Source organism: Adiantum capillus-veneris, chromosome 8 (assembly GCF_014529385.1).
Source record: "Adiantum capillus-veneris isolate H3 chromosome 8, ASM1452938v2, whole genome shotgun sequence".
In the NCBI taxonomy this organism is placed as follows: domain Eukaryota; kingdom Viridiplantae; phylum Streptophyta; class Polypodiopsida; order Polypodiales; family Pteridaceae; genus Adiantum; species Adiantum capillus-veneris.
The window spans coordinates 56,718,674-56,862,852 of record NC_140938.1 but is presented as its reverse complement, the minus strand read 5'-3'; the positions used below and the strand labels follow the sequence as shown (position 1 = coordinate 56,862,852).

Here is a 144,179-nt window from a genome sequence, read left to right as displayed (position 1 = left end):
CCAAAAATAGCTCGGATACCAGTGAAAGGGCGGTGGTAATGCATGTGCTAGTCTATACCCAATCGTGCTATCTTATAGCCTCCCCCTAGCGTACACACTATCCGGCCTTGCCCATAGGACCCATGTCCTTACACACGCCCAACTTAAGTACCCCAAGATCCGGACAGCCTTGCCGGCATGTGGGATTATCCCTAGTCCACGTGGCCTCATTCCATCACTTGTACCCTTATGGGCCTCCGAAAACCATAATCACCCTCCAAAAAAAAACCAAATTTTTTGCATGATTTCAACCCTTCGTCCGATGGTAATGCGTGTGCTAGTCTCCACCCAACCGTGCTATCTTATAGCCTCCCCCTAGCGTACACACTGTCCGGCCTTGTCGATAGGACCCATGTCCTTACACATTCCCAACTTAAGTACCCCAAGATCCAGACGGCCTTGCCGGCATGTGGGACTATCCCTAGTCCACGTGGCCTCATTCCATCAAACGCACCCTTATGGGCCTCCTAAAAACATCATCACCCTCCAAAAAAAACCAAATTTTTTGCGTGATTTCAACCCTTCATCTTTCCCTGAGCAGATGGCCGAGCTGTCAAAACTTACCAGAAGCTTGCATCCCAAGCTTTGACTCCAACCATCTCCTTCACACTCCAAAATCTCTGCGGCTTCGAACGACGCACACCAAAACGGCAAAAAATCATCGGATTCCCTACGGTCGTCACCACCCACCAACTTCATCAAGCTATAACTTTGCACTCTGGATCCGATCGATGTGCCATCGATTCCTGCCAGCTACATATGCCGCACACCCACTCTGCAAATCTTGGCGAGACCCAGAAAATCATCGTAGGCACGCTTTCTAAGAACTGCCCCAGAACTGGCCCCTGTCCAAACTTCAACATCTCATATCTTGCCATCCGCAGCTCCAATCATCAATCTGGAAAGACTAGCAAGCTCCATAAATTGAGTACTCCATCTCTATCATATCACATTAATTTTCCTTGCCTAGATGCACATATCCATCCCATCGAGAATCTGCAACTACTTTCAGCTTCAAACTGGCATATCTCTCTCTCTCTCTCTCTCTCTCTCTCTCTCTCTCTCTCTCTCTCTCTCTCTCTCTCTCTATAGCTCCGTTTGATAAGCCATGTAGACCTAATCCTTCAACACTTGAAGCTCTACATTTCTAGTCAAAGAGTCTACTCTTTGAACCTCCTTCATCTGCCTCCCAAATTAGCCCCTTTTGGATCCCTGCTTGGTCTATAAACCCTCGGGGGGTTCACTATGTGTAAAACTACCATATCACGTGCGTTCAAGACATGTTTGTAAAACCCCTTATCTGTGAATTTTTTAAGGAATATAATATAACCTTTTATTTTAAAATCTATAAGTTTTTTCAAATTTGAAAAAATAATGCCCTTTTGTATATATATTTCTGTAAGTTTCAAGAACTTTAAATACCCTTCTGTTGAACTCACGTGACAGGTTATATTTTAATTAGGTGACCTCCCCGGGTATAAACCGCATCAGCCACACACATCCGTTGCTACGTATCTTCTCAAGATCTTTGTAGCTACTCTGGACCTTTGTCATGCATCTTCTAGCTTACTCATACCTGCCCATGCCATCTTCTATGATCGACCAACTTTGGCTGCACCAATGTGTAGATATCTACATTGCAAGCATCGCGCAAAAATCAAGCATTTACGTTGTTGACGCCCCGTTTTTCATAAATTTGTACATATGGACATGACGTCTGATGTAAAAAGTGTGTATGAATTTATTTTTATGGGCTTTTTAGCTTGCTTTAGCAAGCGCATGTACATGCAGGGCAAGTCACTAGTGTAGCAACAATTGTGAGGTTACTGGAAGTACACGTTAGTGAGTTTTTTAAAGTGAGACATGTATATATTTTAAACTCATGTAAAACCATTCAGAAGTTCAGCCAAAGATTATAAAATTGCAGGTTTTGGGTGGGCCATTGTGCCTCCTTGATACTTTTAGATGCAATTTTTTGCACTCATGTTGCCTTCTCTCCGTGAAGTCGTATTGGGACAATTCTCTGTTCACATCAATTTTGCATGTAGTGGTATGTAGAATTAATTTTGAGCATCTTCAACTTTATTGCCAGTCATTTTTAAAGCTTTCTTACACGCTTTAAAGTACCCAAATTGGATATATGATCTTCAAGTTACGACTAGTTCTCTACAGGGTTATGGCTATGGTAGCCTAGTGGCAAATTGCGTGTAGACAGATTGGGAGGGCATTTATCTATGAATTGCGGAATTGATATTGAAATTATGGGTTTGTGATGATCTATTGTAAAACGAGAGGCTCTTTTCTTCCTATGCATTGGTCGGTGTGTGTTGTAAATCTGTGTTTTGACAAGGTTTTGCTCCTATGCTCTATGATCCTTTGGATGGGCACGTGCTTGTAAATTCCAAAGGGAGCATAAGCTGCATTGCATTTATACACCCATATAACAAAAATTATACGTATAAAACGTCAATATATGCCGTATCTCCGAATAATTACCGAATAGCCGTAAAAAACATTTTTCGATCGAAAAGTATTTCGATCGAAAAGTATTTCGATCGAAAAAAAGTATATATATACAATCATCGCCGTATTCGATCGAAAAGCATTGTGGACTTTCTTGGAGTTTGGAGAGCTTGGAGCTTCTGAGAGTTTGCCAGATAGAGACAGCGTCTTTGATTTACATCGGTTTTCAGGTATATTTTATAAATTTTCAATAAATATTAACTTTTTTTTTTGTGTTGTGCCAGACTTGTGTGGTGTAGTAGTTTCGGCTCTCACCACAAAGTTGGCTTGCAGGTCGTAGGCCACTTCGTGGTGTGTAGCCATATGGCTCACTCCAGAGGTGTATAGAATATAGTTTCCTTTCCCGTGGTGTGTAGTTATATAACTCACTCCAGGGAAGGCTTAGGGTAAATTTAGATTCTCACTCGTATGGTGTAGTAGTATATCTCTCACCATAGAGATGAGTTAGGATTAGAGGTCGACTCGTGGAGTGTAGTAGGCCTGATGCTACATCTCTCACTTCAGAGTGGCCTATAAAATTTACAATCTTAAAGTAAATCATTATTGATTATTCTACATAGAAGCACAAAAATTAACGTTCGTCATTTTAAGAGTGTAGAGATGCATACTTTATGCCCTCTTCATCTTAATACGACTTTCGTTATTTTTGTGCTTCTATTTATGTAGTAACATCATTGTTCATCATCAGATGACTTGGTGTTACTCTGAACGTAGATATATACAATAATTGATTTACATTTGAGATTGTTGGGCTATTTGTTGATGGTTGTGTTGTGCGTGCCACACACTCCATTAGAAATAGCTTATAAAATTTACAATTTTAGATTAAGTTTTTCTATCATATGTGTTACATAGAAACACAAGCGTTACCACTCGTTATATTAAGAGTGAAGAGATGCATATTTTCATGCCCTCTTCATCTTAATGTGACATACTGGTTACTCGTGTGTTTCATATTCCAAAAGAACATCATTTTTCATCATTAAATGACTTGGTGTTGTTTTGGACGTAAACACATACGATAGGTAGCTTATATCTGCAATTGTTAATTTATCGGCTGATAGTTGTGTTGTGAGTTCCACACACTTTATCAGGGATTAGATTGATAAAAACTATCAATCTATTTTACAACAGCATCCAGGACTTGTGCTGAGAATATCTCACACTAGCTGAGATGTTCACATATACGATTTTCCAACCCTTTAGATGTAATTTCTTTCATCATCTCACACTTCTGCACATAGCAGGGTCCAGTTCTTGTGCTGAGAGAATCTCACACTCCTGGCCTGTTTCTCTCTCTCTCTCTCTCTCTCTAAATTAATTTTCATGGTCGATTCTCACAATGTGGTTTGTAATCATAAGATTTTATCTTTAATTTGTAATAATTTAGTATTGTTTAATGAATTTGAATCATCATTTAATATATATATAGGGTTAACACTCATTATATAATAACTATGTTAGTATGGTGTACAATCATTTCGTAAGATTCTTAATTTATAATTTTGTCATACAGATATGGCAAACACGAAGCTAGCGAAACATCAACGAAAGTTGGTCTCCGAAGTGATTGTGAGACACTTCCATTACTCGTCAGAGGCAGAGATTAGGTGTTGTTTAAACCCTGTCGCTCCGAAGCATTTTTATCAGCTTACAGAGACTCTAACCAAGTCTGTGTTTGAGCAGCTCCAGACAGAGTTTGCACCAGCTATTTTTGACATAGCCCTCCTGACATCAGGTGCTTTAGTAAACATGGTCAAACAAACCATTGGACAGATCATGAAAACCTTTCAAGAACTGAAAAATCTTGCAATTACTTCCTTGCCAAACATAGCTGAGCGCATACATCTTGTGCAACAGCTTTACACGGAGTTCAAGAGCAAGGAAAAGTTAAAAAGAGCAGCAAAGCGTGCAAGAGTGGAAGCCAGCTCTTCTAAAGCTGCTGTTGAACCAGAAATCATTCTTAGAACAGAGCGTGCAACGTCATCCATTGCTACATTAGACCTCTCTCAACTACCACCTATTTTACACCTTTTACCCGACACAGCCGTCTTCAATATCCAAGCTCCACAGCTAGGAGAGGGAAGATGGGCACATGTGAAGCGTGTGGGTGTCACACATCCCGCTTTCAAAGATCAAGTGTATGCTGCAAAAGTGTTCAAAGTACACTTACATGGGCCCACCATGGAGCAACAGGTCAAAGACGAAGCAACAATTTTGGATATTTCACATCGAGGTATTATCTACCCTCTTGCTATGGTGCGCCACGTGGAGCAACCAATGCTCATTTCACGATTTTGGAATGGCGGCCATGTGGAGCAATGGATCAAAGAATGCACTGCAGACGGCAGCCAACCTGTCATCCGCGATTATGTACTCACTACAGGAACAATAGAGCTATTCCAGGAGAATATTTTGCAGATCATCAATGCTCTTCTCCAAACTCTAAAGTATATACATTCACATAACTACCTCCACAATGATCTACACTCTCGGAATATGATGCTGCATTTTGGCGAAAAAGGTGTTTATGCCGGCATTGTGGATTGGGGTTCATGCACCGAAACAAATACCACAGCCGGTTTTCCTCCTCTACGCGATATGCAGATAGAAACTAGAAAACAATATGAGAGAGATTATCCATGGGCAGCCCCTGAATGTATATCTAGTAATCCTCCCTCCTGGACCAAAGCTATGGATATTTATTCCATGTGTCATACATATAAACACATTTTGAAGTGCTTACTAGAGCCCCAAGAACAAACCAAGAGACATTTTTTGAGTAGTGTACTTGCTCATCTTGAAACCGGCAAGCGCCTAAACCCCAAAACCTGGCCTAACGCTTTTGACCTCTCCTTATGTTTAAATGGTGCACATAGAGTGGGTTACAACATTGTAATGACATCTGGCTTACGACCACCTGATGATTAATGAAAACACAAGTCTCATGATTTCATCATTGTTTTACTTTTGGTGTCAGATTTAATTGAACAAAATATCTATGTTTATCATTTGATATACTGTCCAATGTCAAATTAATTGAATGGGTATTTAAAAGTAATGACATGTTCACCTAATATGCAGATATGGAAGAAGAACTCAACCACGCTGAAGCTCAGGCACCAAAAATTAGCAATGGTCAGATCGTCCAGCACTATAACGTATGCGCGGTATTATCGCTCACATTACCGCAAAAAAACAAACAAACTTGAAATATAAAAATTCCTGTACGCGGCAAATACTGCGGCAAAGCAGGCGGTAATGGTCTAGCGGTAACTGATGCGGTAATATTTCCGCAAATATTACCGCGTGCTTTGCTGCAACAGTACCCGCACATATTACCGCGTCAGGCTTATCGCGAGCATTACCGCGAAGGGATTTATTATAAAAAAATAGATGACCGTTTGGATTGTTCTTTGCAGGACCATACAAAAGGTCATCTATTTTTTTATTTATTTTAGTTATTTTACTAAATTATTATTAATTACAACAAAATATCACAATTGGACAATACATTGAGCCAAAAAAAGATTGATAATTTTATTTACATAAGTGGAATTATAATTGGGGGAGGTATTGAGCCAAAAAATGATAGGTATTGCATTTACATAAAGGACAAAAAAAGCCCGCGTGTACAAAATAGAGTATGGTCATGTGGGATAGGGCAAACGGGGCCCGTGTATACAAAATAGAGGATGCTCATGGGGGAGTTGACGGCATTTCACGTGGGACTCCTTGACTCTGCAAAACCATAAAAAAGAAACAATTAGCACTTTGTTATTTAATATTTGATATAAAATCAACAATTTGATTATTTAGATAAAATTAAACTTACATGTTGCAGACTTCTGCACACATTTTCGAACTCCTCTCGAGAGATCATTTGATTTTCAAACAACCAACACCAAGTTTGATACTCGGTATGGTTCTCTCTATATCTCTGCACTTCTCTGGTCGGGCGACTCATGGTAATGTTATACTGACAAAAAATAGCAACCAATTAATTAAATGAAAAACATTAGATTTTTTACAATAAAACTAATATTTTTACTTACATATTTGTCTTTCCAAGCCGTTTTTCCTCCCGAACCATAATGCGTAGGAGTCTGATGGGATCTAGCCTCAACTTGATGCGTATACATCCTCGCACCGGTTGCCCTTTCGCCCTCTTTCTCGCCCATAGTGGTCTCCCACTCCACATCATGGACATTTCCTGGCCGATAGCTATGCTCTGGAGACTCCATTGTCTTCTTTGCTGCTCTCCTCAAACTAGATTTTTTGTTCTTCAGAAATGTTTTGACATGCTCTTGCAACCATTGCCTTGAGAATTGTTGCCCCTCAGGGTTGGGGAAACGCATGTGCATGGTTGTCTCTATATATGTGAGGTTGTAGGGATCTTGCTGATCAAATTTGAGAAAACAATTGATATATGTGGAGTGGATTAATTGGTTGACGTGTGTGCGGAATCTCCTGCCATGTGCTGTCCCGAGATCCACCATACCTCCTCTATGAACCTGGTAGTATAACCCGCGAGCATCTGGTGAAGGCATGTCATGGTCCTCATCTTCTGCTGGAGCAGGGAGTGGTGACTGTGGAGGAGAATCTGTAGTACTTCCCCCCCCAAAACAACAACTAGCTCCGCTTCCTCGTCGAGATCGACCGGCGCTAGCGCGTGAGCTGTCCTGACGCTGACTGCCAAAAGAGCGTCGACGTGAATCCCGGACAGAAGGTGGGATAGGTGATGGATAGGTGGACGCCCGTGGCATCGCACCCAACGGCGTCGGACCCTGTGAAGGAAAAGTTGAACCTGAAGCTGTAGCTGGAAAACTCTGCAGGTATGGAGTGCCACCAATCGGAGTAGAGACCTCCGATAATCCAAAAGCTGCTAGCTACGCCGGTGAATAGCGCTATGTAAGGGTCTGCTGTGAACCTAACCACTCAGCTCGAAGACGCAATGCCCTCTCCACATCTGGATCAGTTACAAGTATGGCAGTGGACCCACCTAGAGCGTCCCAAAACCAACCAAACCCCGATGATGACTGCTGAGGCGACGGTTGTGAATGATAGGCAGAGAGAGCGTCGTGATATGACATCCCGTCTGCCATGAAATCCTCAATGCTGCGAAAGCGTGGTGGGAAGAAGAAGACATGGTCTTCATTTATTATGACAAAGATTAAACTAGGGTATAAAATTTGAATATATGATTAAAAATTTACACATTGATTTTTTTCAAACATTGGATTCTCTATAGTATCCAATGTTGAAAGAATCCAATGTGGAAAGAATCCAATGTGTGTCTACAACTTATAAAAGAGTCTTGCAAAGCCTCGAGTGCTAATAAGATATTAGTGTTTGTATTGACTAATAAGAGATTATTGTGTCTATGATTAGTGTGATCGATTGCGTGATCACTTGGACAGTCATTGGGGCCTAATACGTCACCTACGACTTAATCATGGAGGTATGTTTCTGTTTTTGTGTTGATTGTTCTTTAATTTAACATAATTAGTGTGTGTTTTAGTGTTGGCTTGTGCACACACTAATTAGTGTGTGTTAACATACACTAATTAGTGTGTGCATTGGCTTGTGTAATTGGCTTGTGCACACACTAATTAGTGTGTGTTAACACACACTAATTAGTGTGTGTTAACACACACTAATTAGTGTGTGCATTGGCTTGTGTAATTGGCTTGTGCACACACTAATTAGTGTGTGTTAACACACACTAATTAGTGTTTGCATTGGCTTGTGTAATTGGCTTGTGCACACACTAATTAGTGTGTTTTAACATACACTAATTAGTGTGTGCATTAGATTGTGCACACACTAATTAGTGTGTGTGCACACACTAATTAGTGTATGCATTTGCGTGAATAATTGGCTTGTTTAATTGGCTTGTGCACACACTAATTAGTGTGTGTTAACATACACTAATTAGTGTGTTTATTGGCTTGTGTAATTGGCTTGTGCACACACTAATTAGTGTGTGCATTGGCTTGTGTAATTGTCTTGTGCACACACTAATTAGTGTGTTTTAACATACACTAATTAGTGTGTGCATTAGATTGTGCACACAATAATTAGTGTGTGTTAACATACACTAATTAGTGTGTGCATTGGCTTGTGTAATTGGACTAATCACACACTAATTAGTGTGTGCATTGGCCAATTCCATTGGTCAATGCACACACTAATCACACACTAAATAGTGTGTGTATTGACCAATCACATTGTCCAATGCACACACTAATCACATACACTAAATAATGTGTGTATTGGCCAATCCAATTGACCAATGCACACACTAATCCAAAACTAATTAATGTGTGCATTGACCAATCACATTGGCCAATGCACACACTAATAGCACACTAATTAGTGTGTACATTGACCAATCACATTGGTCAATGCACACACTAATCACACACAAATTAGTGTGTGTTAATGAGCACTAATTAGTGTGTGCATTGACCAATGTGTGATTGGTCAATGCACACACTAATCACACACTAATTAGTGTGTGAATTGGCCAACCCCATTGGCCTATGCACACACTAATAACACACTAATTAATTAGTGTGTGCATTGACCAATCACATCGGCCAATGCACACACTAATAGCACACTAATTAGTGTGTACATTGACCAATCACATTGGTCAATGCACACACTAATCACACACAAATTAGTGTGTGTTAATGAGCACTAATTAGTGTGTGCATTGACCAATCACATTGGCCAATGCACACACTAATCACACACTAATTAATGTGTGCATTGACCAATCACATTGGCCAATGCACACACTAATAACACACTAATTAGTGTTTGCATTGACCAATCACATTGGTCAATGCACACACTAATTAGTGTGTGTTAACACACACTAATTAGTGTGTGCATGGCCAATCCCAAATGTAACATATTAGGTTATGCAAGTAATAAAATCTAACAAGTTTAGATTTTGCAAGTAACTAATAATTAACAAATTTAAGCTTTGGTGTGTCTTTACTTACACTAATTAGTGTGTGTAAAGAACACATGCACAAATTAGTGTGTGTAAAGAACACATGCACAAATTAGTGTGTAAAGAACGTACACATGCACTAATTAGTGTGTGTAATTAGTGTGTGTGTATGCATGTGTGTGCATGCGTGTGTATGAGTGTATGCATGTGTGTATGCGTGTGAAAAAATCAAAAAACATAACAACAAAACTTACATGGAATTGAAGCGCTTGTTGGGAGAGGGTAGGAGAGTGGAAGAGTAGAGATGGTGGAGAGTAGAAGAGTAGAGATGGAGGTAGAGCTCAAGGTTGTGAGGTTCGCGCTCTCGGCTTCTGTGGAGAAGATGATGAAATTCGAATTTTAGGGCTTTGAAATTCGCGGGGCACGCGGGTGCCCCTATTTATAAAAAAATTTGAAATTTGATTTTCCGCTCCTATTACCGCGAGCATTACCGCGTCTCTTACCGCAAACATTATCGCGTATATTACCGCGGTGCAAATTCGGGCCAAATAAACAGATGGCCACGTTCTGACATTATTACTATTGATCCTCACAATCTATTGGTACTATGTTTTTTATAAAATATATATAAAATGAAAGTATTTCTAGTACTTTGAAATTGATATTTTTACCTAAATGGTTAATTTTTACTTTTTACTGATATTTTATTAACATTCTTTAGTAATTTGATTTTAATTAGCATATGTAATTTATTAATGTAGGTTGCTTGGGATGATTTTGGCCCGTCCACTGAACCGGATAGATCACGGTGGTTGGTCGAGCGATTACCATGCCCATGCGTGCGGTGAAAATGCGCCATTGCTCGACTTTGACGGATATGCTTGAGCCATGTAGAAGATTATGGACTATGGGACGATCCTCGCAAGCGTGCACGGATGGAAACAAACGATCCGTGAATTATTGCGGCTATTGACGTCACCCCACATTGGCGTGTGGTTGGTGGAGGAGGGGAAAGGAGGGTGGAAGAGCGCATGCGCCAAGAATCCATTAGTGAGGGAGGAAGCACATCAAATCAGCCAAGTACTGTTGCTCCCTCTTATCTGAGTGACCACATCCCATCTCCTTACGTGGATGCAGAAGACGACCATTTGCATAGAATGGTTGACTATCTCTTTGCACGACAGGAGGAGCATGAACCAGAGTGTGCATGCGAAGAAGCTTCCGAGCGAACGAGGAGTGAGCTACTCGATTCGGCACACACCGCACTATATGATAGATGCTCTTAGTCCATTTTAAGGGCTTCTCTCGAAGTCCTTAACCTTCAGGCGATGTTTGGATGGAGCAATGCTAGTGTCGACGCACTTTTGAGGTATGTTTACAGATTGTGAAGGATGCTTGTGGAGTGCATAAATTAGCTTCTAATGTACTTTCTTCTTGTGATAGGTTTCTAGGAAAGATGCTGCCAGCTGGCAATCACATCCCAGAGAACATACGAAAATCCCACGAAGTGGTGACTGCATTAGGGATGGATTATGATCGCATTCATGCTTGCGTGAATGATTGTGTGCTCTTTCGTAATGAGCATGCCGATTGTGACACATGTCCATCGTGCGGGGAGCCTAGGTTCAAAGAAGGAATGCAGAGCAACAAAATTCCACGTAAAGTTTTGAGACATTTTCCACTCATCCCTCGCATCCAACACATGTTTAGATCGAAGGGTACGAGTGAGCTTTTGAGTTGGCATGCAAAAAACCGCTCCACAGATGGTATTATGAGAGTGCCAGCTGACTCACTAGCGTGGAAGCACATAGAGGACACATGGCCAGAGTTCAGGGATGAGCCTCGTCACTTGAGGATTGGGTTAGCTAGTGATGGAGTGAATCCATTTGGACACTGCTCTACTTCATGGAGCACTTGGCCGGTGGTTGTTGTAAACTACAATATTCCGCCTTGGGAGGCAACAAAAAAGGGAAACATTTTACTATCACTTCTCATTCCAGGAAAGCACAAGGTAAAAAACATGGATGTATATCTGCAGCCTCTTATTGATGAGCTTCAAGAACTATGGAGAGGCATAGATATCATTGACATTTCACGGCCACCATGAGACCGCAATGCCGTCATCAAGTGCATCCTCATGTGGACCATGCATGATTACCCAGGATTTGGAGAGGTATCTGGTAAGTATGCACACGTTAATTGTACTCTTTGCTTTAGGTTTATCGTCTCATGTGTAACGTTTGTTTACCTCTTGGCAGGATTGGCAACACCTGGACATAGTGAGCGTCCCACTTGTGGCCCTTCCCTTGTGACAGAGAGACCTCCTCTTCTTGGGAAGGTGATCTATCCCAACAACCATCGCTTCCTACCTCCTTCACATCGTAGATATGCTCCCCCTATCAATGGAGTGCAGCCGTTCCATTGGAACATGGCTGATTGGGCGAAGCATTGGGAGGAGCATCATGGTACCTCACCGCCTCCCAATGGGTTGCCAAAGGGTATGTTGAGGTACTCAATCTTCTTGTCGCTCCCCTATTGGGATTCGTTGAAAATTCAGCACTTATTGGACCCTATGCATATTAAAAAATGTTGGGCAAGCTATATGGGATCACATAATTGGCAAGAAGGATTCATTGGGTGCTAGGGAATATTTAAGAGCCATTAGACATCTCCCCCCTTCAGCCACGCCCCGCATGGGGGAGCAGGGAAAGATGATTCTCCCAAAAGCATCGTGGATAATGTCAAAGGCAGACCAAGAGCAGACAAATCAAGTTATTGCATCCATCAGAACTCCAACGGGATATATGCGGTCACTCAAAGGTGATTTCACAAAAACCAAAAAGGGTGGCTCCACTCAATTGTATGGATTGAAATCCCATGATTGGCATAAAATCCTTCAGGTAAGAGTAGAACAATTTGTGGTGTCTATGTGTCCTTATATATAGGTTGACATTCACTAAGATGTTTTATTGCTTGTAGTTTGTACTTCCCATAACTATTAGTGGTTATGGGGACACTAAGGTGAAGACTGCAATATTCAAAGTGGGTGAGATTGTGAGGTAATGGGTTTTTTTCAAGTACTATATCATGTTGTGCATGCATGAACTTTGGAATTTTTTTTCATCTACTATATAACGTTTGCCCTGTAGATTTGTGAGCTCCAAGGAGATAGAAGTAGAAGCCATACCAGTAGCCCATCAGCTAGCAGTAGAGGCAGTGTGTGCTATTGAGGATGCATTCCCACGTACAATCCTTGTTAGCCAAATACACCTATTGCTTCACCTTGTTGAGGAGATTGCCATTTGTGGGGTGGTTCACTCTAGATGGATGTTCTTCTTGGAGAGATTCTTGAAGACTTTAAAGGATTTTGTTAGATTGAGGTCACAACCGGAGGTATGCAAAATAAATACAATATAGATAGAATTTAAACGCTATGGAGTTACTAATAAAAATATGTGGTTTTAATGTTTTCAGGCGAGCATGGCAGAAGGTTGGGTGGTGCAAGAGGCATTTGTGTATGTCTCACAGTATCTTATCACAGTGGATCCATCATTGCCTCGTCTGTGGAGTGAAGAAGAGGATCCTAGGAAGCACTCAACCATTCCCAGTGGAAAAGGCTCACTCTTGGTCATGGATAGAGAGTTTCATGCCATAGTCAACAACTACTCTTTACTCAATGCCACTATCATGACCAAATGGGTCAATATGTACTTGGAAGCCCGCGCAACTAGAGAAAGGGATAGAGATGCATGGAAGAGGTCCCATGGAGGTAGATGTGCACCTCCTTTTCCTAAAGAGCTTGCAAAATATCCTGACTTGATTCAAGTAGAGTGGATCCATAATGCCATGACCAATGCCAAAGCACAAGGAGAACAAATAAGCCCTAAAGAATGGGAGTATGCGCGAGGATGCTTGCGCAAGGTGAGTGTGTATATGTTATGTATGCATGTATGCAAATCACTTAATGAAATGCAATGTAACCTCTTATGCATTGTGATTGTAGGGTCTCATTTTCAACTCCATTTGGTCCGAAGGCTGACATTTTCGCACCCGCAAGATAGATGAGCGTCGGACCACTAATGATTGTGGCGTGATGGGAAACTTTGATACAACAACAGATGAGGTCAGATATTGTGGTACTATAGAGAGAATAATCAAAGTGGATTTCAGATCTTTTCACAAAATCCTCTTTGAGTGTCGATGGTTTGCGGGTGAGGTCAAAAGACATGAAAATGGGCTCATTATGGTGGATTCCACCCAACTCCATCGGGGAAAAACTGACAACTTGGTGTATCCTAGTAGTTGCGAGCAGGTAATTTAGGCTATGTGCAATTAACTTAAATTAAAAATTTAAGTTATGTATATCAGCTTATTCTTAGTGTGTGACGTACAGGTCTTTTATGTGCCATGTATATTTCAAAGAAGACTTTGGTATGTCATGCCAGTCATGCCGCGGGGTAGATCTATCTTTGCAAAGACGGACATTGAGCTAGTAATTGATCCCATCATACCATCACCACAAGATGCAGAGGAAGATGTAGTAGAAGTTGAAGAAGGTCAGCCAAGCCTTGCAAATAGTCATCTTGAGGAGGAGGAAGAGGGAGAAAGCGATGATGATTCTACAGGAGGTGATGGAGAGGAGGAAGAATCTCTAAATTTGTTTATTGATTTGAATACTATGGGTCTAAATATGGATCCTAGTGCTTGTGGAGATCTTATACAAGATGAGAATTAAAAAAACTCTCCATTATTTCACTTGGTGTAGTATATGATTAATTTGCAAATGTTTCGTTATGTGCTTATGAATAGTATTTGTAATGGTTTTGTTGTGAGTTCAATGATTTATGTATAGAATTTTTAGAGTGAAAGAGAGATTAAGTGAAGTGAGCAAGCATTCTGGAGAGTGTAGGAGTTGTATTGGATTTAAATGGAAACCCGCGGGAGAGGGAGGGGGAAGGGGGTCCAGCCTGTCTTAGCGGTAATATTTGCGGCAATAATCGTGGATATTTGCGCGGTAATATGTGCGGTAAAGTGCCGCTTCTGCATCAAAACGATTCTCTCTCCTCATTTTGAATTCCTCTCTCTTGTTTTGTGGTAATGGCCCGCGGTAAACACCACGATCTCTCATAGTGCAGGCACCGCTGGCGTTGGACGTGGACGCATTGCAGAAAAGGTGGCAGCACGCAATGCAAATAATCCAATGCCTCCTCGCAAGCGTCCTATTGTTTTACTTCCTGAAGAGTCAGAAACACTGATTGAATTAGCCAGCCAAGGACAAGACCTTGCCAGCCAAGGAGAAACACCGGACATGCTTCATGGCTATATTCTTGAGCTTGAAATAGAGTCAAGTGATGCACAAGCAAAGCTTCAACGATATGAATCATTGTATGGACCTTTGCCAGATGATACTACCACTTCACATAAAGATGGTGCTCAACCATCCCCTGAGCTAGGAATTACAAATTTTACCATAGACCAGCTTATAGTAAATCTATCAAAATCATAAATCACTCACAAGCTTTTTGTAATCTCAAAATTATATCAAACTCTTTTTGATTGAGTAATTTCCCAGAACATTGTTGTAATTTCAAACCTACATCGACTTTATGTTATTGTTATTCGACAAGATATTATCGGCAATTTATATTTGTGTGTGAGTAAATATGTACGTATGAGAGAGAGAAAGAGAGGTTTTGATGTGAACGACAACGAGATACCACTTTCTTTCATCATATGCAAAAACTTGTTAAGTATTACAATGGTACTCTCACAAATCATCTCCATCTTCAAAAACTGCAACCATATCATCTACTTCGTCCATATCTGAACATTCTGAAACTATCTCCCATTCCATATCATCTTCATCATCAACTTCTGCAGAAATAGCTTCATGCGTTTGGAAGACTCCATATTGCTTTTGAGCGGCTCTAGTTGCAATGTTTTGAGGCTTATAAATAAGTCTCATATTGCAAAAAACATACACCAAATCAGCAGCCCGTTTAGTATGAAGTCTGTTTCGCTTTTTCGTGTGCACAAAGTCGAATGCTGACCAATTTCGTTCACAACTTCCACTTGATGCAGCTACTGATAAAACTCTAACTGCAATATGTTGCAACTCCACTTTCTCTCCACCATACTCCTTCCACCATAAAGGTGCACTTGTTTTGCCAATGGCATCTATATGCCACGGATCCTGAAACATACCAGTTCTGTTGGCATAATCTACTCGCTAATGAAAAGCTGTTTTTCCATCTTCGTGCCCTAAGAGTTGGGAGCACACTGTTTTGAAGTTGGACATAACTTCTTTGTTGGTAGATTGCTGATGCATTTGAAACTTAGGATCCAATACAAAAGCTGCACCATGCAATGGCATATGCAACTGCACCCAACGCTTGTTAACAATTGTAATCATGGTAGCTTTATCCTTTGCACCAAAACTGACATTTTCTCTTAGCTTGCGTATAGCCTCTGACATATACCAGTAGACCCGACCAAAAATAAAAGAATCTGTGTCAACTGCTCTCAAAAGATCTACAAATGGCTTATACACAGTTACTATTCTTTCTACATTACGCCAAAAGACTGGCAAGTTTACTATTTGTGCACATCGACCATCTGCTTTCTGATAACTTGGATACTTGCTAAGCCATCCATCCCATCTTCTGTTTGCTAAGGTTTCCATCAATGCAGGCTTCAACTCTTGCAAAGCAGCAAGAACATAGTATGCCGTAGCAAACCTTGTTGCGCAAAATATTTGCAGAGCTTTATTTGGTGACTTGGTTCGAAAAAGAGTATACGAAAATTGATTCTCTCTAATGAATTTCACCACATGATTTGCATCCAATAAAGTTTGCTTCACACATGCCATTTTACCAATATCTTTTAAAAGAAAATTTAAAGTGTGAGCTGTACATGGTACCCAAGAAATCTCCAGATACTTGACTTGAATAGCTCTTCCTGCTCCTTTGTAGTTGGCCGAATTATTTGTGACAATAGCAGTCACATTCTTTGGTCCACCTGTCTTTGCAATTGCACGCTCATACATCCCTGCTAGGTAGGTGATAGCCTTCTCTTTCAATGAGTTGTCAATTGCTTCCACGAACATAGCCCCTCTAGGGTTAATAAGCATTACATTGATTAAAGGTTTTTTCCGAGAGTTAGTCCATCCATCCAATGCTATGGTGCATCCATATGCTGGAACAAACTCTAGGACTGTGCGTTTGAGAATGGCTTCAGTACTGTCTTTGACTTTATCAAGATATTCAGTTCGCATCTTGTTATAGTCAGGAAGCACAAATCCTTTTTTGGCTGTACTCATCAAAGCATCTTGAAATATTGGATTGCGCATAACATTGAACGATATGCCACACACAACAAATGCTTGTGTCCATTTTAAATGCAACTCAAGCAACCATTGTTTACCTAATGCTTCAGGCATTGTCTGTCCATTGGATGACGCTCTGCCGGATTTGCTTATGCTAGGAACTCCTCCTGATGTAGAAGCATGTCCATGAAGAGGGTTCAATTGAGAACTTTAATCATTTACTTGAGTGGTACACACCTCTTCGGTTGCCTCATTGCATATAGATGGTTCAATATTCGCATGAATATCTTTAGAAACATCACCTTTATGTTTAGCTGCAAGAATCAACTTTACTTTGCAAGAATACATGGCAAATTTTTCATGAATATCTTTTGGTGGTGCCCCGCACTTTTCAACATTGCCAGGGACTTTAAACAAATGCTCTTTAATTCTGGTTGCATTACCACTGAACTCGTGGCCACAAGATTTACATTTAAATCGAGATATATTTCTCCCAGCTTTCAACTCATGCACATAACTCCACTCTTGTCCTTTCACCATGATGCACAAAAATAGTTTGCTAGTAAAAACAAAGTCAATGATCATTTTCATAATCAAAATCAATTAAACATTAAATTAATTTAACTAACAATGATTGAACGAAATTAAACTAATTAAAAACAATGATTGAACAAAAATACAATAATAAAAAACAATACCATTGGATTACATATAAATTGCATCGATTTATCTAAAGTGCAAGCTTGTATCTTTAACACATTACGATAATCAATAATTACAATTAAATCAAGTATTAAAATGATTATCATTATAAATTACTATACATACAAGAGCTATAAGTGACATTTTTAAATGTCAAAACGATAATCACTTACAATACTTGATAATTATCGTATCTATGTAAAGTGCGAACAAAAAGTTCTTACACTTTACCATAGATTTTTAAGTGATTATCTATCTACAATGCGAGCATATGTATGCTCTCACACAGTACGGTAGATTTTGCAGTCCAAATAAAGATAAGAGAATATCATTATTTTTGGGCATGTTTTTCCTAAATTTTTACTCTAGTGAGAGCATAGTAGTGTGAATAGCTCTACACAAAACGTAAAAATATAATTTTGTTTCATTATATTCATTTTGAAGTGAGAGAAAATCTCTACACATCAAAATCGAACTTTAAATTACATAAAATTAATTTTTATGTAATTATATTTTTAAACTAATTATCTCATGTGAGAGTACACTCTACACATAACTATAATATCTTTTTTTTTTAATTAGTCACTTTCAAGTGTCAATTAATTGAACACATTGACAAGTGATTCTTATAATTACAGTTTGTATCAGGTGAGAGATTAAACTCTTCACAAAATACAAACTTTCAACTATTTACTAAGTTTTTCAAAACAAATTCATATATTTGAATCACAAAACTTAAAATTCTATTGAATTTTAATTTTTATTGCATTCAAATTGTTTTATTTTTTTACAAATTATATTTTTTGATCGTTTGGTGAGAGTATTCACATGGAAAACACTGACTTTGAAAGCTGGTATGAGGCCTTTCGCGTGTTGCTATATATACTAACATATTCGATCGTTATAATTTTTGATCGAAAATACTTTCGTTTGAAAATAATTTCGATCGAAAGAAAAATCAAGAAGTTATACGATTGGCCGTTTATGCTGATGTGGCACCGTATAATACAGCCGTATAATTTAGATAAACGAATAATACGCCCATTATTTGCGTATTATACGTCTCCCGAATAACGAATAATGCAACTTAGAGCATAAGTGAGTTGTTTTGGTGTACTTTTTGGTTTTGAGGTTGAATTTTGAACACTTTTGAGCTATAAAGCTATAGAGGTGTCCCTTTTTTCTTCTACCCACCAACAATGTTTTGGTGCCTGTTGGAAAGGGAAAAATGGAAAAACACCCAGCACCCAGTATGACTACCTCTCTATAGCCCAATGATTTCACAACACCCCTATCCCTATTTAACATACACACAGAGACCCAATATGCTAGCAATTACTTCCTAAGCTCATACCCAACTGACTCTAGCTGCATGCAATCAACAACCAAGCATATCAACATGGCTTCACCCTTCTTTATCCTCGAGAGTACCTCTATATGCTTCAAAATTACTAGCATCTCCAAGTTGGCCTACCAGCTTGCATCATTGTGGCATACCCAACACTCACACAAAGAGCTTTCATAGAGTCCGGTAAACAAGGAAGCATAAGAGCGAAAGAGGAACAAAATTCACATGACCCCATTAAAACACCCACACTATGGAGACTAGGATAGGGCCGACTCCATTAAGTTGAAATAAATGTGTACAATGATAGACTTTTCAAAAGAACCCCTTGCTACCCTTTGTGCGACTTATTCGTGGAATCACCTTCATGTGACCTGCCTTCACTCATATTCAGCCTCCAACCGCCATTGCAATGCTCTCCTTGAGTAGCACACCCTTCTCCACTTTCCTAGCATACACTGAAGTGTTATTTTTGTATGGTTGACGCCCTTCGTTTGCCTCTCTCTTCAACTGCATGTGGCTTCAAAATTCCCCCCTGCAGGTTGTGGCCTTGTACACCATCTCCTTGCTGCCCAGTAGCGCACCCCTTCCAGGCTCACGACCATCATCACCCTGCATGCCTCGAGCCCGACCCCTCCATACTCTGTCACCTTTACTTCTTGCACCCTCCTGCAGGTGTTCCCCCTTGGCGGACTCCTACTTCAACTTCCCTACTCACGGCCAGTCTTCTCGCAGCTCTGCATACCCAAGAAGCCCCACCTCCTTATGTAGCACTTGGTCATATGCACCCGACTCTCCTCATGAATAGCGTCCCCTTCATGCCGTCCTTGGCCCTTCGACTCCCTAGAACTACAAGATACCTCCCCCCTTTTGCAGCTCTTCAAAAGCTCCCTCAACCCCTCAGACATGAGGTTCTCAGCTCTCCTCTTCTATACTTGGTCAACCTCTTGGCCCTCTCCTGCTCACACCATGCAACTTGTGGCCTTCACAGACTCTGGAAGCGCATCCTTAGGCTTGCAAGTCTCAGCCCCCAGATCCCGACACTCCCAAGCCTGCTCCTGTTCATGTAACCATAGAGATGGCCCCACTTTCCTGGCCGCCCCCTTCTCCATCCAGATGGCGTCGCCACCCCAATGCAAACTGCAACCATGCCGCCACGCAATCATAAACGTTTTTTTTTCCAAGTTAAGCTTTAACTTTAAAAAAGGTCTTGAGTTTGGCCTCCTTTCACATGCCATCGATCGATTGTCGACTTGAATCGATGACATTAAAAAAGCTTCCTTTTGCACTGCTTGCCTGCTAACACTCTTCACCATGGTGAAGAAAACTTCTCCTCCCACCCCAATCAACTTTGCATCACATGATGCCCTAAAAAAACCTCCTCTTGTGTTGTCCACGGTTCTTGGCCGACAATCAAATAAAGCTCTTCGCACAATAGGTCTCAGACCAAAAGCACCAGTGACCACACTGAGAGTGATATGGCTGTCATGTCACCCAATCAGAGAGTTGCTAAATAATGTCCTTCAAGCTCACAAAAAGCTTTGAACTCACCAAGCTTTAGCAACCGTTCTGCATACACCATGGCACCATTTGAAGGCGAGATCCACCAACCCTTTCCACCTTCAACCATCATCACATGGCAAAGTTTTTGATATGTCTTTGACCAATTAAGAGACATATTTGGCATACATATCCCAACTACACATGTTGCAATCTACTTCTAGCATATGCTAAGCCTTCCACCATCATCTTGCTTGGTTTCATATACCTGCTTCTAGCTTCTTAGTGGGTAGACAGTATCTGGCTGCACCATCATTGCCCACTCCCCTAGTTGAGCATTTATGATCAACCACAACATCATGTAGATAAGATAAATGTGCATAAGAAAAAGATGATATATAGTATGTACATAAGCAGAAAGAGATAGAGAGAGATATGCAATTCCCTCCTGGGTCAAATGGAAAGCCATAGGCCCTCCTACTTATGATGTAAACTCCAATGGATCGACCTGGCGACATTGACCACTGCCATCCGATTGGAAAGCACCCCTATCATGTGCCCTTAATACATTGGTAACTGCAATCATAAAATCGCATATCACATCTTCACAATATTTGCAAGGTCCATCCAACAATGATCTTCATACACACGAGAAGCACCTCTATCCATGTGAGGGACTTCTCCATCCGAGGCAACCACACCAATATCCACTGAAGAGGTCTTCATATCAGAAACTCCTTGCAAAGAGCATAGTATCCGGCATACAACCTACTGAAAAGCAACTCGCCCAAGCATAAACACCAACTCATGCATACAAACCTCGTTGCATATCCCATTTTTCATAGCATACCGAGCCTCATCACCTGCTATCATCAACCCCAAGTCCATAGAGTTGCCTTCTTTGATAGTTTTACCTATAGATGTTGAGCCAAATTTCCCAACCAATACTTCTCACTCCATCCTGCTCTTCATGTATGTCCTCTACTATCAAATCATCACAAGAGGAAGAGAGGAACTCATCACATACCTTCTCATCAAGTAGGATAGAACCGCCAATGACCTTGCCACAAAATGACTTGGTATGTGCATCTTTACCCTCATGCTGCTGTGGGGAGATTTGCCCACCCCCCGGTCCTCGACATAATTTGCTTTTGCCTCAAGTTCTTCACGATCTTCAAAATCTGTATCTGCTTCAATGTCAATTAGAGCCTCTGATACTTGCACGGTTGGCCTGATCTCCTCTACCGCATGATGATCTTTACCCTCTACCGATACGTCACTACAAGAGGTTGTGTGCTCTTGTGACGCTGTTAGCGACGGAAATACACTGGGTTTTTATAACCCCCGACGTCGCTAAAACCGTCGCTACGAGAGCGTATAAGCGTCGCTATGAGCGTCTCTATATAGCGACGCTCATAGCGACGGTCATAGCGACGCTTATAGCGACGTTTACACAAAAGACTATAGCGACGCTCATAGCGACGCTACACAGCCATAAATAGCGACGGTTATAGCGACGCCCAAGAGAATTTTTTTTTGGTGACAGGGCATTGAATGCCCTGCCACCCATCAACCATATTGTACTTGATTCACTTTTTAAAAAAAATGCAAGGGTAGATAATAGACCCAAAATAGTCACCCACAAGACGCATTGTTTGCAAAATTGACAATTGTACACATCATAGGCAAAATGAATTGATTGGCAAATGTAATAATGACAATTGTACAACATCATAGGCATAAAGAATTGATTGGCAAAAGGAACTGCGGTGACAAATGTAATAATATACATGGTTCAAAAAGACGTATAAAATCCGTCTCATGATACATAAGCTATGAGAAACCCTAAACTAATGCTATCTAGCTACGGCTAAACTGACGTCGTTTAGTCAGACGTCTCATCGCGTCCAAGCGGCGTATCTGTCGGATTCTGCAAAAAAAGACAATAAGACAGCTTTCAGTACGTATAAACATATAACGACATTTATAAAACAATACAAAAAATAGAAAAGAGTAAACCCTAATACTAACCATGCCGCCGCGAGAACTGAGAATGTCCATTAGGGCGTTTAAGCCCTTCCTGCCTGCGTACTCGCGCTCGTACGGTGTGGGATCACGTCCTGTCATCGACCACTGTCAAAACATACAAAGATTTCATTATGTTAGAATTAAAAAACTCATAAACTTAAACTATCGAACATAAAGAGCAATGCAAAAACACTTACAAAATCGGCCTCAAATGATGCCCATCCACCGCTCCCCAAGTGGTGCGAGCTCCCTGCCTCTACTCGCGCTCTGGCTGCATCCTTTTGTTGCTTCCACTTGTCGGATTCTCGCGCGCTGGTTTCTTCGCATTCTTCCAATCTTCTTTGGCCAGCCAATCTGGCCTGTTCCACCCATTCTTGATTGCTTTTTGCACTTCGGAACGCTTGTGTTTGCAGTATTCGCGCATTCGAATCTTCATCAGGCCTTCATTGAAGTGTTGATCCTGTGTTGGAACGGGAAACTCATCATGAAGTATGCTGATGACTCTGTTTTTTAAATCACTTGGTACTTCACTCCATTTGTTTAGTATGTAGTGTCTAAACAGCTGAGAGCAAAGACCACGCATGCGCGAGATCACCTTCTTGCCGTCATCATCCATGATGATGCCGCCGCTGAAGTCGACGGAGTACGACAAGCCCTCTGGCCGGTGACGCGTGAACCTGGGTGTCCCGGCAGGGGTCTCTAGAGGCGTGTCGATGGGGGTACGGACGTCAGGTGTCTCCACCGGCGTCTGGGCCCCGAAGCGAGGAGTGTCGAGTGGGGTGGCTCCTGGCGGAGTAGGTAGAGGTGTGTAGTTTCTAGGAATAGTCAGCCGTGCAAAACCTGGCGTAGATGGCGATGCTGTGGCTGGTGTGGGGACGGGCAAAGAAGGGGAGGATAAAGAGCCTCGTCGAACACGAGGCAGTGTGGAGGCATCGGTGGCGGAATCCCCACAACAACCGCCACCGCCACCACTAGAGCGCCGGTGTCTAGACGAGTGTGAAGCTCATCTCGTCGACGCCGAAGCTTCGGAGCGCGCTGAATGCTCCGAAAGAGAGGGAGATGCGGATGGAGTAGGAACGCGCGATGATGCGCCAGAGCGATGACGCTCCACGTACCACTGTCTCTGCTGCGGTGACAAAGAAGAAAGAAACTCCTCATCATCCATACCTGCATTAAACACACGAATATTTAAACTTAATATTGAATGAATAGAGTAGACAATGACGCAAAGACCATTAAATACAATGACGTAATGACGCATATAAATATAATGACGCAATGAATTGAGTGATAGAAGAGGCAAGTCGAAAACTCAGAATTTTCAATCAAAAAATGTGAGCGCGAGTAGAAAAGAGCGTTATACACCATGGAAGGTACTTAGAGAGCCAGAGCTTTTACAACACGGAGCAAAATTGTTCAAATACAATATTTGTGGCTTTAAGAGATCTCTCTCTCATCCTCGTATAACTCAGCATAACTTCCTATATCTATATAGAGCTCTCCGTTTAAACACATATCCTCTGTTTCATTTTGTAGCTCCTCTGCATGCACCCCGATTTTGCATCACTGGATTGTGAAGCATGCAAAATCGGTTGATTTTAGCCTCTAGATCTTCCGTCATCTTCTTCTCAACACCGAGATTGCACATGACAATCCTAGATATGCGCTCATCATCTATGGTTCGCCATAGCGTGTCCCGGGCTTTATCAAATCCGTCTAGCCACTCTCCAATGTACACTAGGGACTCTGATACCAACCAACCTTCTGCCATGCTACCCTCCGGACGTGCCTTTTGACGCACATATCCCTTAAGCGTTTTCATGAAACGTTCTAAAAAGAACATCCATCTGGAATGAACTGTGCCAGCTATTTCCACCTCATCAACTATGTGAACAAGAAGATGCACCTGAATGGTTATCATGGTAGTAGGAAAATGTTTCTCAAACATGCACACAAGCTCCGCAGCATTTAGTTTGGCGAATGGTATGGAGTCTACGTTGATCTCCTTTTGTGAGATCCATTGCACCAGCTTTGCAAGTTTGTAGATTGTGTTACGGATGTCGAGAGACAAACATCCCTCAATGGCAACCGGTAAAATAAACTGTAAAGTATGTGCAGCAATGATATTAAAGTCCACTATGAACGTACCTGACACATTTTATGCCAATCGTGTGACTTCAAACCGGTAAGCTTTCTTTCTTTAGTAAAACACGTTCGGAGCGAGTGCATTACGCCAGTGGGGGTCCGCAAAGATCGAATGGTCTCTTTTACTTTGCGTTCTTGGGCTCCTGTGAAAATCCATGGTGCTTTAGGGAGTTTTATCGATCCATCAGACGCTGTTTGCGGCCAATATTGCTCCATACGATCCACATTTCTAAGGTCAACTCTGGCTCCCAAAGTATCTTTCTTGCCGGTCAGATGGTCCCATAGTAGATTACCCACATTCTTGAATATGTGCATTGGATCGAGCAAGTGATTGATCATGAGTCAGGGCCAGTATGGTAACTCGTACCATAAAGATAGTCTCTTCATCCCTGGAGGCAATCCGTCATCGCACATCTCCTTCTGCTCTAACCATGCTTGTGCAGACATCCTTGGTGGCTCTCTTCCGGAAAAGCCGTCGCGTAACACATGATTCTCTGGAAGATACGCTTGATGACCTTCGTAGATTTGCTTCTTCAGTGAGGGCGCCCTACGTGCATTCAGTCTAGGTCCACATGTGACACATGCTCTGTATCCGCTTGTTTGAAGCTCTGTATGTATACACATGATAATAGATCAACTATGGGAAAAAACAAGATTTACAGTGTCTGAATGAGGAGTGTCAATAGATCACCTGAGCATTCTGTTAGCCCGGGATAGTCATGCATGGTCCACATTAGAATGCCTCTGATCAAAGCATTCCGTCGTCTTGTGTGTCGGCTCATATCCACCACCTCTATGCCAATCCACAATTGTTGTAGCTCTTCCAATAGTGGACAAAGATACACATCCATATTCCCCACTTTATATCGCCCTGGTACAATCAAGCTTAGCCATAGGTGCCCCTTCTTCGTAGTCAACCACGGGGGAATGTTGTAGTTGACGATGACAACGGGCCATACACTGTAAGACGTTGATCTTTGACCAAATGGATTTACGCCATCCATAGCCAGGCCTAAGCGCAAATTTCGAGCTTCCCTGGCAAAATCCGACCATGTTCCATCTATATGTTTCCAGGCTGCGCAATCTGCAGGAATTCGTAGCACACCATCCGAAGATTTATTCTCCTCATGCCATGATGCTAGGGCGGCCATGGACTTACATTCGAAGAAATACTTGATGCGAGGAAGCAGAGGAAAATGTCGCAAAACCTTTTGTGGAATTTTTGTCCCGTGGAGATCTACTCGATATCTTTCGGAATCACATTTCAGACACTTCTCCATGTCTATGTATTCCCCTCTGAAAAGAATGCAGTCATTAGGACAAGCGTGGATAGAATTGTAATCCATCCCCAAGTTTTGCAAAATCTTTCTTGTTTCATCTCGGGAATCTGGCATCACATTGTCAGCTGGTAGTATGTGCTCTTTAAGCAATCTACACAACATAAAAATACGATACAGTCGTGTAAAAATCTATCAGATCATTATACATTTAGAGTTTTATTAAAGTAAACTAATTGTAATAGATCACCTGAAAAGCGCTCTGACGCTAGTGTCACTCCATCCAAACTTTGCCTGCATGTTGAGAAGAACTAGGAGTGCTTTCAATCTAAACATACGTGCTCCATTATACAATGGTGTATCGGCTTCACTTTTCATATCATCATAGATAAGCCTTTCTGAATCCATGATCGTCTCGATCATTTCATCAATCTCGGGCTCAAACATTGCCTCGTTGGGAATGTGCTCTGCATGATCATCCCCCGAGCTGTCAGAGGCTACATCTTGTGGCCTCACATATGCTGCTTGACCAAAGCGCCTGCGAACACGTCTATTGGGTTGCAAGATTGCTACTTGTTGGCCAGCGTCAGAGTCCGACGAGTTATAATTGGCAACAACTCGATCTATAATAGATGGATCGAACTCGCCAAATTCGCGAACATGCTGCAAAGAAACACGTCTTATCCGTCGCACAGCATGCTTGCATTGATTACAAGGACATAAGACACTCGTTGAGAGATAGGTGTTTCGGTTGGACGGTCTCACATCCTCGTCACTACTCATAATGAGGATAAAAATCTTATAACTTGGACAACAAATTTAATATTCTATTGGCATTCTTCGTCTTATCTCTCTCTCTCTCTCTCTCTCTCTTTACCTCACATTCTCTAGTCATGTCCAATCCCCGCACACCTCGGTCTAGAGGTGCATAGAGATCAGAACCACCGGGTTATAATCTCGTCTTTATTGGTCAATACCTATATTTGTGGGTACAAGAAATCTACAGACCCACGTCTACATGATACTGCATGTAGTGGACAAAACCCCTTTGCCTCTTCTCTAACTGTAGCACTTCACAGCATCTTAACATCTTTTCACAGTAGATCTTTTCACTGTTCGTCTAACTCTAAACCCTAAACCGTAAGTAATTCTTGCGTGGACTCGATCTAACGTAAATAAGCGTAAATCTAACTAAAAATAAACCTAAATCTAATTTAACGTAAGTCTACATCTAACCTAATCTTTAACGTCTTTTGGGATAGTATCCTACGACGCTAAAACTCTCTTCTTCTTGTGCGTGTGTGTGTGTGTGTGTGTGTGGGTAAACCTAAATAAACCTAAGTCTAATCTAATATAACATAAATCTAAATCTAACGTAAATTATGTTATATTAAAAACAAAGAACTAAACTAACAGGGATTATAAGAACCTTAAAACTGATTTAACACATAATTTTTCACATAACTCGGCAAGAGTTGGCATTCTCATCACTAAAGATGTGAGAGTTAACTTCCGGCGGTGACGCTGCCTCATCTCCATCCACATCTGACGACAGCAATTGGCCCTTTAGACCGTTCTTGCTCTTGTTACTAACTTTGAAGTTGCTGTTGAATGACTAGAGGTTGTCTAGATGGTCATTGTGTCGGGGATGTAGTGACTCTTGCCGCCCTGAAGATCCACCTTCTTCCCTATCTTCTGAAGACATTTCACCAGTACTTTTGGATCGACGGAGCCCACCATGAGTGAAGGCAGCAATACCCTATATTCCATTGAGGGCTTTCTTCACCCGCTTCATGCAGGCATCGCAGTCTATGGAGACCTAAATCTAATCTAATATAACGTAAATCTAAATCTAGCGTAAATAAACGTAAATCTAATTAAAAATAAACCTAAATCTAATCTAATTTAACTTAAATAAACCTAAATCTAATTTAACGTAAGTCTACATCTAACCTAATCTTTAACGTCTTTTATGATAGTTTCCTACGACGTTATAACTCTCCTCTTCTTGTGTGTGTGCGCGTGCGTGGATGTGTGTGCCAATAAAAAGAGATAAATGGTATAACCTTTCTATCACCCATGCCAAGTATGATAGATTGATTATGCCATTTCCCTCTTGAATAATAGGTCTTGAGTTCAACTCCTCGTCGGCTAGATCTTTAGGTCTTTTAATTTTAATTAGTTTCCTACGACGTTAAATTGGTTTCTCTCTCTTTCTCTCTCAATGTGTGTGCGTTTTTTTGGATCGTATGCATGTTTTCTCTCTCTTTTCCTCTCTCAATGTGTGCGTTTTTTGTTTATGCATGTTCTCTCTCTCTTTTTCTCTCTCAATGCGTGCGTTTTTTGTTTATGCATGCTCTCTCTCTCTTTTCCTCTCTCAATGTGTGTGTGCATTCTTTGTTTATGTACGTGCGTGCGCGTTTTTGTTTATGTTTGTACTCTCTCTCTCTCTCTCTCTCTCTCTCTCTCTCTCTCTCTCTCTCAAAAACACTATGTGTGTGTGTGTGTATGTGTGTGTGAGAGAGAGAGAGAGAGGGAGAGAGAAAGAGGAGAAGGGAACATGAGAATGAGGAGAGGGAAGGAGCATACCTGGCTCTCCTTCCTCTCCTCGTGTGTGTGTGTGTGTGTGTGTGTGTGTGTGTGTGGAGAAGAAAAAGAGAGAGAGAGAGAGAGAGAGAGAGAGAGAGGGAGAGCGTTACCTGCTCCTTGCTTGAGGGCGCCGAAAAATTCAGATCTAAGATCTAAGTTTTTGGGCGCGCTCTGTTAATTTTTTAGCCCAGCCGGCGTCGCTATGAGCGTCGCAAATTTCTTTGTAAATTTGCGACGCTCATAGCGACGCCGGGATTTTTTTTTTGAGCGTCGCTGTGTGAGCGTCGCTAATATGAATAGCCTCTTGTAGTGCGTGAGAACCAACATCATCTTCTGTCTCTTCTTCATACATATCCTTGTTTATGAACCCTTCATCCTTGTTGATGAGATCCTCCTTTGTAGGCATGGATGTATAACACGAAATAGAGCTTACCCATGGAGAACTATTAACTGCTACATGTTGCCAATCGTGAAGAGCTTTTACTTGCACTGCATGTTACGGGGTCGTCAAAATAACGGCATAATCACTAGGTTTGAATGAACCCATCTCCAACTTCTTCTTCATCTTTCTACTCTTCACTTTGGCAATGCACACTGCATCCTCATAGGCCTCTGCACCGGCAAACTCCACCTTCTCTCGAATCTTGGGATGTAAGCACTCCAAAAACCTCTCTAATTTGAAGTAGTCACTGCCTCGGCAATGTGTAGCAACTTCTAATTGCTGCCAAATATCTTCAAATTGCTTTAAAAAGGTTGTAAACTCACCGCTTACATCTTGCTTCAAAACCTTCAATTTTGTGGCCACTTCTGCAAGCAAAATCCTCTGCTTGAAGTCTTGGATAAACCAAGCTCAAACCAGCTTCCATGACTGTCGATCAAGAACTTCCAACCCGTCAAACCAAGCTTTGGATTTCCCTTGCATCACCAATAGTACAACACTTGACTTGGCTTTGTCGGTCACCATCCGCATCGACAACATCCAGAGCTCCACATCTGACATCCAATCTTCAACATCTTGCTCACCTGAGAATGCTAACTCACAATCTAACACCATAATATTGAACCACGCCATCACTTGAGCGATCAGTGTGATCCTCAAAGGGGGCACCACAAGATGGAAAGTGGGAAATGGAAAAACATCCATCACCCAGTATGACAGCCTCTCTATATCCCAATGATTTCACAGCACCCATATCCCCTATTTAACATAAACACAAAGACCCAATCTACTAGCAATTACTTCCTAAGACCATACTTGACCGACCCTAGCTGCATGCAATCAACAACCAAGCATATCAACATGGCTTCACCCTTCTTTATCATCGAGAGTACGTCTATATGCTTCAAAGTTACTAGCATCTCCAAGTTGGCTTATCAGCTTGCATCCTCAAGGCATACCCAACACCCACACAAAGAACTTTCATAGAGCCTGATAAACAGGGAGCATAAGAGCAAAAGAGGAACAAAAAACATGTGACCCCATTAAAACACCAAGACTATGGAGACCACTATAGGGCCGACTCCATTAAGTTGAAATAAATGTGTACAATGATAGACTTTTCAAAAGAACCGATGCCCCTTGCTACCCTTTGTGCGACTTATTCGTGGAATCACCTTCATGTGACCTCTCTTTGCTCGTATTCAGCCTCTAACAGCCATTGCAATGCTCTCCTTGAGTAGCACACCCTTCTCCGCTTTCCTTGCATACACTGAAGGGTTATTTTTGTACGGTTGATGGCCCTTTGTTTGCCTGTCTTGGTGGCCTTCAACTGCATGCAGCTTCAAAATCCCCCCTCTGTAGGTTGTGGCCTTGCATACCATCTCCATGCTGCCCAGTAGCGCACCCCTTCCAGGCTCACGACCATCATCACCCTGCATGCCTCGAAGCCGACCTCTCCATACTCTGTCACCTTTACTTCTGTTCCCCCTTGACGGACTCCTACTTCAACCTCCCTACTCACAGCCAGTCTTCTGGCGGCTCTGCATACCCAAGAAGCCCCGCCTCCTTATGCAGCACTTGGTCATATGCACCCGGCTCTCCTCAATAGCGTCCCCTTCATGCCGTCAGTCCTTGGTCCTTCGACTCCCTGGAACTACAGGATACCGCCCCCCTTTTGTAGCTCTTCAAAAGCTCCCTCAACCCCTCAGACATGAGGTTCTCAGCTCTCCTTTTCTTTACTAGGACAGCCTCCTGGCCCTCTCCAGCTCACGCCATGCAACTTGTGGCCTTCATAGACTCTGGAAGCCCATCCTTAGGCTTGCAAGTCTGGGCCCTCAGATCCCGGCACTCCCAAGCCTGCTCCTGTTCATGCAACCATACAGATGGCCCCACTTTCTTGGCACGCCCCCTTTCCATCCAGATGGCGTCACCACTCCATTGTAAACTCTGCAACCATGCGGCCATGTAGGCATAAACATTTTTTTTCAAGTTAAGCTTTAACTTTAAAAAGGGTCTTGAGTTTGGCCTCCTTTCACACGCCATCAGTCGTCGACTTGAATCGATGACTTTAAAAAAACTTGTGCTCAGTTTCCTTTTGTACTGCTTGCCTATTGACACTCTTCACCGTGGTGAAGAAAACTTCTCCTCCCACCCCAATAGACTTTGCATCACATGATGCCCTAAAAAAACCTCTTGTGCTGTCCACGGGTCTTGGCCGACAATCAAACAAGGTCGTCTCCAGTAGACGAGGGCACTGCCTCTAGTTAAGGATTGGAGTTATTAGGTAGAAGTATTATTGAATTATATGTACGAAAAGTTATACAAATGTTGTTTATGCTTGTGGTTGACAATGACAAGTAATATAAGTTGTTCTCTACATGTCCAGTAAATGTTGATTTGAGAGAGTGACTAAATTAGAAAATATTAATATTGGTTGTAGGTTTATATTGAAAGCGTCATCAAAGTACTTTTTGGTAAACAAGTTGGCTTCGGAAATAGAAGAGAGTTGGATGTTTACAAAGTTGAAGCCGATCAGGAAAAAGAGGTTGAGTTTATCCAAGATTTAGACAAACATCAAGTGTTTCCGTTGTTCCATTCCATTTTACATAGTGAAGTATTCAGAAGTTGTAGGTGTTGGCGCTAATCCCACATCGGCTGCTGTTACAGTTTCTGCATTGCCTAATGTCTTACCTGTGAAGAAAGGCAAGGTTAAACCTGTTGCCTCCACAAATCCTCTAGATAAAAGAAAGTTGATTTCTCCTTCGAAAACCAAAAACAAGGGGAAAAATGTATCTTCTTGTGGCCATTTGCAGCAATATACATTTCAAGCTTTGTATATCTTTATTGAATTCGTCCACGAGAATATGCATGATAGAGAATAATCCACCTGCAAGTTTTTTCAAACAAGAATAGTGTAATGGTAAGGTTTTGTTTGTGTATCAAAATTGAGATATAAAATAGAACGTAAATGGATTTTATTTTGGGGTAGTAATGGTAGGGTAGGTAGGTAAAGTATACTAGTAGTGTTTGTATATATTGTATTAACAAATGGAAGAAATATGTATACTTACTTTGTTCCATTGAGTTTCGATACTTTGGGAGCCCATGGAGCTTCTTCTTGGCCATTTTCTTGCCACATCAAGTGCTCCATTGACATCTGTCGTTGGTAACTTTGACATCTGCGGTTTTAGGTTTTTCTTTTTCCACATTGAGTGTGCATTTCAATCCAGCAGAGGCCATGTGGTAGCCCACGTCAGGTTGGATTCAAGATACATCAAATCAATCTCGATGCTGGTATTTTATTACAAAGAATTACCATGGTGACAGTCTTCATTTGAGTTGGTAAAGTGGCAGCGAGTCTTCGCATTGTGTGTACATTACACGACGTTGACATATTTTTATGTTGGCCTACTCTCTGCAAAAATACTGAGAAGTACGTTTCAGAATGCGTCATCCAGTAGAAAGTGAAATACAACGATTAGGAAGTTTCCGGATTTTCATGTTCTTTTCTTATTCTTATTCGACTTTGGGAAAGCTGTGCAGTGGGGTTTTTTTTTTTGAGTTTTCGACAACGCCTTCAAGTTGTAACAAAAAATATCTCAAACGGTGGGCACTCGTTTCAACATCGGAAATGACCCTTAGTAAGAAAAAATGGCTATCAACTTTAAACTTTATAGAGTGTTACCTTTGAGATTGCTCTGTCTTTTGTTCATGGAAACCTTGTTTATTACGTTCAGTATTCTATGGTGAATTTAAATCGTGTATCTGTGGAGAATGAAATCGATTTTTTTACGATAGTTTATAAGAAGGTAATCATTCAAGTAGTAATTACATACTTGCTTTGCAAATTTTGAAGAAATTCATAAGAACATTAATGTTTCTTGCATCATCTAAAACATTTAAGTCATGTTGTTCAAGACGCTTATTTAATTTCTTTGGCATTATATATTTGTAAAATTAAATGGATCCATATTATTGTAAAATAAGATATATTAGTAAACTGTGATGTTGCTAGACAAGAATATAAGATGTCTAGTAAGTTTTCTTTACTTTGTTTAAACAAAGAACAAATTTTATTCAAATTGAGGTAAACTCTGGTTCTTTTTAAGATATATTAGCAAAGAGTGATGTTGCTAGACAAGAATATAAGATGTCTAGTAAGTTTTCTTTACTTTGTTTAAACAAAGAACAAATTTTATTCAAATTGAGGTAAACTCTAGTTTTTTTTAAGAAGTAATGTTTTGTAGTGTATATTATTGCAGGTTTGTAGGACTGACATATGTTGGGCTTTATTATTTTTTGCACTTTAACAGTGCTCTAGTTTTTTGAATAATTTGTTTTCTTAAAATTGGTATTTATTTTTTTCCCTCTTAGTCAATATTAAGAAGCGTATTTCTTTGTATTGATAAGAATACAGCATCATGATCTGCTGACCCATATATAGAGTAGTTATTTGTTTCGAGTGGGTTTTGTGTTTTTTAAATCCATATGAGATCAAGTAAACTTTTGTGTGTGGTTGTTGGCATCCTCGTGTTTTTGCTCCCAAAATATTCTCCTTTGACAAATAGCTTAGTGTAGCGAGCGAGAGAGAGAGAGAGAGAGAGAGAGAGAGAGAGAGAGAGAGAGAGGAGAAGAAGAAGATTGTTTTTATGTTGTAGGAAACTATCCCAAGAGACCTTAAAGATCTATTCAACGAGGACAGTTGAACTCAAGGCTTGTTATTCAAGAGGGAAATGGCATAACCAATCTACCACTCTTGGATGATAGAAAGAGAGAGAGAGAGAGAGAGAGAGAGAGAGAGGGAGGAGAAGAAGAAGATTGTTTTTATGTTGTAGGAAACTATCCCAAGAGACCTTAAAGATCTATTCAACGAGGACAGTTGAACTCAAGGCTTGTTATTCAAGAGGGAAATGGCATAACCAATCTACCACTCTTGGATGATAGAAAGGTGGGAGAAAGGTTATACCATTTTCCTCTTTTTATTAGCACACACACCCACACATCGAGAAAATGCATAAAATCTTAGATATGGAGAATTTCTTGCCAAAGGGAAATCCGTACAAGAATAGAAAGCCTCATATCGAGAGAGAGCTTGAGAGATACTCATACCCTATGTCTAGGTTTTCTTTGCTTTGCTTATATCTCAATCATGCTAGCTCATGGAATTTCTGATCGAGGCAACCTTACCTTTAAAGTCAAATGCAAGAAACCAGCTTCTATACAACATTTTGTTCTCCATAGAGTCGGTTGTGCTTTTTTTTGGGAGGGGGGGGGGATCACTGCATGCATGTGTGTTTTAAGACTTTAGTTTGAAGCTTTAGATTTTATGTATACCTTTATTTTTCGGATCTCCCCTTCCATTTCCTTTTCTAAAATGGGTATCACCGAAAGTAAAGGGCCCAATAAAAAATCGGGTCCCTATAAAGAGACCCGTGGCTCCCTAGCTTTATGACGTTAAAGGTCTGGATTTGGGACACAACAAGCCTCTTGGTGAGATGGTTAACTGAGTGAAACTTACCATTTGTGCCGGTAGATCAAGACTCAAGCCCCGTTGGCTGCAATGTCACATTATAGCCCCTCGGTGTGGCCTCGAGGCCATTCATGGCCAATTTTACACACGCAAAATTTTTATCACCATTGTGTGTTATTATCAAAGCTCTATTCTGAACATGATATCTAGGAGAGGTAGGCGACACTACGCTCTTTGGATTGCACCCATCTAGTTCAAAAATAGTGCAGCGATAGCAACAATTTGCCACCCACCTTAGGTGGCCCTAAGTTGGCCCCTTTCCCCTACTAGGGAGAAGTTATAAGTGAGTGAGTATGTACTCGATGGATTTGCAATCAACGGTGACCATAAAAAAGTCTCAAAGTAATCGTCACTTTTTCCAAGAGTCCTCTCGTGACTAAATGGCATGGGGTCTTAAATGACCCCCCAACCATGGGATCGACGGCGCACGACAATCTTGAGGGATCGAACAACGACAAAAAATTGGGCAGCGGGTGTAGGGTCGGAGACTCAAACACAGACGGTGATGTGGCAGCCCGATGGGCTAACTAGGTGCGCATATGCATTTCACTAAAATGTGTGTGGGTTCACATTTGTTTATGCTTGTTTGAGTTTACACAGTGGATGTCTGAGTTTACAAAATGTGTCCAGGTTTACTTTTTGAAAATCTGACACTATGACATTTGGAGCACATTACCGCTCAGATAGACGCACAAAAACAAAGGAAAAGTTCAAGTCAAAAAATCTCGGAGGCGGTAATGCTAGAGTCAATGCTCGCGGGGTAATGGTCCTTCAGCAATGCACGCGGTAATCGGCCCGGCTATATTTCCGCGCTTATTTACGCGGGCGTTACAACAAGAATTACCGCAAGCATTACTGCACACGCGAGTATTTTTAAAAAAAAGCAAATGACCATTTGGATGGTCCTTGGTAGGACCCATCCAAATGGTCATTTGCCTTTTAATGGATACATAATTCTGCATGCACTCATTTTAAAAAAAAAGTTCACACTTACAGGCTGTAGTGTACGACATGCATTTTTAAATTCTTCGCGATTGATTTTGTTGTTTTCATACAGCCAGCACCATGTGTGATATTCGGAGTGGCTCTCTTTGTATCTCTGGATCTCTCGGCTTGGGCGGGTCATAGTAATATTTTGCTATATATCAATTAAAAAATATCACAAACCCAACCTCATCACCACAAATTAAATCAATTCAAATGAAAATACGCGCACTCACAAATTTATCTTTCCATGCTGCTTTTCCGCCCGAGCCGTAATGCGTGGGCGTTTGTTGCGTCCTCGCCTCCACTTGCCGAATGTGCGCCCTAGTACCTGCCGCTCTCTCGTCCTCCAGCTCGCCCTGGGATTTCTCCCACTCCTCGTCGTGAACATTTCCAGGGCGATAGTTGTGACCCTCAGATTCAAATGTTCGCTTTGCCGCCCTCCGCACACTGGACTTCTTATGTTTCAAGAAATTCTTGACGTACTCCTCGAGCCACTGCCTGGAGAACTCTTCCACTTCCAGATTAGGGAACCGCATGAGCAATGTCGTGTGAATATACGTCAAGTTGGTTGGGTCCTGATCTTTGAAAGATTTAAAGAAATCTTGGTATGTCGAGTGGATCAGCTGGTTAAGATGCCCTCGAAATGTTCTCCCCAAAGAGGAACCTAGATCCACCTCCCCCCCTCGATGTATATAATTGTAGTAGCCACGAGCGTCCGGGGCGGGCGCATCGCGATACTCATCCTGATGTGGAGCTCCAAGGGGTGAGCGAGGAGGTCGGGGTGTAAGAGGAGGTGAATCTGTAGCACTGTCCCCTCCACCACCAAAGCAGCAGGAGCCACTACCTCGACGAGAGCGTGAGCCACCACTATGGGAAGAGCGTTGGCCACCCGAAGAGCGCTGGCCCGAGCCCGAACCGCTGGGTGGTGTAGGCGACGGATAACTCGACGGTGCGGGCGTAGATCGCTGCGAATGCAAGGTGGAGGGAGGTGCGGGTGACGGAAAAGTTGAGGGTAAGGTGGAGGGAGGCGTTGTGGGAGGCACACTCTGCATGTAGGGAGTGTCGGTGCCTGGTGTCGCAAGCGATGAGAGCCCATAGGCAGCCAACTGTGCGAGTGTGTACCGCCCTAGAAGACTCTGCTACGAGGATAGCCTTTCTGCCTAGGCGCGGTATGCCCTCTCGAGGTCGGAGTCATGTACTGCATCTCGAAACCATCGAAAGCCGAAGGACGATTGTGGTTGGTAGGAGGAAGACTGCGAGTAGTAAGCATCACAAGCGTCCTCGTAAGAGAGTCCGTCGACGAGAAAGTCCTCTATGGTTCGATAGCCGGGTGTGGAAGAGGATGCCATATCCTACAATTTCACAAAAAAAAGGGACCCTAATTAACATTGGATTCTAGTCAAAGTGAGATTCTTTATTGCATAGGATTCCTTTTATCTCCCATTTCAGAAATGGCTTGTGTGCTTATTTTTTTTGCATCCATTTAAAGTGTGTGTGTGTGTGCTTCTACTTAATGTATTGTGTGTGTGCGTTAGTGTGTGGCAAAGAAATTAATCTAGTGTGTGTGTGTTGGACCTTAATCTACCGTTGGGCTTCTCGGTGACCATTGGGGTCTCAATCAACATCATCGCACACCCACATGGAGATATGTTTTGGTATGCTTGTAATGCATGCACACTAATGCAAGCGTTAGTGTGTGCTTATGCACAAAAAGGAATCTCAAATATCGAGCGAGATTTTCCGAGAAATCCCTAAAACGAGCAAGAATGGCCAAGGCACACAATACAAAACAAAAACCAAACAAGATTTTTTAGGTGACTTCAAGCACAAAAAAAAAAAACTGAAACAAGATTACACCTAATTTTAATGGTAAAATGACCACAATTTTTTGACCAAAAAAACCCTTTGAACAAGGGTTTGGTAGAATGTTTCCGTTGATGGGCTAGAACAATTGGAACCCATACAATGGCATGTTGATATTCGTCTAGTTGCCCTCATATATTGGAAACTCATTTCTACCACCATTGATCCTTTTTGGGAATAGTGGCACCATGATTCCAATGGATATAGATCTCCTATTCCTACCTCCCTACATGTAGGACCACGGGACTTACACTAAAAGAGTAAGGTGGTTGCCACTCAAACAAATCTTATGAATAAGAAGAGTCTGGGAGCTCGAGCTTCTCTTCACTTCTTCTTATGCTTCTTCTTCTTCTCTCTCTTGCTCTACCTCAAGTTAGTGTGGGTTGATGTACGGTAACATATTATGCCTTCTAAGTTAGTCTAGAGAAAACGGTGGAAACTTGAAAAATACTTCTATTATTGAAATGAGACTATTCTTTTGAGAAAATCCACATCATGTTATATATTAAAGTTTGGATCACACCATCATAGGTAGCCTTCTATCGGGGGGGGAGTTAGTGGTGTTGCCAAAGGTGGTGGTGGAAAACGTGTCAAGGGAGGTGGTAATGGTGGGGGATTATACAGAGTGCTTTGATAGAAGAGTATGCAAGGTTGATAAAGCTACGAACAATTTTCTTATGACAACTTTGTTCACATGCTAGTTCTCTTTCACTCGCCCATATCGATAAAAGGCTAGGTTTAGTGTAATTTCACCTACAAATTTTGAGAGTTTATCTTCAAAATTCAAAGTAGAAGGTGAATAAACCTACAAACTTTAGAGAAATTTAGTGTCAAAACCTTCTCTTAAATTTTCCATGTTTATATAAGCATAGCTCAAAGCTCCTAGACTGCTCGGGGTTCCTAGTCTTCTGAGTTGTCCGTTATGCCTCGACCCAGATTGCTCACCCAACATGTGATGCCCCTATGTTGAATACACTTCTTAGCGCCATGGTGTATGATTTTCATTGTATTCCTTTGAAATGCTTTTCCTAATGCGGCTTAGCCCTCCATTTTTTTTGTACTCTATCTATTGTTTGAGAGTTGTACGTCCATCAATGCTTCATAAGAATTCAAATGGATGGTAGTCTAGCATTGCATCTGTCCTCTTGCAGAATGATGTGGCCCAGGCCTCGGTCCTTAGCACCCCATATGGTAACCCTCTCCAAGGGGTAACCGGGAGGTTGGTTGTGCTACAAAAAACAACATTGTGCCATGTTCAAAAAACTGTGTTGGCTAGGAAAGGTAAATCTCAGGGTCCCTAATCATTGACAAATTTGGTTTTGAAGGAGTTGGGCAAGGAAAGTTCAATCGTCGTCATTTTCAACAACTATATAGTATAAACAAAATCCTTCAAAAAATCTCTTTGAAAGAGACGCGGACTCTTTTACGTACGTGCAGGGCCAATGCTCGAAAAAAAAATGTTCAGAAAACTTGGCAAACCTAGCTATCAGAATTTTAGTGGTAAATTGACTAAATTTGAAGGTTTTTACACCAAATGACGCTAGTAGGTTTTCTCACTTTTTAAATTTAAAATTTAGGGGTAAATCTCAAAATTTGTAGGTGGGATTACACTAAACTTAGGTTTTTTTTTCAACCCCTCCCCCTCGCTTTCTCTCTCCTTGCTCTCTCTCAATCTCTTTAAAAAAAAGGTCTTTGAAAGAGCCCACGCCGGTGTGGAATTTTTTTTAGAGAGATTGAGAGAGATGGAGGGGAGAGAGAGAGAGAGGAGGAGGGGATCATACATGGGCAGGGAAGGCTGGAAGGGAAGAGGGTGAGGAGGCGGAGATCATGCATGTTGTAGGATCAACATATATGTGCTGACGTGCACCACGCGACCTTGTACTCTATCACAAGGAGAGCTTCTGGATGTTGATGCAGCCCGACCTAATCTCTTGTCGCACAATAATTTTTGGTGTTGCGGCTTGAGTAGGTTTTCCCCAACCCAATTAAGCATCCAGTGTGAAGAATTGTCGTGACTGTTGGAGGAGCACGTACTCCTGTGAGGCAAGAGTTCAGAACTTCTATTGGGGATGAGTAGAGGCAGCAAAAGGAGACCTCCGGAGAGGTGTTTCTGCTAAATCAAACTTCTCTCTCTCTCTCTCTCTCTCTCTCTCTATATATATATATATATATATATATATATATATATATATATATATATATATATATATATATATATATATGAAAGCATCAGACTAGCGCACACCCACACTTATCTACTAGGTCGTTTCTCTTTTTATTAGGTAGATAATTTGTAGATTCTTTCAGCCAGGATACTTGAAGTAGTACTACCTCATGACACGAAGAAAAACTACGCAAGAATTGATCTCTGCCTGCCCCAACCAGAACCAAGAAGCATGGGCTAACCATCCGACCACCACCTGCAGCTTGCTGTTTGAGGCTTAAAGCCCCCTTCCATGGCCTTCTAGTGCGGCATGAACGTGAGAGCAGCTAGTTTCACCGCAGACTTTGTACTCTTCAGTCGTCTACTTGTAGAGGCATGGACCCAGTTCATCTTGTAGACCATAAGAGCACCTGTGGCTTTGTCCTTGCCGAGCACAACCACACTTTGATATCCATCCGCGAAGGGCCACAAAAGCTCCTCTACACATGTCTTTGATACCGCCTCTTTACGTGTTCTTCTGGCAGCTACGGGCTCCTGCAATTGGTAGCCCTAACGGCTTCAACGAATGGTAGCTCGTGCAATTGGCGGTATATTTCTTGATTCTCAGTAATAAAAGAGTAAAAGTGATTGCCCCCCCCCCCCCCCCCCCAACTAGCGCACACCTGGACTTATCATTTAAATTTTAGTTCTTTAAAAAATTAGAGACTCTTACAAATCAGTACTACGGCCAATGTGCTTTCAAATCGTTTGTCCATTTACAATCACTTAATTTGATATTTGGAATTTGACTCCAAGAAGATCCTTCATCACCTCATATGTCACAAACGTTGTAAATATTCACTTTCTAGCAAGACAATTCGAATGATCAAAAGATCCAGGCCAATTAAAATTGTGAGTGGAGGTTTGAATACTAAATTAGTTAATAGGAGTTTTGGTTATGACTTGAAAAGTAATGGTGTTCCAAGGATCCTCTATCCTCTTAACTAAAAAAGAGAGAGAGTGAGAGGATCCTATTAAAGTGTTCAGCAAAACCTTTTGTAGGAACCAGTGGAAAAAAGAACATTGAATATCTTATCAAATTTTTTTTGGATTTTTAACTAGTTTTACACTAAAATCCTCCAAGTTTAGCCAGTGAAAACTCTTTTTGTTGTAGGTGCATCAATATATAACAAACAATAAATATTATGTTGATGATAAAATTTACTATATTATGTACAAACACTTGCTCGGGTTTGTCTTTGCTCGGAAAAACTTGCTCGGTGCGTGGTAAGACTCATACACTAATTAGTGTGTGAAAACACACTAATGCATGCACACACACACTAATGCGAGCATTAATGTGTGCATGTAACGTATGCACACAATAGTGTGTGCTTGTGCATGCATTAGTGTGTAGACACACTAATTTGTGCACAAGCACACACTAATGCAAGCATTAGTGTGTGCTTGGGCACAAATTAGTGTGTGGAAACACACTAATGCATGCACACACTAATGCTTGCATTAGTGTGTTTGTATAATGCATGCACACACTAATGCTCACATTAGGGTGTGCTTGTAACGCATGAACGCACTAATGCAAGCATTAGTATGTGTATAATGCATGCACACATTAATGCTTGCATTAGTGTGTGCTTGGGCACAAATTAGTGTGTGAAAACACACTAATGCATTAGTGTGTGATTGTGCACAAATTAGTGTGTGAAAACACACTAATGCATGCACACACTAATGCTTGCATTAGTGTGTGCATGCGTTACAAGCACAAACTAATGCTTGGTGTGTGTATAATGCATACACACACTAATGCTTGCATTAGTGTGTGATTGTGCACAAAATAGTGTGTGTGTGTGTGTGTGTGCGCGTGCGCGCGCGTGTGTACAATGTGTGTGTGTGCATGTGTATGTATGCATTGTGTGTGTGTGTGTGTGTGTATGTGTGCAATGTGTATGCATTGTGTGTTGTAAAGAATGAGGATGCAAGAGAGCTACACAAGACAAGCACAAAGCACACAGAGATGGACAACTTCTTTTTCATCTTCTCAGAAAAGAGAGTACAAAATGACTAAGTGCTAAAGCTTAAAAGTAGCACATATGTACATGCGGTCACTACGTGTGAACTCGCTAGAAGCGTACTAGGCTGTCACTATAAGTGTAGTCCAGCTGTAGAATCACTGGCAGAGATCCTCCGTGTCGGTCACCTAACGCGCCAGTGAGTAAATGCCGTAAGTGGCCAAGACCCGTAATGGATGCCAGCTCAAGGTATAGAGCTCGACATCTCAACAATCCCCCTCGAGCTCTGCATGTCGCAGAGTCCAAGCATAGTCCGGAAACGTCAAAGCTTCTCAGCTCTGAGGGCCTTGGTAAAGATATCTGCTATCTGCTCCTCTGTGCTGACGTAGACCAAGTCGATGTCGCCCGCCAACACTCGCTCTCGAACGTAGTGGTAATGGACCTCTATGTGTTTGGTCCTGGCATGGAACACTGGGTTCCTAGCCAACTGCATGCTGCTGAGGTTGTCACAATGGATGAAAATCTGCTTGTCCACCTGCACTCCCAAGTCCTCAAGTAATGTGCGTAGCCAAGCTACCTCGCACGCCGCAACTGCTGCACCTCTGTACTCGGCCTCTGTGCTCGATAAAGCAACCGTATGCTGCTTTTTGCTGCTCCAAGTAACAACAGCACTCCCAAAAGAGAACATGAAGCCACTCGTAGATCTCCTATCAACAATGCTACCTGCCCAATCTGCATCTGTATACCCATACAATGCTAATGGTGCATCTGCTGCATAGAACAATGCGTAGTCAAGAGTACCTTGCACATACCTAAGTGTGCATCGTACTCCATACAAATGTGGCTTCCTCGGAAGCTGCATGAACTGACTCTCCAAGCCTACTGTGTAGCTCAAGTCTGGCCTCGTGATAGTCAAGTAGATTAGACTACCCACAATCTTCCTGTACATGTTGACATCCTCAACAACATCACCCTTCTCTGCACTCAGCTTTGCATTCACATCCAAGGGAATAGAAATTGGCTTACAATCAGCCATACCATACTTTGACAACATGTCCAAAGCATATTGTCCCTGTGATAGCCATACACCCTCTGGAGTCTTGATCACCTCAATGCCAAGAAAGTAGCGCAACTCGCCTAAATCTTTCATTTCAAACTCCTGTTTGAGAAGACCCTTCACATGGTCAATCTCCATAGCATTGTCACCAACAATAATAAGGTCATCTACATATATGGTAATGACCACAATCCCCACATCACTCTCACGTACATAGAGTGAATGATTAGCATGAGCTCTCCTAGAAACAATACTGACAAGATACTTGGCAATCCTGTCATACCATGCTCTAGAGCCCTGCTTCAAACCATACAAAGCTTTGAGAAGTCTGCATACATAATCTGGGTAACCTGGATCGACATAACCAGGTGGCTGATCCATATACACTTCCTCTTGCAACTCACCATTCAAGAAGGCATTCTTTACATCCATTTGATGCATAATCCATCCTCTAGATGCAGCCACTACTATGACAGCTCTCACAGTCGTCATCTTTGTCACTGGAGCAAAGGTCTCCTCATAGTCTATGCCATACGTCTGTGAATAACCCTTTGCGACCAGCTTTGCCTTGTGACGCTCAATGTTACCATCAGCCTTATGCTTGATTTTATACACCCATTTACAACCAATAGCTTTCTTGCCACTTGGCAATGGCACCAACTCCCATGTGTCGTTTGCTTCCAATGCAGCCATCTCTTCATTCATTGCATCATCCCAATGCACATTTCCAAATGCATCCTCAAAACATGTGGGCTCCACATCCTGTATCACCTTAGCCATGTAGGCTTGGTGATGCGCTAGATACCCATCATAAGTCAATTTCTGAACTGGATTTCTGACTCTATTAGATCTGCGCGGTCCTGGGTCACTCCTTTGCCCTCTAGCATCTTCTTGTACTTTCCTTACACCAGGTGTCCTGACAGCCGGAATTCCAAATTCCTCATCAAGACTTTGTTCAGAACCATCTGAATCCATGTCTACATGTGAAAAACCTGATGATGCATCATCCATAAAGGGAGGTTCATCAACCTTTTCCTTTCCTTTTCGTGATACATTCCCTGTACCTGCTGGTGGAGTAACCTGCGTACGTAGTCTACCATTCCATGGTTTCTCAATAGAGCCACGAGAAGAGGAATCTTGTGGTCCACTCAAAACCTGTGACTGTGGCCTCACATTTTGTACAACCACATCATCTTTTACATCAGCCCCAATAGTGCCATGTGCATTACTGTACCAGCTGCTCATCTCATCAAAGACTACATCTCTGCTCACTCGTAATTCTCATGTAGTAGGATTGTAGCACCTGTACCCCTTTTGTTCAAGGGAATATCCCACAAGAATATATTTCTCTGCTTTAGGATCCAATTTCCTACGCAACTCATCTGGTACATGCACGTAAGCTATGCAGCCAAACACTTTCAAGTGTGCCAAATCAGGCTTTGTACCTGTAAACTTTTCCTCAGGTGTTACATCATGCACTGCAGCCGTAGGTGTCCTATTCATAATGTACACAGCTGTATTTACGGCTTCAGCCCAGAAATGATGAGGCATGTTCTTCTCATTCATCAATGCACGTGCAACCTCTGCAATGTGCCTGTTTTTCCTTTCTGCGACCCCATTCTGTTGTGGAGTATATCTGCATGTAAACTGCCTGCGTATACCATGCATTCGCAAAAAATCTGAAAAATCATTGGAGAAGTACTCTCCCCCTCCATCTGACCTCAATGTCTTGATTTGCATATCTGTCTCGTTCTCAATCATGACTTTGAAGTCTTGAAAGTGACCAAACACTTCACTTTTGTAACGCATGAAGTAGACCCATACTTTCCTTGTATGGTCATCAATGAAAGAGACATAATACCTGCAACCATGTATACTTGCAGTATCGGTTGGACCCCAAACATCTGTGTGCACCACCTCAAGTGGCTTTTTACATACATTGCGTTCATATGGAAATGAGCCCTTTGACTGTTTTCCAAACTGGCATGCTGCACACACTTTATGCATACCATCCACCTTGAATTTGAGCAAACCTTTTACAATCTGTTTTGATTGCATGCTGCGCAATCTCTGCTCATTGACATGGCCAATGCGTTTGTGCCAAATGTCAACATCAGCCACAACACCTGTGCCCTGTGCAAAAAATGCAGCTTTTACCTCAGGCATGTCTACATTCAGCGTAAACATTCTGCCCACACATTTGCCCTCTGTGATCAGCTTACATCCATTCTGGAAATCTTCTACATAACAGCCATTTGGATTGAAGCGAACCTGCAAACCCTGCACAACCATTTGTCCAACAGAAACAAGTTTCTTTGTAATGTTTGGGACATGAAGTACATCTGCTAAGTACTTTGATTTCCCACTCTTCGTATTTAGAGGTATGTCCCCTACATGAGCAATGGGGTGAGCTGTGTCATCTCCTGTCTGCACATAGCCTGACACATCTGGTTTGCGCATATCTCTAAACCACTCTCCACGAGACGTCATGTGATTAGAGGCACCTGAATCCACATACCAAACATCATCTTGGGTGGAATTCTCTGCAGTCATTGTATTCATTACATGCTACATAACAAACATGCGCTGATTTTTGCTGTCATCTGCATCTCTGCTAGTAGATGCATAGTTGCCCTATTCTCTCTTTCCACTTGCTTTTCCCTTTGGACAGTCACGTGACATGTGACCTCTTTCACCACAAGTCCAACATTCTCTGCTATCTGGAGTATGTTGTTGCCTGCTTGATCTTGCACCACGACCTCTTTGACTCCCCCTGCCTTGAGACTGGTTTCCCCTGCCACCTGTATTGTTTTGATTTGATTGACCTTCCAGAAATTGGCCCCTGCAACCCCTTGGGCCTCGACCACGACCTCTACCTCTACCTATGTTGGAGTTAGAATAGAATGCCTGTTCAGAATTATTTCTTCCATGAGAAGAAGATGTGTCAAGGTTCTTCTCCTCAAGAATAAGCATAGAAATCAAATCTTGTGGAAACGAGGATGTGTTCTCTTGATTCATTGGAACCACGACCTCTACCTCTACCTATGTTGGAGTTAGAATAGAATGCCTGTTCAGAATTATTTCTTCCATGAGAAGAAGATGTGTCAAGGTTCTTCTCCTCAAGAATAAGCATAGAAATCAAATCTTGGAACACGAGGATGTCGTCTCTTGTATTCATGGAAGACCTAAAATGTACATACTCATCTCCTAAACCATCCAAGCATGCACGGACAATGTCATCGTCTTCCACTGAGACTTTAATAGATCCAAGAGCCTCAATGATACTCTTGATCTTCAAGGCATAATCATTGATTGAGAGGTTGTTCCTCTTAACCTGATTTAGCTCCGACTTTAGTTGAAGCTTCCTGGCCTTGGTGTTCACCTCGAACACTCTGCCTAAGTTTCTCCATGCAATGGCGGGGGTTTCAGCATCCTGTAGATAGCCCATCATGCCATCTGTGATGCTCATAGAAAGCCAATACATCACTTTGCTCTGGCCTTGTTGCCAGTCCCTCAAAGCTTTCCTTTGTTCAGCTGTAGCATTTGCCTCGGGAATCTCTGGTTCCTTTTCATTGTCTCCTTCTACATAGTCCCAATAACCTTTTCCTTTTAGGAAATTTTTTATTCTGAACTTCCTTGCAGGGTAGTTATTTTTCTCAAGCTTCTCAGTAACAATCTGACTGAAACCGTCAGACATCTTGAAGCACCAAGACAAAATAGTTGCAATCTGCAAAAACCTGCAAATCTGTTGAACCTGCTATCGTGGTACCTGTAACGCTTTCTACACTCAACGAGTGTCCACAATCAAGCGTACATACAACCGCTGTACTTGTACAGTAAATCTCTGTATATTGCACTTTGGAGACCTGTTCAGAAACTTGTGCCGAAAAACTTCGGCATCTGGTCGTGGATTGCGAATGAAGAGATTGTGATGCTCTTGCTCTCTTAGCCTCTCTTGCCTGCACCAGGCTCTGATACCATGTAAAGAATGAGGATGCAAGAGAGCTACACAAGACAAGCACACAGAGATGGAAAGCTTCTTCTTCTTCTTCTCAGAAAAGAGAGTACAAAATGACTAAGTGCTAAAGCTGAAAAGTAGCACATATGTACATGCGGTCACTAAGTGTGAACTCGCTAGAAGCGTACTAGGCTGGCACTATAAGTGTAGTCCAGCTGTAGAATCACTGGCAGAGATCCTCCGTGTCGGTCACCTAACGCGCTAGTGAGTAAATGCCGTAAGCGGCCAAGACCCGTAGTGGATGCCAGCTCAAGGTGTAGAGCTCGACATCTCAACATGTGTGTATGCATGTGTGCATGCGTGCGTGTGTGTGTGTGTGTATGTGTTTGTGTGTTTGTGTGTGTGTAGAAGAACGAGAAGAAAGAGAGAGAGTTTGAGCACTTACAGTCGTGACCTCGATCGCTTGGATATGGTGGGGATGGAAATGAAGAGAGTAATAGAGCTTGGAGATGGAGAGGGAGAAGGAGAGAGAGCTTGGAGATGGAGAGGGAAACAGGCCCGCGCAGAGAAGGAGCTCGTTTTTGAATTTTTGGCATTCAATTTCGCGGGGGCACGTAGGTGCCCCCTTTATATAAAAAATTTAGCTGGAAATTTTACCGTGTTTATTATCGCGTCTTTTCTTGCGCGTATATTACCGCGAAAAGCTCTGATAAGCCATTAAGGTTAGGCCGACTGGATGTCCTCTTGTACCCACCTCTTTACCTTACATTCGCCTCTATCTTTAATGAGTGTCGGTCATGTCAATACCAACATTATTGATTCTTCTTTTTCTTATTTTATTTTTTCTTATTTAGTGTGTGGTCGTGTGTGCAGGTCGATTGGGATGACGTGGGTCCGCCGATTGGTGCGGAACGAACTCGATGGTTGAGCGAGCGACTACCATTTCCATGTACGCGATGTAAGCGTGCGATTGCACGGCTTCGGCGTATATGCTTGGCTCACGTGGATGATTATGGACTATGGGACGATCCGAGAAAACGTGCTCGAATGGAAACTAGCGATCCGAGGGTTTTGGTATCCATTGATGTTGCTCCCCATTGGAGTGTGATTGGGGCTGGAGGCGGGAGGAGGACGGAAGAGCGATTGCGCCAAGAAGCAGTCATGGGAGGGGGGTCACACCCGCCGTCCGATGTGGGTGGGTCCACACAAGCGCATGCGCATCCTACATCCACCACATATGGGGATCTCCCTACCACCCCGCCCCACATGGAGGTGGAGGAAGATCATTTGCACAATATGGTTGAGGATCTTCTTGCACGTTAGGCGGCGAATGAGTGTGAGCCTAAGTGTGCATGTGAAGAAGCCGCCCAAAAAACCAAAGATTCATTGCTAGAGGCGCTCTTTACGAGGGATGTTCCTACTCCATATTACGAGCGTCTCTTGAGATCTTGAATATTCAAGTAATGTTTGGATGGAGCAATGCTGGGGTCAATGCACTATTGAGGTACGTTTAAATGTAATAAGTGTTAGTTGTGAGTTTTTTTGGTGGTTATATGCAATAACGAGTGTTCTTTAATTATGTCATAGGCTATTAGGCAAGATGATGCCTAAAGGCAATCATCTTCCAGAAAATCGAAGGAAGGCACGACAAGTGGTGGGTGACAGGGCTTGGGATGGACTATGATCGCATACATGCATGTGTCAATGATTGCGTGCTATTCCGCAATGAACATGTAGGGCTTGATGCTTGCCCCGAGTGTCATAAAATCTAATATCTAACTAACCCAAATGATTTTCACATATTAAACTGATCACTTAATGTGCGAGAATAAACGGGAACAAGTGTTAAGATATAGGTATGTGCTTTTAGATCTATCTCAACACGGGGCCAATGAAAAGGGGCTGGAGGTGGAACCCGGCCCAAGCTTTTTCATGTGCTTGAGGTACTGCTGATGAAGGTGCTTGTTAGGTGCTTGAGGTGTTTTTCATGCTTGTGCTTGAGGTGCTTGACTGTGCTGAGGTGCTTGAATGGTACTTGAGGTGCCTTGAGAAGCTTGCCTGAGATGCTTGTGGGAACCCCCTAGTTCAAGTGCTTTGTCATGCTTGGTGAGTAAGGTGCTTGATCACCTAAAAGTCAAAATCATTCCTACAAGAGGGGGGGCGAGCCCTTTTCCTAGGGCCTAGAGAGAGAACACCCACTCACACACACAAGGGAAGCCCATCTTGAAGAGGCAGCAAGGACACATGTCAGGCCCCTACCCATGTTACCTTCATGTGTTGCTTGAAGCCTATTGGCTAGGCTTCAAAGGGGTCCAATGATAAATTACATGAATTATCTAATTGTTTTAGCATTTATCAAGTCCTCTCTCTCAAAGGGGAAAGGGGGACACTTGTCCCAAGGCTACCCATGTTGCTTGTAATGGCTCCTGCTTGTGATTGGCTAGGCCTGGAGGGGTCCAATGAGCTTCAGGCATGAGCTACAAGGGGGGGTCGACCCAAGCAAGCTAGGGGGGTGCCTAGGGGGTATACTCACCCACACACACTCACAAGCACTCTCATTGTGTGATATGCAAAGTGCAAGAGCTCCCTCTCCAAGCAAGTAGAGGTTGAGAGCCTACACCAACACTCTTGGCTATGGAGTGCAAATCCAACCAAGAGCCATGCTTCAATGCTTAAGCTTGCCATCTCCTTCTTCTTCATTACTATGCTATTATGTATGCTAGCAACAAGAGTATGATAAGTGAGGAACTAATTCTTTCTCCTACGAAATGTTTCTTCTTCCTCTTCCCTACCCTCATTCCCTGCTAGCTCTCTCCACCTTCGAAGGTGTTTGAGGTCTTGGGACTGAGGCTTGGGATAGTTAAAGCTTTCTTCAAGTTTATGTTATGTTTGTGGTGCATGAAGCCTTCCATCTTCATGGCATCACCTAGGTCACAAGGAACACAAAGACTGTATTGTAACAAGTCTCTCTTTATGGGAGAAATCATAATACAAATGCCTATTGGAGGGGGGACCGGCTCCACATAAATCCGGTCCTCAATTGTTGTCATGTTCTCTAAACTCTCTCTCTTGCAAAAGTATTGTCTATGCCAAGTTAACTAATTGCTATGATTATGTTGCTATCTTCAATTATGTCTACCCGCTATGCTCACAAAATCATTTCTTGAAAGTACTCTCATTAAATTCCGCTATTCTCAAATTGAATAGGCAAATTCCATTACATTGGTATCAGAGCATTTGGTTTCTCTTTTCTTGCTTAAGAAGAGAGGTCCTTAAGTAGCCTATAAATGGTTGATGTTGTTAATTATAATAGAGTAAGTGGAACTGGGATCTAATACCGGTTTTGTTAAGCCCACTATGTGGGGGATGGTGCACACCTCGGGAGCTTTGGACTTAATAATGGAGTCTTTTTAGACTTGCCTACGGCTTTACCATTATTGAGCCATAAGAAGTCCGAAAGGAGCTAGCCCTTGGCAACTCTGCTATGTTAGACCTACTCCTCTACTCTCTATAATTAACCACTTTGAGCCGTGGGTGTAGATACTTAAGAGCCGATTTTCAAAGGCTAAGAGGAGTGGCAACTAAGGTTTTGAATTGCCAAAGCATACACTAAGTACATACATAAAATTTTGTTAACATGGCTGACAATAATCAAGAGAGTAGAATGAACATTGATAGCTTTGATTTTGCACATGAAGGTGCTAATGATGATGCTCCCATGTTTGTGAATTATCTTGTGACTAGGTTGCAACAAGCTATGGGCAACCCTACCTTGCAAGCCGAAGTTACTCAACAACTTCGTGCCTATGGAATTTCCCTTCCTCTCCAAGAGGAGAGAGAGCTTAGGAGGCCTCTTGAAGAGACCCCCAAAAGAAGACTCTCTCCCATTCGAGAGGAGGAATCCAAAGAGAAAGAAAGCAATGAAAGTCTAAGTTCTTCTGAAGATGTGGCTCCACGAAGAAGGCGGTCTAGACGATCGCCTACTCCTCCCAAGAGGAAAAGAGCAACCCATAGTCCTTCTCCTCATCACTCTCAAAGGCAAGAGAGGAAACAAAGGAAGAAAAGGGCTAGGAAGAGGTCACCCTCTTCTCCTTCTTCTTCACCTTCCTTCTCTTCCGATGAAAGTTATGGCTATTCTCCTAGAGAATACAAGAGGGGAGGGCATCGCAAATCATTTCCTGCATGGCGAAGGTCACAAAAGCTAAAGAAGTTCAAGGAGGGAGGAAAGAGTATCTCTTTTCTCACCTACGATGGCACCTTTGGTGCTACCGACAAAGTGTTGGCCTTCATCCAGCAATTTGATGCGGCCTTTGGGGACGAGGGCTTCACAGAGTCCTCCAAGCTACGCCATGTAGCTATGCACTTCCAAAAATCAGCTCGTCAATGGTGGGCTAGCCTTCGTGGCAATGGAGAAGCCCCAAAGACATGGAAAACTCTACGAGTTTCCATCATGAAGCAATTTCTTCCAAGCGATACTAAAGATAAAGTTCTTACCGAATGGCGCGGCTTGAAGCTCCTCTCTCATGAGTCTATCAACAAGTATGTAGATAAGTTTTGGGATTTACATCTCAAAGCTACTGTCTTTCAAAAGATAGACTTTGCCGAGCAAAGACAACAATTCTGTGCGGGATTACCTGAAGAGATGGCGAATATATCAACTCTCAACGGCCCGGTACTATTACCGAAGTAATCCACCACACCATGGTTGCTTCACGCATCAATTTCCATCAAGGGGCTAGACGTAATGTCAAGCCCATGGAAAACAAAGATAAAAATGATGCAAAGGGGAAATCCAATGCTCAAAATAATTCCCAAGGCACTTCCAACAACAACAACAACAATCGGTCCAAGGAGAAGGGAGTTTACAAAGGTAAAAACAAACTCTCTCCTGAAGAGCTTGAAGCTTTTCGCAAGGACCATAAGTGTTTCAAGTGTGGGGAGCAAGGACATGGCTATCGTTCTTGCCCCAAGAAGAATACTCGCAATGAGACTCCTAGGGCTTCCACCATCGAAGCTCCAAAAGAGGATGCTCATTGCAAAGGATCATCACTCTCCTATGCTTGGGGAAAGGTAAGAGAGCATGATGCCTTCATCTTGTTTGACCCTGGCTCTACTCTCAACTTCATATCAATAGAGTTGGCCACCAAGTTGGGCATTCAAGCTTTTGAGATGGGAGATATAGTAACAGCTGATGCAGCTTTCAAGGGACAACAAGCCTCCGTTACTCCCTTGATTGGGAAGTTGAGGCTTCATGTCCAAAGCTATGTCGACAAAGAAGACTTCTTCATCTCTCCCCTCCAACATCAGGATGTTATCCTAGGGGCACCATGGTTTGATCGCATGGCTGCCAACATGAAGTTCCCTGAAAGGAGAATTTACTTCACCTACAGGGGAAAGAACATGTATATAGATGCTAGTGAGCGTGGTCGCACTATTCCACTTGTAAATCCTCTTTCTTTTGATAAATCAATGAAGAGCTCAGTTTCTGCGTACATGATTTATGTCAAAGAGTCTCTAAAAGCTAATAATGTTTCATCAAATGAAAATGATAGGAATCAAGAAGAGTTAGACTTGTCTACTTTTCTAAAAGGATTCCAAGATGTGTTCATCGATGATATCCCTATGGACCTACCTCCAAAACGAGGGGATGATGACCATCGTATTGAGCTCCTTCCAGGAAGCTCACCGCCTAACAAACCTCCTTATCGAGTCTCACAAGCTCAACAAGAGGAGATCATGAGGCAAGTACAAGAGCTGGTAGACAAAGGGATGGTGAGGCCTAGTTCCTCTCCCTTTTGTTCTCCAGTCCTTTTAGTGCAAAAGAAAGATGGTACATACCGTATGTGTGTGGACTATCGAGCACTAAACCATATCACTATCAAAAACAGATTTCCCGTACCTCGGGTAGAAGATCTGTTTGATAAGCTACAAGGCTCTACCTACTTCAGTAGGATTGACCTTAAGAGTGGCTATCATCAAATAAGGATAGTGGATGAGGATATCTTAAAGACCGCGTTTCGCACAACATTTGGTCTTTATGAATATCTAGTCATGCCTTTTGGCTTGACTAATGCACCAGCTACGTTCAATCGTTTGATGGAGAAAATTTTTAGACCATATCGAAAATTCACTGGAGTGTTCTTCGATGATATCATCATCTACTCCAAGTCTTTGGAGGAACATAAGCAACATCTCCAAGTGATTTTTCAAGCCTTGAGGGAGAACAAACTTTTTCTCAACCAAAAGAAAAGTGAATTCTTCCTTCAAGAGATTCAATATCTAGGCCATATTATCTCTCACGATGGTATTCGTATGGATCCATCAAAGTTAGAGGTAATAAAATCATGGCCTAACCCAAGGAATCTACATGAGCTAAGAAGCTTTATTGGTATGTGTGCATACTATAGACGCTTCATAGCAAAATTCTCTCAAGTAGCAGGACCACTACACGACTTAACCAAGAAGAACGTTAAGTTTGTATGGACTGCTAAGGAGCAAAATGCTTTTGAAAAACTCAAAGAGAAGCTTACTTCCCAACCAGTCCTCGTGCTTCCGGATCTCTCAAAGCCATTTGAGGTCCAATGTGATGCTTGTGGTGATTGCCTTGGAGCGGTTTTGCTTCAAGAAGGGCATGCCATAGCATATGAGAGCCGAAGGCTCAATGGTGATGAACGAGTCTTGGGCATTTATGAGAAAGAGCTTTTAGCTGTTCTACATGCCCTAGACACATGGAAGCACTACCTATTGGGGACTCCATTTATCCTACGAACCGACCACCAAAGTCTCAAGTATTTCATGACGCAAACCAAGCTTTCCGACAAACAAATGAGGTGGGAAAATTTTCTTTCGCAATTTAATTTCCATATTGCTCACATAGCTGGTAAGCACAATCAAGTTGCCGATGCACTTTCACGACGACCAAAAGTTAATGCGGTGTCTATAGCTACTCACAATGATCTATCCTCTATGATAGATGAGTATGCTACTGACCCTGACTTTAGAGACATAATGTCAGCCCTTGCTTTGGGGAAGAAAGAGGAACCATTCACCTTGCAGGATGGTTATCTTCTCCACGGCAATAGGCTATGTGTTACCCATTCCCTTCGTGAGAAGGTTATGTATGAATCCCATGCTCCTCCATATGCAGGGCATAGAGGTATTCAACCTACTCTCCGAGGAGTAGAGACGTATTTCTATTGGCCTACCATGAAAGTGGACATACAAGAGTATGTTTCAAAATGTGTAGTATGCCAAAAGACCAAGTATGATAGAGGGAAGCAACCTGGATTACTCCAGCCATTGCCTATTCCAAATTCACCATGGGAGAGTATATCCATGGATTTCATCTTTGGATTACCCAAGTCTATCCATGGGAATACAGGAATATGGACAATAGTCGACAGGTTTAGCAAGCAAGCACATTTTATTCCTGTCAAAAAGACTATTAAGGCACATCAAATGGCAACTCTCTTCATATCTCAGATTTTCAAACACCATGGATTACCCACATCCATCGTGTCAGATAGAGATCCTAGAATGACCAGTAATTTCTGGAAAGGTCTCTTTGAAAATCTAGGAACAAGATTGAATTTCTCTTCGGCCTATCACCCACAAACGGATGGCCAAAGTGAGATAGCCAATCTTACGATACTCGATCTACTCAAGACTTATGTTACCGAAGTAGATCAACGCTCACAATGGGAAAAGTATTTACCGCTAGTAGAGTATGCCTACAATAATACTGTACATACTTCTACGGGCAAAGCACCTTTTGAGATCATAGAAGGAAGACCTAAAAGTCCCTTGCTACTGAAAGTACATGGGAAGATCTTCGCCGCCGATGAGTATAGCCGTGACCTACAAGAATCTTTTCAAAAGATTAGGGAGGCTATAGCCATCTCTCAACAAAGGCAAAAAGCTGCTGCTGATAAGCACAGAAGAGCCTTAATGTTCAAAGAAAATGATTGGGTCTTACTCAAGTTTCCTAAGGCTCGATTAAGGCAAACGACGGGCAAAAATCCTACGGGCCATCAAAAGTATTATGCTAAACTAGCAAAAAGATACTATGGTCCTTTCCAAATCTTGAAGCCTATCAATGAGACGGCTTATCAACTCAAGTTGCCCAACCATTGGCTTATACACAATGCCTTTCATGTAAGCTTACTTAAGCCCTACAAAGGAGAGCCACCAATTGAACCAATTATTGAAGACCCTCCCGAAGTTGAAGACCAAGAAGAGGTGCTACAACCCGAAGCTATCCTTCGGCATGAAGACAAGGTACTACGACATGGTAAGATTATCCGACGGTATCTTATTAAGTTCAAAAATTATCCTTTTGAAGATACTAAATGGATGCAAGGAGTACAACTTAAGGATAGTATGAACCTTGTCAATGCTTACAATGCTACATTAGAGTAAGCAAATGTACAAATTTCTTTTAAATAACTCATGTTTTTGTCTTATACGACTAGTCCTCTTTTTAATTGTGCACAAATTTAACTAGTATGCATGCTTAGAATCATGTTTGTGATGACGACGTCTCTCAAACACCAAGTAGAATTTGTCACTCTACTTTGGGAGAATGAAATGGACTAAAGAGCAGACATGCTTGCGGCAGCTATGTCTCCCAAGCACCAAATGGATTAGTCATCCATCTTGGAAAGATGTCGTAGGGTAAAAAGGGATCCTTTACCCGCTAAGTACGATTGACTAATGACTAAGACTTTACCTCTTCTACCTCATAGTCGAGGACGACTATGATTTCAAGAGAGAGGTAATGTCATAAAATCTAATATCTAACTAACCCAAATGATTTTCTCATATTAAATTGCTCACTTAATGTGGGAGAATAAACGGGAACAAGTGTTAAGATATAGGTATGTGCTTTTAGATCTATCTCAACACGGGGCCAATGAAAAGGGGCCCAAAAGGGAGATGGTCTATCAAAGAGCAAGGCTAACCAATGGAGCATAAGACCTTAGGGTTAGCTTCATTGAAGACCTCCAATAAATGTGTGTAAAAGTCCTTTTGACCTTAAGTAAGCTAGGGCTGAGCTGGAGGTGGGAACCCAGCCCAAGCTCGAGGTGCTTGTCCTGCTTGAGGTGCTTGTCATGCTTGAGGTGTTTTTCATGCTTGAGGTACTTGATTAAGATGCTTGAGGTGCTTGACTGGCTCCATGCTTGAGGTGCTTGACTTGCTGCATGATTAAAGTACTTGAGGTGCCTTGAGAAGCTTGCCTGAGATGCTTGTGGGAACCCCCCTAGTTCAAGTGCTTTGTCATGCTTGGTGAGTAAGGTGCTTGATCACCTAAAAGTCAAAATCATTCCTACAAGAGGGGGGGCGAGCCCTTTTCCTAGGGCCTAGAGAGAGAACACCCACTCACACACACAAGGGAAGCCCATCTTGAAGAGGCAGCAAGGACACATGTCAGGCCCCTACCCATGTTACCTTCATGTGTTGCTTGAAGCCTATTGGCTAGGCTTCAAAGGGGTCCAATGATAAATTACATGAATTATCTAATTGTTTTAGCATTTATCAAGTCCTCTCTCTCAAAGGGGAAAGGGGGACACTTGTCCCAAGGCTACCCATGTTGCTTGTAATGGCTCCTGCTTGTGATTGGCTAGGCCTGGAGGGGTCCAATGAGCTTCAGGCATGAGCTACAAGGGGGGGTCGACCCAAGCAAGCTAGGGGGGTGCCTAGGGGGTATACTCACCCACACACACTCACAAGCACTCTCATTGTGTGATATGCAAAGTGCAAGAGCTCCCTCTCCAAGCAAGTAGAGGTTGAGAGCCTACACCAACACTCTTGGCTATGGAGTGCAAATCCAACCAAGAGCCATGCTTCAATGCTTAAGCTTGCCATCTCCTTCTTCTTCATTACTATGCTATTATGTATGCTAGCAACAAGAGTATGATAAGTGAGGAACTAATTCTTTCTCCTACGAAATGTTTCTTCTTCCTCTTCCCTACCCTCATTCCCTGCTAGCTCTCTCCACCTTCAAAGGTGTTTGAGGTCTTGGGACTGAGGCTTGGGATAGTTAAAGCTTTCTTCAAGTTTATGTTATGTTTGTGGTGCATGAAGCCTTCCATCTTCATGGCATCACCTAGGTCACAAGGAACACAAAGACTGTATTGTAACAAGTCTCTCTTTATGGGAGAAATCATAATACAAATGCCTATTGGAGGGGGGACCGGCTCCACATAAATCCGGTCCTCAATTGTTGTCATGTTCTCTAAACTCTCTCTCTTGCAAAAGTATTGTCTATGCCAAGTTAACTAATTGCTATGATTATGTTGCTATCTTCAATTATGTCTACCCGCTATGCTCACAAAATCATTTCTTGAAAGTACTCTCATTAAATTCCGCTATTCTCAAATTGAATAGGCAAATTCCATTACACCGAGTGTGGAGAATCAAGGTACAAAGAGGGAATGCAAGGACCACAATACCTCGCAAGGTTCTTCGTCATTTCCTCTCATTCCTCGCATCAAGCACATGTTCAGCACCAAAGGAACAAGCGAGCTTCTTACATGGCATATGACAAATCGCTCCACCAATCGGTTATGAGAGTGCCGGCTGACTCGCCAGCATGAAAACACATCGAGCAGACATGGCCGGAGTTTAGAGAAGAGCCTCATCACTTGAGGCTTGGTCTGGCTAGTGATGGGGTAAACCCATTTGGGCATCGGTCTACCTCATGGAGTACTTGGTCAGTGGTTGTTGTGAACTACAACATTCCACCATGGGAGTCAACCAAGAAGGGGAACATTTTGCTCTCTCTTCTAGTCCCAAGAAAACACAAGGTGAAGAACATGGATGTATATTTAGCACCTTTGATTGAAGAGCTTCAAGAGCTATGGAACGGAATAGATGTTTTTGATGTATCAAGACCACTTCGTGATCGACGCATAATGATCAAGTGCATTCTCATGTGGACCATGCATGATTACCCCGGGCTTGGAGAGATTTCTGGTAAGCTTATACTTTGTGATTCTCTTTAATGTCTTTGCATTGGACACTTAAAATGTCTTTTATTTTTTTAGGACTATCGACATCTGGACATAGTGCATGCCCAACGTGTGGACCCTCACTCGTGACAGAGAGACCCGCTCTACTTGGTAAGGTGATCTACCCCAATAACCATCGCTTCTTGCCGCCCACACATCGATCTTATTCTCCACCATGCAATGGGATGGAGCCACTCCATTGGACCATGGCCGATTGGGCAAGACATTGGAACCAGCATCACAACACATTGCCTCCTCCAATGATCCACCTAGGGGTATGTCTAGGCACTTTATTTTCTTATCACTACCCTATTGGGCTTCATTGAAAATCCAACACCTATTTGATCCAATGCATGTGCTCAAAAATGTTGGGCAAGCAATATGGGATCACATAGTAGGCAAGAAAGATTCATTGGGGGCTAGAGAGGACATGAGGGCCATAAGGAGGCTCCCTCCTTCGGCCACACCTCGCATGGGGCCTCGGGGGAAGACAAAGGCACCTTGGATCCTATCAAGGGTGGATCAAGAGCGGATGAAACAAGTCATTGCATCCATTCGTACTCCAACAGATTATATGCGTTCGCTCAAGGGTGCCTTCACTAAAACTAAGAAAGGAGGATCCACACAACTGTATGGGCTCAAATCCCATGATTGGCACAAGATTCTTCAGGTAATGTGTGTGTGTATGTGAGTGTGTGTGTATGTGGTTTAGGGTTCTGGATACTAATAAGTCTTTTTGTTTGTGCAATAGTTTGTGCTTCCAATTACCATTAGTGGATTTGCGGACACGAAGGTAAAGGCTGCAATATTCAAGGTGGGAGAAGTTGTCAGGTATAGCACATTTGATCCTCCCTCCTAAACTTTACGTTGAAGACTAACTTTACTATAAAGATTATGAAGGTTTTTTTGGTTACAGTTTTGTGAGTTCCAAAGAAATCGAAGTTTCAGCCATTCCAATAGCTCGACTTCTAGCGATTGAAGCAACTTGTGCTATTGAGGATGTATTCCCATGTTCTATCCTTGTTAGCCAAGTTCACCTATTGCTCCATCTTGTTGAGGAGATAGCCATTTGTGGTGTGGTTCACTCCAGGTGGATGTTCTTTCTTGAGAGGTTCCTAAAGACCTTGAAAGACTTTTAAGGCTATGATCACAACCAGAGGTATTCATCAATCTTAAGCCTTAAACCTTATTAGGAGTGCATTGTATTCACAACGCTTTTTATTGGCTACTTTAATCACTAATGGTTTCATGTGTTCCGGCAAGCATGGCAGAGGGTTGGATTGTACAAGAGGCTTTTTTGTATGTCTCTCAATATCTTTTCACAATAGACCCATCATTGCCTCGTTTAAAGACGGAGGAAGAGGATCCAAAAAAACACGCAAACATTCCAAGTGGGAAAGGTTCTCTCTTGATTTTGGATAGGGAATTTCAAGCCATAGTCAACAACCATTGTCTACTCAATGCTCCCATCATGGGAAAATGGGTGGATATGTATGTGGAGGTGCGTACAACAAGAGAAAGGGAGAGGGAAGCATGGAAGAGGTCGCATGGCGGTAGGCGAGAACCTCCCTTTCCTAAAGAGCTTGCCAAATACCCTGATTTAATTCCAGTTGGGTGGATACACAATGCCATGACCAAGGCCAAGGCACAAGGAGAACAAATAATCCCTAAAGAATGGGAGTACGCGCGAGGATGTCTACCAAGGGTAATATACTCAATGTGTTTAGTGTGTGTGTGCGAGATTGTGTGTGTGTATGTGTGTCATCTCTCTCTCTTTCTCTCTCTCTCTCTCTCTCTCATCTATCTTGATTGGTTTTTGCAGGCCTTCACATTCAACTCTATGTGGTCCGAAGGACGTCATTTTCGAACCCGCAAGATAGATGAGCGTCGAATCACTCACGATAGTGGAGTTATGGGCAACTTTGACATGACAACACAAGAGGTGAGGGAATGTGGAACAATAGAGAGGATAATAAAAGTGTATTTCAGAACATTTCACAAATATCTCTTTGACTGCCGATGGTTTCCGGGTGAGGTTAAGAGACATGAGAATGGGCTCTATATGGTACACTCCGGGCAATTTCATCGCAGGAAGACCGACAACTTGGTGCAACCTAGTAGTTGTGAGCAGGTAAAGTCCATGTGCATCTCACTAAAACATTATATGATACATATAAAACTACATTCATGTTGTTGTTTGCTCTATGACCTACATGTGTTTTATGTGCCTTGTATGTATCGAAGACGACTTTGGTATGTTATTCCAGTCACACCACGAAGCAGATCTATCTTTGCAGATACGAACATAGAGACTTTGGCAGATCCCACCATACCATCTCAAGAAGATGCCAATGACGATGATGCAGTTGAGGTCGAGGAGAACCAACCATAGTGAGGAGGAGGATGAGGATGGAGAGGATGATGATGATTCAATAGGAGAGGCTGTAGAGGATGAATCAATAGATTTATTTGTTGATTTAGCTACCATGGGGTTGGACATGGATGTAAGAACTTGTAGAGATCTCTTGGAGGATGAAAATTAATAAATATATTTTGGATTTTGTCTTCTTTCTCTACTTATGCTGTACAAAATGGCTATTTGTTTATGAGCGCAAGACAATACAATTTTGATCATCGTTCGCTTGTCATTTCCATATGAATGCATATTTGACATAAGATTTTGAGGTGGAAACAAAATATTTTTTGATATAGAATCTCATGGAGTACAAATGAGTAGAGTAGAAGAATCATACCAGTAGGAGAATCATACCAATAGATGAGGCAAGCAAAGAGAAGAGAGGCACTAAAAATCCCAATGAGAATAGGATTTCTTACACTCCATGCAAAAAGGGGGTACCAATTTCTGAAAAGTAATAAAATAGAATAGAATTTATAGAAAGGGAAAAGTGGGAGAGGAATGGGGGCGGCCGGCCAAGTGGATTCTTTTTTTTATTACGGTAATCTATGCGGCTATATGGGCAGTAATACATGCGGTAATAATCGCGGAAAAATCGGAAAACCCGCCAGCAGGGCTGCAACATACAATCTCTCTCTTTCTTAAACCTCTCTCTCTCTCTCCTCTTATGCAGTAATGTTGTGCGGTAACATCAGCATTCTCCCATAGTGTGATGATGCCCGACGCCTCTGCTTTTTTGCGTGCACTTCTACTGCGTGGATCCCTGGCTGGGGGTCATAAGACCCCGTGTTCTTTAGTCCTCAGGGAAGAGTCCTAGCAACATGTTGTTGTACAAGTTAGAAGTAGAAGTTAGAAGCCGTGTCATGGGAGGTTTGCACCACCTTCGCCCTCTTCGAGCTATGTCTGTTTTTGGGTGTGGAAAACGAATGCACCTCTATTCAAGCTCTACTCTAACCTACCTCTAGAACCCAACATTGGCTTTACGTGGTAGCAACTAAAGAGCGTATAGACAAGCTGGCTGGCCTAGTAATCTCACTAGAGTGTGCCCAAACCTGCAAAAGATATTCTCAAAAGGGAACCTAACCGTAGAAGGCTTGGCAGCTTGGCTTTGGGGAACACCTTCATATGCCGCACACGTCCTGACATGTGCAGTAGCATCTCTAAACAAATACAATCACCGAAGGCCACTTCAAGGATTCTTTGAGCTATGATGTGGCCGGGGTGGTGTCTCAATAGATGGAGTGGTGAACTTTGACAAAGTACTCTATAGCTATATCTTGGATGTCTTATTTTGCAAGATCTAATAAAGAATACCAGACATACATTCACCTCAATCTAGGCATTAAGTATGCTCCAACCCTGAACAAGACTTTGCAAAGGCCTTTGATATATTGTGTGGGGATATCTTAGCTAAATGTATGAGCTTAAATGGGTTTTAGCCAAGAAGGGCTAACACAAAAAACGATCCGCATGCATCTAATGCACCTTTCACCAAAATAAGTGTAGTGGTGTGTCAACCTAAAGCAATGGCATGGTGAATGAGAAAATCCCTTGGACCAATCATTAAAAATAACTAGTTATTGCTAATGTTAATAGCATCTAGCTAGCCAGCTGGTAACCACTAGCCCTGGTTGATTTAGAATAAGGTTTTCACTCATGTTTTGTTCGGTCCTTGCTTACTTGTCTGCTCTAAGTTGACTTAGAAAGGCAGGGCTAGATAGACAAGGAATTCTCTTTCTGGAGATTCCTGTTTAAAACTCACCCTACTCCTTTGTTTAAAGATAAGGCCACTTTTATGCATAGAAAGGACGTCAATGGAGCTTGTCAAATTTGCAGAATCTCAAGACTGTTTTGTTCTTGAGGAAGTTGGGCTCAAAGGCAATAACTTGTAACAAATTAGAAGGACAGCTCAATGGTGGAATAAAAAATTAGAAGATGTATGGGATTTGAAATGCTCCACTGAACAAAAGCTATTTCTTTGGAGGTTGGTTACTTGGGGATCAGACCTGTAGGTGTATTCTACAGTCGATGTTAAGCTATTTATGCATTTGCAACCTGCAACAGGAAAATTGCTATTATGTTTGTTTTAAGGGTTCGGATGGTCTTTTTGAACTTAAGGCTAAATGCATGAGAGTCAACTCTGTGATATGCTCAGATGTTAAAAAAACAAAATTCTATGTATATTTAGTGGAGTACATACTTCATTGTGAGAACATGAACCTACATGAGTGGGAGCATGTGTCAAGTTGTTTGTTGCATCAGGTGTATCAAAAGCTGAACAAAAAATCTATGCAAATGGAATTAGGATTTGCAAAGATACTTGTGTAGGTGGATGTTGTAAATGAACGAGTATGTCAATGGTGCCTAGAAAAGTCTCAATCAATGGTGACTAGAACCTTAAAATCCTTCTAGCTATATGGCTAAGAAATTTTTTGCACAAGTTAGAAGTGGTAGGAGGAGTAGTTGTTGTTGGAAGCTTAAAGAGAGCCAATGACCTCATCCTTCATGCCAAGTCCCAGGGGTTCAAGCTGAGAAAAGGCCTTCATCCTCACTCCAGGAAGCAGGAGAGATCGCGCTTTTGTTCCATGGAATGTTCATAATGTGAAATTAAAATATCTACCTCACTCTTAATGTTTATGATGTGTGGGACCAAATGCTACAATGTACATACTGTGATATATGATACAATGTACATAGTCTTCCATGGCATGTTCATAATGTGAAATTAAAATATCTACCTCACTCTTAATGTTTATGATGTGTGGGACCAAATGCTACAATGTACATACTGTGATATATGCTACAATGTACATAGTGTTCCATGGCATGTTCATAATGTGAAATTAAAATATCTACCTCACTCTTAATGTTTATGATGTGTGGGAAAAATCCTACAATGTACATAGTGTGATATATGCTACAATGTACATAGTGTGATATATGCGAAAATGAATGTCACGGTTGCAGTCGTGTACATACCTTGCCGGGCGGGTGAGGCCCTACACGTGGCACCATGGAATGCTTTTTCACATAAATATATGCCTAATTTTCTTTAGGAATGTACAAATGTCAAGTGTTTCGAAGTGGCACACTCGTTTTGCCTAGAAAGTTCAATGCGGGCAATCTCGGCCAAAAATAGCAGGTTTCGTGCTGGCGTAAAAGACGTGTCCAAAGTGCTTACCAAGTGGGAAAATGAGGTTCAATATGAAATTTGATCCCAATGAGATTTTTTCACAATTTTAGGGATTTTTTCCATCTCGTTTGGGCTTTTTACGGACAAAAAAAGGCATTTTTGGGCCAAAAAAAAAGGCTAAAGATGGCCTTAAAATGGTAAAAAATGGTCAAAAATAGCCTAAAAATAGCTCAAAATTCCACATCAACGATGGTGGCATTATTGCTCAAGCTGTGTGGGAAATTTTAGAGCCAAGAATGAGCTCATTTGGGCATATGAGCAAGGAGATACAGCCATTCCTTTACAGGGTGCTAGCGTAGTCCCGTGCTGCTTCCACTACATGGTTGAGACTGTGAGGCCTCCAATTAGGGTTTCCCCTCCTCAAATAACTACTTGGTCTTATCCAATGAAGTACTGAAGCTTCCATGAAATTGTCACGATGAAGAATCGAAGCGTATATTTAGGGGTTTTAACAGGTCTAATGAGCACTGCATCTGTGCAATTGGGAGCGAGGCTACACCTAATCTTCACACACACAAGAGTTTTGAGTTAGTATTGGTTCTTTTTCAAAGTGGAGCTTTCATGGTTGGAGTTTTGTTCTTTTTTAGTGTGTTTTTAGCTTCAAATCATCTACGCCTTTCTTGATTTTGCTATGAATCCTCACAGTTAGAGGCCCGACGCTTTCCTAGTCGCACTGCACACTTCTTGACACATTTTTGTTGAACCCGACGTGAAGTAGGATAGGGTGAGGGTTCAAAAGATTCATTGAAGGTCTCAAAACAAAGGTTTAAATCTATGGAGCAACAAGGGGTTCGGTTTGATCCAGTCACAATGCAAATGTTTCAAGCTTTTGCAGTGTTTATGCAGCAGCAACAAGTTGCAGAGAGGAGGGAGCTCTGCTCAACCAAAGCTCTTCAATCTATGGTGAAGAAAATGGACCAATTAAAAGGTAAATATGTAACAAAGTATCTTTGTGGATATGTAACGGAGATGGAGCTTCATCAAGTGCCCAAAGCAGAGATGGTGCAAAGTTTTGAACTTGCTGTGGTTCCTGAGATCAAAGAGCATGTAAGGGAAATTAGAAATGAGAATGGGGCAACTTGGGAAGCATTCAAATTATCCTGGAAGGAAGGGTATTTCATGGAGGACTCCGAGAGGGTAACAAAGAGGACTTTCTTAGAGTGGGTAGTTTGGCCAAAAGAGGGGCTCTCGCCTACCGAACTGCTAAGGGAATTCGAACGCCGTTATGATCAACTTTCAAGGACTGAAAAGGCTACCCTAAACTCGGAGAAGACAAAGCTCTTTTTGCAGGCTGCAGGTAAAGAGATTCATGAGAATTTAGAGCTATTACTTGAGGATAAGGATGTAGAACAAGGCTTGAAGACCAATTGGAATGAGGTCAAAGATGCCATTTCAGTGCTAGCTAAGCGATAACAACAAAGAGACAAGATGATAGTCAACCCTAATCAAGTCCCAAGTGTTCTAGAGAGTCCTATAAAGCCCGTGATTGTGGTTCCAAAGAGTGACAAATCCATTCTAGATGATATTGTCAAAGGAATGCAAGAGCTCAAGTTAAAGCTTACAAGGCTAGAAGAAAAGGGGCAACCATCGGGACAAGCTACAAGGCAAAGACCTCAAAACAGAGAAGGCTTTGTAAATAGATGCATATGGTGTGATAGTACTGACCATGGAAGGAGGGATTGTGAAATTTTTAAAGACTCTTTGACAAGGAGCTTGTTTTGTTTAAAGATGGTAAGATTCACTTAAGTGAAACAGGTAAGCTCTTGGGGACAAACTTTGTAAAGGGCGGAATGAAGAAGCTAGTTGAGGACATGGCTACTAGCCATGCCATCTCAATGGTTGAGGCAGCCACCTATGGGTTGAAGGTGGATCCTATTAAAAGAAAAGGATCAGTCAAGGTTGGAGAAGAGGAATCTAATGGTATTGGAGAGCTATGGCCATGCACTATAGAGTCTGCTATGAAGGGTAAAATGGCTACAAAGGTTTTACATGAAGCTGGAGATTGCATTTGGCTTGAAACAAGTTGGAATGACCCTATGGACTTTTTGTGAATGCATGCATACATTTCCAAATGTCAAGCAAATGAGGCCATTGTTGAAGAGAAACATAGGCGCGAGAATGGGGATGAAGGTCCTTCAAAGCGGGCCACAAGGAGTGGAGGTAGAAATGACACAGTGACTCCTAGATCACCTTCCCCGCAACAGATGCCTGTCCCCGAAGTGCCTATGCAACAAGCCTCTAAACAAAAGAAGAAGGATGCAACAAAATCCAAAGCAAAGGGTCCGGCCTACAAACTCCAATCCGATATAGAGGCAGCAACGGATCTCAAAAAGGTTTTGGAAGAGAGGATTCTAAACAGTAAGGTGGAATTTACCTTGGGTGAGGTCCTTGGTATAGCAAAGCGATAGTTCCACGAAGAAATAATTGATATCATAAAGAGGAAGTGGCAGTATCTTACTGAATCTATCCATGTACTGGGTGAAGAAGAGACTTTAAATGCACAGGGAGTACATGTCTATGGCAAACAAGGTGATGAAACTATTGTTGGATGCTACAAGTCTAGGGGAGGAGTAAAACAGATTCACTTTTTGGATGATGAAGATGAAGTGGAGACCACTCAAAAGAGTTACTACTTGAAAATCCACTGGGTAAGAGCAACTACTGAGACCTTGGTAAAAGTGGGAGACTTGGAAGAGCCATACATTGCATTGTTAGATCATGGATCAAAAATTAACCTCATGTCAAAGAGTCTTTATCAAAAAGGAAAATGGCCAATTGGTATAAATCATGGATGGATGATTCGTGCAACAAATAACTCATCAGGGGAGCTGTACGAAGCTTGTCCAAATGTTAAGGTGACTATAGGGGATGTGAAATATGATCAAAATTTCTTTGTGCAGAAGATGTCTACATAGCCTCTTATCCTTGGGCAACTATACATCACTGCTACTCGTATGGAAACCAGGGTGATGGATGATGGGTCAGCTTATGCAAGAATAAGGAGCAGGGATGGAAAGCGTGCAATACAGTTCCTTACTGCTTGTGTGGACCATGAAGGGAACCGTGAAAGTCTTAGAGAGCAACACTTGCCAAAGACAAACAAAGAATTTAAGGACTACAGGGATATGAGGGGCTTTGGCCATGTACCCTTGTAGAGCGGGATTGCAGTGGTACAAGAAGAGAAAGGTTCTCGCATGATGTATATGCAAAGGAAACATTTTCTACAGGTTTTGTAGCATTATCAGAGTATGGATCTATTGATTTTACAGAGTGTGAGGACTTAAAGCGGGGTGAACGACAACATGTAAATAGTGTACAAAGAGGTTTGAAGATGGATGGTTTGCTAGAAGATGATGAATGCATTGTAGGTGTGTTTGATGAGTGTTCGTTTGTGGATACTATGCAAGATTTGGAGTCTTGAGTGGATTGCAATTTTCATATGGGAAGTGAGGTCGTGAAAGTATGCTCAATAGAAATGTACAAAGGCATTGAGGATTTCAAAAATGCTCAAAGTGTTGATGCACAAGTGGAGACCAATTATAAGTCTGTGGCAAAGAAAGTGAAACCAGTGGCATTACCTCTACCAAAAGATTGCACAAATAAGATGGAACAAGCTGCTTTGCAACCTAGCCTTCGTGACCCAAGCAAGATTGGACACAAGTTCACACAGGATTCTTTGAAGGAGTTAAAGGTTGGTTGCGAGGACAGTTTGACAAAAACTGAAAAGATATGCTTTGAAGACATGCTTGCCAAACACGGAAAAGCTTTTGCATTTGAGCCTTATGAGATAGGGTGTGTTGATCCATCCATTGTTGCTCCTATGGTGATCTTCACTATCCCTCATGTACCTTGGAACTTGAGGCCTATTCTTGTTCCAAAGGCTCATTTGCCAAAACTCATCGAGTTGCTTAATGAAAAGATTAAGATGGGTATTTTGGAGCCTTCTTATGCTCCATATTCGAATAGGTGGTTCACAGTTCCGAAGAAAAATGATTCTTTACGCTTTATTTAGGATATGCAACCTGTAAATAAGGTGACAATCAGAAATGTAGGTATAGGGCCAATTGTCGATGAGTTTGCAGAGGCATTTGCAGGAAGGGCAATATATTCTATGGGAGATTTGTACTCAGGGTATGATTAGTTCCAACTAGCGATGGAAAGCAGGGACCTCACTACCATGAGGACACCCCTGGGTTTAGTAAGGATGTGAACCTTACCTTAGGGGGCAACTAATTCAGTTGCGCATATGATGAATGGTATGAACAAAGTCCTGCGTGACTTCATACCTCAAACTACAATGCCTTTCCTTGATGATGTGCCAATCAAAGGATGTGATGTAATTGATATAGATATGGCTTGGACTTGAGGGGGTGCCGCAAGTATGTGGCAAACCATATCAATGATTGTGATAATATCTTGTCAAGGTTGGAAGAGGTGAACCTTACCTTGTCTGGCCAAAAGTCAGTGTTTGGTGTGAATGAAGTTCTTATTGTGGGATAGACGTGCGGGCCATATGGTAGAAGGCCTTGTCCTGCAAAGATTGATGTAATTCAGAGAATGAAAGAGAAATGTTTAAATGTCACTGAGGTTCGAAGGTTCTTGGGTGCATGCGTGCTTTATGTTATCTGGATTCCACATTATGCACATGTAGCAGAGCCTTTGTATCAACTTTTGAGAAAGAACCAAAAGTTTCAATGGGAAGAAATGCATACACATGCCATAAGTAAATTAAATAAGTTGCTGCTTATGTCTCCAACTTTGAGGAAAGCAAACTATGAATGTGGAAGATATGTAATTGTGACAGTGGATACTAGCCCCACAGGAATTGGATGGGCGGTTGGGCAAGATGATAATGATGGCAAGCGATATGTGGTGAGGTTTGGAGCAAAAGTCCTAAGTGCTCGTCAACGCAGCTATCCACAGGTAAAAAGAGAGTTATGGGGAGTAGTCACAGCTTTGAAATGTGACAAAGAGTATTTGATAGGAGCAAATGTAATAGTGGAGACTGATTGTCTACCCCTTCTTGAAATGATAACAAGTTGATCAACTCCCGACATTGCTATGTTGAGATGGATTGGCTACATAAAGTCCTTGAATCCAGAATTAAGCATATTGCAGGGAAAGATAATCCAGATGCAGATATGCTTTCAAGAGCAAGGTATGAAAAAGAAGAAGACATGGTTGTCAAGGGCGATGATGTAGGCACACAGTTCTATAGTATCTCTCGTGCCAAGGGCAATCATGTTTGTTTGTCAAATGAACTTGAGTCATTTACAGAGGACCTATATCAAGGTGATTGGTTGCTCATTGGACGCTATCTGAGCACTTTGACAAGGCAAGAAGGGTGGACTGATCAAGAGTTCAAAAGGATACGGAGAAAGGCCTATGGATACTTTTTGAAAGATGTGTACTTATGGAAGTGTCCAAAACAAAGAAATGGAATGCCCATGAGAGTGGTTAATGATAAGGACGCTCAAAATGAGCTTATGAAAAAGTTTCATGAGAGTCTTTATGCTGGACACAGAGGTGTATAGGCCACCTTTACTAAAATGAAAGAGAGGTATTGGTGGAAAGGTATGTATAAAGATGTATCTCACTTTGTGGAATCATGTGAAACCTGTCAAATGTATTAAAATGTACGTCATCGTGATGGGTTGCACCCTACTTACCCATTGGCCATGCACTATAAGTGGGTAGTAGATCTGGTTACAATGCCATTGGTCTTATGGCAAATGAGATACATAGTGCTTGCACGAGAAGATTTAACCAACCAAGTTGAAGGTCGTGCTCTAAGAACGAAAAGCACAGAAGGGGTATGTAAGTTCCTCTTGCATGATGTAATTAGCCGTTATGATTGTGTTGGGAAAATAAGAGCGGATAGGGGTGAGTTGGATGCTGACAAAGCAAGGGAGTTTTTCTCTAGATTGGGCATTAAACTTGCTCTCACTACTACATATAATCCTGAGGGAAACGAAAAATTGGAGCATGGGCATCCTCCTATTATTAAAGCTTTGGCTAAGGCCTACAAAGGTAAAATGGGAGAGTGGCCTAGGTTATTGCCTTATGCTTTATGGGCTGATTGTACAACTCATAGCTCAGTTACTGGTTATATGCCTTTTGAGTTGATCTATGGTTAGAAACCTATAATGCCAATTAAGGATGTAATTCCCACATGGAATGTATTGCCTTGGGAAGATTGAATGAGTAGGGAAGACCTTCTTGCTTTGCACATAAACTAGCTAGAAAGAAGGCCCCAAGATATTGAGATTGCAATAGCACAATTGAAAGATGCAAGGTTAAAGAATAAGGACAAATTTGATAAGAGGCATAGGCTCATATCTAAAGCTATTGAGGAAGGTGATTGGGTGTTGGTGTATGACAGTAGTCTTGAAAACCAACATTCAACAATAAGAAAGCTTTCAAAGAGATGGTTTGGTCCTTATGTGGTTTAGCATGTACATGGGAATGCGACTTATACCTTGCATGAATTAGATGGGACAAAAATGAAGATTCCCATCGCAGGAAAAGAATCAAGTTATCCAAAAGAAGAGGTGATATAGATCCCTTAGATTCACAGGGAAGTCATAATGAAGGCTCTGATGAAAATGTTATGGATGTGGATGAAGAACAAGAGGATGATGCACTAGATTTTGTTGCAAGCGATGATGGAATCGACATGTATGTGGACTTAAATGAAGACCGAACCTGCAAAAGATATCTGTGGCACATGCCAGAGGATGTGCAGATTTAGAGGGGGTGGATGTCTTGCCATGGCACGTTCATAATGTGAAATCAAAATTTCTACCTCACTCTTAATGTTTATTATGTGTGGGACCAAATGCTACAATGTACATAGTGTTATATGCGAAAATGAATGTCACGGTTGCAGTCGTGTACATACCTTGCCGGGAGGGCGAGGCCCTACATGTGGTGCCATGGAATTCTTTTTCACATAAATATATGCCTAACTTTCTTTAGGAACATACAAATAAGTGTTTCGAAGTGTCGTTTTGCCTAGAAAGTTCAATGCGTGCAATCTCGGCCAAAAATAGTAGGTTTCGTGCGCTGGCGTAAAAGACGTGTCCAAAGTGCTTACCAAGTATGAAAATGAGGTTCAACATGAAATTTGATCCCAATGGGATTTTTCCACAATTTTAGGGATTTTTCCCAGCTCGTTTGGGCTTTTTACGATTTTTGGGCAAAAAAAGGCTAAAAATGGCCTTAAAATGATCAAAAATAGCCTACAAATAGCTCAAAATGCCACATCAACGATAGTGGCGTTATTTCTCAAGTTGTGTGGGAAATGTTAGAGCCAATAATGAGCTCATTTGGGCATATGAGCAAGGAGATACAGCCATTCCTTTACAGGGTGCTAGTGCCGTCCCATGCTGCTTCCACTACATGGTTGAGGCTGTGAGGCCTCCAATTAGGGTTTTCCCTCCTCAAATAACTACTTGGGATTCTCTAATGAAGTATTGAAGCTTCCATGAAATGGTCACGACGAAGAATCGAAGCGTATATTTAGGGGTTTTAACAGGTCTAATGAGCACTGCATCTGTGCAATTGGGAGAGAGGCTAAAGCTAATCTTCACACACACAAGAGTTTTAAGTTAATATTGGTTCTTTTTCAAACTGGAGCTTTTATGGTTGGAGTGTTGTTCTTTTTTAGTGTGTTTTTAGCTTCAAATCATCTACTCCTTGCTTGATTTTGCTACGAATCCTCACAGTCAGAGGCCCGACGCTTTCCTAGTTGCACCGCGCACTTCTTGACAGCGTACTGACTGTAACTCCTTCCTCTAGCTCAACCTTCTTGAATACCACCCGCTTGCCCTCATAGAGATGGCCAAACAACAGTGTATTCCTGCCAATACAAGTTTCAGGTCCCACCTATAACAAATCAAGATTCAAAGCATACAATGTGTCCATGTACACTCCTTGCATGCTTATGCAAGCTCCCATGCAGTTGAAGTACAACACACAAAAGAGAGAGCCCTTTGCCAGCTCTAGGAAGCTCATACATGCCCATCATATGGACAAACTGCCGAATGGTATCAAACAGAGTTCTAAAGCCCCATAGCTCATAAGAGGATTGCGACTCTGTCCATCTAATCAAAACCCATCTGCAGATGATGCTTGTGAGCGACATGAGGAGGCCGAAGATGGTGTAAGCTACTGGTAATAGAGCAACCACCACCTCTGTCCCTTTCCTTGATGCCACAAAACCTAAAAGGAGTAGACACGGATACATCGTGCCCACTAGCAAGGTGATGGGAACTAAGACTTGAAGCAAGGGCTATATTACCCGAATAGATGCTAGGTTCAAGAGGCTGGGTCTAAATAATGGACTCTATGCACATGTGGCGCGACCGGTAACCGAGGGCGCCCGCCCATACACATAAAAGAAAACCAACCAACCCCCCCCCCCCCGGTGTAGCCAATAAAATGTGTTTGATATATAACCGTTTGCAGAAGGTGTTTGGTTATCGACATACATTGGCTTGGTGGTTGAGCATCCGTGTTTGATAGTGCCCGCTTGGGTTCAAACCCCCGCTTGTTTGAGCACCTTTTTGGCCTAAGAATGGGCTCCCACTTGTTGCCTTGAAAGTTTTCTAAGGCATGGAAAATGACCGGGAGCATAACATGTGGCGGATTGTGGCGTGTGCCACATGTGCATAGAGTCCGTTTTTTAGACTAAGCCGGTTTTTTAGGAAGCTATGCTCGCCTGCAATTTCACTTTCAAAGAGCCCAAACTAAAAGTTGGGGTTCCTCTTTTATCTGGAAGGTCCTTTTGGAAAGTTGCATCTGCATGATTCTGGGTTTCTTGCACCCAACCATTTGGAGTTGGGAAATTTTGTCCATTAAGCTGCTGCATTTTGCACACCGACATAGATGCTGTCCTTTTTCCACATGCTACCCTTTGGTGCAGCTGAGATGGCTCCAAGAAGTACTCGCTCTAGGAAGTATCACACTATGAGCATCTGCAACACTCTGGGCTCCTAGTCTCAAGTCAGCACACGCTGCCTCCTTGGTGCATCATGCTGGTGATAATCTTGGCAAAATTGCCCAAGTGGCATTTGGCATTCAAATTCAAAAGGTTCGGGTCAGTGAGAGGATTCACCCCTGCTTCTCATATATATGCAAAGAGCCTCAGTTCTTGACAAAAACATTGCGAACTTGGTATGTGCAGAGGTTATAAGTCGATGGGCCAACCAAAGACAAAATCCCGCATTGGAGCTAGGAGAAAGGTCTTTGTTGGGCTTCCATTAACCAACTCAGCACCACTTCAACACACAAGTGAGAGTGCACAAAACGACACCGTAGAGTGCGTAAGTCCCTATGAAGCAAGTTGTCAGGGAAAGGAATTCTCTTTTGTCAATTACCTCTGCCATGAGTTTGAATAATGTACTTAGGTAATCTTGGTACGTTAGGAGCGGAATCAACATTGTTAGATGCCATGGTAGGACTGCAGCTAATGGCAATGCAATGTAAACACATTTCGATTCCAAGAAAAACTTTTGGGGAAGCTGGAAAAACATTGATTCTAACCATATAAAAAGAGGATATGCAAGCAGTGCTGAGATGGTCAGTACAAGGTTTACAAGGTACAGTCCCAAGAAATGTCGAATGGATGGAGAGAACAAAAACAGTAAGCGCCTTGGCTGAAGGTCCTGTAACACATAAAAACTCCATTGAAGGACATCTTCACCACATTCATCAAAAGTGCACTACATTAATGAATGCATACTAAAAAAAATATCAACTTGCTCCACACCTGCATTGCAGATACATCCGAAGTTTTTCCCTTTGTCTTGCGTAGAGGCTCGGTGATTTTCCCAGATGGAATGTGTAACCCAAGACTGGCAAAAGAGTAGGGTCCCATCCATGCCCCCCTTCCCACAGAAAGAGGAGAAAACCATACATTACCCTTTGAGACCTGGTGAGCTCGTATGGTAGCACCTTCAGTCACAGTGACTCTATCGCCAATCGTAACCAAAGCCGTCTCACTAATATCTGTTGTATCCAAAAAAACGTCCTCACCAACTTCAGCACCTAAGGCCCAATACCACCATGCAAGGTATATAGTGCCCTTAAGGTCACTTGCTACTGATGTTGTTGCAAAGTCTTGAAGCCTATACAAAGTCCACCATTTCACAAACCGCACTGTCCAAAGTGGCATGCAGTTTTTTCGGGCATAATTTGGATGCAAGAATGGTACTGCAAGCAAAGAAATTGCTAGGCCAAGTAATACAGTATAAGCAATGCTAGCTAGCGGAAGCACCAATACCAAGAGCCATCTCGTTGTAATTGTCCTGGCCAAGTTTTTGAATACATAGCACACAACCATTCCTGGTATTAGAAGGATTCCAAATGCATATAAGATCCCTATAAGCTGCAAAATGGTGATGATAACTTGTCTCAGACAAGCGGGATACATATAAGATGATACACTTTCAACAGTTGATGTTGCGTCTCTGATATTGCTTTTCTTAAGACCTCCAGAATGTTGCAGCTCATGTGGCTTAGTCGTGTATGGTGGAAAAAATTGGTTCATGTTTTCTTGCTTAGAATCGACGGCATTAGGGCTGCCAGCTTTGATGCTGCACAACAGGGCCACAACATTGTCATAGAGCTCTGCAAGAGAGCCTGCCATGTAGATATCAATAGCTGCTACTTGAACTCCCAAGAACTCTGACAGCTTTTGTGCAGCCTAGACTACAACAGTGGAATGGAGACTGTATGAAGTCAAGCTGTCAAAAGGGGAAATGGAAGAGGTGTGAAAACCTGTTTTTTCAGCCACAAGTTTCGTAAGAAAGCTTAGAATGTCATCCTTGGTTTTCCACGTTGCCACAACTACTGGACTAGAATCGGCTGACTACAGTGCCGATGGTAAAGAGGTAGATTGGTTTAGGGCTACAACATTGTCACAGAGCTCTGCAAGAGAGCCTGCATTGTAGATATCAATAGCTGCTACTTGAACACCCAAGAACTCTAAGAGCTTTTGCACTGCCCAGACTACAACAGTGGAATGGAGACTGTACGAAGTGAAGCTGTCAGAAGGGGAAATGGAAAAGGTGTGTAAACCTGTTCTTTCAGCCACAAGTTTCATAAGAAAGCTTCGAATTTCATCCTTGGATTTCCATGTTGCTTCAGCTACCAGACTAGTATCAGCCGACCGGAGTGCCGATTGTGAAGAGGTAGATTGGTTTGCAATGTAGGCAAAATTAGCCACTACTTGCAACTGTTCATTACAAAATTGCTTCATGCATTCAAACCGATGTAATTTACCTGAAGTTGTTTTGCTTATAGTGTGAGGTTTAATGAAGGTAATGTAAGCAAGCTCTACCCCATGCTCTTCGACAACCGCAGCCTTGATATCATCCATTAGCTTTCTATCAACCAAACAGCCATTTCTGACCTCGGCCACCACTACTACTCCTACACCATCGGAGGAGTCGGGGGATTTTATTCCCTTGACTTCTAGACTCTCTTTTGGGACCCCCAATACAACACAGCAGCCTAGTCTTACTAACATGCAAGAATCCTCCACTGGTTTCTCTATATCTACAGGATAAATATTTCTTCCTTGAACAATGATGAGGTCTTTGATGCGTCTTGTTATGAAAAATTTTCCATCAACTACCCTTCCAAGATCTCCAGTTCTGATGTAGTATCTAGAACTTCCTGTTAAAGTGTTCCAGAAAACCTACATAGTTTCTTTGAGGCTGGTCCCAATACCCTTGTCCGTTGCTTGGACTACTGATGCACACCTCCCCCTCTTCTCCTTCTTGCACTTCTTGGCAAGTCTCTGGGTGAACTATGCGAATGTCTATATCCTCTTTGTTGTGGTGGGGCTCCACATAACCACAACACACTTTCCCTACCAGTCCACCAAAATTGGCTAGTGGCTACCCCATGCACACCACACAAACACACAATTTTTTGCCAGGCCGTACCCAGGGGCAATTACCTCTTCTTGAAGCCCAGATGTCATAAGCATTGTCACAAAGTCCTTTAATGTTCTGGATCTGATAGGCTTTGCACTAATCATCAGAAAGTGGACTGAGGACATGTCAATATTGGTGCGAGGTGGATGACGCTGATACCGTCGCACCAACAACTCGAACGCAAAATTAGAACCAGCACTGTGAGTGGCCTTGTAATCGGACATAAGCTGCAGAAAGTCGACACTAGGGCCTCCCCCAACTGTGCAGAAGTGACTGCTGGTAGGAAACTTAGGGTGCAGGAGAGCACGCGCTATAGAAGTGAAGCAGGAGCCTAGTCTGAACCCGACATGCCCCTACTAGATGAACAAAAAAGAGAAATTCTGTGCATGCGGTCCACCTCAAAAAACAAGCCCCTCATGCCAAATTTTGATTGGCCAAAGCCGCTATGGTCGCGGGGACAAATTTCCTCCCTGCCTTAATAACGGTAGTGCCAATAAAGCTCTTTGCACACTAGGTCTCGGACCAAAAGTACCAGTGACCACACCGAGAGTGGTATGACTGTCATGTCACCTGATCAGAGAGTTGCTAAATAATGTCCTTCAAGCTCACAAAAAGCTTTGAACTCACCGAGATTTAGCAACTGTTCTGCATACATCATGGCACCATTTGAAGGCGAGATCCACCAACCCTTTGCGCCTTCAACCATCACAGCCTGCCAAAGTTTTTGATCTGCCTTTGACCAATTAAGAGACGTATTTGGCATACATATCCAAACTACACCTGTTGCAATCTACTTCTAGCATATGCTCAAGCCTTCCACCAGCATCCTTCTTAGTTTCCTATACCTGCTTCTAGCTTCTTAGTGGGTAGACAGTATTTGGCTGCACCACCACCTTCGAGGAATCGCTTCAAGTTACCTTTAGTTTATAGGTTTTGAAAGACATGGCATTTAGTTTTCTAGAGCTTTATGGAAAATCAAATGAAAATGCCAAAGGTCTCTCGCCTTCTTGTTGACAAGCAGGACCTTGTCTTGCTATTATGAATCTTCTACGTATGTGTGAAGGAAGATTCTTGAGAGTGGAAGGCTACAAAAAAGAGCTACAATCAGTCCAACCTCCTCAAGCTATGACCTCTAAAATGGTGAGACATGCTTTCCTTACACATTTTCAACAAGTGAAAGACCTATGAAAGGTATGGCAGTCTATCCAAGACTTGGTATTGAAGGCTAGACCATAGAAGATTTTGTGACGGCATTCAATGTGTTATGGACAAAGTGGTGTACATCTTTGGGGGCTGAAATTCCTCCAGTCATGTTAAAGAAGGGCAGGTTCCTTGCAAGCTTCAGAAGAGGCCTATGCTTGAAGGTGGAGCTCAAGCAGCCAAAGACCTTTGAAGAGGCGGTTGAAAAGCGGAAAAGAATAAAGAGTGGAAGGCACAGTGTCTTAATCAACTTGGAATCAATGTAGAGCCAAAGATTGAAGAGAAAGATGCAGAGCAGCCAAGAGCCCTCATTAGGGAGACAAGCCATGATCAAAAAACTTCTCAAGATATGAATGCCTTTTCCAAGAAGATGCAACAGGTGGAAGGTCTTATGAAGAATATCAACAACATATGATGAGAGGTGGAAGAGGTCAAAGCTATGGATATGGTCGTGGCTATGGAAGCAATGAGGGGTTTGTAGGGGGGTAGAGGAAGAGGCATGACTGGAAAAGGGGATATGTTTCAATGTTGTTGTGGTGAATGGGGTCATAAAAGCCCTCAATGTGAGAAGCCAAAGAAAAGGGGGGTGATATGTTTCCTCTTCCTTCACATATTCCTTCTTGAGCTCAAGGTTATGGTATTGAGATTAAAGGGAAAGTAGGACCAAGTGGTTTGACAGTTGAAGAGAAGGGCAAGACAAAGGTGGTAGTCATAATCCGTTTAGAGAAGAATGAGGATGATTCAAGAGCTATGTTCATGCCTGTGGGTAAGAGGGCTACAAGAAATCATGACATGAGCGATGCAAGTCCCAAACTTAAAAGAGGGAAACATGCTGAAACATGTGCAGGTAAAGAGAAGAAGAAGAGAAAACCCAAGCAACATTACAATGCATCCGGAATCCCTTTAGGAGAAGGGAAACCAAATTATAGTTTAAGGCCCGATTTGGTGAGTAGAAAGGCTGATGTTACTTTTGGGAAACTCATGGAGATGTATCCTAAGTTAAAGAGTCAATGTAAGTATGTGGTCAACCCTATGAAGGAGGAGCCTGCTATGGGGTCTGTGAGAGTTCTATCTTTGAATGAGCTACCCAATATATGCCCTACAGTGAATGCATGGCAGAACAAGAAGTGCATTGGAGAGGCTTATATTGATGGAGGTGCCTGCTTTATCACTCAAGCTTGTGTATCAAAGTTGGGACTCAATATGGTGAAGAATTCAGGTTTTCATATAAATCTTGCAAACCAATCAAGGGTGAAATGTTTGGGAGTTATCAAGGACTTGGAGGTGGATGTCTTTGATGTTAAAGCATTGGTCAATTGTCATGTTATGACTACAGGTATTGGTGATTTCCCTCTCATCCTTGGAAGACCATGGTTACTTGCAACCAAAGATGTATAGGATTGGAGACATGATACCATCACTCTTTACACTAGAAGGGGTGATAAAAAGAGGTTTGACATGGCTAGCAAAACAAGAAATATTTGGTTTCTGATTTTGATGAGAATAGTGATGAATAAGAGTATTCAAGTGAACAAGAAGACAATGGAAGATAGCAGTGAAGTGAAAGATAGCAGTGATAGTGATATAGATGTTTCTTTCTTTTCTTGAAGAAGATCATGATGAGAAAGAAAGATTTCTTTGCCTTATGGAGAATGAGGATACCTCTAGTACTTATGAGAAAATTAAAGAGCTGATGCAACCCAAGGTTCAACCTAATGTCAAGCGGGAGCTTATTCAAAGCATGCTATCTCTGAAGTTGACTAGTCATGAGAAGGGTGAGTATTTACACATGATATAACAGTTTCCCATTTATTCATCACTTATTATGAGGAAACTAGAGGATTTAAATGAGAGTAAATCCACATTCAAATCAAGGAAGGAGCTCAGCCCGTATGCGAAAAGCTAAGGAGAATGGGATAGGTACAACTTAATGCTTTAAAGGAAGAGGTAGACAAGCTTCTCAAAGCAGGTTTTATATGTCCTGTGAGTATTGAGGAATGGGTGAGTCTCATTGTTGTCACACCCAAGAAGGATGGGAAATGGAGAATTTGTGTTGATTTTAAGTCTCTAAATGCAGCTATGAAGAAAGATCCATACCCTCTTCCTTTCATGGATAACATATTTAATATATTGCAGGGCATGAGAGGTATAATGTATGTGATAGATTCTCTTGATATTTTCACCTCACCTTGACTTATAAGATCAAAATAAGACCACATTTATCACACCATGTGGATGCTTTTGTTATTGTGTGCTTCCTTTTAGTATTATGAATGGTTGTGCTTGGTACCAAAAGCGCATCAATAAGGCATTTTCTCCATTTCTTGGCAAGTTTATGAAGGATCTTATTGATGAATCTTTTGTTTATATTTCTAGAAAGAATTATTGTGCAAAGCTTGGGATGACATTGAAGCAATATGATGAACGTGTATGTCAACTCAACCCAAAGAAGTGCTTTGACATATGCTCTATGATCCTTTGGGTGGACACGTGCTTGTAAATTCTCAAGGGAGCATAGGTCTTTTGGTCGTGGTTTACTAAGAGTTTTTTTGGTATACCTTTTGGTGTTGAGGTTAAGGTTTAAACACTCTTGGGCTATAAAGCTATAAAAATGTCCCCCTTTTCCTTCTGTCCAATAATGCGCCAACAACGTTGATGTATGTGCATGGGCATATGTATAAAGGGATGTAAATATATGCATTTGGGAGCTTTGCAAAGTGGTTTCAAGTTATTAATAGGATGCGACGTGTACAAATTGTAAATAGTCATACTTGTGTGCCGACAGTCAGACACACGTACATGCATGGACAGGGTGTCCGCACCTTAGATATGGTTTTAGGTGGATTATTTTGGTTCTAGGGTTGCGTTGCCTAATCTACGATGATGCATGCACTGCGGTAGAAGTGGTCAAAAATGGAACGTGGGAATGTGGAAAAGGGATTTGGGTATCAAGGATCAAGCATGAAAAATTTGGTGAATTTTGGAGTCTGTTGGGGTTCTTCTTGTGAAAAATGCCCGTCGAGGATCAAAACAGGGCCAAAAAAGGTGTGAAAAGGCTTCAAATTGCCACATCAATCAGGGTGCCATGAGTGTTCAAGCTGAAGGAAAACCTTTTGAAGCCAATACTCAGCATTTTCACCTCTCTCTGTGTGGGAGGAAGCAAGGTTCCTGCAGGTGGTCTAGTGCAGTCCCGTCACATTCGCGTCCAGTTTTCCAGTGTGTGGAGGAGTGAATGAGAGATTTCTCTCTTCAATTTTTCACTTGGGAGAGTCTATGGAAGTTATGAGGTTTCCATGGATGTGTGTCTTCAAGGAATTAAGGGAAGAAGGTGCGGCTTTCTGCAAGACTATGTGACCCTTTATCAGTGCCATTGGGGTTGGCACTACTCCAAAGAGTCCAACAGAGTGGAGTTTGATGAAGGCTTTGCAATGGTTTGAGAGAGGCCTTTTTTGGTTGGATTTTTTTATGGTTATTCTTGTATATTTGGGTCACCATCAAGTGTGATTTTAAGTTTTTATCAACTCGACTCACCTTGTAGTGTCTATGGGCAGGCAAGGGCTTGTAGGTCGAGGTGTTTGGAGTTTCAATTAAGCTTGTGGGTAGTATTTTCATTGAGATTTTGAGTGGTGGTGAGTGAGGTGAAAAATTAACGGAATACCTTGTGTTGTGTTAAGGTTTTTGGGTGTGTGAGTGTGCGCACGATTCCTTTTGCTCCATCATCCTTTGGCAATCGCGGCTAGGGAGCGAAAATTTACCAGTTGTGCACCCTGGTGAAGCGGTTTTGCTGTGAAGTTCGAACATCATTGAAGAAAAGTGGTGGTTTGGTTGAGGTGCAAGACTTCAAATTTTGTGAAATTACTCAGGCAAGGAAGAAGCAATTTCAAAGGGATGGCGTAGAGTGGCCAGTGTTCACAGGGAAGGAGGATGTGAAGGACTAGATTGCGGACTTCGAGTGGAATACGCTTGGTATGCACATTGTGAATGATGAAGCAAAGCTTCATGTATTTCCTCTTGCTCTCAGAGGAGAAGATTGCAAGTGATGTGAAGGTTTAAAGGAAGACAAAAAGCAAACATAAAAGCAAGTGAAGCAGGCAATTTTTTACAGGTTTGGAAAGAAACTAACCACAACAGAAGCAACGATAAAATTAAGAGGTCTACAGCAAGATGTTCATGCTAACTTTCAAGAGTTTTTGCAACACTTCAAAGGACATTGGGTGCAATTGGAGGCGGCATCCCATGTACCTCTAGGGGATTTCTTTAAAGTGCGTCAATTTATGGATTGTCTCCATCCAAGTGTAAGGGAGAAGGTTGATAAAAAAGAGCTTGCTAAATTTGAAAGAGCTGTGAAAATTTCCGAGGCCAAGAGCAAGAAGATCAAGAGAAGGTGGTAGCAAGGCATGATACATGCTGATCCAGTTGTTGTGCAACCAATGGTCCCTGTGGTGGCAGCGGATGATAGAGTGGAGCAAGTGGTTCAAGGTCCAGATACCGTTACGGCCCGGGTTTTGCATGATCTTGCTGGTTAGTTGCAACAATTAAGAATTAACATAATGAAAAGAAAACAAAGAGAAGAGCGGACATCTCGGAGAGGTAGGGGACGGAGGCTACGAGGTAGATGCTACAATTGCAATGAAGAGGGTCACTATGCCCTTGATTGTCCTGAATCGCCAAGAGAGAGAGGAGGGATGTACCCCCATTAGGAAGAGGATGGGGTCTATGAGGGTATCTTTATTTTCCATGAGATTATGGACATGATTAACACTTTGACGAATAGATACACTCCATGTGTGCAAGAATGCTGGGTTGTAAGAAAGGTGTAAGAGTGGTCAAAGGATGCACTTTTCTCCCCCAAAAAGGGGATGGAAAACATTATGGTTTTTGGCCCTCCATAAGTCCTACATATGATCTCTGATTTGAGTGAAGATTATAGATCTGTAATCTACACACCGAGCTCTTTCCATAGATATGGTTTCTCCCGCTAGATTCTAAACTCGGTTTGGGAGGAAATTTGAAATTCAAATAAACTAGCTGTTTTGCCTGTTTGAATTCAAAAGATGTCCTTTGATTGCTTTCTCAATACGAGAGGTTTGACTCTCTTAAATTGACAAACAAAGAGGCCCTCCTATACCCCATTCTCTTCCTAATTCTTATATGGACGTGGTCGAGGGAGAAAAGAAGAAAATCATCAATAGCGCAACAACAACCGCAACCGTTGCTTGCACATGGAGAAGGCGGAGCTATCAACATCATTACCCTTGAGCATCAAGATGTGGATGTTTTGGACAATAAGAGAGCTACCACCGCAACAACAACCGCAACCATTGCCTGCAAATGGAGAAGGCAGAGCTATCAACATCATTACCCTTGAGCATCAAGATGTGGATGTTTTGGCCAATAAGAGAGCTAGGCATGATAGGGAGAAAGAGACTAGAGAAGAGAGGGAAAAAAGTGCAAGGAAAGGGAAGGCTAAGGTGGAAGACAAACCAGAGAGTAGTAAGAGAGGCGACGAAGAAGGAAAATAGGTCCAAAAGACTACCCCCTTGGACAAGGTGTTGAACACTATGATATTGCCGATGACATACGAAATCAAAAGGCCAATATATCTTTTTGTCAGTTGGTGGCTTTGAATGCTAAATTGAGGAGGCAGTGGACCAAGTGTGTGAGTACGTGGCTTCCTTCCAAAAAGGAAAAGCATCAAAGCATGGTGTCATCCTTGAGGGTTGGTCACCCAGTGGATATGGTGCCAATAGTTAAAGCTATGTTGGGAAAGAAGACCGAAGTGCAAGCATATGTGGAATCTAGTGGTGCCCAATTGTGTGTCATGACCGAGGCTATCATGAAGGAAGCAGGAGTCAAGATGTCAATAAATGCTTCAATCCATATGAGGATGGCCAACCACAAAAAGGCAAGGTGTCTCAGGATAGCTAAAGATATCAAGATAAAAGTCTTGGGGATTGAGTGCTTGGTTGATTGCTATGTGCAAGCGGGTGAAAATGCTTATCCGATCATTTTAGAGAGGCCATGGCTTATAACCCTTGGCGCTAAGTAGGATTGGGACACGGGCTTGATCACCATCCTCGACCAAGAGAAAGGAAGGACCATTGTCTACAACATGAAGACACATGAGATCCATACACAACCCCTATTGGAGATGCAAGATACGGACTCAATAGAAACTACATCATAGGATAGTGATGCTTCGTCTATATCATCAGAAGAAAGTATAGAGGAAGGCTTAATGCAATTATGTCATGATCTATTTGGGATAAGTGTCAAAAAGGAAGCATCAATGCATGATGTAAATGTCAAGGAGGAGAAGGATAATCCAAAAGTGATCGTAGAGCCTGCCAAAGTGAATGTAAGGAGCATGTTAGGAGAGGACTTGACAGAGAAAGACTCAAAAGGAGTATGAAGACATGTTTACAGAGTTTCCAAAGCTATTTGTCACTGAATATACAGAGTTGCAAGGAGCTAAAGGGGTTGAGCATAAAATCAATGTAAAAAAGGTGTCAAGCCAAAGGTTCAAAAGTTTAGGAGGTTGGGGGTCATTCGTGAGAAGGCACTTCATGAAGAGGTCACGAAGCTTTTGGAAGAATATTTCATCTTTCAAGTGGAGGAGTCCAAATGGGTCTCTCCAGTTGTTATTGTGCCCAAGAAGAATGGAAGATTTAGGATATGTGTTGATTTCAAACCTTTGAATGCTTCCACAAAAAGGAAGCATTATCCACTACCCTTTCTGGATGAAACCCTCAATCAGGTTACAGGCCGGTCATGAATGCTATTCAATCATGGATGGATTTTTGTCTACTTTCAAATCTTGATAGCGATTAAAGATCAATTGAAGACAACCTTCATTACTCCTTGGGGTTGTTTTGCCTCCAAAAGAATGCCTTTTGGGTTGGTTAATGCATATGCTACCTTCCAAGGGTGGATGAATAGAGTGTTTGGTCCTTACTCGAGTAAGTTCATTCGAGTTTTCATGGATGAAATTGGATGTTATAGCTCCAAGGTCACAAATTTGGAGAAGCTGAAGTTGAGTTTTGAAAGGCTTCAACAAGAGGGTGGGAAACTCAACCCAAAGAAGTGTAAGTTTGATCATGCCAGAGTCTATTTTCTAGGACATGTGGTTTCTCAAAATGGAATAGAAGCCAACTCAGAGAAAGTCAAGGTATTTTTGCTTATGGATCCGCCAAGCAACATAAAGAATTTGGCATCATTTGTGCATAAGATCAGGTACCTGTCATGTTTTTTCTAGATGCTATGTCAGTATGTGTATCCTCTCCAAAATTGAATCAAACAGTTCAAGGGTTTGAGTGGAATGAAGACATGCAACAGGATTTTGATGGTATCAAGGAGGTATTGTGTGCCTTACCAATAGTGAGTCCTCCCTACTTGCAATCGATTTTCTATGTATCTCTATTAGTGTGGGGTCAATAGCTTTTGGGTCGGTTCTCTTACAAAAGAGGGAAGGAACTTCAAACCAATTTATTTTGAGAACAAGATGAAGAATGTAAGCAAGTTCTCCTACACAAAAATGGAATAGTGGGTCTTTGCCTTGGTTCTTGCTTGTCGCAGGTTCAGAACCTATTTGTTGCCCCAAAAGTTCTATGTGCTCGCGACATCAAACCTTTTGCCGGATGTAGTACAACATTTGAAGCCTAGCAAGTGCATCTTAAAGTGGACTTTGGAGCTTCAAGAGTATGAGTTTGAGTTTAAAGTGGATCATTCCGTTAAAGCTCACCCGATGGACATAGTGGTACACAAGGGAGGGGAGATTCCATCTTATTCAAGGGTTGACAAGGATGATCATGAAGAGGATGATGTTTGATGGTGCATACATGAAAGTTCTTCAAAAGGCAAGTGGTGGGGTAGTCATTAAGAACCCAAAATACAATGTAATCTTTTCTAGAGCTTACGATCTTGATGAAGCTGAAAGCAACAATGAGGCCAAGTATCTCACGCTTTTCCTTGGGTTGAAGCAGTGTGTTGAGTTTGGATTGAAGAGGGTCATTGCAAAAGGGGATGCATTGCTAGTCATGAATCAATTGTTTGGTTTGTGGAATGTTAAGAAAGACACTTTGAAGAAGTGGTTCCCTGGAATCTAGAAGCTTTTGCATGAGTTTGAGAAGATACAGTTTAAGCATGTTCCTTGTGAGCAAATAAAGAAGCTAATGAGTTGGCTAGGGACAAGCTAGATGCCTTGGTAGCTCCTTTAAAGGTCAAGGAAGCCTCAAGTATGCAGGAAGGGAATCATTGCAAGATGTAGAAGTATTTCTTGATAAAGGTCAATGTCCAGAGGACATGTCAAAGGTTCACCATAAGAGAATAGTTGCAAAAGCAAGAAACTACACATTGGTAGGTGAGGATCTCATGCTTTATGGCAAGGATAGCATTTTGAGAAATGTGCCGTACAAAGAAGAAATAGGCTTGGTTTTGGAGCACTGCCATGAAGAAACACGTCATCAAGGCAAGGATTAGGTTGTCTTCATATTTTGAGAGAAGAATATTGTTGGCCTTCTATGATGAGAGATGCTTATTTTTGGTGTAAGTCATGCCATGAATGCCAAGTGTTTGCAAACCAAAAGCTTTTGACTGAGCCTCAAAAATCTATAATGTCTTTTGATGCGTTTGCAAAATGGGGGGTGGATGATGTAGATCCAATGCCAAGGACCAACAATGGCAAAAGGTATATCCTTGTGGCCATGGACTATTTGACAAAATGTGTGGAGGCAAGAGTGGTAAAAGATGAAACATCAGGAAGAGTGGCCTCTTTTTTGTATTGACAGGTGTGTTACATGTTTGGAGCTCCCCTGGTTATCATTTTTTATCATGGACCGGGGTTTAGGGAAAACTTTTTGCTGCTCTCATGCAGAAATTGAAAATTCAGCATAGGCATTCTTCTCCTTACTACCCACAATGCAATGGGCTAGTTGAAAACGGCAATGGTCAAATTGTGAAGATTCTATCAAAGTATGCTAGAGAGCATCCTAAAGAGTGGGACTTGGGCTTGGAAAAGTGTTTGTGGGCTTATAGAACTTCATATAGGGTGTCGACACAGTTTACACCATATGATCTTGTTTATGGATAAAAAGCTCTTATGCCCATACAAGTGTAGTTGGATGCCTTGAAGTTGTTGTGCAGAATGCAAGGTGTGCATAATGACAAGCTGCAGGAAATAATTCTTTCTCTAAAGTTGTTGCGAATGAATAGAGAGAAAGCCAATGATTATTATCTTCCATAAGCAGAGACAAGGATGGAGAAAATGAATAAGAGGCTGCCAGAGAAAGAGATTAAAGAGGGAGATCTGGTGATGAAGTATGACTCTCGCTTGGATTTCACTTTTCAGAAGAAGTTGAGGGACAAATGGTTGGGTCCATACAAAGTGAAGCATGCATTTTCTAATGGCACATATGAGTTGGAAAAATTGTGTAATGAACGTTTGTGCTACAGAATAAATTGTTATAGATTGAAGAAATATTTTACAAGGGATGTGGTTCTAGATGTGAAGAGTCTCTTGGTTGAGCATAAATGCTCTACCTAGAGGGTGGGCAATGATGGTAGACCACTTTTGGCATGTACAAAGTAGCGTGTATATGCATGGGCATATGTATAAAGGGATGTAAATACATGCATTTGGGAGCTTTGCAAAGTGGTTTCAAGTTTTAAAAAATATGCAACGTGTACAAATTGAAAATAGTCAAGCTTGCATGACGACAGTCAGACACAGGTACATGCATGGACATGGTGTTGGCACCTTAGATATGGTTCCAGGTGGCTTATTTTGGTTCTAGGGAATGTGTTTGAGATTTCTAGAATGTAAATAATGCAAGTGGAAGATGCGGGCATCCTCGACCCGCCCGAGAAGGTTGACACACGTGGTAACTATATATTTATGTTGCCTAATCTGCAGTGATGCATGCACCACCCTAGAAGTGATCAAAAATGAAATGTGGGGATGTGGGAAAGGGATTTGGGTATCAAGGATAAAGCGTGGAAAATTTGGTGAATTTTGGAGTCTTTTTGGGTTTTTCCCGTGAAAAATGCTCGTCTGAGGTCAAAACCGGGCCAAAAAGGACAAAAAATGGTCAAAAAGGTGTGAAAAGGCTTCAGATTGCCACATCAGTCACGATGCCCTGAATGTTCAAGATGAAGAAAAACTTTTGAAGCCAATACTCAGCACTTTCACCTCTCTGTGTGTGGGAGGAAGTAGGGTTCCTACAGGTGGTCTAGTGCAATCTAGTCGCCTTCGCGTCCTGTTTTCGAGTGTGTGGAGGAGTGAATGAGAGCTTTCTCTCTTCAATTTTTTACTTGAGAGAGTCTATGGAAGTTTTGAGGTTTCCATGTATGTGTGTGTGCAAGGAATTGATGGAAGAAGGTGCGGATTTTTGCAAGACTATGTGACCCTGTATCGGTACCATTGGGGTTGGCGCTACTCCAAAGAGTCCAACAGAGTGGAGTTTGATGAAGGCTTTGCAATGGTTTGAGAGAGGCCTTTTTTGGCTGGATGTTTTGATTTGTTTATGGTTATTCTTGTATATTTGGGTCACCATCAAGTGTGATCTTAAGTGTTTATAAACTTTACTCACCTTGTAGTGTCTACGGGCAGGCAAGGGCTTGTAGGTGGAGGTGTTTGGGGTTTGAATTAAGCTTGTGGGGAGTATTTTTATTGAGATTTTGAGTGGTGGTGAGTGAGGCAAGAAATTAAGTGAATTTCTTGTATTGTGTTAAGGTTTTGGGGTGTGTGAGTGTGTGCACGATGTCTTTTGCTCCATCAATGTCTATGACCTTCCAGGTGACATTTCAATTGCATGCAACTCTTGACACTTAGGAGAATATAATAGGTACATTTGAAATCGAAAAAGTTGACCTGTATCAAGATCATCCATGAGAAAATTGCATTCTTTTTGGGTGTTGCATTACAAGTTCGGTGTACCAGTTATGTTCTATATGGTCGTAGCAAGTTGCCTATGAAGTTTGCAGTCAATCGGAACTGATTTTCTCAAGGATTTTCAAGTGGGTAGAGTGGATGTTGAGTGTCATGGTGGAGTGTGTTGTGTTTAGACAAGAGCTTGACAACCTCTTGGCATGCCTCAATGCCCTAGTTGAGTCACTTGCTTCCCAGGATTGACATTTTATCTTTGTTTCGTCTCTTTTAGAGATGTGATAGGTGTTGACCCTTGTGGGACCTGCTAGACATTGGCACCATTGTCGAGAACGAGTACCTAGACTAGAGTGAACATAGTAGAGTCCGATAGAGTAGTCTTAAGTAGAATCTTAGGTCATATAGGTTTGAAAAGGAGACCATGGTTTCCATGGTCTTTGTTTCACGTGTGATTGTGGTGAGTTTCTTGCTAAAAATGTATTGGACATTTAGGATTAGTATTTTAGATAGGGTTGGAGCTTAGTTTAAGACTTCATTGACTGGTAGAGTGGTAAAGCTTGCACTAGGCAAGAAAAATGCATGAAAATGGAAAACATTTCAGAGTTAGCTAGGGAGTGTAGGTCAAGCATTTTGAACCTATTTTTCTTTTGTTTTAGGAGTAGTGTAAGTAAGTAAGGGAGGGAGAAAATTGAAAACCTTAGCTAGATTAGGTTTGAAAATCCCATATTGGTATTAGAGGAAGTCCCTAGGCATTAGGGCCAAAAACGGCTCAAAAAGGGCTGTGTAAGGAATTGGCTAACTTGCTAATTAGCAGAGCCGTTGACAGTCAAAACGACTTCAAATTTGGCCATTTTGGTTATTTAAATCATATATATGCTATTTAAAGTATATCTAGGTACATATCTCTAAATATTCAAAAATATATCATTTTCAAACCATTCGTTTGTGGCTCACCTCAAACTTTGTTCTCATTCACTTGAGTTGGCAGCAAATAGCTGTTTCCACTTTTGAATGATTCAATCCCTCCTTTTTATCTCTTATTCTCTTATAGCCTTGAAGAGTGCTCTACTCACTCTCACAAGCTTTATCTCTTCTCTTCTAAGCTTTCTCTCTTCTCTTATAATGCTAAAAGCTATGCTACTACGTTATCTCCATTATACTTTTTGTGTGCTCTTCACTACTTACAATGAGTAATAAATCTTCCATTAGTGATGATTGCAAGTTTAAGTTGAACATTACACTCAACCAAGAATATGCTACTATGCGGAGAGTCTATCAAAGACAAGTTACAAATGCAAATGAAGCACAACAACTTTGCAATGAGGGGAAGAAGCACATTGACCTATGGACATATGGGAGCTTGTATCCATTGGATCCCAGCACTAAAAGGTGTCCATCTTTTCACACACCTCATGATTTGATGATGCTTGTTGGAGATGGGATTGATGGCCTACTAGGATATAGTTCTAGGCTATCTCAATTACACATTAATCATACACATTACATTCAGTACCTCCAAACTTCTTTGTCTTAGAATGCAACAAGAATGTTAAAACTTGAAAACCAAATAGCCTCTTTAAAACAAGAAAATCATAAACTGCAGAACCTAAATGGAACTCCAATAGGATTAAGAGCACAAGTAAAACGAATGAGAGATGTAGTAAACTTGACAAATTTGGACAAAGAAAAAAACATCACTAGAGAACATGTGACCAACCTCTTAGGATTTGATATGTCCAATGCTCAGGAAAGAGTGACATTTTGAAACTTCTCAAAAATCAAAGCCAAAAATAAATTGGTATTTCAAAATTTACTGAAAGATATGGATTTATTGGTCCAACCTTCTCAAATGCAAGAAGTTTGTGATACATTGGGAGTGAGTAGAAGGGGTTATAGGGACATCTCTAAAACGTGGTTCCAAGTCCTTAAGTGTTACAAGATTAAAGATTTTGGGTTGCCTAGGCCTCACAATGTTGGGAAAGTAAGGACTCTATTCAATGATGAAATACACAAACATTTTGGAGAATACTATGATATAGAGGGAACAATGCCATACAAAAAAATCAAGGTCAAAAGGTCAAAAGTAGACCAAATGGAGCCAACAAACGCATGGAAGTGTGGAAGAAGCTTGACAATTTTTTGAAAGTCTTGAGACAAAAAGTTAGCTTAACTACTTATGCAAATGACTTTAATAAGGCAATAAAGATTTTAATAACTGCTATCACAAATTCTAGGGGAAGAAAAGACATCACATACTACTTGGTGAGTGTTCAGTTACTTCTTGAAGTCTGGATAGTTTTTTACATTGCATCCTATGAGTTCAACTAACAAATTTTTAAATATTTTTTAGCATATTCTCTACCTGCATGGACCATATTTTGCAAAACAAGGATCCCTTGCAGCATGGAATACTCAAGGAATGGAAAAATTTCACTATCAATCAAGGACTTTATTTTAGATGTACGAGAAAGGGAGGGGGGAAAACAAGAAGCAATGCAGTAAAGGAATTATTTAATTGGTTCTATAGGAGGAGATCAAACAACCATGTTGCTCAACCACAAATGGTGACTTATGCTTCACTTTGAAACTTTTACAAAGGATGAGATCAAACAACCATGTTGCTCAACCACAAATGGTGACTTATGCTTCACTTTGAAACTTTGTACCTCTTTCTAAAAAGATCCAAAGTTTAAAAGAAAATCTTTGCACAAAATATTTTCAATTTTATATTAATTTTTGATTCTTTTGGTATCTGGGCATGTCACCCCTACATCTCAAAATCTTTCTTCATCTATAGCCCCCAAGGAGGTTGACATTTGTCTCCTCAGTTATAGCTGCATAGCTAAAGTAGCAGAGAAAATATCCCACACTTGATGTATTGAATCATGCAGCATACACAAATATTATAAGTGCTACAACTCTCTCAAGTAATAGGACATTGTTTGCATTGGTTTGAAGGGGAGTGTACCCCATAAACTGTGACAATATTTTCAAGGAAAGTATTGGCAACTCAGGATCTTCAAAATACTGTATGTGAAAAGCACAGAAGGTGGCATTATCCAATGTAGGCAAGTGGTTCTTGAGGGAGGAGGAATCCCTTCTGGAAGTTCCCTTTGTTGCTTTCCCTCTAGAGCCTTTAGCTCTCCCAAGAAAATTGTCGTTGTCAAGGAGTTTAATTTGCAAAACAAAAAGTAATAAATAAATAACAAAAATATGAAAAAAAGTATTGTAGGAAGGGAGATCAGGGTGAACCTAAACCTACCTTTTGCAACTCATCCTCAACAATGAATTTTTCTTGAAGGAGATTGTGTGATCTAGCCATCTCTCTTTTGTCAACATCCTTTTCTACCTCCTTTAACTTAAAGTCTCTACCAAAATATTGAATACCAAGCTCAACAAGCTTCTTTTGAAAATCCTCATCTTTAAGAGTAGGTTTGTTATCTTCAACTCTTATCGAATGTCTATAGATCAAGTGGCAAAAACTCCTTTGACTCTTTTTCTATATCAATGAAGTCTTTGGCCACCTCCTCAGAAGCTCCAAAAATGGTTGCAATACTATAGTCCTCCAAGATACTAAGCAGGCATTGAATATGGTGGAGAAGGATATACTCTTTTCCATTGATATAAATGAAGGGAAGACTTGGAATAGTAAGAGAGGCCTAAGATAACTCTACCTCCCCTGTGGGCTCATCAATGATAGGACTAGCTCTAAATTGAGCAACATCAAAATTTGAACTCTCTTGCTCCTTAGCTATAGCTTCAATTTCTTCCTCCTATAGAACTTCAATTTTCTCAAGCTACAAGACTGTGGAAACATTTTTATTTATTCCCTCTTTGTATGCATCTTTCACTATATCTTGACCTTTGCCTTGAATGTCAACTTTAAGGAACAAATAGAAAATAAAGGCAACTTCCTTTGGAACAAGGTTGCAAGGCTTTGAATGGACATGACAAGAAATGGTCAGTGGGAAAACAAAAGAAGACTACTTGGAAAATCTTACTTTGCCTTTGTCAATTGGGTTGGTAGTAAATTCAGTTCGTTGAAAATAACTCTTGCCATCTAATACAAAACACTAAACGTCTGCCTCTTCGAATTCTTTGACCTCCTCTAACGAAAAATATTTCAATTTGTCTAGCATAATTGTAAGATCAGATTTAGGATTGAATATATCATATGACTTTGTGTACACTTCCATGTCACTACCATCCATGACAACAACAAACAACTTCTCAATTGGGCTCTCTTCCAAAATATCCTCTCGACCGTTAGTAATCAAACTCATATTTTTTCTTTGGGGATATGGTATCAAGAAATCAAGAGATAATTTTATAGGAGATGGTATCAAAAGGTCAAACCCAAATGACTTGATATATTATGGAATTAGAATTTACAAGTATAAGAGATTGTGTTGTGCGAGAGAATCAGGGGTGGATGGGGAGGGACATGAGTTGATGGATGGGGAGGGAGAGGAGTTTACGAATGGGGAGGGATAGGAATTGATGCATGAGGTGAAAGTTATGGATGGAAAGAGAGAGAGAGAGAGAGAGAGAGAGAGAGAGAGAGAGAGAGAGAGAGAGAGAGAGAGAGAGAGAGAGAGAGAGAGAGAGAGAGAGAGAGAGAAAGGGGAGATGGTAGTGTTAAGATTTGAAGCCTAAATGGTGTGATAGTAGTCTTAAAAAGCTTGTGCAAGTATACACTATCACATTCTGTGGGACAAGTTTGACAAACACTTTAAGGCATTACAAAGCGATAGGGATGATTGCAAGAAAGACGGTGAACCGTTATCGCTCCCTGTGGGATATTTTGGAGGGTATGGGACGGGAGAGGAAAATGGAAATAAAACTTATATATGCAACCAAAAGTTGACTATTGATGACACATGTCGAGCATGCATGCTTGCCACATGGCAAGCCTCCAACAATCATGTGTATGGATGGTCGGTCATATAAAAACTCCATGGCATGTGCACATTAGTGACCTCACCTACATTTGATCACGTCATTCCAAATTCTCCCTACCCCACATGACATGATAGGCCCTTGCATTGACTGCTGGAACCCCTTCCTATCTTTTTGTCATGGCCTATAATCCTGCTCATTGTGGCTTAATCCCGCAGGGTGCAATAGAGACTACTCCTAGTTGCTCATAAGGTCTCCCCTCGCTTCATTCGGGCAATGTGCATGCACAATTGAAGCTTTTTGTTTGTCCCTTCTAATGTCCCGCATGACACAATCAAATGGGGTCAGCCAAGTTTCAAGTACAAGTCATCGCTTCGTTTGGGCATATTTTTCTACATCTTGCGACATATTCTTGCATGACGCAATACAAGAGGGTCTAAAAACTTTAGAGCATACCTCATTGCTCCATTCGGGAATTCCCGTCTGCCATCCCACGACTTATTTCTATCATCCCAGATGGCACAATACGACATGCTCGAGAAAGTTTGAAGCACATCCTATTGCTTCGTTCAAGCATTCTCATCGGCTATCACACATATACCCTTGTTCTTGCAAATATGGCAAGAGCAAAGCAAATTGCTAGAAAAGTTTACAAAGTTCTAGAGGAGTCAAAGAAACATGATGACAACCAAGAGGAATCAATTGTCAAGCTAGAATCAAAGAAAAGTGAGGAGAAGAAGCCAGTTCCAAATCTCATCATCACACAAGCCCATTTCTAGGAAGAGAATATATTATTAAGTGAAACATTTAAGGGAGATAACGAAAGCAGATAAATCTACTTGTCTTCTTATCCCTAGTCTACCCTTCATGAGAGTTTTCAAGGAGATATCAAATAGATTGGTTAGCATGATGAGAATTAGAACTTTTGTTTCAGTAAGGTGGAAATCTCAAGCCTTGATAAGCCTTCAGGAGGCTTTCGAGGATAATAGACTTTATGAATGATAGCTGGCCTATCAAATTTTAAATATTCCTCCTGCCACGCATGCAGTAGAAGAAGTTAGGGGTTGTCATTGAAGATGTTTCACATCCATATGACACAAGAATGGTTAAGGATATCAAAGCAGGCAAGGAGGTTGAGAGAGAGCAAGACATGATATGAGAAGATGCTACCCTTATAGAGCAAGCAAAAATTTTAAGAGCATCCAAATCCCTCCTTTATGAAAAATTTACATGCCAAATGGTTGTGGATGTATCCATGTATGGGGATGATGAGATGTACTGTGACATATTACCTCAAGACACAAGTATGCTTGTAAACCCCAACATCGAGGTTGATGATACTATGCTATTTATCTATCTCAAGTATGTGTTGCCCCTTTGCTAACTATTCGTGCATGCCTACAAGGGCCTCATTGGAAGATGTATTTCCTTTGACTTCAAGTGTCTTGTGAGGGATCTTCCTGAGGCTATGGCTATGAAAGTACCCATACTTGATCCTCTAGAGACACAATGCCTATTTGTAAGGTTTCCAGTTTTTGAAATCTTAAAGGTTGTATAAAGCTTAATCAAACTGATATGATTATTGAAAAATCAATGTAGAATTTTTCGACCATGGCAAATATTGGTATTTTTGGAATCTTAAGCACAACAAACCCTGGGCTAGAAATTTTCAGATTTAAATTCGGACAAAAACTGACCCCGCTAGTCCTTCCGGAAGATTCCATGTAAATTAAATTATTAAGAAAAGTTGAAGAGTTGCACTAATCATTAAAGCATAGAATTTATTAAAGGCCTCCCAGATATTTACAAGATATTTATCCATTGAAGCAAAAAAAGGTCAAAATATAGCATAATTGACATTTTAAAAGCTGGCAGGTAATGGAAAGGTCATCACTGACCTGCCAGGGACTCATTTAGAAACAAGGGGCGCCATCTGGAGCTGGAGGGCTGCTTGAGCTGCAAGCAACTGCTTTTTCCAGCCTGTGAAGAGATTGTGAGTGCCAGAAAACTATAAATAGGACCCCTTGCTTCACAAATTGAGGGGACTCGGAGCCTTGACATGCTCTCTCTCATCTAGAGAGAACGCTACGCAAAAATTACTAGAGATTAAGCTCTAGTCAATTAACCTAAACGGTAATTAGCCTAATCCTTCTTAGTTAGCAAGGCTAGATTAATCTATTTTGTTAATAAATAAGAGATTAGGCCTATGTATACTCATAAACCCTCTCTTAATTAATTATTCTCTACTGATTGTTGTAATTAAGCTTGGTAATGTTTAGCTAATTAATTATCCTATCATATTAGGACTGAAATTAGCCAAATTAACCATGAATTAATAGAAAAATATATTAATTAAGATTAGATTAAGTTGAGGTAATTATCAGAGCTGCATTAGATAGTCATTAAGCTAAGAAAATTATCCTATAATTTTTTGCATAAATTTTCTAATTAATCAAGCAGAATTACACTATTTTTTTGAGAAAATTAAACAAAAAAATTAATAAATTGATTCAAAATGCTTTGAGTTATTTATCAGTGGGTTAATTATATGTTAGGGAACCCGTGATAACTAGGAGAAGCTCAGATAATGAATCTACCTAATTACTTTAGCAAAAATACTATATTTTAAAGACAAATTAAATAGGGGAAATTAGTAAATTGATTTCAAATGCTTTGAGTTATTTATCAGTGGTTATTTATGTGTTAGGAAACTCGTGTTAGTTAGGAGAAGCTCAAATAATTAATTTACCTAATTACTTTAGTAGAAATACTCTATTTTTAAGACAAATTAAATAGGCAAAATTAGTAAATTGATTTCAAATGCTTTGAGTTATTTATTAGTAGTTAACTATATGTTGGGGAACCCTTGATAATTAGGATAAGCTCAGATAATTAATTTACCTAATTACTTTAGTAAAAATACTCTGTTTTAAAGACAAATTAAATAGAGAAAATTAGTAAATTGATTTTAAATGCTTTGAGTTATTTATCAATGGTTAATTATATGTTACAAAACCAGTGATAATTAGGAGAAGCTCAGATAAGTAATTTACCTAATTACTTTAGAAGAAATACTCTGGTTTTAAGACAAATTAAATAGGGGAAATCAGTAAATTGATTTGAAATGCTTTGAGTTATTTATCAGTGGCTAATTATATGTTAGGGAACCCGTGATAATTAGGAGAAGCTCAGATAATTAATTTACCTAATTACTTTAGCAGAAATGCTCTGTTTTTAAGACAAATTAAATAGGGAAAATCAATAAATTGATTTTAAATGCTTTGAACTTTTTATCAGTGGCTAATTATATGTTACGGAACCCGTGATAACTAGGAGAAGCTCAGATAATTAATTTACCTAATTACTTGAGCAGAAATACTTTGTTTTTAAGACAAATTGAATAGGGGAATTTAGTAAATTGATTTCAAATGCTTTGAGTTATTTATTAGTGGTTAATTATGTGTTAGGAAACCTGTGATAATTAGAAGAAGCTCAAATAATTAATTTACTTTATTACTTTAGCAAAAATACTATATTTTTAAGACAAATTAGATAGGGGAAATCAGTAAATTGATTTAAAATGCTTTGAGTTATTTATCAGTGGCTAATTATATGTTAGGGAACTTGTGATAATTAGGAGAAGCTTAGATAATTAATTTAACAAATTACTTTAGTAGAAATACTCTGTTTTTAAGACAAATTAAAGAGAGAAAATTAGTAAATTGATTTCAAATTCTTTGAGTTATTTATTAGTGGTTAATTATATATTAAGGAACCTCTGATAATTAAGAGAAGCTCAGATAAACTTTAGCAAAAATACTATGTTTTTAAGACAAATTAAATAGAGAAAATTAGTAAATTGATTTCAAATGATTTGAGTTATTTATCAGTGGTTAATTATATGTTAGAAAACCCGTGATAACTAGGAGAAGCTCAAATAATTAATTTACCTAATTACTTTATCAGAAATACTCTATTCTTAAGACAAATTAAATAGGGGAAATCAATAAATTGATTTCAAATTCTTTGAGTTATTTATTAGTGGCTAATTATATGTTAGGGAACCCATGATAATTAGGAGAAGCTTAGATAATTAATTTATCTAATTACTTTAGCAAAAATACTATGTTTTTAGGACAAATTAAATAGGAGAAAATAGCAAATGGATTCAAATTGAATTGACTTATTTATTAGAGGTTAATTACATGTTAGGAAACTCGTGATGATTAGGATAATCTCAGATAATTAATTTAAGTAATTACTTTAGCAGAAATACTCTATTTTTAGGACAAATTAAATAGGAAAAATTAACAAATAGATTGAAAATGACTTGAGTTATTTATCTGTGGTTAATTATATGCTAGAAAACTCGTGATAATTATGTGAAGCTCAGAATATTAATTTATCTAATTATCCCAATAAAATTATATTTTTTTAAGGGAAAAATATAGTAAATCAATCCGAAAACCTTTGATATAAATATCAGAGGTAGAACACACCTTGGGGAATCCATGATAAATACCCCAACCTCAGATACATAGTTTAGGTACTTATCTTCAATAAAAGTAACCGATTTTGCGTATAAAATAGACAAGGTAAATTAGTAAATGAATTTACCTAATTACCAAATAAATACCTGAGGTCTAAAATCACTATTCAAGGGTGGTAAAATTAACTCAGCATAAATAGATGGTATAATCAGAAAAATTTACCTAATTTAGACCATAAGTATAGGAGGAAAATGTTATTAATCAAATTTATGAAAATTACTAAAGATAGAACATATTCAATTATAATTTAGGGAGAGTAACCCATTAGCGGATAGAAATTTACAATTTACTAAGGTTAAAATGGAAGATAGACTAAGGAGAAACCTAGTTAAAGGACTTCCAAAATTAAATGGTAACTATGGGAAATTACTTATAGCATAAATAAGTTACAGGAGGAATATCTCATCAAATTGACTATTAAAGATACCTACTTACTCCAAAAATCCTTATTTTTTGGTAAACAAGGAAAAAGAAGATTATTCAATTAAACTTCTAATGGATTAAGTCTTTTTATAAGGCTGCCGACATGGCTCCAAAGAGAACCAAGGGAAATCCTCTTAATGAGGAAGAGGATGTAAGCAACAAGCAAAACAAAGCCACTAATGACCATGAGGCTGGGTCTAGCCATAGGCCGACTGAGGAAAGTTTGCAGGCTCCAGCCCAGCAGCAGATGGTCGAGCAGTCCCAGGTGGATTTCTATTTTGTTCACTTAAAATCTTTTAAAGTTCATTTTTAAGTTAGCATTGCATACATAAAGTTAGGAAGGATAAACTGGCTGAAACGGAAGGTAACTTCCAATGTGAATTTGTTTATAATGTAGGAAAGAATTGTTTGGATTAAAACTGGTTGAAATAGGAAAGATATGATTGATCATCCTTAAAACATCTTGTCTCAAGACACCTCCGACTCCTTAGTATAAATTGATGATAATGATTGGATTTCTAGCCACGGATAAGTCGGTTACCCCCATGAACGATGAGTTTCTACTCCGTGTCATGTCTTGATGTTTCTACGTAAGTTAGGATACAGTTTTTTATCCTAGGGGAGCCGCCCGGTTGTATGGGCAACTGGTTTGGTGTATGGGCACTCGGAACCTTGGGTGGGGATTTATCCACTCCGGATTTGAATAAGGAATGGGTGCCGTTTTTCACCCTTAGGTGGTCTTGAGACAAGAAGAGTACTGGTTATGGTTATTATGGACAATGTTTTGATTGACAGTACCCTATCTTAAGTTTAAAGATGTCTATTTTCTAAAAGAATGCTTTCAATGCTGTCTTCAAGGAATTACTGTGATGGAACGTTAAAAGAAATCATTATTTTAAATGTTAAAACAATGTGATAATAAAATAAATGAATCTTGTGTGAGTGCGGGGTGGTAAGTGAGGATTGACTAAGGTTGTCAATCATTGACGGGTGGACCTGATTAGTCAGGTAACTATCCATTCCCGCGGACTAAAACGTTTTAGAAACTTCTTCACTTGGAAGAGGAATCCACCAACGGCTTTGTCCTCACATATGTTAGGGGGAAAAAAGCGTTGGCTAAGGAAACCATAATCTGAATGATGAAGTTATAGGGCCGGAATAAGAAATTTTTTTGTAGGCTGTTTGAATACGTTGTCCTGTTTCCGCTGCGAGACAGGACTAGGTCTGCTTCTAAGGCTATAGACCCAAGCCATTGTCAATGGTAAAGGTCTATTCATTGGATTTTCTTGTTTAGAGACTCTGATTTTTATCAGACCTAGAGACCTGTCAAGGATCCCATCCCGATCTTTGGTATTGGCGGGTTGGGGACCTTACACTATTCAACAAGCAAGGAAACCTTTTAGATTTTTTTGAATAATTTGGCATGATGACATGCAATTACATAATATAACCCTATGTTAAATGGTAAGTCTTAACTCCTATCATTTTTTTACATTTTATGGTATTACTAGCTAATTGCTCTTTTCTTGTAGAGGCCATTGGAGTCTTATTATCTTCAATCTTTTGGAGAAAGATGTTATTTATGAATTCACTGCCAACTATTCATGGGAGAAGTAAAATGTAAGCTTGAAGTATGATCTATGCTTGATGGCCTCTTGTTTTCTATGAAGTACCACAAACAAGGATTACAATATAGAAGATTTCCAGTACTACAATCAAAAAGTGCCTTTACAAATAGACTCAACATCTTGTGGATGGAGGGTGCTTGCCAATGCATGGAGATATCTTGAGTTAAGGTGCAGGATGACTACACTCACTATAAGTGTGCATCACATGTTCTATTGGTTTGTTTTGAATTTTTAACTTAGCTCTCTATTTTTTTTTCTATTTTCTACAACTGTATGAATATCTAGAGTCTTGGGTCACATAAGTGCCAAGAGAAGGTTGTTTCTATGATCTTGGAAATATCAACAAACCCAATTGATCGAGACTCTCCTATGGCACCAAATCCACATAATCCAAACTCTCCTATGCCACCAAAGAAAGGTAGAGCCACCGTGGGTGTAGATGCAAAGAAAAGGGAGGACAAGAATAAGAGCCATGAAAAATCCCTACAAAGAGGATCCATGCAAATAAGAGCCCTGCAAAGAGGATCCCTACAAAGAACATCCCTACAAAGAGGAGCCATGCAAAGAAGTGCCCGGTAAAGAAAATCCCTGCCAAGATGAAGATCTCTTCCAAGAAGAAGAGCCCTGCAAAAGGAAAAGCAGAAGCAAAGGGCTCTTCATTCCATTCACCATTGAAATTCAAGGTTCAAAAGCGTTGTTCAGCTAAGAACAATAAGAGGGAAGAGCCTCACTCACCTTTCAAACTTCCATACATGCTACCAAAGAAGATTTCCAAGTCTCCCAAGCCAACCCCTCAGGATCCCAAAGCACCACCTCCCATAGAAACCACTACCAAGTCCCCCAAGACAAGCCTTGATGAGCCCAACTCATCACCCCCCAAGGAACCTAACTCACCACCACCCTCTCCTGAACCGATTACACCCCTCCTGAACACAAACGAAAAAGGGTCTTTGAGGATGTAGGATCCTCTCAAGAAAAAAAAAAGTGGAGTTTCATGATTGGTTACTCCACAAAATTTATGTACACTTTTTTTCATTTTCTCCATATGAACATACACCCTTTGGTGGTTCATAATTTTGTACTTCAAAATTTAATACCAACTATTTGATTCTTGGTTGTGTATCATGGTGTTATCTAGATTTAAAAACACATAAATAATGATCACAACAAGGTAGAGAAGATGTATATTTGTAAAATGTCATGATTAGAGCATTGTACTCCGATTTTGTCAAGTCCTTGCAAGTGGCTCAAATACAACTCTTTCTGGGGGAGACATGTGATGCATGAGCTTGAATTATCCATCCTTGCGCTACACATAAATAATGATCACAACAAGGTAGAGAAGATGTATATTTGTAAAATGTAATCATTAGAGCATTGAACTCCGATTTTGTCAAGTCCTTGCAAGTGGCTCAAAGACAACTCTTTCTGGGGGAGACATGTGATGCATGAGGTTGAATTATCCATCCTTGCGCTCACAAAAATTCCATCCACTTTGAATCTATACGGAGGAGATATTTCATCAAGAAATTCAAGAGCATATGTGACATCCTGTAGTCTCCAATTTGTTGTTACTATAAGGATTATATGCTCAGTGTATGGATGGACTATGACCTTTAGTTCAAACTCTAGATAATTTTCCTCAGAGTCAAGAGAAACCTAACTACCTAACTTGCTTCTCCATCTCCTATAGTCATAACCCAAAACTTATGACTAACAACATAATTGGTATGAGATATACATAGAGTTTGGGCTTACTCTACAATTGATACTATCACCAATATTGAAAGTTTCTTTGGTACCCCATACTTCTCCAAGTACAGTATCCCAGTTTAGTCATAGAAAGTATTCTATTAAGCCACATCTTTGTACTTTACAAATCCATTGTTTTGAAACATGCCACAAAGACATGTATAGGCAAGAACCATTGAACTTTATTCCTTCTTGAAATCCTACCCGGAGACATAGCTTTAAGGATGTCTTATTTGATCTTGGATTTGAAGATTGATATAGTACATGCATCTAGGCTTCCCAATCAAGTGATCTTATGGTGGGAGCGGGTCACTGATGTAGTTCTTTGTATGCACCTTTTCTTGATGAAACCCTATATTCTGCAAACTAGACAAAAAAAATCCATTGTTTTGTAAAAAGAAGGTGTCTTGTCAGCATATATAGCACGTGCAATCCCCTTATGCATTGCTTTGAATGTCCCACTTAGGCTCTCCATGGGCTGCCACTCCATAGATGTTGAAGGAAGGATATCTAAAATGGAATCCAAAAATGAAAAAGAACAATGGGAGAATATTAAATTCATTGTATCAAATAGATAACTTTTTAATTCCTTACAGTAAGAATGGAGTGTGGGATGTTCATCCAAGTTTAACACCATATCCTTGGCCATGTACACATGTTGAACTTTAGCTAGCCAACCACTATCAGTCACTTTGAAAGCAAGAACATGACCTTTCTAATGGTTTTTTATTTTATCTTGCTTGTTTCTCTTCACTTTGTGTACACCTTTGCATGCAAGAAGCATTGTTACGCAGTCATTCACACAAAAAGACATGTGTTTCCAAAGACCATCCTCTCTAACGGTATGAAAGTCACAAGAAGTTATGTTATGAGAAGGGAGACATATAGAAGACGCCATGGAAACTGAAAGATCAGAGAAGAAAAATGAAAATACAGTGACGGAAAGAAGCAAAGCTCTCACAAAATGGAGGGAATGTGAAAAAAGTAGATGTTTGAGAAAATAGGTGATTTTCATTAATGACCTTGTTTTTAGAGCCTCAAACAGAGATTTCGTATCTTTTGACAAAGATTTTGTGAAACATAAAATAGAACAAAAGGTCAGAATTCAGTACTTTGAGCTACAAATTTAATGGACTTACTCGTTGAAAGCACCTAAATATAGCAAATTTGGCCTTCTTTTCAAGACATTTATCCGTTCTCCACAAAATAGGACCATCAAGACCCAAGATAGAGGAGACAAGAGTGCCATAATTTTGTATACATGTCAAATGACTATTGGACTATTTTTTAATCCTTAAATTAACAAACAACTCTTTTCTAGTTGTTTTTAGCCTAATGGTAAGGAACATACTCACATACTTAAATCTAAAACTACTCTCTTGTGTATGAGATTAAGCCAAATCCCACTCACAAAGTAGGCCAAAAGAAGTTCAGAGGACTCTTGAGACCATCAAAGGGGTCAAAGCTTTGAAATTTTTGCAAGGGTAAGTTCTTTGGACTGGGTAGAGAGTCTTTGAGATAGATGGAAGGGAAAACACACCTCAGAAGAACTTAGGCAGAAGAAAATCGCAATTTTTCTCCCATAGAGTGTTAGGATCAAATTTTTCCAATCAATTTTTTTTCCACCTTCTAAAGCAAGACCTGTAGGGAATTACTAGGCCCAAAGATCATTGAAGTTGTGCATGAAGTCCTGTAATTGACTAAATTTGTGTGTACATCAATTGCCAATTTTTTGTAACTCCATCTGTGTTCAAGTTTTTATTGAGCCTTGTATAGGAAGGGAGATTGGTGCAAAAGAGTATTTGGAGTATCGAAGAATGCATAGAGGATCTAAATAATTCTAGGTAGAATGTTGGGTTTGAAATCATTAAATTGTTCATGTTCTTGAGATAAGAGGAGCTTGGTATCGGTCAAGTGTCAGGCTATCAAGAGACCAAGTGAGTAGGGGATCCACGAAAGAGAGTGTCAACCAAGTGAGCCTAGAACCTTTAGCAACTGTGCAGAAGGAAGAGGTCTTTGACACCTCTTTTGAGTCAGCCTTCACTATGCTTATGGAAGAAAAAGCACCTAAACTAAGCTATCATAGTGAGACAAATGGGGAGGGCACCTCACAAAAGCAAAAACTTCTCCTCAGTAAACAATTGTACTAACATTACACTAATGCTAAGGGGGCCATAATCTATGTAGAAATCCAGTATAAGCACTATGTTTGAGAGGACTCGGGAAACCCTGAGTTTCAAGAACAAGTTGATGCTATTGACAATGAAGACCGATGTATCAATGAGAGAGGGTTTGCCTATCTTAGGACGGATAATCCAGACCTTATTGATGCTGTGGGGATGACTGGAACCAAAGATAAAATTTACGAGGGAATCAAGAGACCTCCACTAGAGAAGGACCCAAGAGCTAGATTCATATCCATGAAAGAGCCTGAAAGAGTGCTTGTAGATGATCCTACTATGGGATTGTACAAGTTGAAAGCCAAGGAAGAGGAGAACTATTACTGTTGTCGGTCAAATACATTGCTCGCAGTTGTTAGCGAAGTGAGAACTAAGCCAACAAACAGGATGATTTGAGCTCAAAAGATGATTAATGAAAAATTTGTCAGTGTTAGGCTTACAAACATTGGCTTGTGTACCTCAGCCTTGGAGGTAGTAACTTATCAAAATTACCTCCTACTTTCCAACATGGGTTCAGCTGATCCACATAGTTAATGAGCTACAATCTAGAAGCTTAATTGAGTCCCAAAAAATAATAATTGAGTCTATCAAATGAAATAATAGAAAATGGTGTAGCTTGCCCGTGTTCAGTTGTCAACACTCCCCTCCTCCGTGTCCATGTTGTCCCTAGCATGAGGGGTCTTCATCTTTTTTGGGTCTTTAGACTGATCCCTTGCTTAATGGAATCTTGGTGGCTTAATCATCTTTAAAAATGATTCATATTTGATATTGTTGATGCTCACCATTGGGCAAAAAATCTGTCTGTCGTAAGTGAAGAATCCTGTACAAAATGCTTCTTCAAAAGCTTGCATATGATAACTTGGTAGAAACATCACTCTTTGGTGAAAGTGATGTAGCACTTGTGGTAATGGCTAACTAGACATCAGGTTGTAGGCCAACTTATGGAGCGTGTCACCCATTGACAATAGACTGGAGTCTGTGGCTTTATGCAGCACGAGCACCTCAATGCAGGCTAGCAATGTTTTACATATCTTCCTAAGCATTACACTGGTGAAGTCGGGGGAGTTTAATGGTGCCCATGAGGGTTTTCACCATGTAAGTTCCACTTATTCTCTCTCCTTCCTTGGGTGGTGGAAGATTACGGTAATTTATCCAATTGGGATGTTACTCCAACAGTCTAGAATGATCCTTCTAGGCTCTAACTTTGGGCACATGCCAAAAGGAGACATGATCCCTTACTAATTTTGGTGCCTCAACCATACATACAAGATATGCTGGATACTTGGAGAGCCATCCTCTTTGCCATTTAGATTGTGAGTCCACTATCCTTTTGGAGGCCTCTTGATCTTTGATATCATCGTTGAAGAGTGGTGTTGGCTCCTCTCCCTGGATGTGCTTTTCCATTGACATCACTTCATACTTGAGTAGATGATAGGGAAGGGATTGTTGTATACATTCCTCTGTGATAAAATTTGTGTCAAGATTTTGTACACCCACTGAGTGTAGCATTATCTGTTCCCATTCTATGGAAGCTTTTGCACTCTCTTCGACAGCTTCCTCTATTAGAGTGCAAAAGCAAGCCTCCTCTTTAGTCATTAAAATGTGTTCTTCTTCCTAGATCTACAAACGGAGTTCTAGGGGCTCATGTTGTTGGGAATTGACTCCAAAGTCACTTGGACGTGGATCTGTAGTTTGGCCTCTTTCCCTCTCTACCTCTTGTCGTGGGTCAGCTAGCTGCTGCTGCACCTCTCCATCTTGTTTTGTTGATTCTTTTGCATTATTGAATAGTAGCTCCTACATAATCTCTAATTGATTTTTTAGCTCATCATTCTCATTTTGGAGCTCTTACTATTGTTTCCTTAGTGTTTCTTTGACTTCCAAAGATCCTTTTGCCATGTGAATCCTTTGTCTTGCTTTGTTCTAACCTTAATTCTCTTTGGAGGACTGCAATCTGAGCCTCCAAGGCTTGTACAACCTAGCTATTGATTCATGTGCTTGTTTTAGTTGCCCTTGGGGTCCCTCTGAGACTCTGTATGGTGAGTACTTGGAGCACTCATCTATCCTTTGGCTCAATGATCTCATCTCTAGATGATTCTAGCTCATCTTCCATGTTGTCTTTGTTGCATCCTTCCGTTTGTGACTTTGTTTCTTGCTCTCCTTGCTCTTCTGGATGCTCTTGTAGCTTTCTCTTATTTTTTTGTACTTCTTCAATTGTGAAAGGCTCTAGATTATTTTGTTCTATAATTTTTTTTTGACTCTTCATATGCCTGATGTAGTGGTCAAACTGGTCTTCTAATGGCCTTGAGAAGCTGCCTCCTATCTTCTCTGGGTCTAGCACCCAGAATTCTTCAAAGTCACCTTTCAGAGCTCTCTTAGCCTTGAACTACTCGATCAGTTTCTCAATTCAATCCGCGTTTTTATTGGTGGTTTCTTTTGGTTTTTGCTCTTTGGTCATTGCAGCTTTTCCTTTCTTCTTTGGTGACTCCTCCACTGTATCTTCCTGCACAGTCTTGAGCTTTCACTTGATCCGCGTAGAGACAATTGGTGCTCCAACTCCAAGGGGTTCTTCTTTTATATCCTCTTTTAGTCACAACCACTTGTTCTATGTGGGTGGATTTGGACATTGTAGCTTCATATGCAATCTATTTAAAAATTTCTGCACCACCGATGTATTTCGGCTTGTCCGTCCCCAAGCTCACTACCTACTCATGTATGTAATGGGCGTATTTCATGTCTTTTGGTATATTGTTTCCTAGTGCCCAAGTAATTGTGGTGGCAATGGCATGTGGTGGGGTTGTGTACTTTTGCGGCCGCTTGTTGTAGAAATGAAAGAATTGGTTGTACAACTTGCAGATCCTATTTGCTCTTGGATCCACTAGGTCTTCAAAGGTGGGATTGGTCTTCTTTTGAGAATAAACTTTCACTTTGTTTCTTCTTTCATGAATAGAGCTACAGTTGTTGTATAGTCCCAAGGCATCAATAGTGATTTGAGGTGTTATGATGATGACTTCTTTGATTTCCCCTTCAAGTGTGGTGAGAGTTGCCTTGCCGTCTTTCTTGATGGTGGTTGTCAACTCATAAACTCTTTGGAGATCAAAACTAGCTGGCTCTGATGTGAAGAATCCATGCAGGTTCACTCTTTCTAGGTGGTTGAGAATGCCCTCTTTAATGGAATACTCACTTAAATCTTGTGGAATCATTGGCACCTCCACTGTATTGCCATGTGGGTCTTTGAATGTTCCTTGCTATAGCCTTATGCCTTCTGCTTCTAATGTGGTTTCGTCCATCCAAGCTTTAGTAGGCTTTAGTGTTTCATTTGGGATGATAAAAGGCTCTTCTGCTGCCATGATATCCTTTAGGGTACACCTTTTCCTCTTTAGTGACTTGCATGCTTCCATTGATCTTGCGTGCACTCCAAGTGCAAAAGTTAGCATTGTTTCTAAAATTTGGCATTTTCTTTGTTTTTAGCTATCCAAATGACTTCAAAATTGAACCATATGCTAATTAGGGCCTAAGGGTGCTTTGTAAGCTGACAAAAGTGCATTTTGAGTGAAAATTTATGTTGTGAGACATCATACATGTATGATGTTCAAGTGCTCAAAATGAGGTGGTTTTTCATATGTGCATATCTCATAGCATGTACATTATGGGTATATGCCGCAATTTCAATTTGGATGTCATTTGGGCAAGCTATGACCACTATGCTCCTTTCAAGATTTGAATTTGGATTTTGGCTAAGTCTTTAGCAAGTGAGGTTCAAATGGGATGAAACTTGTTAGATTCTCTCACAATCATGTAATGAACTCTTAGAATAGGTCAAGTTAGCTCTCAAGTTCATCTTTAGGCTATGGAGACATCATACACGTATGAAGTCTACTTTGTCAAAAGGGGCTCAAACTTGTACCAGAGCTAAGTTTTAACTTGCAATGGCATAGATTCATGTGGTATCAGACAGTGATTCGGAAATGTTTTCAAGTGCTTGAAGCCAAAAATCAAATATAGAACTTCTGAGTTTTGAAACTTGGGTTTGGATGGGTATAAAGAGTTGAAACTTGATGGAACTTGAGTTGTGAGCTAAGAATGATGTGATAAAGGCATTGGAAGTGAACAATTCCCCCAAAGGCCTCTGGAGACATCATACGCGTATGATGTCACTTTTGAGAATTTTGGCACAAATTTGACATATAGGATGCCCAAGTGATGGGTAACTCTCTGATCATCTCAGATTTTGATTTAGAGCTGGATTCATGTGGTTGGGGCCATAGATTGTGTCTTAGGCCAAAATGTTTTCATTTTGGGGTCCAAGTGGTCACAAACTTGCTCAAACTAGTCCAAATTAAACATATGGCTTTTATACTATGTGGTGAACATGCTTATGATGAAAAATGTTGAGTTTGACATACGTATGAGTGAATAGACATCATATGTGTATGATGTTTGCTGAATCAATGCAAAATTTCTTGAAACTTATGGGATAAGATGGCCATAGCATTTTCATGGTGTGTATAGCCTCAGATTTGAAATTGAGCTTGAAAATGGATGTCAAAAGCCATGAATGGCGTTTGTACGTGTAGATTTCCACCTTGTGGATAAATATAGGTCAAGTGATATCCAAATGTGATGAAAATTTATTGGCAAGCTAATAATGATGTGGTAAAAGTGTTGGGGTTGTCAAAAACACGGTAGCATGTCAATTCAAGAGGTCTAGACATCATACATGTATGATGTCTAGGTTGGCTTTTTTGGCTCAAACTTGGTGTATAGCTTGCTTATCATGTATACATTACTTTGATGTGTGCAACTATGAATTTGGACAAGTGTTCATGTGCCCAAGGCCATAGGAGGTGTTTCAGACACTTCAATTTGAAAAATGGGGCGTATAATGACCAATATATGTCCAAACATACCCAAATGTGATGTAGAGTCTATATATGACATGATAATGAATTTTGGATACTCAAAATGCGAACAGAACCTCTCCATGCCAGGTTTAAACATCACACGTGTATTATGTTTTTTCTTGTACACTTGACATGTGAGCATGGGGATAAGATGTATATTCTATGTGCATGCTTTGTGTAAATTTTCTCTGATTTTGGAGCATTTTTCCAATGGATAAGTCCATATTTGGTCCAAGGACTCCAACTTAGCGGTTTTTGGCTAAATGGTGGCTTGATGTGGCCCATTTTGCATGAGACTTGGTAGGTGAGCTATATGATGCATGGTGAAGAGACTCGTGTGGAAAAAGTAACAATAGCATGTATAAATGTGCCAGCCAAACATCATATGCGTCTGATGTCAAAAAATACAAAAATTAGGTTCTCATGCATGGGGAGATGTGTGCTAGTGCCCTAAGCCCTAATTGCTAGTTTTCAACTTAAAAGGTTAGATATTTACCATAAAAACTTCCTCTTTGGCATTTCAGGTTCTGAAATGGATTTTCGCCTTTGGAGATGACTTTCCACGATGATTCTTCTTCAGCTTGATCACCCAAGCTTGTAGATGAAATAGGGCACCTTTCAAAGGCTTTGGTGGAGAATTTGGCCTTACAAATACCATTTTGATGATTTGTCACTCAAATTGCATCTTTTTGTGAGGAGATAGCTGTGATGAGTTTTTGTGATGTTTGACCATATGTTTTGGTTGTGATGGTAATGTTGATGATGCCCATTAAGTTTTGTGGAAAACGGACGCACCATTTGGACGTGAGAGCTAAATGACGCTTTGTGTGTTTGAAGACTAGCTCAATGTTTTGGTCCATTTTTGGTAGTTTGACCATGGAGGAAATTACTTGGGCTTGTAGTTAACTTCAAGGAGCGCCTACTCAAGAAGTTTGGTGCCAATCTAACGATTTGTTTCAGATTGACTTCTGCAGGCTCCTAGAAGTTAGGGTTTTTCTAGATGACTTAAATCAGCATAGGAGGATATAGACGTGCTCATCTAGCATAGGGTTAACCCCCTATCAAGTCTTGTAGCTATTGGGTTAGTGGTTGTTGAGTTACGATGTCGTTTCGATCTCTTCCCCTCGATGTCTTATTGCCGCTTTCGTAGGTTTTTTGCGTTGAAGTTAGTATATAACAATAAGATTACATGGTACTGAGCCTACCTCTCATTTTTGGTGCCGGTTGGTATCTCGTGTGCATCGTACGAATTGGTAGAAGGATTGCATGCTCTAGGTGTCTCAAGCTCCCTCTAACTGTGAATAGTGAAAATGAGGTAGTAAGTGGATCCCAAAATATCTTATATCGGGGGTCCCCTGGGACACTTGCCACAAAATTTAACATGTGCTCTTATCTCATCATGAACTACATTTTAGGCTCAAAAATCTCTCCATTTGGACTTTGTTTGTCCCATTTTCAAAAAATCTGCCATTTCGTTCAAAAACTGGCCGGATCGGGCTCTTCCCATCTCTTTTCATAATTGCACCCAGAATTTTCCATATGTTGCCCATGGCTTACTGATCACTCTTGTATTTTTCTTCTCTCATTCCATCTCTATCTCACTTGGTTTTTCTATTTTTCTTTGTTTTCTCTGGATTGTTAAAAAAAATAAAAGAAAAATACTAAATTAATTAAGAGATTACCAATGAATCAAAATAAATAAAAAACAACACAATAAACCACTATGTACAATCATTTGCAATATTTTTGTTTGGATTGCTCCGTTTTTCTCATTTTTATGCATAAAAATTGTTATTTTTACATATATACACACACCTAGAGGCTCATTTCTAGTGTTTGAGCTCATGTTTGTGTATAATCACATTAGATAAGGGAACATATACTTGGGTTCACCAAAAAAAATTGCAATCAAATGCTAAAAAACCCAAAACATAGAAAGCAATGCCTTTCAGTACTTTCTAAGTCTGTCGGGTTCGCATTGGGAATGCCTCTCCCCTCCTAGTCGAAGTCCTCTGTGACAACGGTGTATCGCCCTAGGTTATGTGTTGTGCATGGGTATCAATATGTGCTAATGCAAGCCATCTAATGCGGCCTTATATGCATACGCGGTTAATGCATGGGAAAAATTAATGTTGTGCAAGAGGAGGGTATAAGCAATCTTCTTATTGACCTTTGATGTTGAGTTTTCCTGTTTAGTGAGTACCAATAGGAGTGCAATGAAATAATAATGATTCTAATTGTGTTTCTCGTTGTTTTATTGACAATGGTTGCTTTGTTACTTTTGGTTTGTGTTGCTGCTTGTGATGACATTCTTGTTTGAACCCAAGATTCACATTTGTTGTTTGTGTTGGCCTTTGTTTAAGTATCCATGGTGTTTTTGAAGTTGGCTCTGATTTCTTGGGTACCCAATCTGCTTCACATTTTGTCTTTGGGAACATGGATTTAGTGTTGGTGGCTGGACTTTAGGGGTTTGTATTGAAGAAAGTTCCTTGTTCTATCGATTTGAAATCTAGATTTTCACGTGATTACCTTGTGCAACAATAAACTTCTTGGCACCTAGACCTGATTACTGTTGGGTTTGTTTTCAGGGTTTACCATTTGTCTTTGTTGAGGTAGATTGAAGATTGTTTTGTTGTAATTATGCAACCTCTGCCTTCTTAACCCATACTTGCTTAGGTGTTGTTTATGAATGCAGTGGTGGATGTTGCCTTGTGTGTTTTTCGGATAGACCCCTTGGACCATTCTTGGTGCTTAGCTTTGCCGTAGTTACCTCCTTTGTTTTTCTCTTTGGAATCCATTGTTGATATGTCGTAGGGAAGGGGTTTTTTTCCTTAGCTTTTAAGTTTGTTACCAATGGTTTGTTGTGTTGTTTCACCGCAAATGGAGCCACTTGGTTTTCTTTTGCATGCTGAATGTTGACAATATCAGAGCTCCAGTGAATCTGTACATTGTACTTTCTCTACCATGGCTAACCGAGCAATAATGAATGATGCGTTGTCTTATCTTCTACCACATAAAACTTATGCGGATAGTAGATAGAGATATTGATTACTTTGCACATGTATCACCGTCCATCCCATTGCCTTGATTGAATGCTCTGAATAACTTTGAATGTCCTGTTGTGTTGGTTGAAGCTCTTCCTCATATAGGTTGTAGGAAATAAGATTCCCTTGAGCTCCAAAATCTAGGATTGCATTGGCCTCCACTTGAATACCTCCAAGCTTGTTTTTTATTGTTGGATCCACCGTATGCTCCTCTTCAGAATCTGTCACTTTGATTACATTGACCCGTAGTGGTTGTGCTTGCTGTTGTTGTTGTTATAGAAGCTTCCATTTTGCCATGTGCTCCTTGGCCTCGGGGAGTTCACTATGTCATATTAATGTATAATGTGAGTTTGAAAGGAGGGGTTTTAAAACACAAAAATTTTAGGCAATTTAACAGCGATACATTAAAATAAGGGGTCTTTATATTCAATTCTGGAAAAAAAATCTATAATAACAGGTGATTTTATTCATTTAAACATGTTAAAAGAGGGGTTTTTTTAATATCCCGCGAATGCACGTTATATAGGGGGTACTGAATGGTGGACCCCTTGAGTCCTTGGCTTTGTCTTGAGCTTCTTTGACTATGTGCTGCTTTTCTTGAGATTGTTCCTTTTTTTGCATGGATTTGTTGAAGCATGTCTTGGGTTACTGGTAAATGATATTTTTTAAGTTGACAACCACTATTCCATTTAGACATTTCCTCACCATCCAATGTAGCAAGTCTGACAACCCTTCTTGGTGATAAATCTTTGATCACAAAGGGTCCCATCCCTTGCTTTTTGAGTTTTTTAGAATTTTGTTTCAATGTATACACTAGGACGTAGTCTCCTATTTTAAATGCTATTTCTGTCAAGACAGTGCATAGAGTCTTATTGGTAGCTTTAGCCTATCCATTAGCCTGTGGATGGTAGGAGTAGAGTTCCTATGAACTACCATGCATTTGTCTAAAAGATTTTCAATAACTTCCTTCATAAAATGTGTGCCATGATCATTGAAAATTTCTATGGGTAGACCATATCTAACAAAGATATTATCATATAGAGATTGTGCGATGGTCCTTCCATCTGCTTTTTGTGTGGCCTTAGCTTCATCCAGATAGTCTGTAGCCACAATGATATATTGGGCATGAGTTCTATAAGCGGGGGGTGAATTTGGTCCAACAAAATCTACACCCCACTTAGAAAATGCTCCCATCATTGGCCTTAAGGGAATCTTATCTCTCCTTATTGGCACTTTGGTACGCTAGCAAGAATCACAACTCTTAACATATTTGCGTCCATGTGTGATATAGGCCACCATATTCCAGTGATTAAGACAATTTTTGCCATATTATCCCTTGAAAAATGGCCTCCAATGAGTCCTTCATGTGCCTGTTTTAGGACTGACAAATACATGCTTTTGGTTGCACATATCCTAAGGTCATTGTCCTTTCCTCTCTTATATAGTTTATCAATTAGTGCAAAATATCAAACCTCTATTTCTATGGCCCTTTTCCGTGCTCTAGAGGTGTTTTTAGGAAACCTCCTCGTTCTCAGATAGTCAATTATATATTGGCTCCATTTTGTTGCAATTGTTACCTAAAATAGTGTTGCATGTTCTAGCAGTGGTTTAGACCTGCAAGTTGCACAATTAGTAATGTACATATGAACATCAATGCACATATTTGGCCAATAATCTCCTAGCTATTTCAAGTGCTAATTCGTTTTTGTTTGCGAGCAATGAAATGCTAAGTCCTAACTATGTACTTCCAAAAGATAGTAGTTGTACTCCTCTGGACTTATGCATAATCATAAAATGTTGTTTAAGCCTAAATGATACAAATGTCCACCAAGTAATTGAAAATACCTTGATTGTTGAACCATTTTTCTTTTACTTTCTTGCCCCATTCTATTGAACTCACCTCCATAGGATAGTAAGCTGACTATCTCCTAAGACCATTTTGGTATCATTTTAACGTTAAAAAGATATGCATTAGGGATGTCATTGTCTACCCCTTGTGGAGCTTCTTTGTTTGGCAATTGGGAAAGGGTTCCACTTGCTTGTAGATGCATCTTCCCTTTTTTAACCACAATAGTAAAATCAAACTCTAGCAATATGATAAACCATTGTACAATTCTTTTGGTATTGCAGGGTTTGTTTACGAGGTATAAGAGAGCTTGATGATCAGTGAAAAACACAATCTTTTTTGCAAGGAGATAATGCCAAAATTTCTTAACAGCATATATCATTCCTAGCCCTTCTCTCTTCATGTTTGTGTAGCTCTTTTTAGCACTATTAATCTGTTTGCTTGCATAGCAAACAGGGAAATCCATATTTCCTTCTCCTGGTTGTGCCAAGATGCATCCAATAGCAAATTCCAAAGCATCAATATGAACACGAAAGATCTTCTCGAAATCTGGTGCTTTCCATATTGGAGTGGATATGAGTTCTTTCTTTGATTTTTGAAATGATTCCTCACACTCATTTGTCCACACAAACGGTACTATAAGTTTGCACAAGGGTTGGGTAATGAACACATACATGTGTATAAACCTCCTGTAATAACCACAGTGTTCCATAAATCATTGTACTTGCTTTGTGTTGTTTGGTCTAGGCATTTCTACAATTCCTTTTATCTTGTCTAAATCGGTAGATATCCCATTCTTTTAGACAATATGTCCCAAGATTTTTCCTTGTCTAACTATAAATACGCACAGATCATATAAGTCCTGCACTTCTCGAATACTTGTCTGAGGTGCTCTATATATTCATCTCACACATAAGTCATCCATGTAGATTTCCAAGAATATCCTCAAGTATTTTTTAAAGGCATGTGCCATCAGTCTCTGAAAGGTTGCTAGGGCATTAGTCAAGCCAAAAGGCATCACCCTATACATGTATATTCCCCATTTCGTGGCAAAATTCTATCTTGTAATGATCTTTAGGAGCAATTGAAAGTTGTTATATCTTTAGAACTCATCTAAGAAGGATTATGACCGCTTACCTACTACTCGTTCTAGGGTATGGTTAGTAATAGATAAAGGATAATAATCCCTAATTGTGACAACATTAACCTTCTTTAAATTTACACACACTCGTAGTTTACCATTATTCTTAGGAACTACCATAATGGGAGAGACCAAGTCAGTGTGCTCTATCTCGTAGATAAACTCAACCTCCTTTAATTTATCAATCTTCTCCTTTATGTGCTTAGAAAACATATCATTGTACGTGTGAGGTCTCTGTCAGCTAGGCTTTGCATCGGGTTTTAAAGGGATCAGGTGTTGGCATATCATAGGATCTACTCCTTTCAGGTCTTTATATGACCGAGCAAACACGTCCTTGTACTCCTTGAGAAGACTTATGAGCTTCTCCTCCTCTTCTAGATTTAGATCCATTGCTATGTAGGTTGATTGTGACTCTTCTCTGGGTCCTGCCAAGGCTATCTTCTTTGCATCCTCAGGCCCATCATAGGACTCCTTGTCCTTTTGCTCTCATAGAGGTTGCGTCATGACTACCTTTCGATCTTGGATAGTGAACTTTCTATAGTAGAATGACACACTCATTTTGTCCTCATTTTTCTCGTCTTCTCCTTCCCCACTTTCTACTTCTGTTGTCCATACTTCCCTAAGAGTTTGATAAACTCTTTGTACTTGTTTGTTCTCTCCACCTTGGTCCATTTAGTTTCTCCAAACTCATTTAATCTTGGTTCTTTTATTTATTGGGTTTTGTTTCAGATTTCAACTTTTTGGTTTGTTTTCTCAGGTCTGTTATGCTCTCTTATGTTTTAGATCTTGAACTTTAGAGAAACTTTTGATTATCTTGTCCTTGATAAGATCTTGAACTTTAGAGAAAGTTCTGATTATCTTGTCCTTGATACAATCTTTAGCCTTTACAAGCATCAAAAACTGTGTTTTATCCCTTATTCTAGGCATAGCATTCTCTCTTGGTTTGTTTTCAACTCTCTTTTTCTTGTAGCACTCTGGAATGTCTAAGTTATTGATTTGGGAAATTGTAAAACCAGACATCTTCTATAGTTTCTTTTTGTTCACTTGTATTGTTAGAGCATTCATAATCTACGTCATCTACTCTCTCAAAATGCTCTAAGGATTCATAAAATGTCTCCTCTTCTTTGGCACTCACCAGTTGATCATCTCCTGGTTGTTTTGCAGCTAATCTCTCATCATTCACATTTACTATGTTGACCATATAGTATGGAACCACATCATAACCATCCCCGTCACAAAATTTTTTGTGGAGCCATCCAAAATAGCACACACATCTAGGGTTGCTAGAATATAAGTCCATCCCAATGGCTCTAGAGTTTCTTCAGGAAAAGGTTCAAGGATGTATTCCTTATCTTCAATAGATCTTTTCAGAATACATTCTTCTTGTTTCAAACTCCCACAATGTGATGCACCACACATCCAATTGCTCTTCGGCTTGCCTAACCAAGCTGGAAGCTCTGATCCTGCTAGTGTAGCTGGATCAAACTCCTACACACTGGAGTTTGGTTCACATCTTTGTAACTATGGTCTTTAAGGTTTATGTACATCGTGGTTTCCAGGTGTCTGAGGTATATGTGATCATATCGCCAATCTTGAACCATCTTTAATTGTCGCACGAGTGGCTATCCAAGTATGATGTCGTATCTGTTCCTCTTGCCAAATTCCACTATAGCAAAGGTATGGGCATACTCAATGCTGCAAGAAGTAACGATCACTTTCTCTAGAATCCCTAGGGGTTTCTCTGCGTACCCTTCTGCTAGTTGCAATTTCATGTAGCCCTCAAGGCAAGTTTTCCCCATTTTTTCCAAATTTACTTGGTGGAAATAGCAACACCATCTCCACTATCAAGAATTGCCATGGTTGCCACACTTTGGAATTCTACTGGAAGAGTAGTATCTTCTTCACTCTCGCGATACTTTCCAACCTTTTTTAATGGTACATGTCTTGTTTTCAATTGAGGTTTTTTCAGTTCTTGGATCCCTTCTTGAATCTACGAGGTTGGATATTTTATCCAAACTTCTCCAAGAACTTTTCAATAGTCACCTACATGTTTGGTTTTATTTGGAGAAGCTCTGCTAGCATAATAGTGCAAGTCACAAGCATAGACAATATGTCTATCAATCCTTTAGTGTCCATAGACTTTCTTCACAAGAGTCTTTGTGATGGCACCACCTTCACATCAGACTTTGCTTCATACTCTCCCATGTAAGAGGGTAAGGTTCTCAAAGATTGAGGTTGACTCTCTAAAGATTGTACTAATCCTCTAGCCCCCGAATATGAGCGAATATCAAGATCTACTTGAGATTTTTCCTCAAACTCCTCAATAAGTGAAAGAAATACATCCCTATCCTTGTTGGTTTGGTTAACTCCCTGGCTCAACCCATTCGCCTTGTTTGCTTCTCATATCTGTCTCCAAAGCTCATCTAAGCATTTATACTCTCTGTAGGCCTCTGGTATCATAAAATGGAAGCCCTCACATACCTCATATGTGGTATTGATCACTCTCCTTGGATTTTCTAATTTAGCTATGGGATTCTTGATTGTTTCTTTAGTTTCATGCCTCGGTGGATTATCAGTGTTGGAGTTGGAAGTTTTATCCAACTCTTTGGCTTGCTTGCCGCCGGTGGCTCTAGTAAAGCTTGCATGGTTTGGATCATTTTTTGACACATATCCAACAATGCGACTCATGGATTTTCTAAGATGATACAACTCTTTGGCTTCAGACTTGAATATTCTATTCTCATCAACTTGTCAAGGTAGTAGGCCCATAATCAATGGTCCTATTGCGACTCATTGAGTACGTTGCCTGGGTTAGGGCCGACACACACATACACACACTTGTCACTTTTATCTATGGCTTACTGTTTTGAGAATGGATACTTGCTGATATTTAACACTACATGGATGGTAGGTATAATTTACAAGGTTTTAAGTAGGACATGGATAATAATTGATAGGTTTGTTGATACCTCTAATACTATTTGTGGGATGGTTTTCTAACCTCACTCCTATCTTATTGCAGACACAACAAGAACCAAAAACATAATTGTCAATACATGGAAGGCAGCTGACTCGACTAGTGCATAGAGGCTACAAGAGGGTGTCAATATCTTGGAAAACAATATACAACTTGCATCTAACTCAAGCTACAGTCAAATGACCTAAGTCATCAAAAGCTAGTCGCAAATCGACAAACAAAACATGACCATTACTGCATCAAATGACATCCAATTGGTATGAAACTTCTAGGACAAGTATATAAGACCTAAGCACGCATGCTTATGGTCTCAAATTTCACTTTTTTGATGAAGTGCAAAAATCACGATTATCAACAGTAGTGAGTTTTTGACCTAGTCGTTTTTGACCTCGAATGCATCTAAATGCTTAGCAATGATGCCCCAATACCCAACCTATGCTTACTTTGTTATTTCCTATCTTAAATTCCTACTTATGATGAAAGTAGGCTGTGGGTTGGGGATGCCAAAAGCTATAGTTTAGCATGATATGTTTATGTCAATAGGTAGAGATCTTACCTACCGTTGCAATGCAATAGAATGCACTGCAATCTGACAACCGAGAAGGGAGTAGGAAGCATGAGAAGGAGATAAGTGAGCGCCATTAGCTCACGCTGTGTTTTCTATTATCCAAAACTTGAAAATAACTTACAAGGTTTGGCTTTTAAACCTTAGCCAAGGTTTCTTTGGTCAAAAACTAATAATCTGGGAGCTTTAACTAAGGTTAAGTTGATACAATCTGGAAGCTTATAGCCCCAACTCATTGATTACAATATCCACCTGGAAAATAGGAGTTACAATATTCTCTATTTATCAAAAGAGTAAGTGCTTTTACTATAAACCTCCCGAAAATGTTACATGGGTTATCTTGCTGCTCATATTCCCCCCCTTCTTGACTATGTCGTCAATTTACACAGTTTCATGGGCTGAAATATTCTTCAAGTTGATGGCTGGTGAGGCGGTCTTTAAGTGCATGCAGAGATTTCTCATATCTGATGCGTCTTTCTTTGTCTCGGACTTGCAAAAACTGAATAGTGACTTTTTTTTAAGTTTGATGGAAGAATAGCCAACAAACCTTGATGTCAGATTGTTGATCATTGGCCCAAAAATCTTTGTTCGCCATGTGAAGAATCCATTATAAAAAGTCTCTTCGAATGCCAACAAATTGCTTGATGGTAGGAACATGCATTTGGCGTAGAAGTTGTAGAGGACTTCTTTTGAGGGCTGTCCACTCAAATCATAGCTTAAGCCTTTGTTATCTTCTAAGAAAGACATCCAAGGGACTTCTGCTTGCTCAGGCTCATGGAAAGCTTGAATACATGTAAGCAACATTCTGCAGATTTTATAGAGCATTGCACATCAGAGGTTAGGGAGGCTTTTGAAGACGTTCATGGTGCCCATTAGGGTTTTCACCATGTATTCCTTAGTTGCTAGTTTTTGCTTTGGAGATGATAGTCTTGGGTAATTGAGCCAAGTTGGCCTCTTCTTCTTTAAGGCTTTGTGTGCATGCCATGTTCTTACCCTTGGTACAAGACAAAATGTCAGATGTTTTTGTATGGTGCCAGGTGCTCTTGTAAACAAAATGAGGTACCTTGAGTTCTTGCTGAGCTAGTTCTTTCTCCATTTGGGGTGGAGAGCATCTGAACCTTCTTCTTGCATATCCTTGTAAAGTCTTTCTTTGACTTGCAGTAGCTCCACCTTTATTAAAGGGTAGGGCAACGAGTGCTAATGCCATTGAGCATTGATTTGGTTGGGAGTGAGCTGGGTTACATTCACTAAGTAGAGAACTCTCAACGCCTAATCCATGGCCGCTTCCCATTCAGCATCGACCTCATGGACAATTTGTTCTTTTAGTGCATCTTCTTCAGCTTTAGAAAGATGGACCATTGGCACTTGATCTTCTTCAGTAATTGATATGTGGAATTCAGAATCTCTAGCTCTACCCTTCTGTTGGTTGTGTTTCCATATCTGCAAAGGAGACTGATGGTATGTCTATAATTGGTTGTTTAGAGGTTCTTGGCTCCTGTTGAGCTTCCATATGCCCTTCTCTCAGCAACTAGTTGGATTTCTTTATTCCTCTATCTCCTTGAGCAACCACTCTTCCCTTTGTACTTGCATTAAGGACAGGTCTTTTCCTTGTTCCTGTTTGAGCTTCAACTCAAGCTCTAGGTCCTTTTTTCTCTTTTCCAAAGTCTTGTAGACTTCACCTATCCCCTTGAGTGAAGCTACGAGTGGGTTTTTCCTGATCTGCCTTAAGAATGTCACTTGGTCATTGATTCTTTGCTCAAAGTATTGTAATCAGGTAGTGGATACATCTAATTACACTTGGATCTTTTGGACTGATTGAGTAGTAATTAAAAGTTTGTTTGTCACTTCTGTCAGTTGTTGTCCTTGCTTTTGCATGCATCTGACAGCTTCATGAGGAGCTCCCCTAAATCCTTCATCTCTTTTTGTTGCCTTTACTTGACAGTTTGGTTTCTTTTTGCTTCACTTTTTAGTTCTTTGATCTGTCCTTGGAGATCTTCAATGATGTTTATTTTGTCCTCGAGCTCACCTTGTAGAGCATCTATTACCTGTTCTAACTCTTTAGCTTTGGCACTACGGCTCAGAGCTACTGTTTGCATCTTCTCTGTCATCATCTGCATTTGCTTTGCATACTCATTAACTAGATGATAACTTCGTCTGTCGTTTCCCATTCTTCAGGTTCTACCTGAGGCTGCTTAGAAGTTCCAATAGATTCGGCTTCTGGCTCTTTCGATGGTGCAACAGATTTTGCTTGTGGCTTCGTAGATGCTTCAACTGATTCTTCTTTAGGCTTTGTAGCTGATTCAGCTGATTCTAGTTGTGTTGTTGTAGAAGGTCCAGCTTCACCTTTGTCACTTTCTTTAGGTTGTTCATAACTGGCTTCCTCTTCTTGTTTCTCTTTTCTTGTAGCTTTCTCACCTTCATTGGATTTGCCAGTAGGTGAAGGGCTTGGACTTTGGGATGGTCTTCTTCTTTCGTAGTGGGTGAAGTGGGTCTTGGAGACATCTCTCCTTCTTTATGATGTGGTTCAGGTTGTTCTGCAGATTTTACTTGCCTTTGTTGTGTAGCCAATTCTTCTCTTGCTTTCCTTTGTGCTTTTAGAGCCTCTTGTATCTTCAAGGATTTGGCTTCTGCATACAGTCGTTCAAGAAAATCCTTCGGATCTTCTGGGACTTTCTTTGCAGGGTTCTTGGTCCTTGGACCCTTAATCTCCCCCAAAATCCATGATTCCAAGTTTTGTACTGCAGCTTGGTGGCTTCTTTCATAAGCCTCTTTTTCTCTTTCGAATCTTGCTTTTTGCTGCTGCTGTTCATCTTGATGTGTTGCCACTTCTTTCTTCTTCAATTCTTCTCTCCTTGCCCTCTTTTCTTCATTGTCAGATCTTTCACTGTTGTGGGCTTTAGGCAATCTTTTTGCTGAATCTTCATCTAATTTATATATTCTTTTCTTCTTTGATGTAGTGGTTCGTGGAGAGGGTTGAGCTGAGACTATCCACATATTCTGATTTGGGGCTGGTGGCAAGTTATCGGCCATTCTAATAGCATGGTATATGATTCTTGTTAGAAATTTTGGAGCACCCAAATATGTTACTTTTCCTTCCTTCTTTGTGCTCTTAAGTATTGTAAGCACGTATTGTGCCTGATCTATTGCCTGCCTTGTTGTTGACTTCAACACTTGTGTGAAAGTGGTTGCAACTGCATGATTCAGAGTAGTGTATCTTGGCGTTCTCTTGAGAGGAAGTGGAAGTGCTGGTGATAAAGACGGGCAGGATCCTCCATTTGCTTCAGTATTAGGTCGGAGAAGGTGGCGGAAGTTGTATCCTTGGTCAAAGTACCTGCTGTCTTCTTATCCCTGGCCCTCATTGTCATACCTTTCATTGGCAGCTTTAGTGCCTCAGCCACTACTATGTCCTTGTTGATAACCATTTCACTTTCTTGCCTTGCTGATCCGTGATCTGAGCAGATCTCCTCTTTGATAGTTGATAATAGTCCATAGGCCCGCTAGAAATCTACTCCACATGGCTCTTGGTCATAGAATCCTCAAAGTCCCAGTCTTATGTTGGCTTCTTTAGTGTCTGGCCTTGCGGCTACATCATAAACTTCCTTGGGTAGCACTTGTAACTCTACCTGGTGTCCATCTTCACTCTTGAACCTACCGGTGAAGACTATAGTGTTGTTTTCTTCAAGCTATTCTTTGGATAGGTAGATTTCCTTTGCCATTCTTACAAAGCTTGGCTCCAACTGGTATGGTGGCAATTCTTGCAGCTTCTCTTTCTAAGTCATCCTCTTCTTTGCTTTTTTAACCGCTTGCATTGCACCTAATAGGAGAATATAGTGTCAAAGTTAGATAATTCCACAGATTACGCTTTGAAATGCCCTAAGTCTGAATTGCTAGCAAATGATGTCCATTTTGCTTCAAATCAATTTTGGAGCATGCATAGATGCATAAAAACATGTAAAGATCAAAACCATGCAATCCAGGTAAAATTTGTAACCAAAGTAAATAATCGTAATTATTTACAATTGGGGAATTTTTTCCAACTTTTTGCATTTTTGATATCATAGGCTTGAAGCATATGTGATTTAGATACTCTGAGTAAAGTGTGGGCTCATTTGAGTGCACAGAGTGGAAATGGTGTCAGATTAGGCTTCAGAGTCTGAAACAGTAGATATGAAGGGATTTTGGGTTTTTGTGATCCAAATGTGATAAAACTTGATTGGTGGGCTTGTCACAACATGTACATTGGTCCCATAAGGTCAAAGTTGAAATTTGAACTCATTTTGGTGAAAAAATAAATAATCCAATTATTAACTTTTTTATCAAATTGGACATTTTTTGTTGCAAGCTGGTTCTAAAAATGATATAGAGCCTCTGTGTGAGATATGGGGTGATTTGGATCAAAAATTGTGACAGTTAACTCAAAATTTGGACAAAAGAGCCTTTAGGTTATTTTTGACAAAATCAGAGATTTTCTTGATCTTTTGGGCTCATTCTTGACATATGACATGCGATAGATGTGTACAAGTGATAGGTGAAGTGACAAAATAATCTCAAGCCAAATGTGCACAAAAGTAAATAATTGCGATTATTAACTACTGTGGCATTTTTTGCATGAAAAGATACTTTTTCGACCTACACATCTTCATTACACCTAAAAAAATTCCTAAAATGAATATGGTCAGATTTGATCCTGTCGGCATCAATCCGTGCTCTTGTGGACTCTGAAATCACCGGTTTTTGTTACTACTTGGTGTGTAGAGTTGTTTGGTCACTTTTGAAGCCATCGACTTGTCCACTACATAGTCCTACTCATCTAGTTTGGGCTCATTCAGACTCAGTTTGACTTCATATGAAAAATTTGACACTTTGTAGCCTTCGAGCTGTTTCCTACTATTTGAGAACATGCCTTGACTGTTTTCTTGAAACCATCTAGGTACATTGTGTATAGACCTTGTCTATAAGTTGCCTATGGAGTCAGAATCCAATTCTGACATGTAGCAAAAACCTAGATTATTTACATAGGACCCCTCGACCCCTGCCAAATGGTCATCTAATGATATGGAAGTGTTCTACTATCTAGGGGCATGCTACAATTCAAGTCTTGCCCAATTCAGTTGAGCAGACATGCCGCTATGGTCGTTTTTGTGTCGTAGGTATTCGTGCACAACTGAGATTCTAGGGTAGACTTGCTACCTAATTGTATAGAAATGTTCTCTGATAAGTTAAGAACTTACCGCTCATGTCTCGTGTGAGACAGCGCTGAAAATGGCGACTGTGGACTCCAAAAATCACGCGCGAAGAAGGTAGAGAGCTCTCTTTGATCTCCAAGACTGACTAGTGAAAATGCGATGATTTTGGGCTACCTTGGATATCTATACTTGGACTTCCCAAAACTATTTTTTCCCACATTCCCCTGTTTCCTACTAGATCGTGAAGTATACGTTAGACTCAAAAAAATTTTCAATCGGACTCCGTTAGCTCATTATGCAAGAGTTTGCAAAAGTAGGCCTTGGCGGCCTAATTTAGGCTTCCCGTTTCCATTTGTCGTTTTGATTGAATTTTTTCTCCTTGTCGTCTTGTTCTTTTGATCATCATCATATCTTCAATTTCTCCACCTGAGCTCATTTACTATTTATTATTAATTTTTTACTTGTTTATTAGAAAATAAAAAAACCAACAATTAAGAAAATCCATTGGAGAATACTATTTTATTTCTTTTTGGTGGATTTCTCCATTTTTAAGCTCCAATATCAAGAAAAATCAATGAAAACAAGCAAAAAAGGCTATTTTTTAATGTATTTTTGATAGTATATACACTATTTACACTCATTAGGGAGATGTTGTGAGTTGAAATTCCCATGTAATTGATGATTTTTAAGGGCATTCTTAGGTAATTTTGCAAAAACCCACACGTTAACATCCAACTTTTTTCCTCCCTCTTCAACATTGCCCTTAATTACTGAAGTTCCCTTCCACCCCTCCTAGATGGTGAGTAATCCGGGACAACTGTGTGCATGGGTTGAACAATCGTGTCTATACATAGCTATGGTTGTCTCTATCATGCTTTGAAGGTCAATGCAATTTAAACCAGTATGTAGTGCAAGAGTTGGGTCTTGAGTAAACGGGTTTCCGTGGTCGAGGTTTCATGTTGCTGTTTTCTAAATAGCAAATTTTGTAATTTGTGTACTCGTTGCCTGATTGTACCATCTGGATGCTTTGGCACATTGATTTCCTGAGTTGTAGGTATCAATGATGATGATTGCTAAGATTTAACTCTCCACTGGTATCTTGGTTTTCTGTTGATGAGATGTTGTGGTTGAGTTTTCAGAGATTTAACTTTCCACTGCTTCATCGGCTTTACAATGTGTTGAGAAGATAAATGCTCCTTTGGTTTCCAAGCCTATCTAGTGCTAGTTTCTCTTTGAAAGATGTTTTTCTTGGAGTTGTCAGATATGAAACTTTCTTCAGTAGATGAGTTTTTAGGCACCCAAATTTGAGACAGATTGTCCTTGATTTGTGCTTTTGGTACCCATATTTTCACGACTCCTTGCATGTTACTTGTAGCATTTTCTTGTCTATAGGTTGACTTAGATTGATGAATTACTTGTTTCTTTTGTGGGTGACCTCTTTTCCATTCCTCTTGTCTTGGTGCAATTGGAACTAAGAGTTGTCCTCCTTTAGGCGATAGATTGAGTTGTTTGGTGTCCGAATCTGCCTTGTATGTACTGCCTTGATGGGAATAGATGTTTGTTAATTTTTGAAAGCAGCTTTCCTCTTGAGTACTCGAAGTCAAGCTTCCTCTTGGGATTCATCAATAACTTGTTGTCGTTTCATCTTTCTTTGCTTTGCTGCATGCATCTTCTCTAGAAAAACATTGGTTAGTGGAAAATGGTGCTTCTTTAAGCGGCATCCAGTAATCTAGTTAGCCATTGGTTCACCATCTAGAGTGGACAACTTAACTTCTCCATTTGGAGACACGTCTTCAATGATAAATGGTCCATTTCCTTTCTTCTTGAATTTGGGAATGTGTTGCTTAAGGGAATAGACTAAAACTAGGTCCCCTTTTTTGAAGATTTTTGTGACTAGATGTGAATCAAATGATTGTTTTTTCTTTTATTTTTGTGCATAAATCTGAGCTACAGCTGTTAGCCTTTGCTCATCAAGTTTTTCTATATCTTCAAGCCTTTTTTACAATTCATGTCCGGCCTACTCAAGATCCTTAGCTACCGTTAGTGTCGGCAATAGAAATTATATCGGTAGTATGTCATCAAGACCATAAACAAGATTAAAGGGTGTAGCATTCAAAGCTGTCTTGAATGAAACTCTATAAGCCCATAGAGAGGCATGTAGATTCATTTCCCAATCAGTTCGTCCTGAACTAACCACTTTAGTTAATACCAAGCTAAGAATTTTATTCGTGTGCTCAGCTTGTTCATTTTCTTGTGGATGATATGGAGCGGATTTGTTATGGATGACCATAAATTCATTCAGCAGATACTCAATTACCTCGTTGAGGAAATGAGTTCCCCTACTACTGACAATTTCTATTGGAAGTCCATATCTTGTGAATACATTCTCATACAAGAATGTGTTTGTGGTTCTAACATCATTGTTTTTGGTTGCCTTAGCCTTTGTCCACTTGGTCAAATAGCTCGTAGCTACAATGACATATTGAGCTTGAGTTCTATAAGTAGGTGGTTGTATTGGCCCGACAAAATCTATGCCCCATTTGCAAAAGCTCTAGCCCCCATCATTCGTCTTAAAGGCATGCTATCTACGCTCGTGGGCATTTTTGCTCATTGACATGCATTGCACCTTTGAACATACTCTTTGGAATCTACAAAAAGTGTTGGCCACCATATGCCTGCCATTAAAATTGCTCTAGTGGTGGTTTCACTAGAAAAGTGACCTCCACTTAATCCAGCATGTGCTTGTTCTAAAGTGGGGATATATTCGTCTTCATTTGCACAAAGACACAAATGCTGATCCTTTCTTCTTTGATACAATTGGTTTCTAATAGGAGAATAGTCTCTTGCTTCTGTTTCAATAGCTCTTTGGCTACGTTTACTCATATCCTCTAGAAACGTTCTACTTAATAAGTAACTAGATAGTTATTCCACTTAGGAACAAGTGAAATCTGAAATAATGTCACATGAGGTATGGGTGCTTGTTTCTGGCATTGAAGACAATTTTTCACAAATGAGTGAAGATTACTTCTCATGGTTGGCCAAAATACTCCAAGTCTCAAGATCCATTGCATAGTTTGGTCTTCCGCAAAGTGAAGTCCTACTATGGCAATGTGTGCTTGACTTAGGTATTGGGTTTTCTCCTCATGATTAATACACAAAATAAATATTCCATCTCAATTTCTTTTATATAGCCTTCCAGCTAGTAATTGATCCATAGTTGATTGCCCAATTAATCCTAGTGTAATAGGAAGTGGTACTTGGGAATCCACTTGAGCTATGGTCATCAATGAAACCATATCTTCTGACCAGCAGGGTATCATTTCTACAAAGAGTAGATATGCATCTGGTAGATCATCATCTACCCCTTTTGGTGGTTCTCCTGAAATAATCTTTGATAAATGATCTTCTCTTTGGTGTGTGGTGCCCTTTTTTACCAAGGAATGATGAACCATCTCACTATTCTTCTTGTGTTGCATGGCTTGTTGACCAAGTACAATAAATATTGGTGGTCCACAAAGAACATAAATTTGTTGACTAATAGGTAATGTCTATAATTTTTTATAGCATAGATCATCCCTAATCCTTCTCTTTCGGTGGTTGTATAGTTTTTCTCTTCCACATTCAACTGTCTACTAGCATAAGAAATAGGAAAATCAAATTTTTTGTCTCCTCGTTGAGCTAATATACATCCAATGGAAAAATTGAAAGCATCAACATGTACATGAAATATCTTATTCCAATCTGGTGCTTTCAATATTGGGGCTGAGGTGAGAGCTTGTTTAAGCTTCATGAAGAATTCTTCACACTCATCAATCCACACAAAGAGTGTAACCAGGCCATACATGGGTTTTGCGATTATAGCATACATGTAGATGAAGTGTCTGTAATATCTACAATGTCCCAGCAATCACATGAATTTTATCCATATCGATTGCTATGCCATTTTTAGACACACTATATGTCCAATAAGTTTTCCTTGTCTGCCCATAAATGTGCAGTTTTTGTTAAGTATGGAGCCTGATTTACCCTTGTAATTTTCTGTGGAAAAAGCACACATTTGTAAGGCCCCCATTATGAGGAGAAGCCATCGTGCGTGAAGGAAAATCACTCACCAAAAACCAAAATTTTCACGGACAAGAATCAGGGGCAACTTTAAAGGCCTTGGGGGCGGAGGCCCCCGAGACTTTTTTTTTCGCCAGAATATTATGGCCGGGCGGCGGCCGAAAAGTGGTCGGAAAACAACCGGTCGGTTGGCCGGTGGCCGGTAGTCAATGGCCGATGGCCGGTAGTCAATGGCCGATGGCCGGTGGTCGGAAGTCAATGGCCGGTGGTCGGTGGCCGAATTCAAAAGCGGACTTGTCTTCTCAAGGGCGGCCACACATGGGCGGATTGGAGGGTCCGATTTGGACTTATTCGCACAAGGGCGGGTACACATGGCTGTCTCTCATAAGAGAGGGCAGCCCTTTTGGCCTATAAAAGGAGGCCATTTCTACACACATTTCATAGTGTGAAGTTGATGCAACAAGGTGAGTGTGAGGTGGTGAGAGTGAAGCAAGGCGGGAGCTCCATTAAGGGTATAATCCCTTTGTAAATTACTTCTTGTTTTGAAGTACTAAAGCCATTGAGTGGCTGCTTTCCCGTGGACATAGCCCACATTGGGTGAACCACGTATATCGTGTGTACTCTCTCTCTCTCTCTCTCTACTCTATAATCTCGTGTATGTAAATCTGTCTCTCTCCATTAAGTAATCTACTCAATTATCTATTTAGCTACGTCTTATTTCCTAACAACTGGTATCAGAGCAAGGTTTCATCGTAGCTAAATTATCTCAAGGAAATAATTCCTTGAATTGAGTGGGAGTTATGGCGAAGGAAGGGAAGCTCAAGATTGAGAAGTTCAACGGCAAAAACTACCAACATTGGAAGATGCAGATTGAAGACTATCTCTACCAGAAGGACCTCTATTTGCCACTAGGCGGTCTTGCGAAGAAGCCCGCAACAATGGCAGATGAAGCATGGATTGTCCTTGATCGAAAGGCACTGGGAACAATCCGGTTAAGCTTGGCGTCAATGGTGGCCTTCAATGTTTTGGAGATGAAGACCACGGAGGACTTGATGAAGTCACTTGACGACTTCTACGAGAAACCATTGGCATCCAATAAGGTATTTCTTATGAAGCGTTTGTTCAATCTAAAGATGGCAGAGAATGGTTCAGTTGCAGAACACCTAAATGACTTTAACACAAACATAAGTCAACTTCGATCAGTGAAAATCAATTTCGATGACGAAGTGCGAGCTCTCCTTATACTATCGTCTCTACCGGATAGTTGGGACAGCCTTGTGATGGCTGTAAGTAATTCTATCTCTGGCACAAATACTCTTAAGTTTGATGATGTTGTGGGTGTTCTCCTAAGCGAGGAAATGCAAAGGAGAAGCACAGGAGAATCATCAAGTGCTGCACTATCAGTGGAAACAAGAGGAAGGCCTAAGGAGAGGTTCAAAATCCAAAAGGGTCGTGATCGCTCAAGGCGGAGCAAGTCACACACAAAGTCAATTCTTGAATGTTGGAACTGCGGCAAGAAAGGCCACGTCAAGAAGGATTGCTAGTGCAAGAAGAAAAAGGAGACAGAGTCTCAAGACAACAAGCCAACATCGGAGGCCAATGTGGCAGGTAAAGTAGAGCAAGATGCTCTAATTCTCTCATTAGACAATGTGTCTAATTCCTGGATAGTAGATTCCGGGGCTTCATTCCATGCGACACCACACAAGCAACATTTCCAAGACTACACCAAAGGTAATTTTGGGTATGTATACTTGGGAGATGATGAAGCTTGTGAGATTGTCGGCAAAGGTACAGTTTCTGTCAAAATTGCCAACGGAAATGAATGGAAGCTTAAAGATGTTAGGCATGTTCCTTCTCTTCGCAAAAATTTGATCTCTACAGGACAATTGGACAATGAAGGTCACAACATTGCATTCGGAAACAAACGGCGGAAGATCTCAAAGGGATCTTTTGTGGTTTCCAAGGGTGAAAAAGTCGGTACACTTTACTTGTGTACTGTTAGCACGCAACCTTCAGCTTGTGCAGCAACTACAGAAGTTGACAGTGCGGTATGGCACTACCGACTTGGGCATATGAGTGCCAAAGGAATGCAAATCCTTCAAACAAAGAAGCTTCTACCAGGTTTGAAAGAAGTGGACTTAGAGTTCTGTGAAGATTGTGTTTATGGTAAACAAAAGAGGGTAAAATTTCAAAAATCAGGAAATGAAAGAAAAAATAAAAAACTTGAGTTGGTTCATTCTGATGTTTGGGGTCTTGCAAGTACACCATCACTTGGTGGCTCATTGTACTATGTAACATTCATAGACGATGCGACTAGAAAAACATGGGTTTATGTCATGAAGAATAAATCCGATGTATTTTCCATATTTCAAAGGTGGAAAGCCTTTGTGGAGAATGAAACAGGTACCAAGGTTAAATGCCTCAGATCCGACAATGGAGGCGAATATTGCAGCCAAGCTTTTGAAAGCTTTTGTGCTAGCAATGGCATTCGGAGGCAAAGGACACCTCAACAAAATGGGATTTCGAAAAGGATGAACAGGACAATCATGGAACGAGCACAAAGCATGCGACTACATGCAGGCCTACCGCTTGAGCTTTGGGCAGAATCTTTAAGTACGCCTATGTACTTAATCAATCGGTCACCCTCAACGGCATTGGATGGGGGAGTTCTAGAAGAGGCATGGACAGGTAAACCGGTGAATTATGCATTTCTCAAAGTGTTTGGGTGTGAGGCTTTCATGCACATAGATAGAAGCCTAAGATCAAAGTTAGATGCAAAGTCCAAAAAGTGTTTCTTCATTGGCTATGGAGAAGGAGACTTTGGGTATCGCCTATGGAATCCTGAAGATGGTAAAATCTTAAGGAGTAGGGATGTAATTTTTAACGAACATATGTACAAAGATTACTTGGAAAGAAAACAAACAAAAGAAACAGGTGATGAGTACATGGAGCTTGAGGATGGTGAAGACTCAAGGACTGCAAACGGTGACAATGTGCAACAACGTCAACCAAATGAGGAGCCTCAACCTATTCCCCTAAGATCTACAAGAGCAAGTAGACCTCCAGAAAGGTTTGTTCCTTCCTTCAACCATCTCTTGATCTCAGATTCTGGAGAGCCCGAATCATATAAAGAAGCTATGCAACATGAATCCAAAGAAGAATGGACGAAGAGCATGCAAGTGGAGATGGACTCACTACATCACAACCAAACATGGGAGTTGGTTGAGTTGCCTAAAGGTAAGCGGGCACTTCAAAACAAATGGGTGTACAAGCTAAAGGAAGAAGAAGGTGGGAAGAAAAGGTACAAGTCTAGGCTTGTGGTAAAAGGTTTTTCTCAAAAGAAAGGTATTGACTTCAATGAAATATTTTCTCCTGTTGTAAAAATGAACTCAATTAGGCTTGTCTTAAGCCTTGTGGCTGCTCATGATCTAAATCTCGAGCAAATGGATGTAAATACGGCATTCCCTCATGGTGACTTAGAGGAGGAAATCTACATGCTTCAACCAAAGGGGTATGAAGTAAAAGGTAAGGATAAAATGGTTTGCAAATTAAAGAAGAGCTTGTATGGTTTAAAGCAAGCATCAAGACAATGGTACTTGAAGTTTGATCGATGGATGTTGGATCATGGATTCACAAGATGCAACTCGGATCACTGCGTCTACACGAAGAATTTGGGAGATGGGAAATTCATCATCCTAATGTTGTATGTTGATGACATGTTGATTGCAAGTGCTAACATGCAGGACATCAAAGACCTAAAAGAGGAGCTGTCCAAATCTTTTTCAATGAAAGATTTAGGTGCTGCAAAGAGGATACTTGGTATGAAAATATCAAGGGACAGGACGAAGAAGACAATAAAGCTATCTCAAGAAGATTACATCAAGAAGGTACTAGAAAGGTTTGCAATGCAAAATGCAAAACCAGTTTCTACACCTTTGGCTGGTCATTTTAAACTAACGAAGGATATGTGTCCAAAGACACAAGAGGAGATAGCCTATATGTCTAAAGTTCCATATGCTGCAGCGGTAGGTTCTCTAATGTATGCTATGGTCTGGACAAGGCCAGACATTGCACATGCAGTGGGAGTTGTGAGTAGGTTCATGGACAACCCAGGTAAAGAGCATTGGCAAGCTGTGAAGTGGATACTTAGGTATCTAAAAGGGACAACAACAAATGCTTTGTATTTTGGAGGAACTGATATTTTTCTAGAAGGGTATGCTGATGCAGATATGGCAGGTGACAAAGATACTCGAAGGAGCACTACTGGCTATGTGTTCACGGTTGGAGGCACAGCAGTAAGCTGGGCTTCAAAGCTCCAGAAAGTGGTTTCACTTTCTACCACAGAAGCAGAGTATGTAGCAATGACGAAGGCAAGCAAAGAAATTCTGTGGCTTCACAGATTCTTAGAAGAGCTTGGATTCAAACAAGACAATTGTGTCTTGTACAGCGATAGCCAAAGCGCTATCCATCTTGCGAAGAACTCAGCCTTTCATTCAAGGACAAAGCACATTGAGGTGAGATATCACTTCATACGCACTCTTTTGGAAGAGGGATAGCTAAAGCTAGGAAAGGTGCATACAAGTGAAAATCCTGCAGACATGTTTACAAAGGTGGTCAACAAGGAGAAGTTGAGCTTTTGCTCATCTTCAATCGGCATTCAAGGATAAGAAGCCAGAATGGAAAGCAGTCACAGGTTTGGTTTGGAGATCAGTCTCCAAGTGGGAGATTGTTAAGTATGGAGCCTGATTTACCCTTGTAATTTTCTGTGGAAAAAGCGCACATTTGTAAGGCCCCCATTATGAGGAGAAGCCATCGTGCATGAAGAAAAATCACTCACCAAAAACCAAAATTTTCACGGACAAGAATCAAGGGCAACTTTAAAGGCCTCAGGGGCGGAGGCCCCCGAGACTTTTTTTTTCGCCAGAATATTATGGCCGGACGGCGGCCGAAAAGTGGTCGGAAAACAACCGGTCAGTTGGCCGGTGGCCAGTAGTCAATGGCCGATGGCCGGTGGCCGGTGGCCGAATTCAAAAGCGGACTTGTCTTCTCAAGGGAGGCCACACATGGGCGGATTGGAGGGTCCGATTTGGACTTATTCACACAAGGGCGGCTACACATGGCTGTCTCTCATAAGAGAGGGAAACCCTTTTGGCCTATAAAAGGAGGCCATTTCTACACACATTTCATACTGTGAAGTTGATGCAACAAGGTGAGTGTGAGGTGGTGAGAGTGAAGCAAGGCGGGAGCTCCATTAAGGGTATAATCCCTTTGTAAATTACTTCTTGTTTTGAAGTACTAAATCCATTGAGTGGCTGCTTTCCCGTGGACGTAGCCCACATTGGGTGAACCACGTATATCGTGTGTACTCTCTCTCTCTCTCTCTACTCTATAATCTTGTGTATGTAAATCTGTCTCTCTCCATTAAGTAATCTACTCAATTATCTATTTAGCTACGTCTTATTTCCTAACAGTTTTCAAGATTTAAGAAAATCCTATAAAGTCTATATTTTTCGAATACCTTTTTGAGATGTTCAAAATGATCATCTCGAATTGATGAATGTACACCTAAATCATCTATATAGACTTTCAAGAAATTCCTCAGATATTCTTTGAAAGCATGGCTCATCAATCTTTGAAAGGTGGCAGAAGCATTAGTTAACCCAAAAGGCATAAGCCTATAGGCAAAAAAACCCCATTCAGTTGCAAAACTAGTTTTATGCTGATCTTTGGGATCCACTAAAAGTTGATTGTACCTTGAAAACCATGTAAAAAGCTGTAAGATTCTTTTCCTGCAACTCGTTCTAAAATATGCTCGGTGATTGGAAGAGGGTAGTTATCTCTATTGGTGGATGCATTCACTTTTTTGAGATTGACACACACTCTTAATTTTCCATTTTTCTTGAGTACCACCACAATTGGAGATACCCAATCTGTGTGTTCAATTTCATAAATGAATTTGTCTTCCTTGAGCTTCTATATCTCTTCGTTGATCTTTTTGGCAAATGTTTCATAATAAGGATATGGCCTTTGTCTACTTGGTTTTGCATCATCTCTCATGAGTATGGTATGTTGAAAAATTCTTAGATAAACACCCTTGAGATCTTTATAAGACCAAGCAAAGATGTCTCGATATTATTTCACTAAGCTTAGCAAAATCTCTTCTTCTTCCTCTTCAATCAAGTCATTTGCAATGTAGGCAGGTCTAATCTCTTCTCCTGGTTCAACTAGATCTATTTTCTTTGCATTTTTAGGTCCTTCATAGGACTCACCCTATTTTCTTAGTTCACTTACAGGTTGTTTGACTCTGATCTTTCGGCCTTGGAGAGTATATTTCTTGTAATGGGATGGTACACTCATTACATCTTTACTCTCTTCCTCAGTTGTTTCCATCTCAGTGATATACATCTCCTTTAGAGCTTTCTTCAACTCTTGATATTTCTTCTTTCAATCAACTCCTGCCATGGAAGATTCATCATCCTGATGCTTAGGTTTTGATTGAATTTCCTTTCGCATTTTTCTTGATGGTTTTTGATGTCCCTTGTTTGTTGGCTAAAGGATATTTATTCGTGATTTTGTCCTTGACACAATCATGTGCATCTATCTGCATCAGAAACTCTGTTCTGCTAGAAATTCATGGCATAAGTCTAGACCTCAAGTTTCTTGTGTCTCTTTTTCTTCTATACCATTTTTGTCTCCTTGTTTTTTGGTTTGGAAAGTCAAAAAACTTTTCCTCTCCTCCTTTTAGGAGTAGTTAAGCTCTAACATGTTCTTTTTATGACCCAAAATCATCGGATGTAGCTAAATGTTCTTCAAACTCATTCAATAGTATCATAATATAGGTCTAAAAAGACTTATTGAGCTTTCAGTAAGTCCTTGGGTTCTTAAACTTCATCTTCAATGTGAAGGGTTGAGATCATTTGTATGGGAATTATGTCATAGCCATCCTCATTGCAAAATTGAGTAGGTATAGATGTATTCACACACACATCCATTGTTGCCAAAATTTGAGTCCATTCAAATGGCTCAAACAAATGCTTCACAAAGGGTTCAAGTACATATGCTTCATTTGTGCAATTCCTTTCTAAGATGCATTCTTCTCGTTTTAAAATCCCATTTCTGAGGCTTCACACATCCAAATAGGTGTGTCTTTGTTTAACACTAGGTTGGTAACCTAACAGGACATAAAAGTGTCCTTTCAGGGTTTTGGAAAAAACCTCCAAAACCATAGTAGATCCACTCATTTTGTAAAATCCTTTCATGAGGTTATAGTTCAAGGCCTACTACACATGGAAAAATTAAGAAACTTGTAAAATTTCTCATCTTTTGGTCACACCAAGCCTCCAAAGTTGATGGACCAGTACATTTTCATCAAAACAGTCATTTCTTACGTTTTGTTGCATAAAAATAAGATTAGGGATTTTTGTAGGACTTGAGATAAATTCCCTAGTTAACTTCAATGGGTTGGTGATCAGAACATATGATTGCTTCTCACTCACTATTGTTTTTTTGTGCCAAAAGAAATAGTTACAAAAATGTTGAATTTTTACCATTCTGCAAACCTATCATCAAAGTTTCTATAGCCACGCTCAATACAAAAAATATATTCATGTTTTCTTATTTCCCTATTGTCCTTTAGGTTCATAAGGATCCATGGAGCATGTCAAAAGAATAATACATCTCTTACCAAGGGGAATCTTGTGGACAAAGATGAAGTTCTAAATACAGCAAACATGAAAAAACTGGGTTCAACATTATGAGTTGTAGAATCCCATAGAAACTATTCGATATCTAGCCAAATTTGATCCTTATGACTAGATATGGTTACTATCTACAAAATGCATGTATTTGTCACAAGAAACTAACAATATTGAAAAAGCTATACTTGATATACTAGAATGTTTCGTTTTCTTCTATAATTGAAAAAATCAACCATCGTTGTGTACTATGCAAAATAGGGTATTAGGTGCCCCAAAACTCAAGGAATATTAGATTTATGTTACAATATGCGACATAGAAAATCAAAACTGCATTTGGATATCATGAAAGCCACCAAAAAAATCATAGAAGAGCTAAAAGTGGCTAAAAAACAGGATTTGACAATTTTTGTAATTTGGTCATAACTTACAACTTTAACATTTATTTCTCCCTAGAAGCATCAGGACATGTTGAGGACTACTAAAGATAGTTCTCTAGAATTATAGACCTCACAAACATGAATTCTAGAGTGGTATAGTTGCAAAAAGTTGAAAAAAGCCAAAAACAGAACCCGTTTTTTCAAACAATTTAGGTTGTGAAATGTTGTGCAAGGACAAGGTTAAAGATGGAGTTGATATTCCAAAAAAATGTCAAGTTTTTTTTAGCTCATGAGACAACTTTCTAGATAGATAGCACCTCAAAATCCATTTTGAAATTCTTGACATAGTTCAAGGAAAATGGTCACTTAAGAGGACATAAAAGTGTCCCAGGACAGTGTCCCAGGACATAAAAGTGTCCCATTACCAACCTAGTGTTAACCAAGATAAAAGCTTTGATTCAGCTTAAGAGACCGAGTCAAGTTCTTGAATGGGTATTTTCATTACGTCTTTATAAGTGTGATCTTTTAGATTAACCCTTGTGATTGATTCCACTTGCTTCAAATACAGATAATTGTTTTCCCAATCTTGGATGAGTTGTACTTGCCGCATGAATGGTCTTCCCTAGATGATTTCATAGTTAAGTTTCTTTCCAAAGTCCACTATTGCAAAAGTATGTTGATAATCAATTTCACAAGAACTAACTATCACTTTTTCAAGCAGTCCTAGGGGTTTTTCTATGTGTCCATCGGCCAATTACAATTTCATTTGAGTTTGTCTAATGGTTGGTTTTCCCCCATGATTCCCATACTGCGTTTGTGGCTATGGCTATGCCAGCTCCATTGTCCAGTATTGCCATGGTTTCCACATCATTATATCTCAAAGAAAGGGTTATGTTTCCTTTTTCCCCCTCGTAGTACTCTCCAATTTTGTCCATATAGATGGATCTAATCTCCTTGTTATCAAATTCATGTTTCAATTTTCCCAATTTTTTTGCAATTAGCCTTGTTATCCCCACCTTCTAAAGTTTTCTTTAAATCATGGTCTTATTTTTAACAGTTCTCCCAAGGTAAGAGTACATTGAATGGGTGTAGACATGATTGAATGGATGTTGTCTACCTCTAGGGTCTGTTTCACTCTTTTTACCTGAGTGGTTTTACACACTATGGACTCATCTTCGTTGTCTCCTAAGTAAGAGGGTAGTGTTTTTAGAGTCATTGGTTTAGACATTCCTGATGCTTCAAATCCACAATCCCCATACAAGGATTGTATATCATCGTCCATATTAGTAGGTAGATTATCTAACCAAACTTCCTCTATAGGAGCCGACTTCAAAAGTTACGCTCCCATCATTAATCCCTCTCACTTTTTTCCATAACTGTCCTAGCCAGTCTTCCTCCACGAATGGAATTCTATCTAAAGCATCTTCATTGTCAGGCACTATGAGTTTTGGCTCTTTGGTTTCAAGGTGGGGTTCTATCACCACTTCGGATTTCTCTTAGTTGGTTTCTACCACAAGCTCCTCGGGTTTTTCTATGCTCTCAAGCTTGGGTTTTTGTTTTTCCAACATCACTTGAGTAATTCTTACCAATTTTTGATAAGCTTCAAGCTTAGCTGCTTCCATATATGGAGAAGGATAGTTTTTCCATGTTTTGGCTTGCTTTAAGTCTCGCTTGGAAAGCTTCCAAGGTTGCATTGATTGGCTCAAAAATTTTGTCTACCAAAATTGATCCTCCAGATTTCATTGTGGTTTCTTTGATTTCACTCCCAGTTTCTTTCACTTTTTCCTAGAATAGTTTCATGAATTTCTCTTTGATTTCATCCTTTTCCTTCTGTATTCTCATCTCATACCTTTGACTTCTTCTTTTCTTGGTATTTTGAGAGGAAATTTTAGTATTCTCCGATTCATCAGAGGAGTTATGTTTCTTTTTCTTAGCCTGGGCTCAAGTGATCACCTTGATTGGAACAATAGGTTCACTTTCTGAAGAGCTACTAGGCATCACTTGTACTACATTCACCACTGCTTTTCCCTTGTTTAAAGGATTTTTTGGACAGTCTTCAGGGAGGTGTCCACCCTTTTTGCAACATTGTGTACAAAAATATTCAATTGGCTTAATGTTCTTGTCAAGTTCTAGGAATCCATTTTTCCAATGATCATCTGCACCACAATTATGGAAGTTTCCAGTCCTTGGTTTAATCATGGGTCTTACCATAGGAGGTCTAACACCTTGAATAGCTACATGGTTCATCAGTGTAAGCTCTGGTGTAGCATAAGTCACAGGTTGTTCCATTGAAGGTGGATGTGAATTATACAACTCTCCTTCTACCATTACTGTAGATGGGTTAGGCTCAACATAAGGTGTAACATGCAGTAGTGCTTGTTCATCTATGACTCCTTCTGAATGCATGTACTTTTTAGGCACTGCATAATATCCAGGATATGGAAGTTGCTGACCCAACACTGGTTGTGTTATTTTCATACCCATCAGTGGTCTTTGTGTTGTGGCTATATTAGGCTGATATCTTTACATGGGTTGTCCTTGTGGTCTCATCGGCACATATTGAACATTTCCATCGTATTTTGGTCGGTAATAACACTCATTGGTCTCATGGATGTTCCATTCACCCTCAATAGCACACCATTTTTGTGGTCTAATCAGTTATCCCTATTGAGGTATTCCTTGCCCTATTCCTCTCATAGGTTCTTTTTGCATGTTATTCATCATTTTGTTCATCCTTTTGAGCATGTCTTCTATGGTTGTAAGTGGTGATGCGGTAGCTGTTCCCACTTGTGTTGGTTTTGAGGATGTTGTTTTCTCACTTTGAGTATCCTTAGAGACATCTTCTTCATTGAAAATATCACAAGTGTCTCTTGAGTCAATAGCATCTGATACCCACTCTTCTAGGGTCATATGCTTCTTGTTATACAATATAGCATTAATTTCTTTGTTTAGCAATCCTTTTAGAAACAATGACACTAACCTTTGTTCTGCAGATATTTCTAGTTTAGGGCATCTTGCAATGTATTTCTTCATCCTAGTTGCACAATCCCTAACAGACTCACCGTGTTTCTATTTGAAGTTATAGATTTGAGCTACCATATTATGTTGGATCCCAGTTTTGGAACATGCAGCTACAAATCCATTAGCTAATGTATTTAATTCCATCATTGACCTTGGTGGAATGTTTTGGAACCATGTCAAATCTTTTCCTTCTAGAGTCATTCCAAATCTCTTAAATTGAGTGTGGAAATCAAATATGCGTTTTTCTTTTAGCACTTGCTTAAATATTGCTAAGTGATCATATGGATCCCCAGATCCACTGTATTTTTTGACCCATTTTTTAAAATCAGCTGGTTTGACACATCTGTTTGGCTCAACTCCAATTCTTTTGGTAGTTGGTCATGTCTCGAGTCCTTCAAACCCATCAGTTGGAAATAGTAACTCATGTAGGCTTGGACTCTGGCTTTAATGTCACTCAATTTTCTTCATGATGAGGTGGTTCGGGTTTTTTAACATTGCTCCCAAAAGATCTCTCGTGGAGTTCCTCTCTTAGAATAGTTTCTGACCCTTGGCCCAAAATCCATTCTCTTATGGAGTACCCTTTGTATTTGGTTTGTTCTACCTCCTCAGGACTCATCATAACAAAGTTATTGTTATAATAATCCCTAAAGAGGTAGTTGGTAGATCTATGGAACCCTTGTCTTTGATTTTGAAGATATAGATTATTTTCATGGGTGCTAACTGCCCTGATTTGGCATGAGAAGTCGATAGATGTTCCTATTTTCCCAACAATAGACTCCAATCCTAGGATTATCCATGCTAAGCCGTTTCATGGGTTTCAGATCAACTTGATTGTATCACTCAAATTATAAAGTCAATGGACCTTCCTTTGCTGCCATACCTGGAATTATGGTATTCACCTCTTATCCCCATTTGTCTATCACATCAAGGTTTTCAACGTTTAAATATTGAGTCCCGTTTTTATCCATATACATTTTTCCTTGTTTGTTTGCTTTGATTTCCTCTTCAAACTCTATGTCATGGTCATCAATACAAATGGCATACTGTTCATGAGGATCCAAGTAAACATGAGGTCCATGGCCATTAGTCTTATAAAAGGTGTGTATGTACTTACATCACACTATCGTTCCGGTTCCTGAATGGGTCAAATAGGAAGACATTTCAGATGTTGAGTCTGAATAAGTGTCTGAAACTTCTTCAAAGATAGTGTCCAAGTGATCACCTTGATTCATACTCTCTTCGGTGGATACCCTTCTAGCAGTTTCTCCAAATATGCCTTGATTTGCTAGTATACGACCAAATCTAAGGTTCATATAGACTTGTGAAGCGCTGGATAGAGTACTTATCGGTTGATTGAATCGTTATCCAGTTTTCCACTTGACTTGAATTCAACTCCTGTCAAGCTTTCAATTCCTTGCCTGCAACCTAGTTCCTGTGTCAGTTTTAACCAAGTTAGCAATTTTTCACAAAGACTGTACAATTTTTGCTAACTACTAAGATTGGTCTATGTATATCACTTCAATCTGAGTAAAGTGAGTCAACAAATGAGAGGTCCAAATTTTACCCTTGCAAAGAGCTAAAGGAATAATCTGCAATTTAGAAAGTGAGCTAACATGTACTGATTTGGACCCGATGGAACCCAAACTTGACAAGTGGCCTTGTATTATGTTGTTCTAACCCTGTACAAGCTCAAAAGTCCGAAATCTTGTCTCTAGGTCTCAGAAGTAAATAATCATGATTATTTACTTTTCTCAATTTTTACACTTTTTAGGCTTATTTTTCCAAGTAATCACCTTGTTGTGGTCTCTGGACAAGTTTCATTGAGTTTGAATAAAATTTGTCCAAGTTATCAACTGTTTAGTATCCACAGACTCACTTTTTGAGAATCTGTCTTAAGTCTCACTTTTGTGATCCAATTTTCACCAAATTTGATTTGTGGAGTCTACTTGATATGCTTAGCCTTGTGGTATACTCAAATGTGCAAAAATGTTAATTTCTGGAGCAGATGTAAATACTTGCAGTTATTTACTTCTGGGATTTTTTTTCAACTTTTTGCCAAAATGTTGATACAATCAGGTTAAGCAACTGAACTTAGGCTCCCTAGCCAAGTTTCACCAAGTTTGGATAAACTTTGCTCAATTTGGTCAACAGTTTTGTGTTTGCAGATTGACTTTATAAATTTAGCCACAATTTTCACTTTATAGGTCCAAATCTTACCAAATTAGATTTGTGTGCTCAATACAACATGATAAAACTGGTGGTATGCTTGGTTGGTCAAAAAATTTGAAAAATAGGATAAAAGTAAATAATCATGATTATTTACTTTTAGTAAATTTTTGTATCTTTTTAGTCATTTGAGCATATACACATGCTTAACACTTCAACATAAGCCTCTGAGTCAAGTTTCACTAAATTTGAGCAAGATTTACCAAGTCACACTCAAGTTCTCGACAATCAATATAGATTTTAGTTTTTCTCAAGCTTTTGGTATGTTTTGTGATCCAAATCTATGAGCCTTTACGAAAGATGTTTGTAATCATGCATAGAGTCTTTGGTATCAACCTTGGTCAATTTTGAGCTGAAAGTAAATAATCGCGATTATTTACTTTTGACTTACAATGATTATTTTTTGTGATTTTTTTCAATGGACAGACCTGTTTTAAACCTCCGAGTCAAGTCAAAACTTAATTTGGCCTAAAATCTCAAGAAAAAGTAAATTTACCACAAGTAAAATCTCTTGAAAATTTACCACAATAGCATCCTTAAGCTTATCCAATGGTTCATACAGCTTTTAGAGCATAATCTCCAGCCGGATTCAGTGGTTGATAGTCTTTTGGTGATGTTTCAAGCCGTAGACGTGAAATTCTGCAACTTCACATAAACAATTCACAATTGATTCTTTTGGAGTGAGCAATGTTCATAGACCTCACCTCGGGTTCTACTTACCCTACTCCTAGGTTCTTCTGTAATTGGATTGTGAAAAGTGTCCACAAACACTTGTTTTTTTGTTTTTAATGATTTTTTGAGCCTTGATCTTAAGACTTTTCTCGTCTATCAATCATTCTCAAAATCCTAAACTAATCCTACAATCCTACAAGGTTCTTAGCAAGTACAATCTACTCCCAATCTATTTCCACACAGCAAAAGACGACACTCTTAAGCTATGCGGTTTTAAAGAGAAATTTTTAACTCTAGGTAATCCTAAAGGAAGTTAAAGGACAACTACACAAGATGCTCATGTTTTCCCTAGTTTAGGTTTATTCATCCCTGGCAGTGGCACCAAATGTGGGATGGGTTTCTAACCTCACTCCTATCTTATTGTAGACATACCAAGAACCACAAATATAATTGTCAATCCATGGGACGAAGCTGACTCGGCTAGTGCATAGAGGATACAAGAGGGTGTCAATATTTTTAAAAAAAATAGACAACTTGTATCTAACTCAAGCTACACTCAAATGATCTAAGTCATCAAAAGATAGTCGCTAATCTCAACAAGCAAAACATGATCATTACAACATCAAATGACATCCAAATGTTATGAAACTTTTAGGACAAGTATATAGGACCTAAGTAAGCATGCTTATGGTCTCAAATCTCACTTTTGATGAAGTAAAAAAATCGTGATTATTAACAGCAGCAGTGAGGTTTTAACCTAGTCTTTTTTTACCTCGAATGAATCTAAATGCTTAGCAATGATGCCCCAATATCTGCCTATGCTTACTTTGTGATTTCCTATCTTAAACACCTACTTATGAGGAAATTAGGCCATAAGTCGATGACGCCAAAAGCTACAGTTTACCATGACATGTCTATGTCAATGCGTAGAGCTCTTACCTGCGATTGCAACGCAACAGACGGCATTGCAATTAGAAGGGAGTAGGAAGCAGGAGAAGGAGAGAAGTGAGCGTTGTTAGCTCACGCTGTGTTTTCTATTATCCAAAACTTGAAAATAGCTTACAAAGATTGGCTTTTAAACTTTAGTCAAGGTTTCTTTGGTCAAAAAATAATAATCTGGGAGCTCTAACTAAGGATAAGTTGATACAATCTGGAAGCTTATAGCCCCGACTCATTGATTACAATATCCACCTAAAAAATAGGAGTTACAATATTCTAAAAAAAGTAAGTGTTTTACAATAAAACTCTTGCAAAATGTTACATGGGTTAGCATACTGCTAACAGTATTCAAGACTAACGAATATGTTGTATTGTTTATATGGGTGCATGTGAGGACTCTATCTTTACTTAGGATCTTTTTTGCTAAGCTGCTATCCATCGATGTTAAACCTAGCCTCTTTCGCTTCGTTTTTTACTATCTTATGTACAAAACACTAGAATGATACCTCATTCTCACTATGATGTACACAAATGAATCAAAGACTAAGTTGTATTTTGGAAAATCTTCTTCTCATTAATTCTATTGTAGTGTGTGATTAGCACATTTCTGTGGCCAAAAAAAGCATGGCCATTGGGGCACACACATACACATATTTGTAGAAGTGTGTGCGTGCACATCTTGGGGGGTCACTATGTAGAAATTGTGTATATCACGTGCGTTAAATGACTATTTCTTAAACTCCTTATCTATGAATTTTTAACAAATAAAATACACCCTTTTTCTATTCAATCTATACTTGTTTTTCCAAATCCTTTTTATGGGACCCTTTTTATGTAAAAATGTGAGTAAAAATGAAATTTAAGAACCCCTTCTACTGCACTTACGTGGTAGTCACATAGTTTTGAAGTGACCCCCCCGAGGTGCACATGCACACAGAAGTGAGGACGGTGGATTGTAGTTTATGTGATCCCTCCAGGTAGATGAAAATTCTCTCTCTCTCTCTCTCTCTCTCTCTCTCTCTCTCTCTCTCTCTCACACACACACACACACACACACACACACACACACACACACACACACACACACACACACACACACACACACACTCACACACAAAGATCTCGAGATTAAGCCTTGTTGAGTAGCATTTGGATATCTACTTGGATTGTTCTTATGACAATGAAAATACTCTTTTTCTTCCTCCCTCTCTCTCACTGGGAATTAAGAATCTCTCCCTCCTCTCTCTCTCCCTCTCTCTCTCTCTCTCTCTCTCTCACACACACACACACACACACACACACACACACGACATTTTGAGTTCAAGATTTTTTGGGTAGACATTTGAGATTTCTCTCAGTGAATAAGAAGGGAAAACTATGGTCCCTCTCTCTCACTGGGACTTAAGAATCTCTCTCTCCCTCCCTCTCTCTCTCTCTCTCTCTCTTTCACACACACACACACACATGCAACATTTTGAGTTCAAGATTTTTTGGGAAGACATTTGAGATTTATCTCAGTGACTAATAAGGGAAAACTATGGTAATCTTTGAGTGTGACCCAGATTGGTTATCACAGTTCCCTCTTACATACTAAGTCTTAAGTTCAATACTTATTGGAGAGTCTGTTGAAATTCTTTTATTGGTGGGTTGGAATTCAGAGAGAGAGAGAGAGAGAGAGAGAGAGAGAGAGAGAGAGAGAGAGAGAGAGAGAGATTTCAATCTTGGACACTTGAGAGAGTGTGTAAGAGGATCAAGAGCCCCAAAAATGCAGCGAGTCCTCTCTTATATAGTTATGCTAGTGTGAAACTAGAGTTGAATTAGAGTGCTTCACAGTTGACCAATGAGATGAGAACACCTCCTAATGCAAATCAAGCATGCCCAACATGTGTCCCCTCTTGCCTTGCATGCTAGAACTTGACCCTCCTTCTTGGGACTCATCTTGGCAAGAGGAAACATCACACATACTCACACACACTTGTTTAACTTCACATAAAGCAAGCATGTGCTTTCAAGTTTAGTAAACAAAGACTAAGTCAACTTACTAAATGAGGAAGGGATGATGTAACCTTATTATTTAGGCTTTCCCTTTCATTTAATAAGAACCATAAACTTACCCTTTAATTAATTAGCTCAGGTGCAAGACCGTACAAACCTTGCAGGCTTATAAAGCTGACCGGGACTTGATAAATTAGGATAATCCTTTGGTATCTCCCTTTGGGATTTTAAAACTTTCACCTCTTCTGCAAAACCTTAGCACATTTCTCTGGAGGTGCCGCTAAGCTGCTCCTAAAACTTGCTAAATTTAGACTACTAAATTTAGACATTTTGTGGCATGTTGAAATTTCACCCTAAGGCTTCCCAGAATTTTCACTTAGAGTCTAAAGAGTTATTCTAAGGACTTAAGCTTAGTATAGTCATTTTTTTTATTTTTAGACTCGTATAATTGCCCTTGGTCATATCCTTTGTCATGTGCCTTTGATCAAGGAGGCTGCTCGGGATACAATTGTCCTTTCTAGACATGTACCTTTGATTGAGATAATTAGTTAGCAATTACCCTTGCTATTTTATTGAATTTCCCTTTTAGTCCTAAGCCTTGACTAGGTTGGTCTATGAGCACATATTCAATTTCACTTGCTCTCTTTCCATTTTCCTTGTACTTAAGTGGGAAATTTAAGTTGGAAAATACTTGTATAAGGTTAGAAAATAATATTCATGACAAAATGAGATCAATACAATGAGTAGAGGGATTGATTTGAAGCTTGGTAAATTGACACATAGAGTCTATACATTATAAAAAACAAGATGTAAGTGGCATTGGGGGGGGGGGAGAGAGAGAGAGAGAGAGAGAGAGAGAGAGAGAGAGAGAGTAATAGAGAAATCCAAGAAAAGAGTGCTATTTTTGTATTGAAATTTTAAATGTTGGTTTGAAGTTTTTCATAGTATAGCATGTCCCTACAAGAAGAGGTCCTTGCTGGCAGACTCTTGGATCACCTGTTCCA

At 40.4% G+C, this 144,179-nt stretch overlaps 2 pseudogenes; both read right to left on the bottom strand.

The window, feature by feature from the left end:
- Window positions 1-28,578: 28,578 nt before the first annotated feature.
- On the bottom strand, window positions 28,579-29,601 carry LOC147452182 (uncharacterized; annotated as a pseudogene).
- A 32,750-nt stretch (window positions 29,602-62,351) lies between these two features.
- On the bottom strand, window positions 62,352-120,422 carry LOC147452181 (uncharacterized; annotated as a pseudogene).
- Window positions 120,423-144,179: the final 23,757 nt, after the last annotated feature.